This window comes from Hydractinia symbiolongicarpus, chromosome 12, assembly GCF_029227915.1.
Source record: "Hydractinia symbiolongicarpus strain clone_291-10 chromosome 12, HSymV2.1, whole genome shotgun sequence".
NCBI lineage: Eukaryota > Metazoa > Cnidaria > Hydrozoa > Anthoathecata > Hydractiniidae > Hydractinia > Hydractinia symbiolongicarpus.
Genome location: NC_079886.1, coordinates 22660091 through 22804269, shown reverse-complemented (window position 1 = coordinate 22804269; position 144179 = coordinate 22660091). Strand labels below are relative to the sequence as shown.

Sequence of the window (144179 nt, the reverse complement as noted above, 5' to 3'; positions counted from 1 at the left end):
AAATTGCACGAGGGTTGCAATTCCAGTGGTCCAATCTTTCCAATTGGGAAATGTCAATCGAACACAGTGACATGGATTGATGGAAAACATCCAAATGAAACAGAAGGTCCAGTAGTAAGAAGCCTTTGTGTTCATCATCCGGGTTATCCGTTCTTTGGCAATTATCTCCCTTGCCAATGTCAGTTCAAACAAAACGTTTTAGTACAGAAATGTTCTAATTTTTTCGCATACAAGTTAGATGGATTCAGCAATTGCGACATTATCAGGTCGCGATACTGTCTTCAAAACACAGGTAAATAGTATTAATTTATTAAATTTTTTAACTTGTTACAAAATACGCTTATAGATAAGCTATGTGTATACATTTTCTTACTTCTTTATCATTTACCAATGTATCTCACACTGTCTAAAATTTACTTCTCTTTTTTTATTTTAGGCGACTTTAAGCCAAGTAAGTCGGTGATTATTTTCTTAACTATAATTTCTACTGTAGGAAACATTTTGTTAAAACATATTCTGCTTAGAAAGATAATTTAAATTACCTTCGAAAAAAACAAATTTTTGCGAATTTTAATTTCGAGGATTTTAGCAAAAAACTATCTCAAGGTATACAAACGTTTCGCTACCAGTTAAGCTGTTAATGTTGTCCTGTTTAAATTGTGCAAATTCCATAAAATGAAAAATGAAATTTTGACAAAAACACAGTAGCTTAATTTCGACGAAATAAGTTTTACATGTGTAGACAAAAGTTAAAAAACTAAAAGTGTATATTGTTTTGATAAATATTTGTTCGGTTAAATTGGTTACTGTGTATTTTACAGTGAGACGCTTTTTTTAGTATGTAACGGGAAATGGCATTCTTGGAGCTGGTGCAGCAAAGAGGGTATCAGGACACGAAGTTGTTACGAAACAAAAAAGACACCCGTCACGCACACATACAACGGAAAAACATATACAATATATAGATATTCCTACATAAATACAAACGTTACGGAAACCGAAGATTGCCAATATGTTTGCGAATTATCGAGATATAGATATTCATCATGCGCTGTTGGTTTGAGTAATGTCAAAAGTACGTGTCATTTTCAGTTGTATGCTTGGTATACCTTGTGCATATCTAGACTGCATCTGGACAAAAACAAAACTGAAAAGTTAGACCGCTGCTTTTCTGTTCTGATCTTTTTATCTAATGCGCATTTACCACAACCCCTCATCTTCGTATATTTCTCTTTTTTCTAAACGAATTCCTGAATACAGTTTATTTCTTTACTTTTTCATGATTATATTTATACACATTACTTGTTGTATTTATTTATTTGCTTTTATTTTACGATATTTTTATTCGATATTCAAACATATAGTTTAACCGAGCTAAGGCATATTTTTAAATCTTTTGGTTAATGAATTATCCTACTAATATTATTAAATTTGTTAATTTAGAATCAAATGGTGAATTCATCTTACCATCTCAGAATTACCCTGCAAGTGGTCAAATTACTGGCATGTTTTCTTCAATTACTCTAACTAAAAAACAAGAGAAGGAAGTCTTTTGCTTCAATTATCGATATCAAGGGATACAAGGAAAAGTAAACTTCTCAGTTTCTGAGATAAACATCAATACAAACATCATAACAGAGAGGTTTAATCCTGATTTCCTTTCTGAAGTACAAACAAGACATTGTTTCATGATTTCCAACTCTTTATCAGAAGGAGATCAATACCAGGTAAACAAAGAGATTGAATCTATTTTCTGTGGTAGAAAAGAATAATAGATAAATTGCACCTTTTTAGAATTTATTGAGTTGTTAAATTTGACTAAAATTTGTTAAAATTTGTAATTTAGTTAACTAACTGTTTCACTTTACTTAAAAAGAAGATTGAGTTCAATTCTATTGAATGAAATGTTACCTGACCACAAACTAACTTGAGAAAATCTTAAGATTTTTTTTTTTAAAATTTTGGTAAAAAACAAATATGATTTTGGTACTACCCATTATAGAACCTTTGATTTTAATCGCTGTATATTCTTTTAGATTGTGTTCAAAGCAGCATCCCTTCATTCAGACACGTCCAATTTAGTTTACCTTGATTCTTACTCTCTTGAAACGCGAAATGATGTTCCATGTGATAAAGGTATGTATTTACGATCGTATGCTTTTAAAAAATGATACTTGTCGTAGAAAAACGTATGTTATTTGCTGTCCGTGTTTTTTGTATTTCTCTTTTACAAACTTTCCTTATTTTTAAAACATCGATTGCACTTTATTTTGAACATCTATTTTAAAAAAAGTAAGTAATTCTTGGTACTGAAAATAGCAATAGTTAGCTGCTACAGTAGGAGTTTGATGTTCAGCACATTTCTCTCTAGGCACCAATTTTCATGCAAGAAGTGTTTTTTGTACATCGGAGAATAAAACCCCACTTTGTGTGGTTGAAAAAACTAGGGCTAGCAGCAGTGAAATTGACTGGGTGTGGAATAAAAATGGTAAGGATTTTCAGTTTCATACCTTTACGACCTTCGTTCGTTCGTTCGTTCGTTCGTTCGTTCGTTCGTTCGTTCGTTCGTTCGTTCGTTCGTTCGTTCGTTCGTTCGTTCGTTCGTTCGTTCGTTCGTTCGTTCGTTCGTTCGTTCGTTCGTTCGTTCGTTCGTTCGTTCGTTCGTTCGTTCGTTCGTTCGTTCGTTCGTTCGTTCGTTCGTTCGTTCGTTCGTTCGTTCGTTCGTTCGTTCGTTCGTTCGTTCGTTCGTTCGTTCCCATTTTATTATATTCTATTTCTTATTTAGGTTACATTCAGTTAAAAGGAAATGCTACCATTCCACATGCAAGCTCAACGTTGCAGTTCAATAAACCAGTAAACAGAAAGCACCACTGCTTCTGCATTGACATTAACGCGCAAATATTGAATCAACACACATACAACAATCACAGAACTAAAATGACAATTAACCAAGTTTCGGGTAGCAGTACAAAAATAATTGGAAGAGTACATTTAATTAACCAGAGACTTAATAGATGTTTTGATGTACCTGCAGGTGCAGGTTGCTCAAAAGTAAGATAACATGCTCTTCTTGTTAAAGCTTGTATTGGTCTATGTTGATAATAGTTATCCGGTGACTAGCTAGGTGAAGTTTACGTGAAAATGTAATTTGATTTCTGGTTATTTTTTATATCCTTTGTACCATTTTAGATTGAAATTCATACAGAAGTTAGGGATTGGACAGATGAAACATTCATTCGACTTCACGAAGTGAAGTTACGCAACGAAAGATGCGATCACGTTCCACATGGATATACTCATTTTTAGACCATGAATACATCCAGCAGTTGTTTTTTGCAGCAGCGTTTATATTTGGCTGCAAATAAATTGACTAATCTATCTGGCTGAATAATAGAATATACGGATCAATTTGAACTGATCACGATAACTCTTTTAATTTCTTATCTCATGTTACCACATGTGCTTGATTTCTTTAAAAAATTTTGTCAACTTTTCATTAGCACGTACCAGGTTCTATGTTTTTTATTTATTTATTTGTTCTTTTGCTTCTCAATTTCGGTTGTTATAATCGACCTAACATCTGAATATATTATAAAAGATTGAAAAAAGTGGTATTGGCCATTTTTTCTTCGGTTAAATTGATTGGAGCTATATTCCACGATTGAAATAAAATCAAAAAAGTGATATATAATTTATATTTATTTACAAAACTTGTAGCTTTAGATACATGTTACAGTGCTGTGTAAATATAACCCGCTTTCCACCACTCGTATTTGTATGAGGTGGTAGTTTTATCAATTTTAAGCTCAAGATAATAACTAGTTTTTTTGTAGTAACAAAGCTATATATATAAAAGATTTTTCGGGTTTATTACTCGTGTTTTACTTTTAAAACGGTTTTAAAGGGGAGCAATGGTTTGTGAATAAAACAGAAATTTAGTTACAATACCATACAATTTTTTCAGTGTTGTAAATTTTTTTAAAAAAAATATTGTTTTACCATTAAAATCGTAGTGTAAATATCTAATATTATAGTTAGGAGGATCCAAAATTTTTTTAATGTTTTGTTCAATTAATGATATATTCGATTGTACGTAAGCGTTTTTGTATTTTATTTGAGTTAACAAGGCGCAGGTCGTCAACATGTAACTTCCCTTTTTGGTGTATAACACAATATCATTTTACATTATAAGGTGTTATACTTTGCTTCTGATCTAGATTATTTGTACAATCTCATATATATCTTTTCTTTGTATATGACGTTAATTGTTGGTACTATACTACTATCAGACAGAAACCTGATGTTCACCGACTTAAAAAAATTATTATATTCGAGGCCAATGTTGGCATCACATAGACAATGTTGGCATCACGCCATCATTCCTCTAAGAACATCTTAATATTTAAGGAGCTACAAAACGAGGTGTTTATTTCTTACCTTAGTGACTTACACGATGGCGTTGATGGCGGGGAGATGTTTATAAGCATGAGGATAAAATCATCATTTTAAATTATCATGCATTGACGCCCAAATGTAGCTAAAAACGACCGAAAAGTACCCTGTAAATATTTGATATACATAATTTATTTATTATAAGCCTTTTTCTTCTCTATTCTTATACAAGGTTAGTTTATGTATATAAGATCTTCAATTATTGAGCTTTTACGAATAATTGATGCCTTACCTGCGCCACAAAATGAAATGCTGGATGCGCAAAATAATGGGAAGAAACACATTATTTATGCAGTGCGATGCTGTAAATCGTCGAAGGTTAAGACAAGGATAAAGGTGCGTAATCACCTTGTTGGCAAGTCCATATTTTAATGTAAAAACTAAAAGATATACATGAGAAAACATTGTCCTAAAAACTTTTTCGAAACTAAAAATCAAAACATGTTTAATGCTTCACTGAAGCCTTAACCCTAAACCAAATTATCTCCGCCTAGAAATACAGCAAAACCGATCACATGGTGGCTGGAAAAATCATGGATGAGGAAGAGCATTTGTAGGTGCGTTTCCATCGTAAGGCTTCTTAGAAATATATCAACAAAGTTCTGACTAATGATGAATCGATTAAAAAGTTTCTGCAAGTTTTATCTTACACAAATTAAGATTTTTCTTAACATCTAGCTACTTTTGATATTGTTTTCGAAGACAGATTTGCCTCTCTATTGTTTTAATTTTTGTTCAAACAGTCAAAAGAAAATGTCATTTTATACCTGTGTTAAAGAATTGACTGCACTGTACTGTTTTTTTATACTGGTTAAATACGGTGTTATCTACATACAACCATAGCTAAAGTTTAAAAAGCTGGAATAAAGCTTTAAGACGTTCTAATATAGCTATTTACATTGTCATTACATCTCGTCCAATTTGTAGCCAAATAGCTATCCTATTACATTTTTACAACTGCATTAGGAATTTGACCCTATAACTTTAATAACTACATACTAGTAGCTTCGTAAATAATAGGATATGGTCTTTGCAAAACGTCCAGACCTTCCCTTTTTTGGATGTCTGACTGTTCTTCCATTTTTAGCCTTGACTGCAAACCTATCAATAGGGTTTTCTTGTTTACATTTTGCTTTCAGATGTTTCCATAACTCGGGTGTCCATATGAGTTTGTATGTAGCGTAATCATAGATAACTGTCCAGCACATCCAACGATCGATAACCTGAAATCCATTAAGCTCATTTTCCTACCACCGAATACCACAATTTTCAATCGCAGAAAGTGAAGCCTCCACCATCGTCAATTGTCTTACAAAAGCAGGAATTTCAGAAGATCGACAGAAATCTGCCTAGACTGATGATGACGTTACCTTCAAGGCTCTTCAAATTCAGATCCAAAAAGTTGGCGACATTTATCTCTTGAAAAGAAAAAGATGATGATGATGAGGATGAGGTTGAGGATGAGGATGATCAAAAGTTGGTGAGATTTGGGAGGCATGCAGATCCTGTACGACTACATCCCATTTTGTTGGGAAGACATACAGCAAAGGCTCAAATCCTCGTCCATTGTTATAAATAAGCTCCCTATCAATTAAGAATTTTTTACATTTTTTACAATAAAATATGTTTTTGACTTCTTGGTGGCGAATGTTTTTTGGAAGTCCATTAAAATGTTTTGCAGCATAGTGTTCGAAAGTGTTTGTTTCGCGTGGGACTTGTAACATGACCTCATTACTCGCTCTTGTTGTTCTAGTATAGACTTTTGTCTGGATGTTAACATAAGATGGTAAAGTGACACTTTTTACACTTTTCGTGCAATCTTTTGTATACGAGCCTCAACGTACTGAAGTCAATGCGTCCACGCATGGGTAGCTATTTCAGATTTTTTATTACATCGACTGGTTTGCAGTATTTCGATAATACAAACGAGGCTGTTCGGTTCTGTATTTTTTGTAATCGAGTTAACTGATACACAGGTGCGTTTTGAAAAAGCGTGTTGCAGTAGTCTAGTTTGCTCAGGATTAGAGCTTCAGCAAGACTCTTCCGGATATAATAAGGTGTATACTTGCCAAGTCTCTTCAGTTGTTTCAGTTTCATATTACTCGATACAATAAGTTTTTGAATATGAACAGACCAATCTAAGTGTTCGTCAAAATGAACACCTAATATCTTGTATGTGTGAATTCGTTCTAGCGGTACACTATCTTTGAAGATTTTAATTACATCAGAGTTACGTAATTTGTGACGATCTGACAATTGCTTGGTGCTAAACAACATTAATTTTGATTTACTAGAGTTTAGAATTAGGTTTGACTGATTTGACCACATGTTGAGTTTGTCAAATAGTACTTGTACTTTGGATATACATGTTGTTAAATCCTGTAACTTAGCATGTTCATAAATTGTTGTGTCGTCAGCATACTGAGATATATTACTGTCTATATGTCTCTGAAAGTCGCAAACGTAGAGGTTAAACAGAACCGCTCCCTGAATACAACCTTGTGGAACTCCAAATAATACTGTCAGCAATGCAGATTTCCTTTCGTCAATTTGTACAAACTGTTTGCGTCCGGAAAGGTAACTCGTAATCCAGCTCAAGGAGCTCTCAGAAAAACCAAGATGATGTTATTTTCTTAGAAGGGTTTTAAAGTCCATGGTGTCAAATGCCTTAGAATAATCCACTAAGACTGCAAGAGAGATCTCGCTTCTATTCATTGCTTTAACTAGATCATCCTTCATTTTTATCAGGGCAATGTGAGTTGAATGATTACTTCTAAAACCTGACATCGTTTGTGAATAAATGTGATTTGTTTCAATGAAAGTTACTATTTGGATACTGACTAACCCTTCGTAAACTTTAGAAAGAATCGGAAGTACTGTTATCGGACGATAGTCATCATTACTTGAAGGATTTGATTTTCAATTCCGCTGTTAATGAGATGAATCAGTGGAGATGCTAGCAAATTAGCTACACGTTTTGTTAGTTGAACAGGAATTGCATCATAACCACTGGAGCAGTCAGAGCGTAGGGGTTTTAGCTCATTAAGAACTTCCTCAAATGTTACTGGCTTGATTTCAAATTGTTCGTTTGCACCATCAAATTTACAAATTCCTTTTATAAAATGTTTTAATTCATTTTCACTTGCAGGATTTGAGTTTGTAAGTCTTTGTGGGCCGTTGTGTTAAAATGAGAATTCAGTTCATCAGGGTCAGCTTTGATACGCTTTGGGTTTGGGTGGAGCACTCTATTGATACATTGTCACACCTCTTTTGGCTTTTTTGAACTGAAAGCAGGTTTGTAAAATGCTTTCTTTGATGACTTGATTTCAGATTTGATTTTTCCTCTAATGATACGGTAATTTTGCCAGTCAATCGTATCGTTGGATTGGTAAGCAAGGAAACGAAGCCATTTTTTATCTTGTTTGTATTTGACAAAGTCTATACTGTGTAGCTAAGGGGCTGGTGGCCTGGTCACTTTTATTTTTTTTGTTGCCGCATGTTCTTCAATGCACGACAACACAAGGTCGTTAAATAAGCTTAGCTTCTCATCCGGACACGAAACGGCATAAACGAGATACAAGGGAAGTTGTTCAAAATCTTGGACAAACTGATGCTCGTTAAAGTTCCTGTACAACGAATATACTTGTAACGTGTTTCAAAGCGCACTGTTCTTGCGTTAACAGTGACATATACTAGGTCATGATCGCTTATTTCGGGACATGGTATGACACTGTAGTCCATAATTTTATGCGGTATATTGCTAATCACGTGATCAATACATGATTTATTATTTCTCGTTGGAGTAACTATGTGTTGTTTCAAATTATAAGATTCGAGCATGTCGGTATATATTACTCCAGTCGGATTATTAGAGAGTATGTCGATATTCATATCTCCGATAATAATAACTGGCCCATGCCATACGGACGATAAACGGTTTAATAAATCGTCAAACTCATAAGTCCACTTAACCTTACTAGCAGTGTCAAAATATGGTTGCTATGTAACACATAATAGCAAACTACTGTGTTTGTTTTTACCTGCGATCTCCAACCATAGGTGTTCTTTCTCTGGGTATAGATCCATGATGTCCTTTCTAACTTTGTACTTTCGGTCATTGCGAATATAAATGAATATAAACGTTTACCAATGCGATTTCGAAATTCAAGGTTAAAGTGTGGAAGTGTTACGTGATCGATTAGGTGTTGGTTATCAGTAAGCCAGGATTCCGAAACACATATCACATCGAATGGGTATGTGTTCATAATTACTTGGAATTCATCAAAAGTAGAAGCTAATGACTGTGTGTTAATATGGGCGATTTTTAGTATATGTGATTTTTCTTGTAGCGTTTGACAATGTATATCATCAGTGCTTTCGTCGTTGTAAAAATTCGCAGTTCTAGTGCTAGTGGTAGTAGTATCTAGACCTTTAGACGAGTGGAACGGGAGTTGCGTTAAAGTACATTGACATATCCAATCACACAGTGCAGTTGACGTCATTTTCTTTTGCAATGTTAGAGATATTGGAGCACATAGTGCATGTGTCAAATTTTGACATATTGAGCAAAACAATCTCTTTCGGTTGGTACCAACTCCCTTAAAACAAACACTACATTTCGGTGACGTTTTGACAGTTTTCTGCGTGTTCGTTCGGAGATTAGATAATCCTTTACGGAGGGTAGGTCCCGGATTCGGTTCAATATCTCCTGATAAGATAATTTGGTATGACACGCAATGATTACTGTAGTATTGTACACTGCTTTTGCTTCTTTTGATTATGTGCATTAGTTTCTTTTGTTATACCGACATTCCATCCTCTAGGTGCTAATGATAAATTATTGCAAATTGCAGATGCTAATACAACGATATAAATAAATGATAACGATGCCATTGTTACGTTGCGATGTCCCAGATGGAGAATTAAAAATAACAAATACAACTAGCCGTTGTTGCTACTGACAACAGTGTTGATGTAAGAACTTTGTGTGATAGCAAGTCAATGATAATAAATTATGATAATAGAACTTATGATTTCAAAGTTCACAATCGTCTAATGTAAGCCATAACCACGAAAATAAACCAACAACTACAAAAGACAAATGTTCGTTTAGTTTAACTTCAAATAACTCTGTTAATGATAAATATTTTTTACTGTACTCATAAAAACAATTCTCCTCTGAACAACACGTCCGCACTCCACGGCTGAACAACACGATTCCGTCTCTAAGATTCTATTTTATTTATAAAACAACAACTTGTACTTAGCTTATAATTCGACAGCTCCTTTGTGAGTGTTTGTGCCTGCAAGATTAGGCCCATTGTACACCATCACAGGTTATTATGCAATTTTTTTATGTTACCAACCTAATAAAAATATATACTAGAGCATATATAAAATTTTTGTTTTGCAAGGTTAGATTTTTTTATGCAAAATATTGATATAAGTTACCTTAAGCATTTTGTGTACATGATTACCAATAAATGATTTGACCATGATATGCCTGCCTCTGCACATTTAACCTTTTAAGGATTCGTCGAGCTTTATCACTAGCATTATATCCCCCTTTTCAAGTTTGAAGGAGTCAGTTTCAAAAGCAACAATCTCTTTTAACTATTAATTAAGAGATAGTAACTGTTGTTAAATATATAACATAATTTAAAGACAAATTTGTGAAGGAATCAAGTTCCATAGCAAATTATGCTATTTTTTATGAACTATGTGAAATCCAAATTGTGTTATTCTTGCAAGCGTTGAAGTGTTGCTCATCCTGTCTGCAATTATTATTTAGATAATTTCGCCTTCGTTTATATATGGATCTAATGTCAGTCTTGTTGTCTGGTTCCTTAAAGTTTGTTTATACCTATATTTTATCTAGGTAAAAAAAAAATTGTTCTAAACAGGTTGCGCATGCGTACTCTGAGTGTCCGCTCTTGAAGTCCGGCTAAATGAACGTGTTTTGTGTGCGTTTGTATTGACTCGTAGCCATCAAGAGAAAGACATTCCATTGTTTTTTAGTTTAACCACCCATTTAGAAAATGTGTGAAAATACAATTTATTAATAATTAATGTCATAAAAATACAGGGCTCGTTAATCTTCTGGCCCTGCTGCGTTGTTATCCCGCAATCGTTCTGCTTTTCTAAAAACAACTTTGGATTATATGATGAACTATGATTCAGCAACTGTGCCGCTGAAGTTCAATTTTTTTTCAATTTTTAAGACCAAAAATGTTTCTTTCCATAGAAACCTTTGTTTCATTAAGAATATTCTCACTTCAAAGAATAAAATTAAACACGTGCACGCCTTTTTTAAAGAACAAAAATTTTGGTTGAGGCTCAATGTTGCTTAGTTTTCTTATTTTTACACATTTAATGATTTGTAACTTGTATCTATCTTCTTTGAAAGCCCACGCTCACGTTTTTACTTGAGGTATGATCCAGAAACTTTTTTTTTAATTCCTGATCTCTTTTCTTTTCTTTTTGTTTTTATTTAACCACTTTAGGCGGGTTTTCGATTAACTGTCGAAACATTATGAATTGCTTTACAACCCTTTAAAACTATGTTATCGTGTAGACACTAAATATGTTCTAAATACGTTACTTAAACCGATTATTTGTTTTCTTTCAAAATTGTTTTTAACAGCAATACAATGTATTTGAATTTACATGATAGGTTCTCACAAAGAATTCTACGGTGGCCCATATGTGACATCATTAGATTATACACCCGCCCTATTTTACGCCCCACCTTGTCTACTTTATTTGCACTTATTTAGTTCTATGAATTTTTTTTATATCTGGTGGTATTTGTGTCCAGTTGATCTGAGTTTCCGTCGAATTTTTATAATGTCGGCGATTTCAATCATGTGTTCATGTTTCTTTGAATCACATTGTAATTTGTTTTAAGACATAAACATTAACAGATGTGAATACGGTGGTAACTTCCTAAAACAAGGCTTTTCAAAAGAATATTAAGTTGGTACTATAGTATTTTAAACGAGTTGATATATGCTCACTATAGACTGAACTTTGTTGATGCAATATCAAATAGAACAGATATTACGCTAAAGTTGTTGTTTTGTTGGTTTTTTTTTGCTAATTTTATAAGGTAACCTGTTTTATTTAGCATATATATTACATATACCAATTTAAACAATCATTCTTACATATAGCTAGTTTACAGTGGATATAGCTAGTTTACAGTTCGGCAAATGGAATGCTCAAGAAGGACACTTTAATGATGATAATTGGTTCAAAGGGTTCTGGTTTTGTTATCCTGTATGGCTTATTAGCAGCGATTTTTCTGTTTACCACATTCTCGAATAACACCATTGCTAAGTTTCCGAGCGTAGTTTTGATCTCAAAGCCTCAAAAAATCTTTAAAGAGTCACATGACTGTTCTAGTGTTTCCAATTGGCTATGGCAAGTTACCCATCGCCCAATTTTACCTTTGTTGGGATGTGCATGGGGAAAAGAGAATAGAACCAAGACAATGCAAAAAACTTCAAGATGTAATGAAAATGGATACGTATTTACCAACAATCGATTCGGTACAACCCATATTTTTCCAATTCTGCATTTAAAGTATACATTGTTTTCTCCAGAGTGTAAATTTAAAATTTTTAAACCTTATGAAAAAACATTGTTTTTAAGAAACAAATTATGGATTCATCTTGAAGGAGATTCAGTAATGCGTGATAATTATTATGATTTTAAAGAATATTTTACTAATACGTACTCCATAAGAGAGAAAATCATCCAGAATAGCAGCTTTAGCGTTAACGACACACTGGTATCATTCTCTTGCAATATCAGAAACTTTTCCACTGACTGCAATACGTTGATAACTTGGAAATTATTTTGCAATCAATACCAAAAACCATACCCTGATGTTTGGATATACAACTCTGGCCTTCATGATATTCAGCATTTTAGAATAACCAATGAAACGTACAAAAATAAACTGAAGTGCCTCACAGGACATGTTCACGCAAAAACATTGGCTTTATTTAAACTTACAACGCCAATTGCAAACCCGATTTTAAAACAGAAACGTTTCGGATTAAACCGAATCAAGGAGTTAAATGATATAGCTGCAAAAACACTTGATAAAAGCATTTGGAAAGTTATTGACGTCTGGGAGATGTTAAATCAAAGAAAAAAGGAGCTAACAACAGATGGAATCCACTATACTGGAATTGGAAGCAAATGGACTGCCAATATTATTCTTGATGTGATTCAAAAGCATCTGAAATCTACAGAGGCTGTAGAAAGTCTATAATTTATAACAAAAATCTTTTTAAAGGTCAAAATACACGGTGTTATTTTCAGTACGAGTTTTTTTAACTGTTACTTTGTTCGTCTTTCCAGGGAGGGCAAAGAAAAACAAAAGGAACAGCAAAAGTATATAAATATAATTGCTTCATACAAAACCCTTAACATAATTTACATTTAACAACTCGGCCTTATTTAAGCATTTTTTTCTACGTCCTCCTTCGGTTGATTCTCGTTGTTAAATATATATCTAACTGGCCTGTTGGAGACTAAATTACCAGTATCACTGGTGAGTTTGACATCATCATTGTCCTCTTTGTCATCATAGGCTTTGTTTGAATACATCGCATTAAGTTTGTTGTCAAAGTTTTGCAGTTCTTTGTTACCTTGACGTCTTCGATGGCAAAAGTATATCACGACCATTAGGATTGCTAATATCACTACTAAAGGAATGGAAACTCCCAAACCAATTTTTAACTCTGTGTTCGGTTTTTCAGCTAAAAAAACAGTAACGTGAGTAGAAACAGGTATTAAAAAAAATATTTATCCAACTTGTTGGTATATTTTAGATTGATATTAATTTTATGAAATGGACTATAATTAAAATTAAGCATTCTTTAATTCATGGTGACAAACAATCACGGCAGAAGTTTTGGATTTTAACTTGAGTTCTTGTTTATCTTTTCTAAAATGAACAAAAGTTAAACCATTTTCATGGCAGAACTCAAGTGGTAAATTACATAACAGATTTTACGTTACATTATCTTAATTAGGGGACCAAATTTATTGCTGAATGAATTTGTGCGGTACTTATTTTGCTGATATGGTCTATATCGACATAAATAACTTTCGCAAATATTTGAATAATCGGTCATCTAAAAATATTTCTTTTGCAATACTTAGAATTTCTTGTAAAATACTGGTAATATTTTGCTCACGTTCAGACACATAATTAGTAAATTCATTATTTCTTAAAAGTTCTGTTTCTTTGTAAGAAAAAAGTCATTTATTTGATATAAAAGAAAAATATATTGTCTATAAGATAATATAAATATGATATTTATTTTTTTTTTCCAGATACCAGAGTTGCGGTCATTTAAGTAAAAAACAACAATGTAAATTAATGGGTACTTGAAAGATATTTATAATATCTCACGGACAATTAATTTTGCGTTTATATTCAACTTATAATTTGTAAAAAAAACAGAAGTTTTGAGACATAATGAATTTACTGAATATGTGTCTAAATCATTACAGTATCAGTATCGTTAATAAAGAATTTCAGGTCACTTATCAGCAAAAAATTTTAAACGAATTGTTTCCTAGTGTTGAAGTTTTAAAATATGAACCTGCCATTGTCACATTTATTTGCACCATGTTGTCGTCAAAATATTACAAGAATGGCGACGCGTGGAACTAAAATGGTCAATCAGACTTAATGAACTAGAAACGTATGTATTAGTGTCTTTTGTCATGAAATAATTGCCATGTTTTGATTGACAAAATATAAACAAACAAAGAAACAAACAACACTTACTGATGCATGCGTAACTGCCGTACTCATTTTTACAACTCTGATATGTACCATTACACAACGAAACCTTGGAGATCCGACATTCATCAACATCGATACACGTGGTATTATCATCGTTAAGCGTGAACCCGTGATCACACTCACATAAATAGCTTCCAATGGTGTTAATGCATGTCCCTGGACCACATGTGCTACTAAACTTACATTCGTCTGTATCCTCGCACTTTTCGTTTCGTTTAGTGAACCCCTTCTTGCAATCACATTTATTCTGGTTGCAATCGGAATTCTCAGTACAGTATTCCAATCTGTTGCTAGTGCATTGGTAACATGAAGCACCAACCTTAATGAATCTGTCTTTACAAACACATTTGAAACTGCCAACTGTATTAACACAATCCTGGGTTTGTTTACTGCAGTTGTTTATCTGACTGGAGCATTCATTAACATCTTCGCAAGACAACTTTCCATCGCCTGTAAAACCCTCCTTGCATTTGCATTTATAGGAGCCTGGAGTGTCTATACAGTCGGCATCAGCATGACATTGATAAGTGTCTTTTTTCGCGCATTCGTTAATGTTGTCGCATTTCCGGCCGACGCCATTGACATCGCGATATCCACTATTACAGCGACAGTTGTAAGAACCAATAGTGTCAACACAAACGGCGTCTTTGGAGCAGTTATTATTAGATTCTATACATTCGTCGATGTTTGAGCATTTAGTTCCATCGCCAGTAAAACCCTTTTTACACAAACATTGATATGAACCAAGCGTGTTGAAACATTCTGCGTTAGCACTGCATGTAAGCTTAGTGAAGGCACATTCGTCCAAATCTAAAACAAGAGCATCTCAACGCTTACTGAAGAATTGGGTTGTTATTAGTTATACTGCTTAAATCATCTAAAAAGATAAAACTAAACCCCAAGTTGCTGTTGTTATTTTTAAGGGAAAATCTCTTAATGCGTGGCTTAAAATGACTTTTGTTTTAGGTGTTTCCCGGATGTTTATAATTCAGTTTTAGCTGTAAAACTTATTTTGCTGGGGGAGAGGGGCGCACAATATTTAATACGCAAGATTAAAGCGGATTTTAATTTGATTTGACAGTTCTAACAGAAGAAAGAAAAATATATATCATACCCACGCATACGTTGAGCCTAACATATCGTTGTCCAGCAGGACATTGGCATCTCCTGCCATACATCGTCACTTTGCATATACATGAAGATGATGATTCAGTACATGGAAGTCCAAATGCTGGAACGAAATAATTAAGATTTTATATACCAACATTCTTATACAAGATGTTATAATTTTTGTTTTAAAGATAAAGCGACATGTAAAATGTGTAAAGGGCCAGCAGTCCCAAAGAAACTTAAAGAAATACGATTTAATCAAATTAAAAGAGAAAAAGTTGAATATTACGGTAAACAAATTGTTGAAGAAACATCACTTAAATAGCAAAAAATATTAAACCTTTGGTTTTAAATTATAAGATTTCTAAGCGCTATAAAATAGCGCTGTCTTCAACGTATTACAACAGTCTAAGAACTCGCAATAGCTCTGCGTACATGCGCAATAGATCCACGTTTTGTTTTTACATGAACGATTGCATTGGCAAAGTATGGTCAGCTTTATTGAAATAAAAACTAAGTTTTATTCGGTCCATACAGACCATGTAAACATTAAGCATGAAGCCAGTATGAAGATTTGATTTTTCTAAATACTTTAATGCTTTTACCCTCTTAGTGTAATGAAGGCTTTACCGATAGGGTGGACTTAATCTTAAATAATAATTATGAATTCAAACTTACTTATATGCAGACCATTGATGACTTCCAACAAAGTCATTTCATCCATTTGCCTTTCGCTTTTGCCCAAAGTTTTTGTCAATGTATTTAAGCTCCTGTCGAGCAAGTTAGCTAGATCGTTTGAGCCTGACCAGGCTACTATATATTTCTTAAACGAATCTTTTTCTTTCATGTTGTTTTGAGCGATTATATCAGTAATACTAGATTGAAAATCAACTGCATTTTCTGCCAATGTTCGCAACGATTTTATTGTTTTTAACATAACGTTGTGGTGTGGTAGATTGGGCGTTACTAACTCAATAAGTTGGTTCATGGTGAATTTGCTTACATTATTAAGCGGTGTAACCAGTGCACCAATATCTTGAGCTTTAGCAGTGTTAAAAAATTGTTCCCCGTCAGAGTTGAGATTATACAAGCGGAAAATCTTTGTTGCGTTTAATCCATAGATTTCTTCAGATAAAGAAACAATGTTCGTAGTTTGTAATTGGCTATCATTGATACCAAACATTCTTTCCACTCTTTCCAATTTTAAATTTCGTAGCGTATCCACGTTGTTATCAAAGGCGGTATTAAATACAGATTGAGTCATTCTGTTGTTAAGTGAATCGAGTATCACTTCCGGCGAAGAAATCCTCCATTGATTTAAATTATAATCAAACTTAGCTATTTCGTTTAGTTTTGGGTATAATGATTCGAAGAGAACAAACTCAGCATCAACTTTCACCTGATCGTTTAAAGGAAAAAGTTTCAGCAGAATTTGCCAATCTAAATCATGTATGGTTGTTAAAAGCGTATGAAAGCTTTTACTCTTTAAGTCTTTTGCATTGATACCAACATTATCTGCAAGCAAAACCAAAGGTTCTTTGTTTTTTTGTGATATTTCATTAACTCTCTTGACAGCATCAGTCGTATAATTAAATGCAGCTTTGAGTTTCGTTTTATTGAACATAACTTTAGAAAGAACATTGATTTGGCCCATGTTCAAGTTTATAATATTTTTATTCGGCATAACAATACCATACAGCCTGTCAGCAACTACATCAAATTTTTGAAGAAAACAGCGCTCGGATATACTATTCAGAGTTTCCTCTTTATAGTTTGTTTGTGGAACGTTTCCATGGGGACCGGGACATGTTTTACTCCATTCATAGACACTCGACCGGTATCGCAACATGCGAGTGATCAACTTTGTTATATCATCATAAGTCTTCTTTGCTCCGTTGAAATCACCATGAAGATTTTGAGATATCAATGTTGCGAATTTTTCGTTAACACTGTCAAAGCTAGAATGTGTAACAAAAGTTAATCTCTCGTTTGTTTCTATACCAAATGACTTTATCACCTTCAATGTTTCTTTTTCCTGCAGTTTCTGTGTTAGTTTGAACACATCCATGTACATTGCATTCATGTAAGGACCATTAGGATTTGGAACGAGTTTGATTTTTTTCGCGACATCCGTTTCCCCATATATGCCTTTTAATAGTTCGATTGCAACATTTGTTCCTTGGCTAGTATAAAACGCTGTTTCGTTTATTAGATACTTCATCGGGACATTCCAGAAATGAGTTACATTATATTTTGGCATCCGTTGCATAATCTTCTTAACTGTGTAATTGCGCACATCAACATTGTCTCTACTTAGAACATTCGCGTTTTCGAAATACGCGTTTACACGCGGGAACCAAGATTGTCCAGTTAAATCAGTGATTAGATGTTCAAACGTTTTTCGCTCGAGGCGCACTTTGTCGTAATCTTTCGCGTTTGCTAGTTCACGAAGCGTCTTGTCAAATATAATAGGGAGGTCTATAAAAAAGAAAATATATGTAAAATATGTAATACAAGTTAAGAGTGCTGTTGCAAGGTAAACGTGGCATGACTGCTGCAGCTTCGGAGTCCAGGGGGGGCGGTTACAATATTTTTACAAAAACCATGGCGGCTTATTAAAGGTGCACTTCTGACGCTGATACATAAAAAACAAAACACAAAATACAGTTAAAGAATTCCTTAAATGGAGAATAACAAAGGAAAACCAGAACACGATAGAGTTTGAAAGTTTTTGCGTTAAAAGTTTAAAAATGCTCTTATTTAAAAGTACCTGAAAGTTACGAAAAAGCAACCATATCAGCAGATTTTGCATTGTTCACCAATGTTGCTTAAGGTTGTGCCTTTCAAAGTTTTAGCTGTTGTTGCTTAGCTGTTGTTGTTTACATGTTGGTTAATAACTATCTACTTGGGGAAGGTCAAATTTACCTATTCGCTTACTCTCTCAGACTAGTTCTTCTAGCAAATACGTTCTTCGCGTGAAACCTTTATAACTTTGCAGCCATTTTTTTTGGCAGAATACAAAATCTTGCTATGAAAGTTTTAAATTGTAATGGCGCTAACTTATTGGTCTGCCTGCTAAAAGAGGTTTTAATGGTTATAGGCCTGAAAAACTTTCTTAAGAACATTTCTTGGTCAAATTGTTTAAATTTTATAGGAGCACAGTGAAAATTCAGTCTAAAAATAAAAAAAAAATTAACGACCTACCTCCATCGCGGAATGAGTATGAAGTGTCTAATTTATAGTTAAAGTTGTACGTATTCACACATGATAAGAAGAGGATCATGGGTATAAATAAACGCATTGATGCCATGGCGACAACTAAAATATAAAAATACAGGTATTGCATAAGAAAGATATTTTAAGAAAGAAAAATTATTTTCAAAATTGGTGCTTATTTATAGGCCGTCGGTCAAAAGAGCTCTGGGGACGAGGTTGGCCTACGATATAAAAAAAAGTTAAAATTACAACATTATGTCCAGGATTCTTAAAAAAAAATTTTGCGGGAATTTAATTTTGGAAATAAAATTCAATTCACAATATTTGCCATTTCTTTTCTTTTATAGATAGATTTTTTAACCAGAAATTTGTTTTGGAATGTCTGGACATTTAGTCATATATTTTAAAACTCTATCGCAGCCTTATTTCCAGAGCATTTTGCCTTTTCGATAAATTTGTGTTTTGTGATAACAACTCACTGCCACAAGACACTGGGGATAGGGTTAATTGTACCTCTACCATGCAAAAGAAATTCGCACTAGACTGAGTAAAAACTTCACAATGAATTAACCTACACTTTCGGATGTTATGAGGGTAAGTACAAAAATAATAAATGCTAGCAAATGTGTTTCCACCACGTGAGGGAAGAGTTGTTTTTTTTATATGGAGCAAGTGCAACCTCATCCGCAGGTCTTGTTAGGTTTTTTAAATTGAGGCACGAGGTTTGAGCAAGCGTTATTTAAATCTAAAGTCATCCTCATTAGTGAATAAAAATATGACTGCTTTTGCTATCAGAATTTAATACAGGGATGAACTGGTTGAGACTAACCTAAAATGAGCTTGGATCAATCCACTAAAAAATTCATGTATATTAAAGTTAAATTAGTTGCATCAAATACAAGATCGCTGAGGTAGAGAGCAACCTCGTCCCTAGTGCGTGGCAACCTCGTCCCTAGGGCGTGGAAAAGTAGGAAGATCATAAAGCTTGATGGGTGAGTGCAATAAACCGTGGGTTAAAACTTTTTTATAGTGGTATAGGTAACCATAACACAGAAAACTTTTGCATGTCAGCATTTAAAATATTGTTGTGGAAATCCTTCAGTTGTTGTTGTTGAGGAAAGGAAGTAATCAAGCTTTTATTGCAATGACTGAGGTTATCCTAAAGTGGTGTCTTACAAGACCCCATACGGATATTTTTTGTACTAGTCGTTAGCCCGTGGAAAAACCACGGGTTCGCCCGTCTTTTTTATACCGCATTGCGTGCGTTTTGTTACTTGCGCAGCTAAGCTACCATTTTGCGTGACAGACAGACGGACGTACAGACGTATACGGGTATTATAATATAGATTTTTTTAGTATTTACCATTCCAATATTTTCTTCGATGATTATAAACTTTTTTTCTGTGATAAGTTATATAGAAATGTTGCTTAGGAAAATCCATCAGTAGCGTTTGAGATTCACAAGTTTGAGAAAAAGATATACATGCTGAAATCCATTATCCGATATTTGACTATTAATAGTGATTTTTGTTTGCAGGTTTGTGTAAAAGTGAAAATTTTTAAATAAAATTAATTTGGGAAAAATAGAAAGAAAAATGTAATCACAATTTACAGTAAAATCTCAACACTTGATTCTACCTTGAATGATATATTTTCCTTGTTTGTTGTGTTTTTCAGTAAAATTTCATCTTTGTCATTCTTCTAATTTTTTTACCATCTTTAGGCAGCCTCGTAATTCTTAGAAAGTTGCTTTTATACAAAAAACTGTATTTCTAAACTCGTGTTAACCTGACTGTATGTAATTCACCTATTTCAGTCAAAATCTCACTTGAGTTCGGATCAAAATATCATGTGACTTTGTCCTTAACCAATTTGGTGTATTTTTGGGAGGTAAACAAAGACTTTGGTCAAACACACCCAAAGAATGTTTGAATCAAAATCACATAATAAATTTAGGCGAGTGTTCTCTTTCCCCCCCAAAAAGTGATGTGATTCCAGAATAAGACCTCAAGAGTATTTAAACAACTTAGAGAACAGATACAACATTACGTCAACATTAAAACGCTTTTTTGGTTTATTCTATTCAACACGAGACTCATGCTAAACAAATAAATAAAGAAACATACTAACTCTATTTAGTTACAAACATTCACATGCGTCGCACAAATCAAAAGCACGAACAACTATTTCAGGAATAATAAATTTTTTATTCTCTTGAAACAACAACAAATCGATGTCTCGTAACAAATTTCATAACTTCATTTACTTTTTTGTTTAATTAATTTTGTGCAACGCATGACATAATTAACAATGCGTCGGTCTGTCATTGTTATGTAAGATTTAATTGACACTGCTTGTCAAATTGTAATTAATTACAAAATGTAAGGTTTAGTTTACACTACACAAATTTAAGCACATATCAACACAACCGGTAAATAGATAGGCATCTAGTTTAACTTAACTTTTATCATATATTTCAAGCAGGTTACGACTTCTGTGGTAAAATCATGAGTCGATAGAAATATAATTAACTTGTTCCGACTGAATGAAATAGAAATCTCAATTCATGTTTGCGAAAAAATTGCCTTTGAAATACTGCGACTAATTTTCAGTCGGAAAAAGGTTGTCTCAGGGTGTGTTTTGCAAGCGAAGCTTTAAAAAAAGGAATTCTAAAAAATGATCATAAAAAGTACAACAACCGCTTCCAACGCTCTATGACGGCCTGTATCGTCGAGTTTTAAATCCATCAATCTAAACACAATGGCTAACTTCTTTGACTTTCTACTCGCGGAGAGATCAAGTTAAATGCAAAGAAATGCAAATTTTAGCTGCTTTTCACAATATGATTCACTCCAATTTTTTCTACACGTATTTTTGTTCTAAGCAACTTGATTTCAGACCTGGGTCTTAAGTTGCTAAGATATCATAAAATTGTGTAAAGGTTAAGACCATGTTCACATGTTGCGGATAGATATCACTCTCTGGAGGTAAATCCTTTCGGAATATAATGTGTACAGGCAAGCTACAATACTTGCAAAATATATGAGACAAGTTAGTAAATTTCACAGTTCGTCTCCGCCAGAAGTAGTAATATACGCCATTTCACTGTGTTTACGGCAACTCGAAAGTTGGTTTTTTGCATCTTTATAAAATGACTGAAAAATGCCAGTCTTGGTATTTTTGTTAGCGGTTGTAGAGTTACTGACTTAAAAGGCAGTCATTTTGTTTTGATGCTATTGTTCTCCGATGTCGTTTCAGTATTGGAGTGATATTTTACTTTTTCCATCGGAACGAAGTCATTCTGTTTCGTATATCGAATCAGCTTGGCTTCATTTGGCAGAAATCCAATCCGGCACGAACGTGTAAATATGGTTTAGGAAAAAGTGGAAAAATTTCCAAGATTATTTAAAAAACATGTTTAAAATTATTTGCGTTGAATTTTTTGCTAATTTAATGTCAAACTCAGATAGCGAGACAAAAGGAGCTGTTTCATTAACGACTATAAACTGTCTTTAAAAAGAAAGGAAGGGAGGATTTTACCCAATGTTAAATCAATGCAAGCCTGGTAATTCAATTTAGCTCAGAAAATAATTTGCTGTACGCAGATTTTTTTAAGGTGGTTTACCACCAAATAATGTCTAAATTTCAAGAATTGTCTTTTACCTGTTTTCTGACAGCAAATTCCTCTTAGAATATCGTGCCAAGTAGTGCTTATGAAAAATTTAGGTTTTTTGCGCATTTTGGCCCATTTTCCAACACCAACCGCAAATATAAGGGCATAGCAACGCCCATAGCAACCATTTTGGTATTTTTAGACAAATTTCTTGCCCCTCCGTCGATGTTTAATGCTTTGCAATAGCTGGATGGTACTTTAGGGCCTCCTAAGACAATATATGACAGTTGTGAATATTAAATGTGGTGTTCCACACGCCGTGTCAGAAAGCTGTCTTAACGATGCACCCTGCGAAGTGAACTCGTCAGATTTTACTTGTCGTCAATTAGACGTAAGACTTTCAGGTCGAAATAGTGCTGCCGTACACCTTTTGTCGATCCACAAGTCAAGAGTATTCATAAAATAATCTTTAAACATGTTTTTGCCGTTTACGTTCGGAATCCACGCGAAGCAAGAATTCTCAAGATCGAAGCACACATGCTTTACAATTTCTTCTGTGGATGCAGACATTAATATTACCTAGTGCTTAACTGAAACCGATTTTTAAATCGAAGTTTTGTCTTTCACTTATCTTGTCTAGTTTCGCCCTGTTTTAGCCTTTTTCGTCCAAGAAATACCGCATCAGTTGTCTGGAAGAGGTGACCCTTGAGAAACATACGAGGCGAAAAAGGCGCTTCAAATAGCGCATGTTATTCAGTTATTTGGTTTAGCATCGAGCAGCAAAATGTCACATTTTGCTCCTATTCAGAAACGGGTAACCATGGCAACCAATTCACAAAATTTTGGACTTAATTTTGTCGTAATGTCGCGTACTATGATATCCTCACCAATTAACTTTAGAGAAGACAATCCTATGCGCGATATAGGTTATTTGTTGATAAGCCACCTTAAATTGCTTTTGTTAGTAGCTTATAAAAATACGTAGGCGGGAAAACATTTAAACAACTAAGAAGGTTCCTTATAACTCAGGTTCAAGATTGTAAAACATTTTAGTGGCCTAGTTTCCATCACCTTAAAATTTTGTCACTTAGGGTCAACACGCCTTTAAATTATGCCCGATCAAATCGAAAAAAGCTCTCCTTTTAAAGTCTTCGACCTTAGAAAAGCCTCCCTTGTTGTAATAAAAGTATATTTGACTAGACACCACTAAAAGGGGTGGTGGGGTAAAGGAGAGGGGGCCTAAATAGAACACTTCGTTATTTCCCACTCTGGACGGTAAAATAATAACAATAAAATAACAAAAAAATAAAATAAAAATGTTACACTTCACAACAAAATCGTTTATGAAGGAACATGCTTATTTTTATTTTGTCCTATATTGTATTTATTGAAATCTCGTGTCGCTCTACATATACAAATAATATTGACGATAAATCCAAATATATAAATACAATTTTACATCTAAAACAAGTAATGGTCAATTCAAAAAGTGTGCACTCTTTTATCGACTTTTTGATGTGTTGTGACGAAACAATAGAACCGTCAAGAACATTTGTTTGCACGATTGCTAAAAATAGAAATTTGCCATCCCTAAATATAAATTTTGCGAAAATTTGTATACTGAAGGTATACTTAATTTCAAAACATATGTCGTTAGCCCGTGGAAAAATCCACGGGTTTGCTCGTCCTTTTTATACTTGCGCAGCTAAGCTACCATTTTGCGTAACAGACGGACAGACTTATACGGGTATTATAATATAGACTAGTCGTTAACCCGTGGAGAAATTTACGGGGTCGCCCGTCCTTTATATATCTCATTTCGTGTTTCCGTAACAGGACGCGGCTTTCGCGGACAGACAGACAAAATACGGCTATTATTAAAGAGATATGTCGTAAATTCTCGACACATGCGTAAAATAACGTGCCTAACGGTAAGCGTTTTTTCTGTTTACAACAAAATGCGTAAATTTGTCGACTAATATCTTTATCTGTTTATCGTGAGACTACACCTAGCGCAGAATATACAGAAAATACAATAAATTAAATTTAAGAATTCCTAATTGTATGTTTTTAACGTTCATTTGAAGTTATTATTAATATTCCTCTTCTTTCTTTATCCTAATTTTAAAGGAATATATTTACATGTTTTTCCTCTACTCTACACCAATCTTTACAATCTGTTCAATGTATTGATAACGCACCCGATCTACCCGCTACCACATGGTCTTTTCTTTCATTTTTGTGTACTGTTGTGCTGTCAAGATTTCAGAAATTTGTTTAGCTAACATCAATCTCATTTATTTTATTAAATGTGTTGTCCTTCTCTTCATCACTTTTCAACATGGTTTGTACATCATTACCTAAGACCTCAGCATTACCTTTACCATAAGTTTTTATATCGGCATTCTCGCCTTCGCTTTCGCAACTTTTTGGCGCATCTTTTACGTTGGTATTACTTACGTTGGTTTCGTTAAATTTATGTTCGACATCTAAAATATCTTCTGTGTGTTCTACTTCATGTTCTATTTCCACGCTATCACATAAATCCTTAGTGTCACCAACATTTGTTTTTCCCTCTCTGTTTTCTTCCGCAACACACTCCTGTTTTATTTCTTCTTTCAAATTGTTAACACTCTCCTCCACGCCTTCGATGCTATTATAATTATCATGAGGTTCAATATTATCAAGTGCATCAATAGATACATCATCACCATCTAGCTCTTCGATCATTGCAAATCTGGTCACAAGAACTCCCTTGGATTCTTTTCTTTGTGTTGGAGATGTCATATCTAAACCATGAGTATGAAGCACCTCGAATTCGCTATTCACCGTGCTACTACGAGTCTTATGCTGTAACGCTTCAAATAATTCAGTCGACGATGTCGATATAGATCGAGGATGACCCTCGAGTTGGTATTTATCTGCACTTAACAAAACATCTTTCTGAACCGTTGGCATATTTTGAACTTCGCTCTCCGAATCATCTATTGTTGTGCTGTGGTGTCGACCTGTTAAACTTATCCTTCTTTCCATTTCCAAGAAAGGTTTTACATCTAATACCTGATAATCATCATAATATTTCATACTTACACAACCCATATCAACACTTTTTGAAGAAGGACTTTTGGTTGGTTCCGCATAGTCAACAATGTCGTCAATATCAAAGTCGATATCAAGGTCTAAAAGCAAAGACGATCTGTATTTTCCCGTTGGTCTTTTATGCCGACTTAACACTTTTCGTATACGTTCTTCAGATTGTTTTCGTTCTAACGACTTTCGTCGAGAAATATCCGGCGTCTCGGCACCCACGCATTCTTCTCGTTTAGTTGTCGGCGCAGAATTACAATGATCTGTTAGTCCTTTATTTCGTTTACGATGAATATCTTCGCTGATGACTTCTAGCTTTCGTAAACTTGCAGAATACTCATGTTTAGCTAAAGCGTATTGTTTTTCGAGTTCTTGCACTTTCACCTTTTGAGTCTAAAAAACAAATTAGAACATTTTATGCATGTCTTACTTGATGACTATACTGTAAATAGCCGAAAAAAAGTTAACGCTCAAATATATGCCCAGACCATAATAAACGCCCTAGTAAACACCAGATGTCAATAAACAACGATATATAAATAACCACAAACACCAACAAACGTCTAGGGTAAAATTTGAAACTCTAATAAACGCCCATGGTGTTTGGTTTAAAACAGGAATTTTAAAATAAATAAAAATATCCATTAAACTTTGAGATGCAAAAATGTGTCCTAACAAACCTACAATATATACTACGTTCAATGTGAAAGGTTTGTATACCTCAATCAACCTTTGTGGGTCGTTTAGTTTTTTGTTTTGTTTTCTTGACTTTCTGGCCTTTTTGAATAGCACAAGGGGTCGAGAAATATCGATCTTTTTAACTTAATACCCAATGCATTTAATCAGACATTAACAGCCAGCCGAAAACACTTTTAATTCTTAGAATTAACCTCAGCTGTATTGTAACTTAAAAAAAAAACAAAAAAAACAACAAACAAACAAACAACAAACAAACAACAGACAAAAGCAACCAACCTCTAAAAAATCCATATAGTGTGCTTTTTGTTCAAAATACGGTCTAAAATAAAGTCAAAATTATGACGAAAAATTGCATCGAGCTTTTTATAATCCTAATTATTTCAAAAGCATGCGTTAATTAAAAATTATTTTTTCTTATATTCTCCGATCACTGCTTTTTTAAAAGCGACACAAAATTTTAATTAACTCTCAACTTTTGCTTATTTGTGTCTTTACATGCCAAGTTAGGCTGGTGCGATCCAAAGCAAACTTCCGTTTCAATTGAAAAATATTCACTGTATTTTTTTAGATTAGACCTCACAAGATGTTTATATATACAAAATACGCACAGACTTTAATCGCTTGATATTGCTACTCACACATGTATTTGTTATGTGTTAATATTTTGTTACCTCGCTTTATTGATGTTTTTCTTTAGCTGTTTTTTCAGATGGACAGCTCTTTGTTCCAATTCTGTATATGTTATGGCGGCTTCTTGATGTTGAAGTTCATGTCTCAATTTTTCTTTTTCTGCTTCAAGAATCTGAATGTAATGATAGTCGAACAAATTAAGATATAGCTTTAATGATGGCCAGACTGATGTCTAGTTTTTTAGAAAGTCATTTTTTCTCAGTTTTTACGTTTTAGTGGTGGTACCACAGGTATAAAGCTACAACCAGGTATAAAAAGGAAACTAAAGAATTTTAACTGTATTAGTAGCCAGCAGAACATAGTTATTTTAACTTGAGGTGAAGAAAAGCTACCATAATAGACAGCGGTTACAGAAAGAAGCATTTGGTTTAGAATTAACTTATATCTTTCAGCATCACTTTATGCTGTTATGAATAATGTCCAAGGGCGATTTTATTTATTTATATGGTCTCAAGCAATAAAGTCTTCAATTTTACTGTTAATTTTTTCCCTAAAACACATTGTCACCCGGAAAGATGTGTTTTACATGTTATTAATTATTAGGAGACAGGATTAATAAAAATAATACGAAATCGAACCTGTCCATTTTGTAGGGAATAAAATTTGATGTTTGATGACAGCGATGTCAATATGACAGTATCATCAGCAAATATAATCACCGTCACTATGGACAAGGCGTCATATTTACAAGCCCTTTTGTTATTATTTTGACGAGATAAAACACGGAATTAATATAAATTATAATAACAAGCAACTAATCTGATAGCTTTGCTTTCAGAAGTAAAAAAAACAAGTCACTATTTTGTAAATACTGTTTTTCAAATGGCATGTTTTGTATCTGCTTTCCGAAATTTCCAATTTCCATCAGTTCGACCAAAATAAACCATTTGTAATTCTTTTTACAATTTGAAACATTTTAAACCACAAATCTTTCATTTTTTAACTAATAGGCAATATTTAGTTGTTGTGTTGACACCATAAAACATAATAATCTCTATATTTACCTGTAAAAACTGTCCTTTTTTGTCTGTTCTAATTTTATAGTTGTGCTTACGAACACACGAATATCAAATACCATACGCGATATATAAAGAACGAGTAAAGCTAAGGATTTATCCACGGGCTATGGACTAGTTTATAATATAATGCTTAGCTTTCCCCTACTGTGAACTAAAAATGATTAGTAGCTGTGACTAGCGCCGAATGAATTTCCGTGGATTTTTAGAACAGGTGAATTGTCATGGATTTTTCCATGAGTTTACGACTAGTTATATATAATAATACTGATTAAAAATAAAAAAATCGCTATACGTGGATATATACCAGTAACAAACAATATATTATTTAAAAAGTAATCCAGACATTAATACCTTGAAATTGGCATTATTTAACATTTCCTGCCAAGCAGCATCAAACATACCAGGATTCATTTTAAGCTTCTCTTCAGCAACAGATATTGTTTCCCGAGCACCTTTGTGGAGTTGAGAAGCTCGTTCAAATGTCATAGCCGCATTTTGGCATTCCAACTGCGCCTGAAAATGTGTTCAAAAAATACAAAAAAACATAATTGTCCATTGTAATACGCAGATGGATGTATAACGTAAAAATTAAAAAAGTTGATCAAAAAATATAATGCTCCCATCTACCGTTTTTAGCAATAAAGACATTTCTATATTCTTCCAAAAAAATTGAGAACATTTCTATGCGATTTGAAATAAAAACATGCGACAGGTCATCAAATGTAAATTTAAAAAAATTCTACTTCTAAGTTTTTAAAATTAGCTAAAATATGCATTTAACCCTATTCATGCTGAGCTATTTAGGTGCTCCTGAATGCTGGGGAAACATTAAAGCTAAAAAAAAGTTTAAAAAAAGTCACTATGTATCAAAGTCTAACTATAAAACGTTAGGGGGAAAAGTTAACAGGAAGAAGGTTTCATCAACCTTCTTTTAAGCTTAATAAACTTTCTTTGACAATCAGCTAATAGACAACCCTTATTTAGCTAAGTCTCCACTGAAATATGATAGAATTAATTCATCAGAAATTGGCAATTATAAAGAACTAATGTTTTAATTTTTACGTCACCTTTTGGACATTTCTGAGATTTCTTAATAAAAATCACTGACTCAACCTGAGAAAACTTTATCATTTGTTTTTTCCAAACAAAATCAAGTCATGAGATTTAGATCCATGTTAGTTTTTGGTCATTGGTAGGGCCAGTCCGGATATTGTAAGTTGTCTGGTAGAGTTTGGACCCTAATTGGGTCTCCGTAGCTCAAAACGAGCATTAAATGCTCTCTAAGACTCCGCATCTAAACTATGCCCCCTCCTGGAAATAGTAGACAGGTATATCCCTCGATATTTGTGGGACTAGTCATGTAAACTATGCACATCTATCTAAGAATCATGATTGACTTGATGAATTACATATACGTTAATACATTTTGTGGAAGGAATATGAAATTATATACCTATAAAACACAAATACAAACCTTTTTCGCTTGATTCCGCGCTTCAAAATATGGCCTTGCTTTATCTATATTATTTCCTGAACGTTTTGCAAGATGATTAAGATTCCGAGTAGCATCAGTTAAGCTTTGACGAAATACAGCTCTTGCCTCCTAGTAAAAAATATTGGTGAAATTACGATTAGGTGAACAAACTATACAGCAGGAGCAAGTCATCATCATTTTGGAAAACAGGCAAAATCCAAAAAAAGCAAAAATTATGAGATTAAATCTTACATCTAGCTCCTTTTCCAATATGTTGATATCATTGGATGCTTTGTTTAAATTCTCTAGCTCGATCTAAAATTATTATATTCATGTTATGGTATTGCAAGTTACATCATACTGTAAGTTCTGTTGACAGAAATGTTTATTTGTAAAATTCTCAGGTTATGTTGTATTTATATTATTATTGACAGCAGTACAGCATGTAGAGTTTTGATCCAAATGTACCTTACTAATTTTCACAAGTAAAACTTTTGGTGACAGGTTCAGAACATGAAAGTAGTGATTATGTCTGCTTCACACTTAGTAAAATATAAACACCTTAAATGTACCTCAACTCGAGGATCCAATTCATCATTTTCTTCATCTTCCCCATCTGGTTGTGCACGTATCATGCTTTTATTTATATTTTTTATGTTAACAAACTACATATATAAATATTATTATAAAGTTACGAAGATTGAAGGGAAAAAAATAGTAAAGGAAGCAAATTGAAAATGAAATAAAAAATACTTTAAAATGAAATCCGCTACGTAAAAAACAACTATAATCGTTTTCATTTTTTTAAGATTCCACATGAATTCTTTTTAGTTAATACTTTGTGTGTATTTCCTTTTGTCAAAAATATTTTATAACAAGTAAACAATTATTAAATCAGATCATAAAGAGCTGACATATTTATGAAAATACAGGAAAAGTATGTTTCGCCCTGGCTGGAGTATTTTTTAACACTTTAGGTTTCCCTATTGGTGATACAGGGCAAACAGTTGGTTGGGTTTATATATACAGATTGGTTTATAAATACAGATTGCTTTTTCAAGCCTTTTTGTGTCCACAACAATTGTTCTCTCGCCATTTAAAACTTTCAAAATGTTGGTGACAAGCATTCTATGGTTATTAAGGCCTATATTGTGCATTTTAAAGATGTAAATTAATTTTGGCATCACGTTTTCTGTGTTATTAAAATTGTTTTTATTCTTGATCTCTGCTTCTTCGCATATTTCAAGTAAAATTACACAATTATGATGAAGCATGTCGTACAGTAGAATGACGATCTCATTACACAATGTTATTGTTGGCCGTCCTGGGACTCACATGTAGATCGTTGTTATTGTGTTGTTTTTTTAGTAAAATGTCTCGTAATTCATGTTCAGGCTTCTTTTTTCTTGACAGTTCTAGTTCTGTATTTAATCTGTGATTTTCGTGTGAGGTTTGTGACAGTATGTGTTGGTGCACTGAATTATTTGTAATTACAGTAGCTAGTAAGTTCTCCGTTCGACTTGTATTGTTTTATATTTCTCATCATTGGTTTTCGATTGTTTTATATTGTTTAGTTCCGCTGTACGCTTTGTTTATAGTGATATATTTATATCAGTAAAGGCTGTCTTATTTATTCCTGCACTAACATAAAGTACCTACAACCTTGACGTATGGTATGGATGGCGTGCATTGGTCTGAGGAGATTAGATATGAATCTCTTATCGATAGTGGTTGGTTGCAAGCTATACGGTCATTCTGGATGGTCATCTTGAAGCATCAAGTAAGTATAGAAGTGCATTGTCTTGACATTCTGGTAGTAGTTCCAGATCTTTACGCATTTGCAGGTTGTCACACGTAAGTTCAGAAATGGCTTAAAGAATTAAGCTGTGTATTCAAAAATAAAGAAGTGATGCAGCTAATCAGAAAGCTACATTGGAAGAAGCATAGGAGAAGCTAAAGGTTGAAGAAGAGTTACGATAAAAAAGAGTGTATGAAGTGCACAAAGACTTGGTTAGAAGACATGTCAAAACAATCATTTCATTGGTTGGTAAACAAGTACTTCGAATCAATCCAAAAACGACGAAAATGTTGTTGAATGCTTCTAATATACATTACTTTCTCCATAAGAGAGAAACTAAATGTTTCAACAGAACAGTATATACTAAAAAGTAAAGCAACAGTGGGTGAAGCTGTCTTGAAAACCAACATCAAGAAGCAGCTGGATGTTGCAAAAAAGACTGATTTAAGTATATATATATGTTAAAACGATTAACTATGTAGAATAACACAAAATTTTATCACAGTTGGAACTTTGTAAATGCTCTCCCTCAGTGATCTGTGATGACAAGTATTCAGGAACTACAATGTTCAATTTTGTTGTGTGTTTTTAATTGTGTGAATCATGCAATAAACTACAATATCTTTTCTGTATAGGTGAAGAAAAATTGGCATTTGTTACTCATTCCAGTGTACCATTAATTTGAATATAATGTTCTGATTTTAGTTTTTAATAAAATTTGCAGGATAACATTTTCTCATGGTATATATACATCTTTCTGCAACATCAAAAAACTTTGCCAATAAGGTATATGCACAATTTTTTAGGCTGCAACAAAACATCTCTGTATAACACTCTGTCTACCGAGATTTAAAATCTTAGGAAACTGTTAAAAAAGTATATATATATATAAAGGATGCAAAGGGACATTGGAAGTACCCTGTCACAAAATAAATCTTTCAAGAACTGTGGGTTGATACCATGACACGTTCAAAAACTTCTCTAATGTAATATGAAATTTGTTAAGAACTGCCTACCATATAACTGTAAAAGTATTAAATAATAGATTTCATATAAAGTCATCTAAAATGAGTCTAAAGACTTGCGCAGCCGACATTGAACATTTCATCCAACATGTAAAAGACCTGGTCTGTGTATTTATTTGTGTAATCAGGTTACAAATCGCCTAATTAGTCCACAAACATGTCCCCTAAAATTAGGTGAATGGCCTAATTTGGCCAACATAGCCTAATTAGGTGTTTACCCTGACTATTGATGGAGCAAGAAAGATTATCAGATGTATAACCCTACTGTTGTTTTTATTAGCTAGTTCTCCTTTATACAATAACACAATATATTAGTTTTTCTGAGAGATTATCCCATCTGGAAAATATAAGCCGCAAACGTCCGCATATATCAGGGTGTCAATATGAAAAAGACAAAAATTATGCACAGTCGGTGTGAGGCATCAATGTCAACTGACTCAAGTAAATGGTGATGTGGTGTTTGCTCTAAAGGAGTTGGGAGTAATTCAATCTTATGCTCACAATGCAATCACTGGATCCTAAAAAGCAGATCTGGATTTCCTCTGCAAGAAATGCAGTGGTGAACTTGTTACTTCAATTGATAACCAAGCCACATCGATTAAAGTTGGAGATGATGACATTGAGGTTGTGCAGAGTGGTGATAAGTCAGCGTGGTGATTGCTTCGATACTACTACTACTACTACTACTACTACAAGTTGCTTCCCATTTTCAGTTGTTCTGGTATATCCCTTTGCAACAGAGGTCGGGTGTACAATGCGTGTGTACATAGTGTGCTCCTGTATGCTAGTGAAACGTGGGCACTAAATGTTGAAGATACCAACCGAATTAAACGCACAGATCACACAATGCTAAGATGGATTTGCTCAGTAAAGCTCTCTGACAAACTCTCAATGAAAGAGTTATGGCAGCTAAAGCTTTATAGTGTCAAAGATGTACTGTCATATAATAGGCTGAGATGGTTTGGGCATTGCATGCTCCTCGCATGCCAAATGAGCCCTGGCCAAAGATGGTTCTGTCTTTTGAAGTTGATGGAAGTGTGCCACGTGAAACACCAAGGAAGCAATGGAAAGAAAACATAAATACTGTAAAGACCTTGCTTTAAAAAATTTGATAATAGACGATGCCTTTGATAGCAAAAAGTGGAAAAGGTGCATAAATCCAGGAAGTTTGGATCCTAGAAAGCAATGTGCAACCCTCGTGGATGGGGATTAATGCACAATAAACATGTTTTTAAAGTAAGTCTTTGAATTAATATTAATTATTCTTACTATTAAAACCCCTTAAAAATAGTTCTTATAAGAACTTCGCTATCACAAGTTTATTTTAATTTTTATAGTTTTTTGAATCATTAGTGTCTGTTTTTATTTTCTTATTCTTATTTTTATTTTTTATTTTCTATGCGGGTATTTTCCGGCGAATACTTGAATTTTTTTTGAAACGCCAAACTCGTCCGAAAACGCCTGCACTTTTACGGCATATGTGGCTTATCGGCACCCTCTTGACCACAATTTCCTCTCCACCTTCCTTTTGCAGTTTATAGGAATATATACATGGTGAGTTTCCCCTTCATATATATCTTAAATGATTTTTGTGTTAACTATAAAGACTTAGAGTAGCTAGCTAACTCACTCACTAAAATACGTGTTTGTATTTTCAAAGGCAAAATATGCCCATCTTCCACTCACTTTTTTCAATAAAATACTACAAATCAACTTTCCTACAAATTTGACTTATTTAACTTTATGCCTAGTGGTGATTTTCGGCCTTGCAGGAAGCGGAATATCGAAAAACTGTCTCGTAAAAAAAGAAATTCAAACAATCAAAAGTTTTCCCACCTCAACCTCTTTCGTTTCGTCAAGATTTGATGTAAACATTTGTTTGGATCCGCTATGTTTCCCGAAATGTTTCCCGTTTATGCTGGACCACTTGTTTCAGTTCCCAGAGAGAGAACAAAAAACCAATCTTGTCCCCAGGGCTTTTTACATTTACGGAGTTAACAATATCCTTTTTCAATAGGCTTTCATTCCCAAACGTAAAACACACATAAAAAGACCTTTGTAGAAGTTCGACGTTCGCCACCGAATTTGGGATAATTGTCGATCAACAATTTCTGTGTAAAGTGTGTGTGTAAAGATTTTACACACTAATTTGACCGTTTTTTTTATTTACTCAGTCTAGTACTTAAAAGAACCAAAAATACCAGAGTACATAGAGTTGAAGATCTTTTCCTGGCATGACCTTAAACTCTTTGAAGATGTCTGATGCCTATGTCTAATGACTATGACGCCAGCTGTGGCTTCGCTTCGCGGAAACATTAATAATTTTTTTTTTTTTTTTTTTTTTTTTTTTTTTTTTTTTTTTTTTTTTTTTAACAATCGACATTTACATATATTTGCCACCAATAAATAAATAAACTTACAACAACACCAAAATAAAATAAAAAGTTATTAACAATTTACAGGTCAACATGGTTTCACTTATAATTAACACACTTGATTATTCAGGATCGAATGAGTGATACAACATTTCCGAGTTCCATATCTGTCAGCTGGTGGTCCCGAGCGAAGGATCTGCAACCTCTCAGGCAAAGTAGTGTTGATCGCAGCAGACTAAAGGAAATTTTAGTTCTAATAAACTTCGTGGCTTCTGCGAATCTGATGTTTCTTTTTTCTGAAATCATTTCAGACAGTCTCTGATAAAATTGTTTACACTCTCTTCCCATACCACCGTTTGTTGCAAAAACAAGGGGAGTTAATGTTCCATTTTCTACTTGCATAACTCTTTCGTTGTATCCTCTCTTCTTCTCCTCTTCATTTTTCTTGAAGCATTTGTCAAGAGAAAGACCCTTGTATCTCAGAGCGTTGAGGTCAAAGACCCGTACATCTAAAAATACTCGTTGACCAGGGGTCCAAAAACCGACTGCGCTGACGTCTAATCGTGCTTCCTGTGATAAAATACCGTTTTGATGGATTCTTTCACCGCTTAAACGTAACAGCAATGGTTCCTTTCTCACATATTTACATACTTCCTCCAGTAATTTACCTGTAATATCTCGTATCTCATTGTGTCGTAAAGAGACGTAGCCACCTTTCTTGCATGATAGCGCATGTGTAACATTAAATTTGCTTCCACACACGCATTCTGATGGAAGTTTCGGGATTGTCCAATCGTATCGCAAACGTAGAGCGTCAAAAAACTGCTCCTTGTTCAGATCATAGTTCAGCTCTTTAATTGGTAAAGTTGTGAGCCAATTTGATACACCACTCTCCATATTTGACTCGTTCAATCGTGCAGCTTCAGGTGTCATACGTAATTGTAGATTTTTCAACTTTTCCAGATTCTGTTGTCTCCGGTTGTTTTTTACTGCCGTCAATGATACTATTTCTTCATCAACAACATTTTTACGAAGAATTACGTTCTTCAAAGAAGCAGTTATGCTTTCTGAGTTTCGTAGCTCTGTGGGCGCTCGTTCAATGGGATTGATAATTCCCAAACCACCAAGTCGAGGAGGCAAAGACAGGAGTGTGCGTTCATCATCGTTTACAATGTGTCCACCAGTAATAGCAGGTAGCAATCGATGTCGTATGATTTCTTCAAGTGGATTCAGATACTTCTCAATCCCAGGTATTGTTCTGAGAAAGAATGAAAATTTGTGTTAATAACCACTTGTGTAACAGGCATAAGCAGCTTGTGGCTGTGATAGCGCAATATCTGAAAGTAAAAATATCTCCTTCACCCAGTTCGTTACCATTTTTTCACAGTACTCCTTCCTGAAGCTGTCACTTCCGATCGAGGCGCCAAGATGTCTTTCACCATCAGTACATATCTGGATATTCGTGCCCTCAAAAGTCGCTTTCGCCAGTTGTTCGTGTCCTGGTTTTACAATTAGGCAAGATTTGTGAGGTTGTGGATTGTAACCGAACAATGGTCCAATTTGCATCAATCTATCCCACCAAACTTTCAAATTTCTACATTTTCCACCTGCACTAACGTCATCAGCGAAAGCAGCAACAGTAGTTTCAAATATTTCGTCAGCCATCAGATTAAGTAGGGGTGTTAGACCAATTGCGTATATTGCCATCCCTAGCGGATCACCCTGCGTAGTACCCTCCTTGGATCTTATTTCTTTACTTCCAATGATGAAAAGCCTCGCATGAAATCTATAGCAATTGATGACATAACATGCAATAGTCGGGCAAACAATCTTGACGTTGTGCAGGAGTGCTTCTCTGTTGATACTATTGAAGGCATTTGCTGCATCAACAAGTAAAACAGCCTCTGTTTCTTCACTGTCAAATACCTCCCTCATCGCGTGGATTGCCGCTTCACTGCCAGACTTCTGACCCGAGCACATCTGAATTTCCGCACTTGATTTAAGGACGTCTTTCTGAAGAACTGCCATCACTACCTTGCCACATATTCTTCGCAAGACTTCTCCAACACCAATTGGTCTTACTCCAGGTTTTTTGTCTAGAGGTACGAGTCTGCAAGCAGTAAATGCTTCAAGCGATTGATCTTCAACATTTTCTATACATAACTTCTTTATAACGTTGGCTATAGCTCTTCTTAAATCCAAACCGCATTCACCAAAAACCTTTGAAGTTAAAGGCTTTCTCCATCCATCTGCGTCCACCCCAGAAGGCCCGGAGCCTCCTTTTGTTACTTGAGCTGCTTTCAATACGTACGTGTCATCAATGACGTCATATACAATCGGATTAACCATTGATAACGGTCCTTGCAATATAACGTCTTCCTTCGCTTGTTCGCCTGGTGGATGTTTAACTCGTAATAAATTGAATGTTTCGTCATTTACAGGAAGAATGCCACCTGCCATGTTATTTGTTAATAATTTGATTGCTCCATTCACATTTCCAATCTGCATGAGATCTTTAAACTTTCTCGAAACAACTTCTATGTTTCTTCTCTCGGTTGGTTTAGGTAATCGTGATTGAAGCATTTCACATTCATCGCAGAGTGCTTGAAAATCGCCTTTGTTCCACCATTCTAGTCTTCGTTGTAATGCGTTAACATGGTCTTTGCTTTTCGAGTTTTTTGACGGCTTCTGAAGTAATAGAGCTGGCATTACGTGTACTGCTTTTAACGCAATACATTTGATTGGGCTATTTTCCACCCAGCTATTCAATAGTCTAGTTACTTCTCGAAGAAAGTTTTTTCCAGTAGCACCATTTGGAAGCATGAACAAATTTCGCCTCCAAAATACAATTTTCTCATAACAAGAATTAATTTGATCAATCGCATCTGTACCTCTAACGTTACCCCAATAAAACAGTTCTGGTTGCGTTTGTTGTAGAATGCGTTCATTCATATCATTTCGAGGGTCTGTAGATTGTTCTTCTGCTGGAAGTCCAATTTTAACTTTGCATTGCCTCAAATGTTGGAGCACTCCTCTGTGGGTTCTGAAACGTTTGTGGCACTGGTGACACGGAAATCGCAATTCGTCAATACCATTTGTATTTGCATTCCCATTTGTGTTGCTAACTTCATTAACTTCATTAACTTCATTATCTTTTCTGTTCATCTTCTTCTTTTAACGTATCGTAAACTTCTCGTGCATTAATCAATATGTTTCAGCAATTCTATGCGTAGAGACAATGCAGAAATAAATTTGCCGATTTACCGTTAACGGAAAGACGTCCGCCATCTTTGAAGTCATTGTAAAAAACATTAATAATTCCGTCCGGGCTCAATCCCCAGAACACAATGTCTTGCTTTCAGGCATCTAACAGTTGTTTTTTTTCGTTGTGTTAGTTGTCTTCTTATCAGTTAGTAAAAACAATTTTTTTAGATTATGCAAGGAACTACGTTGCGCGTAGCGTTTCTTTATTTTGAGTTAAGAAATATCTCACTAACCCGTGGGTTTCACAATTTCTAACACAAATAAATCCAAGCGCCATCCAAGCACATTTACGGTCACCCTCGTCACAAGGTTTTTTTTTGTCTTTTTGATATGAGAGAAGATTACTCATATCAAATACGGTGTCAGCGAAAATCCGATTCCTAGTATCAAATAGCGCAACGCCGTTAAAAATCGAATAGTTCTGGGGACGAGGTTGAAATAAATCTTAGTCGTACAATTTTAATAAAAAATATCCAACCAACCCAAAATAACAACCAGTTAAGTTAGAATCGAAGTTGTGACGTATGATGTCAAAATAGCGACATATGGGTCTCCTGTCTTGTTGTTATGGCAATTCACATCATAACACTTTAACATCTTAAGAAAACATGGAATGCGTGAATATTTACCGATTGTAAGATAACTCAAGTGGACATGTTTTTATTTTGCCGTTATCTTTAGATTACGGCTGACATTTTTTAAATTCATGTCATTTAGAAACCATGCGTACTCACAAAAAAATTATGGCAAACTGCCAGGGCTCTGTGGTAACCCCTTATTGTTAATTTTTTCTCGATGATGCGACATCGTAGTTACTTCAAGTATTTGAGTTTAAGTTAGTAGTTATGAATTTACCAATGAATTTCGTTGTTCATCGCAGAGGCTAACACTTGATGCTATGAAAGGAATTTAATAAATCGTAGCTTGCAATGAAGTTTTTTATTCTTGATGAAGTGGCTAGATGATAATCGCGTGTCCAGAAAAAAATCAATGATAAAGCTAATTGGGTGAAGGGATTATCAGTTAAATTGTATGAAGTTTTTGGCCCTTGTTGATATCACACCTCTCCCCAATTAGTTTTCTTGGATGCACCGCAACTATTTCTTAACTTTGTCAAACAAAATAAATGTGATTTTTGAAATCGTCAACTGAAACTTGATAAAATGTGAAACAAACAACCTGTTAAAACAGGTTTTTTTAATTTTGTACCAATTGACCTCTGCTTAAAACCGAGGCTTTGTAGTACAAGTCGAGAATTAGGAAGATTTTGACCGTAACATTAATACCACCAAAACATTCTCTTATGTGAAATTAAGTTAAAAAGTTTATACACACGGCAATTCGATAATGCGAAATATAATCTTAAAGTTAAAACATCAAAACTCTAAAATTTTAAAAAAACATGTAATTCGGGAAGCGTATATTTAGCTTGTACAACGTACTTCAAAGTGACGATCATTATCACAAATTTTATTTGTCCAATGACGAAAACCAAACATTTATGTGATAACAACTAAATTAAATGACTTGAGAAATATTACCACTTATATCTGTTCACTTATTGTCATTGAATAATATCGATATTATCATGTCATGGACAAGCGAGTTTGTTGTAGGCTAAATTAAATAAAACGATAAAAAAAACAAAAATTGTAAGGAATTACCACGAGAATAGCATTTTCATCCTGAGAGCTTTTTTCCCTTTTCCAACAATCTATATTTCTTTTTTGCCGCCGAGATTGTCAGAGTGAAGAAAAAACCCTAGGGATGAGGTTGCATCTTTGCTACGTTTTTCTTTCATTACACACATACAGAATCACATTCATAGTCAACTAAAGATACTGCATTATGAGATTTTGAAGTGCCATACGTTGTGCCTATTAAATACGGATGGTTCTTGCATATGTTGCTTAGCTAATAAATACGTGTGTTTAACACAGTCTCAAGACAGTCTTAAGAAAGAACGTGTTAAAGATAGGGAATGTTACTGCACCTTTACATCCATTTCTTTGGCTAGGAATGAGGTCACAGGGCGATCGCCGTCATGTGTAACACCAAAGCAAAAGACACTGGGAAAGAGGTTGCCTACCTATTGCTATAATTTCTTTGTTGTTGTTTTTTTTGTAGGTGTTTTTTAATCACGTGTTGAATAAATGAACTACTAATGTATTTTTTTTTTATTTCTATTTATACTACATTGTTTACGTTAGGGAAAAATGTGACCCTGTGAAAAGAACTATTTCGAGATTCTCCTTGCTTTCTTTGCCTAAATTTATTCGTATATACGCTTTATACGGCAAAAAATACCTTCTACCAGGAATGCATAAAAAAGCATTAAATGGATTAATTTTTTACGGGTTAGGAGTGGAACAGATATTTCTCGGTCTTTTTGAGTCTTTTACAAGGTATAAGAGACTTCTTTTAAATAGAACTTTTGCCATAATGTAAGATTCTTTTTTGGGCCACAAGTATGTCCTACTTTCTTAGTATTGGAGAAAAATAAAACCAATTTTTGCTAGAAATATTCTATAAGCGGTAACCAGAAAACGCGCTAAAGTAAGTCTCCATGACTTGTTAGGGTGGACAAGGTTGCGGTAAAGGCTTTGAGCAAGGGACTTCGGGAACGAGGTTAACACATCAAGACTATTCTCTTCTTAATTTCGTTGTTTTATCTAATAAATAGTCTTTCTAATTATCTACTTTACAAAATTATATTATAACTGCTGTTTTTTTTAATTTACTTTATTGTTCTCGTGTTCTTTATTAACATTTTTTTGCTGACTCATCGTTTATATCTACACTGAAATCTGCTTCCGTCAACTTTTGTCTTCGGTTATTTGACGACATCGTTGATTTTTCACGCCCTCTCACGCCCTCTTTGACACAGCGGGGCACACACACACACACACGCACTAAATTCCATTAAATTTGAATCTTCCACTTTAACCAGGTGGTTTTCACCTCATGCATATTCTACCGCTCGTCTTTGGTCTAAAAAAATAAAATATCAAATTTAAAAAATGAACTGCTTGCTATCTGTCTGCAAGCAAAAGGTAATAGCTGGGAGTAGGGGCGGGTAAATTTCCGTAAATCTTTCTACGGTCTTATGATCATTTTTGTATGTAGATGGTATAATAAACCACACGTCCTAGTTATGTGAAAGATATCAACGATCGTGTATGAAACATAAAGAAAATTGTATTTACTGAAAGTGCCAAGTTATCAAATTTTCACCGGCATACCCACCTGCTCCCTTTTTTTTCTCACTAATACGAGAAGACTTTACTTACAATGAGAGAAAGGGGAATCCTGGTAGATCTTTTATAATTTTTGGACGCGTTCGTAGTTTTTCTAATTCTCACCGGCATTTTATTTCAAAGTGTCTCTTATTGGTAAAAATTGTTTCGGTTAAAAAACAGGCGTGGCCGCAAATCAGGCACGTGTTATATGTTCCAAGTAGAAACACTAGCAAATACATCGACAATTTTGCGATAATTTAAAAGAGTTTACGTAACTTAATGAACCAATTTTCGGATATATAAGGTTTCTGATCAAATTTTACGTTAATTTCTTTTTGTTCGTGTCCTCTAAATGAAGAAAAGTACATTTTCAATGATCTCCGCTTAACTGTTTTTTGAAAAAAAAAATTGTCTGGTTTCTGTATTTTTCTCAGCCAAGTAATCCCAGTCTTTTAGAGTGTCTAATAATCAGAGAGAGAAAGAAAGGGCTGCATGCTCCGGGCACATTACTTTACTTCATGACTTACTGGGGCACGTTACTTTACTTCATGTCTTACTGTGCTGTGTTGTTGAACAGTGTGTCGACTTTTCAACTAATATGATATTTTAAGCCGTTTATGTTGTGGAGCTTAAAAATCAAAACAAATGTGCTAAAGCTGACTTAAGAAACACGAATGTAATGGCGAAGTAAAGAAATCTCATACAGAGGCTTCTTCGGATTTTGCTGGAATATCCTATTACGATACGTGAAAAGGCCTGGGGATAAAGTTGCACGAGAGTCTAAATGTGACGTATATTAAAGAATTTATATAATCATAAGCGTGTCAAAAACATTGATCAAAGGTTTGCGACAAGCTTAAGTATGAAGTGAATCCGCTGTTTGTATGCGATTAACGCATTCCTAACTACACATTGAGAAATCAATAATCAGCAAAATGATCAACAAACAAGTCTCACTTCTTCTTGCAATATAATCCTCGTCTGCAAGGACAGCTATGGTGAATGCTAAACATCAATCCTCCAGCGGTTCTCTCACAGCTTTCATTTTCTGCGAGGAATTTCTTACAAACACTCTGACCGTGTTCTCGCGCACAACAATATCCCTTCGAGCAGTTTCTATCATGACGACAGATGCTCATCTCGGTTCCGTCGTGTTTTGCATTCCGACATCTTCCCCACATACATTTCCGTCCTGCGCAGCAGTTCGCATCTCTTCTGCAAAGTTCATTAAAAATACGACATCGTTCACAAAGTCGATTGTATCTATTGCATCTTTTTACACCACTGCAATCTTTGTCTGCTTGACACCGACGCCTTTTCTAATGAAAGGATATAATCATTTATGACAGATGACAAGGATAAGTAGACAGCGCTTACATTAAACTGACGTAAAATCCCACACCTTAGTGAAAAATGCGACTGATTACATCTTCGGGGCTGGCTCGTCAAGAAAACAATGAGTTGTGAATAAAGAGTCAAAAATAAGAGGATTTAAATTATTTCTGTTTACTGTAACAACAGTAGAATGTCTTTCTTTATGTTATAAACTGAACAAAAAATAAAAATTTGTCTGAAAAAAAACGAACCCGTTTAAAGAAATTACTTAATTTTGTCCAAGTGACTAAATTTTAACGACGTGTTTTAAACGGTAGCCAAAGAAATCTTAAATTCTGTTAAAAACCTGTTTCCCTTTCATGTGTTAATTTTCTTATATTTGGTACGCTTTTTAATCAAAAAATGCCACAGGAGAGCTGCATTGAAATTGACAATTTTAGGACTTCTTTACAACACAGCGATGGTATGTGGGGAAGATCGTTGAAAATGGTAGAACAGTGACCAATACAAGTTGCCAATAAATCTATTATCACTTTTACAAAATTCAGCCAATTAGCTATACTAGGACCTTAATAGGAACATTTTTCTTAAAGAAAGTCCAGTTTGAAATAAAGACGGATAAGAAATGAACATGCATACAAAAAATTCCAAAAGTTCTAATTTTTACACATAATTTTCATCCCTAATATTTTTGAGCCAGTTAGTTTGGTTGTTAAGGCAACAAAAGGAAAAGTGAAAATTGGACCAAAAACTTAATAGACAGAAACTGAAAATTATGCTCTCCCCTTCTTTTTTTTGTTGTATATCCTTTCATCACGTCCTTGAAATGTTCTAATGTTTTGTGACTTTTAATAGTATATAAAAAATCATAATTTTCCGGGGCTAGCTATTTCGTTGACAGGGGGTATTATCTCAAAAGTAATCAGGTATTTCTATTAGTATCTTGACTGCTGTATCACAACATGTTTTTGACTTTCCTTCATGCTCTTCTCCATCTTTTCAGAATTTAAATATTCTAACGCGTGAGTGTAATAATTTTAAAGTCACGCTGCAGGAGAGTCTGCTCATTGAGCGAGACCGACCATTCCTTAATAAGTCGGTTAAGTATGCCTCTTGAGCTATTTTTATACGAATCATTAATTATATTATTACTTTTTATTTTATAATGCGATGATTTTGTTGAAATATTGATTGTGTGATTATGCTTGCATGAAACGGGCGAAGGCTAACATAAACTTGTCATAAAAATAGTCGTTTTTTTCACCCAGATTTAGTTATAATGAACACACTGTCATTTCAAATGAAGATACCCAACAGATGAAGAAATTCTTTGAGAGTGAACAAATGTTGACTGAGTGACTAATATTCTTTACATACTTTATTTTTACTAAATATAAAATAAGACTCTCGTTTTTCATTTTTGTATTGCATAAAATACCCACATTTTTGCATTAATGCTCTGAAAAGAAGAGGATGCCGTAATGCTTCGATTAAACGCCCCTATCTTTTAGACACTTCCCTCGATTAAAAGCCTCCACTCCCAATTTTTTAAAAATGTCTCCTCCTAAATAGAAGTTCCTCTAACAAACGATCCCTTTCAGAGGGGCGTTCATTCAACACATAATTCAAAGTAAATGCTGAGTTTCACCAATAAAGATCTTGTATAATTTCATACAGGTATATATAAATACCTGTATGAAATACGAGAAGAAGGTCGACGTTGCACTAGCCTTTAATAAAATTGACGGTAACAATATTCATTGTGTAAAAAAAAATACAAAAATTTATTAAACCTTCACTCTTTTAAACGCCTCCCTTAAATACACGCCCCTCTGAAAACCAAAAAATTTAATAAACGCCCTGAGGGTTCATTCAAACATTACGGTACAAATCTTTGACATTCTTATTGCAAATATTGTTTGCTTAAAAACCAAAGATTGCTTATCATTTTTTGTAAAAGTGAAGTATAAACGAAGTATAGATGTAGTAGCTAATTTCATATTAGTGTAGAAACTATTTGTTTCAGTAAGCTAACTTACTTGCAGGACTTTAGCACGCGCTAGTTTTCACGTAACGTAAGGTCATAATCTGTATCACACAATATTTTTAATCTCAAACAATTTTACCATATACTAATTTTTCAAAAAAAAGTCGAGATTGCGCGTATTAATATTCGCGGACACTCATTTAGTATGTCATAATTGTAAAATTTGTACATGCATGACCCGGTAGAAAACCGATGAGGAGGCCTGACAACCTCGTTCCCAGGGTTTTTTGTCTCTCATCAGCGCAGTCCGATATGCAAAAAGAGACAACAGGTCCTTGGATCGAGGTTGTGTAGGTTAGGGTCAGAGTAGGGAGTCTTCTGTTAAGGATACGAACATTGCTGTTTGCAATGGAAATGTATTTTTTCTGATTGAATTTTTCAAAAGCACTTGGAGCCTATACATTTACTTAAACTCCTTTCCAGGGCGTTTTTCCTTTGCGATAGCATTTCTCAATAGCAGCTTTAGAGGAAGACCCTGGAGACGAAGATGATACTACTAATTCCGATTACGTTACGAGACTTGGCACACTTGTGGATTAATTTGATACAAAGTCAATCCAGGAAAGTCTGATTACGTCACGAGAACCAAAAATTACTTTAGAAAAATAAATAATCGTCGCCTTTCACGGTTATCACAATATTACATTTCTCGCGTGCTATTAAATTATAGCAAGTTTTTATTGGAGATGTGAAGTGAATTGAAGGAAAATTGTTCCAAGAGAAGAAAAAAGCAATTTTATTGTCGTCAGTCGGATTAAAAATGACGTCACGTGAGTCAAAATATATCTCTTCTACCAAGGTTATGTAAAAATATCGGCCAATTTTTTAAAAAAGATTATTATTTTTTTCACTTCTTTTTACACAATACACATCTAATTTCTATACAGAATGTTTTGAGTGACTCAACTTTGACTCTCATAGCGGTGGCAATCTTTCTTTGTAAAATCCACTCGCTTAATGACGTCACAAAACATTGCGTCAACCGTCTGCCAGACGGATTTGATTCTTAAATTTAATGTTACCCGGGTTTCAACCTCAAATTTAATATTTACCGCGTTTCAACTTTAAATTCAATGTTCACCGTTTACGACTCCATAATTAAATACCGTAAATGCTAGATTCAGAGCCTCCATTCGATTAACCGCCCTGTCTTCTAAGAGCCCATTTCAAGTGAAATTTTTTTTTAACCGAATATGCCTTTATCAACAAAGAGGCCGCTTAACTGAGTTTGACTGATCATTGATGAAACTTATAAAGTAACTAATAAAAATGATCTTTCTTTAAAAAGTATATACCTTTTTTTTAAAAAAGTGCCCCTCTAGCTCAAACGTCCATCTCGAATTTACTCTTAATTTCTGGAATTTTACACGAACGCGAGAAAATTAGCATATTGTCACATATTTTTGCCCTCAGAATTTTTCACGGATTGCCTTATTCGCAAAATTTTGATTTCAAGGAAATTTATTTGTGTGAATCGATGATGAAAACAATTATGATTATCGCACCTGTCATTTGCGTTTAGTATCAATTGCAATTATCATCAGTATTAATATAAAATTAGTTCTTATACCAGCATTGATTTTGCGAATCAGTAAGCAAGTTTTATGCTCGGGAATTTAATTCCGGCTTATTCGAAAATTTAATTTCCGCAAATAACAGAGCAGATCGCCAAATTTGCGAAAAATTTTAAACACAAAAATTTGCGATACTCAAGTACAGAGAAATCAAATATTTTTTAATAAGGAAAAAATCTTTGCCGAAAAACCTTTTGCGGTTTTTGAAAAAATCGCAAAAGTTTATTTTCGCAAAAAATAACGTCAATCGTGACCTGCATAAGTTTTTTTTCGCAAAATGTTCAAATTAAACAACATTCACAAAAACTAGTCAAAACTATATAAAAAGATTTGTAGAACCGCGAAAGGTTTTTCAAATTTTAATTTGATAGAACTGCGAACAATTTTTCCTAGCAAAACGCAAGGTTTTTCGACAAATTATCCTGGCTGACGAAGACTGAGCAGTTCATTAGATCTGCAAAAGAAATATAGGACATTCATGAAATATCTTCATGCAATGACATCAATTATTGTTATCAGCTACTTGAATATGACATTTTTTGGCATTTTCTAAATTCATTATACTAATTTGAAAATGCTCAAAATTGTTCGTCGGCTAAACAAATTTATTTGGGTCATTTCTGATACTTGCATAAGGCCAATTTCTCAAAAAAAACTCCTGGCATTGACTTTAATGCAAAAGCAAAAGAATCTTGACTATGAAGAGGGGAAAACTTTGATCCTGCAATAGTCATTTAAAATCGCAAGTACCTTATGAACCGATTCCTTTAAAAAGTTTGCAAAGGTTTATCATCACGAAGTTTCAGACAGCTTGCGAAATGACTAATGAAATACCTCTCCCGAAAGACTGTGATCGCGAAAGTCTATGATCACGAAGAACTTGTTAAGAAAATGTTAAAAAAATGTCCCTCGCGTGTGACCGCGGAAGTTTATAAACGCGAAGTTTCAAATAACTTGTAAAATGCTAACAAAATACCAATGCGAAAGCGTGTGACCACAGAAGTTTATGATCCTAAAGTAAACTAAATATTTATTGAATAACGTTCATCAGAAAGAATCGTATCAAATAAAAACGGATTAGGTCTCTTTAGAGTAAGCAAAAGGCTTGCTAACAAAAAAACTGAAAAAACAAAAATACGCTGAAATGTAAAGCACACAACCAACAACGTTAACAAAACATTCACCATAAATAACACACCTTCATTCTTCGCTTTGTCTGTTTTAACAAACCTTGTTGTCTTCTGAAGATTCTTATACCAGGATTTAGCTTTTCCAAAGAATACGTAGTTACTATTTCCCCATTGTCTGCTTTAGTTGTTTTGGAAACATCTTTATCATTAGTATTCTGTATGATGATTTCCTCACGGTCTATCCTCCCGTATCCAGTTCCGTTTGGATATCTAGTTTCAACAATACGATAGAACCCCAAAGAAGTGTTACAACACCATACATAGAATAATGCTGTAAACAAAACGCGGGTGGTGTATAAATACATTTACGTAAAGTTTTTTGCAACTATAAATTTGGTTCCTTTGCAATGCTCTTTTTTTAACCTATGTATGAACTTTAAGAAAACGTCTTGAAAATTGATCTCTTGATATTTGATCTGTCCTCAATAAATTTTATCTTCCATAAACTTCAATAAATTCCAATCTTGAATAAATTTATGTTTTCGAGGTAAATACATGTGTTTCGTGTCAAAGAAAAACGTTTTTTCTATTGTTTGCAAGAACACGTTTTGGCTGGACTTCTCTACCTTCGCGTGGTGAAAAAACAACAATCCTTGTTTGCTCTTCACAGTCTAAAAATTCATATCAAAGCAGGACTATCCGTTGGTTAACAGCGAATCAAACTCACTTTTTCTTCAGAGGCTTTTTAAGTAATAGTGAAACAAATTACCTAATTACCATAGCAACAAAATCTGACGACTTACCATTCAAATCTTTACAGCTTTATGTCAACAAATATAATTTCTAGGACAGTATGAATAAAATCTTTAAAATCCATCTTTACAAAGTGTCTGATGTCGGTAGCACTGTTCTTTCTCGGATTTTTTCTTAAATCTGATTATAGTCTTCAACAACTTGTTGATAAAATTGTCAAAAAGGCTTTAAAAAATTTTCTTGGTTAGAAGAGCGAAATCAGGACCGCTTCTATTCAAAAAGCACTGTAAAATTGATTTCTTATTCCAACTTGTATTGTTTAAATCACCAGTCTATACACTCCGGGGCTCCCGTACTTCAAGCTTTTCTCATTTATTTTAATTCTTTTATTTGAAAGCTTTTAAGGTCATCTTCCCTTCAGTCTTTTTGAGATGTTTAACGAAAAAATATTAGTACTTTTACAACTAGTATTTTTTTACAATTTTATGCTATACTTCAGACTTATTTACAAAGATCAGAAAGCTGCTTGGGATTGAAATTCCCCTACCTGATTTCGCGTATAATCAGTTTAAAAGCCACTTTATGACAAAAATGAACAGTTGAAAAAGCATGACATAACGTTAGTTTTCGTTGCGCAATACTATCAGGCGAACATAAAGTTTGTTTTTTCCGGACGAGTTTGGACCCAAAAGCGATACTTAACAATATATTCAGCCCGCTTTTTTAATTCGATGTGCGAATTTTTGTCGCCGATAGCTTAAATTTCTATCACGACAAGGTTATTTGTTAGGGACTTTGACGTAACGCTACTGTCGGCAATAAATATATTCCATTGCATTGTGACATTTTATTCACAAAATGTTAAATTACATATTTACTAAACTCGAATGCGTCCTTAACAAGAGTATTGTCCAGCACCAAGTAACCAGATCACTCCTACCCCGGCCAACTTGTTGATTTTTTTGATATTTTAAACCCCGTTCCTTTAATTGAGACGCGCTAAGCTCATTTCACACATCCAGCCGAACACACATGTAACACAATTGAAACGGTATATCAGAATGCAAGTAGCCTGAGGAATGGAATTTCTATTCATATAATCTATGCTGTTTTGCTGTGACATATCATTTCACATGTGAAAGCCCCTTCACAGTGTCGGTTACACATATGCTGAGTTTGCAACGACCGGAACTCAACATAAACCGGTGCTGTCCGAAATTATCCATGTCAGGCGATTCAAGTTGTTACATTTCACGTATCTCTCAATCCGTACGCAGACGATTTGTAGACGACTTCAAACAAGGCGGATAATAGATCGAGAAATTTTTTTTGCGTGACTTAAAAACATTTTTCTTCTTTTTTTCTTGTTTATTTTGCATTTCTTTTGATAAGCTCATTTAATCTCATAATAACTGATTAACTTAACCGCTATGGAGTTAATCGAGGAAGTAAAAGAAGTCATTGTTTTTGCTGTAAAAACACAACGTGCTGAAATAAACATTTTTTATTAGCAACCGAGCTGAGATTAAGTCGAAGCCTAAGCAACTAGCCTTCTCAAATTTAGGCAGTTAACCGATTGAAATCTTTGCTACTTTATTCGCTATGTTTTTGTACTGTCACTTACACATTTTCAGTTCAACGCTAATTTCGAAGACATTTTCGTTTGAACCTTTTTTACATTTTCGCGGAATTAAATTTCGCAGTTCAAAATTTTCAAAAGTTCGCGCTATTTATTCTGCTAAAAAACTTATATATCAATATATCAAGGAATTTACTTTCGCAGATTTTCTTCACGCTACTAAAGTTTCTAAAAAAAAATAATCTAGCAACAACCCACAGAACGGTTTTTCAAAATAATAACATCATTTTTCGTTTTTATGGCATGGAATGTTTTCGAAATAAAAACACTTCGTGTATAATGCAAAAATATAATCTTTAATATTTGTACCTCACGCCGGGTTACATTGATGGACCAATCTTAACGGATTTATCTTACAAAACTTATCGAAGTTCTTAAATAATAAAAAAATGACAAATCAGGATGTGCGATTGTACGCAAAATATTGAAGTAAATTTTCGCACAGAACATTTCTTTTAACAACGCGAAAAAAAAAAAGAAGTAATTTTTAAACACTTTTTAAAAAAAAGTCTCACGGCGGTAAAATATATTTTGCTTGACAATTAAAACAAGTTCGGCAAAATATCATTTAGTCACGAGTTCCGTTCATTTGATGAATTATACAAATTCCGAGATGTTACCTTCTGAGTACTGAGATCTAGTCAAAACACACTTTTTATGTGAAATATTTTGTCAATCTTCCCCCATGAACAACACAAGCAAGATTTTGAAAAACGTATTTCTTGAATTGTAAAAAACAAAACGACAAAAAAATCGTTTGTTGCAACTAAAAACAAACCTTAATTAATAATTAATCGATCAATGTAAACCGGGTTTAATTTCAAATAGATAACGTACAAAAATTGCGTGGTTATTTAAAAAAAATTATCTACACTGTTGTACCTAAATATTTTCTTCACCAGAAGGTTACTTTTTGGTATCTTGATTATCCCCAGCAAACTTTGCAGGATCTACGCCAAGAAATTCCATAGCGTTGCCAGACAAAAGTTTTTCCTGTATACAAAATTTAAATCTCATAACCAGTTGTCAGTGAAATCCTTGCAAAGTTAAATATTTTGTGCAGAATGTAGTGGAAATATAAGAAAAATAGTTTTTCTTTAACAGTCTCGCCTATTATAAAGTCCCCTTATACATTTACAGTCTCGCTTACCTTAACAGTCTCGCTTAATGTGTCCAAGTTAGATATCAACTTCCCTGGATGGTGTTCACCAAGAGGAAACGGATAATCAGAACCACAAATAACTCTATCTTCGCCAATTACTTTTACTAAATACGACAGCGCGTCGGCGTCATGTACCAGTGAGTCTGTGTATATTCTTCCCAAATATTTTCTAAAATTCGAAAAAAGTTCCCATGCACTATTTTCAGGTTAATCAATCAAAAATACGAGAGAAATGAATAATTCCCTGGTTGGGAATTTGGTTTTAAAGATAGATATATATAAAAATGCTTGTGCGTGTCTGGAAACAAAAAAGCAATGTTGCAATACGGGACGAGTTACAAGAAATCGAATAGTGTAGTTAGACATTTAGATTGTGCCTCCTTTCCTCCCGCCGTCAAGGTCAAAAAAACAAAAAAATTTTTTTTGGGAATCACAAAAATTTTTTTCTGTAATTTTTTAAACCTGTAATATTTCTTTCATTGTTTTTTATTTTTTTTCAAGTTTGTTTTTAAGTCACTCGTCTTATCCTGAAAAAAAAATGTTTTTCATAAATTTTAAAAAAAATTAGTCCAAAAATTGGTCAAAGTGACTAAATTGTTGGTCGGCAAAAAAGGTGATTAAAATTTAATCAAGTAACTAGTATATTTTACTTGTCTTTTTTGCCGACATTTTCACCGATAACAAACGTAGCATACTTCATGACAACAGGCTGCACCCTGTTAGGGATTCTAGCACGTGACCCTATCAAAATTAGGATTATTAAAATTTCTAGCGTATTTTTAAGAAATGGCGTCATATAATATCTCATTTTCACAACAAGAAAATTGCTAACCTTGGAGCTATGGGATTATTAACAGCACACAGGTCAGGACGAACATCGTGACCATTTTGAATGCGTCCAATTGTGTATGGAAATGAGCCACCTTGGAAAACAAGCAATGTGCCAATCAACTGTGAAATTTTCTTGCTAATGCATTTCGGGTAGGGAGTGACGTTTAAATGTCAAACTACAACAGCCATGTGCAAATACAATCATTGCGAAATATCACGAGATATTGTCGATATAAAAAAAACGTAAAACTCACCCCCATGTGCAAAACAAAATTTTAGTTTTGGAAATCTTTCCAATACACCACCGAATATGAGTGAACATATGGCTACTGCTGTTTCTGCAGGCATGCCTATACATCGAAACAAAAAAATATATTCTAGAACTAGACTAAACCCAATGATACAAATAAGCCAAATACATACAACTATCCTTTTTGTACGGACATTTGCGAAATTAACCGGTACTCCAGGCTAATAATGCACGTGATACCTCTCAAAAATACAAAGAAATCTCATTGACAGTTTTAGGTTTCAACAAAAACAGCATTTATGAATTCGCGTGTTTTTCAGGATACAGGCTGGTCAGTCATTTTTTCTCTCCATTTTTCTTGACTATTTCCTGATGTAAAATTGCTGACGAAAACAAAGTTTGGAGCCGCTTTAAATCAGATGGATTTTGATAGCTTTACACAGCAACATCTCTTATTTTCTCCCGAATTTTAAATAAATACTAAATTAGCCTCCACCAAATATTAAAGCTCTTGCGGCATTAAAAAAGGACCCCTTGATTTTATTTAATAACGAGTATGTGCTAAATAAGTAAGGGTTAAAAAGGAACAGCACTTCTTATTTTTGCCGGCCTACACTTAACATAAGGTTAAGCAAGATAAAGGCCGGCAAGTGCTTTTTCGAGATAGCGTGAATACGCTAAATTGTTACGCTTAAACAGTGGTGGACAGAAGGTACCCAATACCTAAGTAAATGCAAATATGTGACGTTCAGGTAAAGTGTGGTGTTGATTGAAAACAACTGAATACATAAGCGATAAATGTTGACTGTTGACAATTCGTCATTTCTGTTAAAGGTTATTCAATTTTGTTTAGCGCACCACAAAAGATGGGTGTTTCCGATCGATGTAAACTGCAATACGTACCAACTAACCATGGCAACCAGTATTTCGACATTCGTCCTTCTAATTCCATGTCCCACGGATGGACAAAAATACAAGCTCCCAATTCTTCGGCCACCTATAAAATGAACACAAGACAAATGAATGCACAAATTCTACACATCATAGTTATACAAAAAGACAATCGCGCGATAAAATTTAACAAAACAATGTAATAAAATTTCACAGTTTGTGAAATAATTAAACATAAAAAAGTTATAGTCACCTACTGATTCTTTGACTAAACGATAAAATCCAGTTATTTCTCACCTTAAAAACAGGTTGAAGTTCATCTGCATCTAAATTCCAATTGTTTATATGCGAACCAATCATGATACCAGGGAAATTAAGTTCCTAAAACATTAGATTATAAAAATAATAAAAAAAAACTTCATAATCACCTAACAAAAAGTACAATCTAGCATAAGAATAGGATTGATATGTTGGGCGGTTGTCTAGTTGAGTAGCTGTTATGCTTGCACGACTTCTGAAGCTTAAATGGAAGCTGTAAATGCACTAAAACCCCTTTGCAGGACTTCCATTGATAACAGTACATTAGAAACTTAAGAGACCATCCTGGGTAAATAAATAGTAATAATAATAAAAAAATATTATAGCATAGGTGGAAACACCGACTGCTAAGTGTCATCACCGGACTAAAAAACTTCCAAAAAGTATTGATTTCTCCAAATCTTATTTTCCTTGCTTTTAAAAGGACCAGCAAATGCTGCTGAGGTGAGATAAGTATTTTTAGCAGTGCATTTCCATAAGTATTAACCATGAAAGTTTTATGTCGTGGTTATGTTGAGGCTAAATTTTAAAAAAAAATTAAGCATTTGTTAAGCAAGTAAAAAGCATATTTGCAGACTTGGTAGATCATTATTTGGGAGAGGTTTTAATTGAGTAAGTGTATACATGCCTCCTGTTTCTGATGCTCATTAGCTAACAATGCCTTAAACACCATTAACAAATGAACTGAAAAATTAGGCTATCGGGACATCTAATTGAAAATGCAGTGTACATATTTGGATTAGTCTTTTAGTGAAAAAAATACATATATTTCTTAATCACAAACAATCAAAGGCTCGCTCAAAGCTTAACTGAAAAACAAAGGAGTTTTAATTTCTAGAGCAATCTGGCCTATAAAAGTATTCAGGGTAACAAAATTCGTATTTATGATATCACCATCATCTATTGTAATATTATATTCACTGTTTTTTCGATAACGATACATTCTACCACTTAAATCAAATTCGAAATAATTATATTAAAACTATGAAAAATCACCGACTAAATAAAATTTTAATTACTCAATATCTTGAAAATCGAGAATTACATTTCTTAGTTACCAGCTAAATGACTATCCAACAGAAAAAACTCTTGTTACTTAATGTAAATAAGTATAGATGCAACCGGGGTTAGAAATCATGCCAAAAGAAAGTAAGACATTCATTAGGGCTTAGGACTTGGTAAAATGCGTTGTGTATCAAACATTTAGCAATCTCGATTGTCAGTCTATTTTCTGCACTACCTCGAGAAAGTTACTTGGACAATCTTTAAGCATATCAGTTGATATTTACTATTTTAATACATATTTATTAATATAGGCACTGTTGCAGTGATAAATCAGATTAAAAAAAACATCACCGAAAACAGTAACAAAAAACTTACTGTGACACAGCGACGTAATTCTTGTATTGCAAGTTCAGGAGCCTAACAACATGATAAAATAATATTACGCAACAGAATCTGTCACACCATCAAAATCATTAACCAATGACCCATCCATTACTAACATCACAGTACTCCTGCATACTAATTAATGAAGGCATTCTTAAGAAAATCAAATTCTTGATACAATCTGTTTCTTTTTTGACTTTATACGTCAGCGTGCATCTTACTTTTCCAGGGCCGACTTAAGCATAATTTTTTTGGAATTGTTTAGGCCTGGTGTGGTATTAAAGTTCAATTTTTAATAGATGTGTTATTACAATGAAATGTAATATACAGCCTTTAAAGCCCCCTGGACGCAGTTAGCACTGTTCTAGGGGCCTGGCGCTAAGGACTTAAGCCATCTTAGTCCATTGAGATTGAAAGGACTGAAGCGATGACCACCTGCCTGGGCACGTTGAAGCACGTGATTTACATATAGGCTCCTTAATAGGCTGTAAAAGGCCGTATTAACTCATCAGAAAGTGCAGTCTGTCGACCGTGGGGTTTTAGATTCACCGTCAAAAGCTACCGCTGCTAAAAGTCTGCAGGAGCAACTTTCGACCTGTTTGTTGCCAAAGAACTATAATGTGGAACATATTTCAGTCAAATATTTGTCATTATTTTTCAGGTTATTAAATATACTATTCATTAAGCACCCATTGGTGTCAGAAAGAAACTACCTACTGTTTTAAATGCAAAAAAAAATAAAATAAAAAAAATTAGAAAACAATGAGAGATATCAACTTTGCTCAACATACTGTAAGACAACAGGAACATAAAACTACCTGCATTGGCAAAGATCCAAGCGCAACAAATCTTTTTGGATATTTCGCAACAGTTGCAGCCAAATCATCGTTAAAAATTTTGCACAAGTCCAACGTATCATCTGGTTTAGCCTAATATAAGATGAAAAGCATAATTCAGTGGTTTGGTTGCTATAAAGTATATTTTCTTTGTGCTCTGCAACAATCACTAACTCCAGTTGATAGTATGGGAATGCTTACTTTATAAGCATTATTAAATTACCGGTGTATTGTGTGTGAAAAGGGCAAAAATGGTCAACATTTTACCTAATAACAGGTTTAAAAGTTAAAATTTTAATATCCTTTCTAAAGCGTAGTCTATTTCATTTTCTAAAAGCTTCTACATGGCATAAATTATTTTTTAATTTATAATTTCTAATTGTTCAGATTTTGAGGATTTTTAAGCTCCAAAAGAAAGATTCTTAACACCAAATAAAACCTTACCCTTTTAATTAAGCAATATTAACAAACTCATCAAGAGAATGTTGTTTCTGATAGTAAAAAGCATTAAAGCAGTTTAAACAAATCCGGCCAACACAATCTTTTTTTATGTTAAAAAGCATTATATTAACATGCGTTCTATTTTGCTCCTCAAAATTGCACGAACTCATCATTTTTGGTTTTATTTTCTATCCCTGATTATTGCACCTAGTTTTATACACTTACCCAGTAACCAAACATAACTGGAACAGTTGATAATACCTGCACATCAACACCTGGAAAGATAACTTTGAGTAACAACACACAAGGTTTAACTATGTGTATAAAACTAAAAAGAACGCGATGGCATGGAGCAAATAAATTATGATTCAGTACCTAAAAAGGTCATTTATTTTCAACAAATCAGTTAAATTTATGCCAGAACTATTTTGATTTGCTTGTTTTTTCCCTGTTTTACTTAATGTTAGTTGTGTATTTTGTTTTAGGACCAGCTATTTAAAAATGCAATGACAGTAAAATTACCGACTTGTGGCCTTGTGGTAGAGCGTTCACCTCCAGTGCGGAAGTTCTTAGGTTCAAGCCCCGACCAGGTCATGTCAAAGACTATGAAAGTGTGAATCGATCCTTTCTGCTTTACTTTTAGCATGAGAATAGGATTGATATCCTAGGCGGTTGTCTAGTTGAGCGGTTGTTGCGCTTGCACGCCTTCCGTAGCTCAAATGTGAGCTTTAAAATACACTAGGATCCCCTTAGAAGGACCATCATTGATAATAGCTCCTATAGAAACTGAAGAGGCTATTCTGGGTAAATAATAGTAACAATAAAAAATAATCAATGACCGATCATGCTCGCAGTTGTTTACTCAAAAGAGACACTGTGGAAAAAGAATTACTAAACAAACGTTTAAACTCGCCAACACCTTACCAGTTTCATCCATTTCTTTGATTCTAGCTTCTGGAGAGAAACAATTTGGTTTTACTTTTCGAAAAAACGTGTCATCCTTCATCATGTCGCACGTACCCTTAATATCACATAATGGTATATTAATTTCAAATAACTGGTTTAGTCAATAAAAAATTATACCATGAAAAGACAATAATAAGTTATGCCTATTTTAACAACAAGGATCAACATTAGATGCAAAAACGTTTAAAAATTTTGAAAACAATGCTTTTAAATAAATTTAAGATCCATGAATAAGAGGATTTTAAATTTCAAAAGACTGATGATAACCTCAATCAGCAATACAGCCGCAGGTAAAATATCAACTCTTTTTTTTTTACAAAAGCCCAATAACATACCTTAAACACAATTAGTTGTGTCTTGCGAAAGTTGGAATATCAAAAAAAACACTTACATCGTCACAATGACAAAGCTGAATCCACCCTCCGTACCCATATCTCTAAAAAAATATATTGAAAACTAATCTCTGAAATGTAATTGGGAAGTAGAAAAATTTTTGTAGCATCTAGCATACGAGCGACCTTGTCCTTTACTGGAATTAGCTCAGAACCCCTAACACTTACAATTAGTAGTAATATAGGAACATAGGATGTCTGGAACAATTTTTTTTTAAACTATTACAGTTTCTTAAAGTTTTATTCTCCTCTTGTTTAAGTGTTTTTACATTTTTTGCCATATGATAATGGTACAACCCAGGAAAACAAAAAACAAAAAGCTTTTCATAAACATCCATGCAGATTTACACTACCAAATTCAAGGTTGTTCTCCGGATAATAATGGGTATTCAAAGTTTTTAAAGTTTCCCAGAGCTTTTCAAGATTCTCGAAAATCTGCAGATGCTCTGTAATAGTAATAAAATATCCACTCTTAGGGGCGAAACTCCTTGTTGTCGTTTTATTTTCAAACTCAATAGATCAATAAAAATTACTGTACCGACATAAATTGTCTATATTAAAATACCCTTCTACATCTGTCTGTCTGTCACGCAAAATGGTAGCTTAACTGCACGAGTAGCGAGACATGTGCAATGCGGTATAAGAAGGACGGGCGAACCCGCGGATTTTACCACGGGCTAACGACTAGTTGACATAAATTAATGCTGACTCAGAAAAAACTGACACATGTAAAATGTGGTAAAATAAAGTTTAGATTTTGATATGGATTCTCATAAAGAGATTTTTTTATGAATCTTTCAACAACAATTTATTTACCGAAGCGTTTTTAATTTCTTGTCTTACTTGTACAAATAAAATGTGACAAATTGAGAATGTATAATTTTAATAGTGTTTTATTACTATCAGAATTAGTTTAACAATTTCGCATGATGTTACTGCTCTAGAAAAAGTATTTTCTTTATTTAAAAAAGTGTTCTTAATTGAACAAAAAAATACAACGTATTGACAACGTTTCGGGTGTTTATACACCCATTTTTTAAGTCTTCAGTATGGCGCTTCGTTCTTAATTTTAGAAATTCAAGAGGTAAACTTTCTTAAAGTGGCAAATGAAATATTCCTGTAAAGCAGACGGTTAAAAATCAGTTTACTTGCAATCAGTTTTAAAATTAGATAAAGAAGAGTAACACAGCCTTATAACTTTTTTACCTTTCAATGTTCTTTTACAAGAAATTTAACACCAAGAATTAGTTGAATTTAAAGTTAAGTTCTCATATACATCAGATAGACTTGTTTATGTGAGGATAAATTATGAGAAATCATAGTATTAAAAACTTTAGAAATGTCGCATTTTTTAGTTGCAATAGGTAAATTAAAAATCCAGACCCAATTATTTGGCAGTAGTCTTAAAATAAAAGAGAAGTGTGTGTAACTTCAATCTGCTTAAAAAAGTCATAGCTACATTTGAATTAAAACATGGACAACAGTCATGTGATTCTCTTTGTCTCTATATAAATAACACCTGTATGCTATCTGTGGGCAAAAGCGATGTGCTACATATACACGGAATAGTAAATACTTGATAGGTGAGTTCCTGTGAAGTTTTATGGACAGGACAACCCTTGAATTTGAATGTGTTGTAAATTTTTTATGAGTTGACGAGTAACTGTGTGTATTAATGAGCTTCAATGCTACTAGAAAATCTTCTAAAACACTACACATACCTTTTTCAAGTTAGGCCATGTCTTGGGTAAAATATGTGTATGTAGGTCAACTTTCATTTTACTATGCACCTAAAGAAAGAAAGAAACAAAAAACAGAAAAAAAATTATATTATCCAGCAAATGTAAGTGTATAATCTTCTATTTGAAAACATTTCTTCTCCTGGTAGTTAACCCTATTATACCTGAGCTTTTTTGGGCCTTCTAACTCATAAATTCTAAACCATTTATGTTTAAGTGATGAAACTTGGCACTGTTGTAGAAGGTCTTAGGGCAAACTCATTTCAGGTAAAAAAATAAACTGATGACGTCAATGGGAACAAAAATGACGTCATGTATGACAAATTTTCTGGCCTTGATAATACAAAAATTCTGGTCTGCATTATACACACATTGTGGTATATATCCTTGGTAACACAAAAACATTCATTAGCATTATATAAAACTATTTTAGAAACAAAACAATGCAACAAAATTGTTTTATGACTTGTTGAAAATAGAATTCTAAAAGAAACAGAATCTTTGTTCAAAATGGCAGGAAATTCCAGGAAATTGAATTTTTTTTCTTAAATTTTTTTTCCCAAATCTGTAATAAAAGTTAGAAAAAAATAACCAAATTTCAACATTCAATGTCATTCACAAAGAGACATGCCCAATTGAAATTCCCTATTTGTTTTACCATTAACAGAAAACAATGCAAACTTTTTTATTCCCCTCAGGTAATTTTCTTTGAAAAATACTTTTCAGATACAGTGCATACAAAATAAGTACAATAAAGATTATAGTTGATTTATGTTGTATAGACATATCTGTCTGTCACGCAAAATGGTAACCGCAGTAGCGAGACACATGAAATGCGGTAAATATAGGATGAGTCAACCAGTGGATTTATCCACAGGCCATCAACTAGCATTGCTAAATTATCCGAAGTATAAGTAAACATGCACATTAACTCATTTGCTGGTTATACCAGTTGCAGTATAGATCCATATATTATAGCATATCACAGACAGGCAGTATGCTTGCATTGTCTATTACATTAGCATAATCAATAGAGTAATCGTCTTCCAGCCAAGAGGTTGTGGGTTTAAGTCCCACTCAGTCCCAACCGATCTATCATCTTTGCAGCATATGCACTGTTCTTTCTATACTAAATTCTTGTTTTCATTTACAAGATTTTTTTATAAGCAATTAAAATATGGAAAAACAACCTGTAACTCTTGTATAATATATACCGACACTAATAACAAACTGATATATCTCATAAGATTAGTTTGGCACATGATTACATTCGGTTACATTAAGTTACCAACCTTGATTTTACGCACGTAATTATTTTAGTCATCTTTAAGAAAATAGTAGCAACAGATGCAAAAACAAAGAAAAGAAAATAAGATTTCTGTACAAACAAAGTATTAATTTAATACATAAACATTTTTAAACAACATCTACAATAGCAATCTTCCTCGACAAAGTAAACTATTCATATATATTGTAAATATTTTATTATGACCGATAAATCCAAAATTATTTATATATATATATAAATATAACAATGACTAGACAAGCCTGTAGAAATCAAATTTTATCCATTGACTGTGCGTTGAAGAAAATTTTGCAAAATATACTGCTTAGATTTTCTAAAGTGGTGCAATTTATGTTTTATAAAATCTTATTGTCAATTATAGTAACTTAAAAAAATCATTACCCTTCCCACTATCTCTCCCACTTGTTAGTTGCTGCAGACCTACCTGATTTTATCAGTTAGCAGGTGCATTAAATATTTTAAGAAGTACTAATTTAAACAGTTCACTATTAAAAGAACTGAAGTCATTTTTACATATAATACTAATTATGTACATATAATTTATTATAAATAACAATAACTATAAATAGCATAAAATGTAACACTCTTTCATGTTTATTGTAAATTATATAATGTATATAACTGGACAAATAAAATTTCTATCTAATTTGCAACATGGAGATCTGTAAAATGTCAGCAGGACATTTAAATTGACTAAAAATTCTCACATCATAACGTAACAACAAAATTCCATAGGATCATCTGGTTTATGTATAAAGTGTATTATGTTCAGAAATGTTTTCGATGGTCACCACCAAGAATATCACTTGCCATCTCAACCAAAGTATCTGTAAAAAAAGTTAAACAAAGTACAATTTAAAAAGGAAATAAACATACTATTTTATACAGCAGTAACAACTACAAAAATAGTTTTGGCATTTTCTCAATATTTTGTATCTCACAAGTAACCAAGCTTTGATTCTTAAACCCACAATTCTAAGACTTTCTTCTTCAACTGTATATTTTCCCATTAGAGAGGAATAAAAATTTAATTAATTGCGTATCCTCTATTCAAGAAAAGACAATTTATAGTGATTGAATTTCCGCGCCCGAAGGCGTAGGAAATTCTTTAAAACCGTCGTTTTTTTCTTTCAGAGCATTTTTTGAGAAAAAATCGACCCTGGGATTTCACGTTGGTCCGTCACAGATGTAAACTTCGTACCCAAGCTCCTTAACTACTGGGAAGTCTAGTATTGACGCTTCAGGCCAAAATTGGTATTTGTTTTCGACAAAATTTCGCACAATTAACAAAAAAAGTATGCTGAACATAATGGTGGCATAATAATTTTGAGTTTTGTCACCTAAATGTCATTTTAGGCCAAAATTGGTCCAAAAATTAGAACTACTTTATTTTCAACAAAATTGGGAACAGTTAACAAATAAAGTATGCTGAACATGATGGTGACATCAAAATTTTGATTTCTTGTTACCTAAATGTCATTTTAGGCCAAAATTGGTCCAAAAATTAAAACTACTTTATTTTTGACAAATTTTGGCACAATTAACAAAAAAAGTATGGTGAACATGATGGTGACATCAAAATTTCGGTTTTTTGCCACCTTAACCCTATTCGGTCCGGGGTTTTTCGAACATACTATGACCGGGGGCGGGGGGGGGGCGGATTCCGCCCCCCCTCAATAACTTTTCATAGGGTTGTTCAAATTGAATCAAACTTGGCACACTTATAGTACGTCATAAAAGAAACAAAATGGCGCCAAAAAAAATTTGCTTGCGTCAGCACATTTTCTGTGACGTCATCAAAAGCTTGAAAATTGTTAAAAATGCCACTATCTGCTTAAAATGTAATTAATTTTGTTCTAGAGCGAATTTTTACATTCTGTTTGAAGTTTCTGAAAGCTAAATAAAAGTTATTTAACATATTTTCCGGTTATTACATGGATCGAATGAAAAATTGCCAAAAATTGCCCGAAAATCCGTTTTTTTCCGATTTTCGGGTAAAATCCGACAAAATCGGGAAATCGGATTAGTCACGTGTTCAAAATATTCAAAATGATTCTTCTTGATGAAACAAAGTTATGTTGCAAGTTTTAAGTTCTAAGGATAATCCTAACAGGAGTTATTATATTTTCCCCATTAAAAGGATTTCATAGAGATTTTTAGGGGTAGTTTCGAGTAATGGCCAATATCAAAGCCTCTGAAAGGTATGGGACCTAAAAAATTAGCATGCAGGTGTCTAATAGATAAATGTTGAAACTCAGTAAGTATCATAGCCATATAACAAAGCAATCAGGAGTTATTAAAAAAAACCGTCCCCGGTCCGAATAGGGTTAAATGTCATTTTAGGCCAAAATTGGTCCAAAAATTAAAAAAACTTCATTTTCAACAAAAATTGGCAAAGTTAACAAAAAAAGTATGCTGAACATAATGGTGACATCAAAATTTTGATTTTTGTCACCTAAATGCCATTTTAGACCAAAATTGGTCCAAAAATTAAAACTACTTCATTTCCAACAAAAATTGGCAAAGTTAACAAAAAAAGTATGCTGAACATAATGGTGACATCAAAATTTTGATTTTTGTCACCTAAATGCCATTTTAGACCAAAATTGGTCCAAAAATTAAAACCACTTCATTTTCGGCAAAATCTGGCACGGTTAACAAATAAAGTATGCTGAAAATGATGATGGTACAAAAGTTTGATTTTTTGTCACCTAAATGTCATTTCAGGCCAAAATTTATCCAAAAATTAAAACTGCTTTATTTTCGACAAGAGATATAATGTCACTGATGGGCTTTATCTTCAGAGGTTCATGCACCAAGCCCCTTCGAATGTTTGGCACAATAACACAACGAATTAGCAGGTTTTCATCAAATATTTTGGTAGCGCGCGGAAATTCTTAGAGCCTCCAGGGCTTCTTGTTTTATTTCCTACATTTGGAGTAATACTAATTGCTTTTAAACCGTTTAGCCAGGCGCTATGTGAAAATAATGATTGGGGTTGTGAAGTCATGGGCTGACTGCAGTAAAGTTGCTGTTTTCGCACATAGTGCAAAGATTAACTATTTATATGCCATTGAGGACCTGGAAGCCAGATAAAAACATAGGAATTGATGTAATATAAAACTAAAGTGGATCTAATTCCCAAACGCATTGGCATTTAGATAAAAAATTAAACACAACATGCTTATGTTCAATCCAGTGAAAGCAAAGAATTTCACTTTGAACAAATTCTACAGTCTATAATTTCACTTTCTCTTTACTTTCATTTCACATCTTCTTAATTCGAACAATTTGATTGGCTCTGTCAAAATTTCATAGAACTCTCATAGAAATCACTTCCTATTATTCGAAACTCTATAATTCGAACATCTCCATGTTATTTCAAACAATTTTTTCTGTCTTGGCATTTTTCTCTCTATTATTCAAACATTGTTAAAAAGTTAATTGCGTATTTCAAATAGAATATTTTTAACACAAATTTGAAAGCTGAATTTCATAAGATATTAGCTTCAATTACTTTTTATTATTATTAAAATTATTTACCCAGGATAGCCTCTTCAAGTCCTATCATTACTGCTATCAACAGGAAAAGGTCCTAGTGCATTTAAAACATGTAAATATTAGTTTGGATAAAGAAGAACTATCACCAAAAAAAACAGTGTAATCACATTTTTTAAAAAAATAGATGTTTAGAGTTTAAGTACAGCAGAATGTATTTTTTTATTTGTTGAAAAATCATCCCTTTTCGACTAGAGTCCTAAATAATAGGTCTTAATGGAAATTTGCTTGCCAGAAATAAAAAAAATTCAAAATTTTATAAAACTCTCTGTAATTTGAATAATTTTTTTGTCCTCCTGCGAGTTCGATTATAATGATGATTTAGGAGTGGCGTTTAGTGTATGTATATTATTTTTGTTTGAGGAACCCAAATTCTTCAAGCATTTAGAAACTGAGAATTTTGTTAGCTTTTTTGGGACAAAGGATTCTTTACTATCTTTTTTCACATTTTAGCAAGTCGCCAATAAAATGTAAGGTATAAAAAAGACATTACACTGCCAGGTACTAAATGTACATTATTAACTTTAACACAATAGACTGAAAGTGTACTTTCAGAATACATGAAGTATAATTTTGAGTATATGAATTTCAAATAAAAAACTTTTAGCACTCCGAAATAAAACAGTAATATCAGATGAACACCTAGAAATTTGATTTTTAGGTGTTATACACTTTACACAGAATAGCTGTACCAAGTGTATATTTTTATGCAAAAATTACCACTCACGTTAATAAGCAACCAGTTGCTATTTCTTTGCAGTTTTAAAGGTATTGTTTTTGTTAGTTAGTTTTATTTTCTACTAATATTGTAATTTTTTTTTAAATTATGCTTAGAAAATTTATTTCAGACCAGAGAATATTGATAATGCACTGATTTAAAGTGTTTTGAATATAAATTAATTGATATAAAAAACATTATAGTATGTAAAATTTTCTGATCCATGTTAGTTTACTATCTCAAGGTTGTGAATTTATTTAACATCTAACAACTTAACAACCGTGTGCTAGCACTAAGAGAATAACCTCTTACTCCTTATATAGAAACATTTTTTAGTTAATAAAAAACCTGTACAAACCTTCTAAGTCTATCAGTTCCCCAAGCACATCATTCAAATCTTCAACTTTTTCATCTCCCAAAACAGGTGCATAACTAAGAAAATAAATATTTGACAATATAGCGGGAACCTTTCTGGCCTTCCTGGTTGCTAAAATATCAACGAAAACAAAGTTGCAAAATAGACTAAAGCAGCTTCTCCTTTTGCAGTGAAAGTGAGTGTAATGTTTTAAAAATATGTTAAAACTATATATACTGTCTTTACACTACTACTTTGAAAGTTTCCTTTAGATTTTCCCTCATACTTAAACCTTTTAATATTTCACATAACATCAAACAACTCAATTTGAATGTTAGCAGATGCAATTTATAACGAGTGACATTATCAGGACAAATTAAAACCTGTTTAAACGTTTTTGTAAGAATGCAAGAGTTGTAGGAAATCAAGAGTTACCCATGGTAAAAGTTAACTAACAGTATTTAAAAAATAAACTTCATCATTAAAGTTGCATGGTCTTATGAGAAACCTGCAAAACTGTAAAAAAATCATGTTGAAAGTTTTTAACAATAAACTACAAGATTTAGAAAAAATATTTATGAAAAATGGTCCACACCAATCATTGCCAGCATCATCAGATACATGCCTGGATTCAGAATCACAAGAGGCATCATTTGGTTGATTTGTCATGTCAAAAATTAACTTCTCCAAATTATCAAGTTCTCCCATAGTAACGTCTAGACCAATATCTGATATGGGTGTTGGAACTAAAAGAAATCAATAAAAAGTATAGGAAATTATAAACCAGTTGTCAATTAACTAAACAGGTAATTGATAAAAAATAGTAATACAGGGTTAAAATTTGACTTTACCAGGAGAACGTAAGAAAAATGGAGATTCCGGGTTTGAGCTAGGTAGATCTCCAATTTCTATAAATATAATTAAAATTGCAATACTAAAAGCAAAAACCTTATCGTTAAATTTGGTATTTAGAAATTATCGCATTATAACTAATAAACGGACAAAAAAACATACCTGGAGCCATTGTAACTGCCATTGAAGGAAAAACATTTTTCAAAACACCTTTGTTTGTTGCTGTAATGTACTGCACAGAGCTTGGTAGTGGTAATATCACAGGACATTGTGAAGTTTTTATAGATGGTGGGGGTGCATAAACTGGACTAAATGATATGGTGCTGCTGAAAGCAGATGTTGATTGTTTTGATTCGAAATTTTCCTTGTCTTTTTGACACACCGTGGGTAACAAGTTGGCTATATAAATATAAGGAAAAAAATTAAATTATTATAAATAGCTTCCCATACTGATAATGGGGTTTTTTAATAAAATCACATAAAATAATCATTCTTGTTTAAATAATTAGGAAAGAACTCACAAATTTAAGAAGGTAACGTACCATTCTTTAACCTCTTTTTAATGTGTTTCTCAAAGGGCAGCAAAACTCTAAATATTTTAACATTAATACAACAGAATGTAAAAAAAACAAAAACGTTTACATGTACTTGAAAAAAAAGAAATTTTGCAAATCTAACCAACAGACAAGGTCCAAACTGCTGCCTCAAATTTTGAAATTATAGATTATAACTTGTAAGCTTCTATTTAGTTGTTTTTACTCTCTAAACTTCAGAGCTTTCGTCTAAAATCATTCAAATGCTATTTGATTGGAAGGGCATGTCTACCTTAACAGTTTGCTAGAAGAGCAGTTCATAAAAACTACACCCACTACATCAAAATTTTGTAAACAAGCGGCAGGAATTCCCAACGGCAACTTCTTTAGAGAAAAGTTTTACTTAGGCTAAGGAAAGTTGACTAACTGTTTCGCGTGACCGCACAGATTTGTTTGCGTGTCAGTTAAATTTATACTCCAAACAGCACATTCTGCTATTTTCTACATTTTCAATTCCATCATTAAAAATATAGTTTGCACTGTTTTTCAATCTCTATAATTATAATAGAGATAAATTTGCCAACATTTTTTTTTTTAGATCATTGATTTATGGTACACGTTTACCTGTTTTATATTTGGTTATTTTAATTACTTTCTTAAGAACTGTTTTTAAAATGCCAATTAAAAAAAAAAAATTAAAACCATATTTAGGTGGGATAAAACACGCTGCCAATTATCTAACACATTGTTATTATAACTATATGTCAAAAATAAACATACTGTTTGTAAGCTTTTTTTAAGGAAGTAAACTGACTGTCTAAATTAACTTTGAGTACATCCTGGCATACTCCTTTCCATATTTGTGCATGACTGATAGCCTAATAACATAAAAATATCTCATACATGTCTATTGTAACCATTGTATAGTATCATTCACAGTTGCAACAATTCTTTACCTGTTTATATCCACCCATATACTGCACTTTCTTAAAAAACTCAAACAAATTTACACTCTTCTTGTACCAACTGATATGTACAGTCTCGGTTGGATTCTTTTTGGACAAACAAAACGTATTGAACAGTTTCATGAATGTACTCTCCTAAATAAAAACAGAATTATAATGAATAGTTTTATAGATACCTTCATAAAATCTATGCGACAAAACACTAAATTTGACTTTTTTCCGTTTTCTAGTCATTTAATTTCAAAAACTTGTCCTGCTTACATTCAGAAAGTCTTTACTATTATACAAGCAAAAACACACAGGACCAACTCCAGTAATTTATTGCGCTACTTTACAGAACATTTCTTAGGCTTCTAAAAAAAGATTTGTGTTAGCCTTCTTAAATCATTCGTATTTCACAACTCTAATAATATAGGAGAGCTTTTGCAGATCAAAGAAAAACAGAAATTTGCATAAATGAATCGTGATTTCCATCGCGAAACTATCGTGGTTTTCATGATCCATCGCGATGAACATGATCATCACGATAGTTTCGCGATCTATACTATCTAATATTATTATAATCATGACAGGCATGAGACAGATAGATCGTGGATCGTGGGTGTCGCACATGATACACCATCACGATGTTAGGCTTCCTGTTAGCGGTATGAATACAACATCAATGGTTTTGAAATAATGGTTCATATGATTCTCATCAAGCGTGATAAATAGAATCAACGCATCCAACAGGAAAAATAAATTATAAAAGCTATTGCACAGTACAAATACTAAATATCTACCCACATTTTGGATTATAGCACAATTTCTATTAATTTCAACATCGATTCGGGTTTTCTCACTTTTGGACATGCCATTTTTCTTCTCTGGACTACTTTTAGTCAAATCATTAACTTGGTTTAGATATCCTTTTCTTTCTTGAAGCATCTGACCGTGTCCTTTTCTTCCTCTTCTCTTCATTTTTTTCTTAATAACAGGTTTTTCTCCCACACCATTTTTACAACTTAGTTGTTTTTCTAGAGCCATTCCTGTGTCTTGAGTGATGGGACTAACAACATCATTTCTGTTAGGCCAAACAACAGACATGGCTTGCTGCTTTTGATCCATTTGAACTGGATACATGACTCCATTAACATTGACAAACAGCTTTAAATCAAACAAAGAATTGTGTAAAACAGTATGTACAACAGTATTTTTTATGCCGGTGTATATAACTTCTGTTTTAGTTAATTTAGGGGATGGATTAAAAAATCTACTGACATTAAGTCAAAAGTTTGCTATAAAAATTGGCAACTTTGGTATATGTTTAGATAGAAACAATTTCAATGGCTTGTAGTTACAATTTTTGGAATTCTAGTACCTGTTCCACTAAAATATGTACAGAGTTATTAGACTAAAAATATCAAAAAATTAGCATATTACCTTATTTGCACACATTTCCCTAAGATCTCCAGTGCTCAGAATCTCATTCTTTAATCTTCCATGACTTTTCTTTCCATGCTTTCGTCTTTGCGCTTTAAAACATGTTTGTTCTAAGGAAAAATAATGCTAATTAGAGAAAAGTGCTACTGACTTTTCAGGGCATAAAAAATTACAAATTTTGGGTACTTAAGTTTTATTCCACCATGTAAGATGGACAAAAAACAGGCTAATTTTCGCCATCACATTTAGCTTTTCTCTGTAGGAAATGGATGTCTGATAATCGCTTGTCATTTGAATAGTTGGAACTAAGTCCTCAAAATTTGCTTATTAGGCATCAACCTATATAAGTAATACTCATTTGTAACAATCTTTAAAAAGCAATAAGGCAAAATACGTGATCAATGTATTTTTTACCAGTGGACTGATTCTAAGTAAGTGAAAAATTTCCACAAAATGCAAAACATTTTGATTGGCATGTAATTTCAACTTTACATAGGTTAGAAAGGATATTATAATTAAGAAAATGGCATAAAAACATCCTCAATAACTTTTTCTTGTGCATTTCACTTACCAGGTTCAATTTGGTGTAGTTTGCATATCATACATCTATATACAAAACACCAAATTAATAATTTTAGATGCCTAATGTCAGCATAATAAGAAAAGTGAGATCTCAAACTCCATGAAATGCTCAAGACTTAAAACCCTGATACATTTAGTTATTGGTTCTATAATTCATTGTGGATGGTCTAATGGCAATTATAAGATTTAAATATCGACAACTTGGACATTTATGGGACCTTTATCAAAAATTTGATGTTGCGCTGCTATCAGCAATACACGTTTTTTTTACGGAACAAGAAGAATCCTATATTATAATATGCTTGTGTGAGTGACTATGCAAGTTTATGGTACTAAAATCACGGGTCACTTTTGTATGGCTCATGTTGTTCCCAAAGCGCGGCGTTACGCTCAAATTTACTATATTAAAAAAGATTGTTAAATGGAGGTTTATTTGTAGTTTATTTTAGAAGCTGTACTGGGTCATTATGGATAGAAAATTTTATTTTACCACCGTTTAACCATGTGCGTGCCATATCTCACGGAAACAAGTTATTTATCAACTGTAAAAAGAAAACCAAAGCGAAGAAGGTAATAATCCTAAAAAAAGTTATATTAAACAAGGCATGCCAATGCTTACTCATCATGAGGTTTAGCTTAAAGCTTATTTGTTTTTCTATATTTTCCATTTTTGTGTTCTGGGACCGGGGTTGCTTTCTTTTATAAAAAAACTATCGCATTCAAATATGAATAATTCGAATCTGAAATGTAAAACACAAAACTGTTGTTGTCGAGCGAGTATGAAAAGTTATTGTTATTGTCAGAAATATTTTTAAAAAGAAGAAAAACTTACAATGATATAACGTTATAAAGAAAACTGATTGGAAATTATATTTTCAATCAGTTCTCTTTGTGACGTTATATCATTGTACGTTTTTCTACGAATTGAAAATGTATACAATTGCCTGATATTATATCTTATTGTATATCTACCGTTATATTTTAATCCAAAATATTAAAAAAAAAAACAGTTGCCTACAGACCAAAACTCGTAATCAAGAAGATCAATTATTTTGATTTGTATGTATCAAGAATTCTTGATAGATATATACTGAAAATTTACTGAAATTATCTAAGTTTTTATGTTTCTCTTTTATGTGTTGTTCACTGATATGATTCATTAACTGTACAGTGTGGAAATTCTGTAATAACCTTTTTTGCATGACTTAACAAAATGTATATTTTTTTAATAGTATACTATTTTCCTGGTTGTACTTCTGGCATGGCAAAGCAATTATAAAATTTAACTTTTTTCCAAAACGGTTGTTATACTTACACCTTTGATTTTGTTGAACATTTGCATTTTTATTAAATTTTTTATTTTTTTTGTTAACGTTTTGTTTCAGCGGATATATATAAAATAATGCAGATTGAGAGTTTTAAAAATTACTATGTCGTATGTTTTTGTTCAGTATCTCTAACATGGATATAATAAGAGATTTAGTGGATTCTTTCACGAAAATTGGGCTAGTAGTAATATAAACTCTTAATTTTAAAAAACTTCCACTAGTGCAGCTTTTTTGTTCAAAAAAATAAACAACAAAATGGTAAATACTAAATTAATTTTTTTTATACAATGTATGTTCTAAAAACAATGATTAATTAGTCAATAACCTCCGTTGTAATGGTAGGTATCACAACATTACTTCTTCATACAATTAAGTCAGATCCACTCCACTCACGGTGACAACAAAATAAAATGACACTCACCACTGATGTCATCAGCCATTTTGATACATCTGTATATGCATTTCTCAAGACGTTGATCCTGAGTCAATTCTAACATCTGAGAAGCTTCACTGATTGATTTTTGAAAACTCAATTTCATAGCTTTTCTTTTCATGGCATTTTGTGTAAACTCTGTTTCACCAATGCTGACACTGTAAATCTGAACATAGCGAGCAGACACCCAGGCATGTGTATGTGGTTTTCCAAGAAATTCAATATGGTAGTACTTAGGATCATTTGTACCATCATCATAACGAATAATGTGTATTCTGTCACCGAAACAAGGATCTGGAGAAATCACACCAGGCCACCTGAAAATATATAATTTATTCGTAAAGCCTTATTAAGAACTGTTTTTATTGTGAAATGCTACGTTTACGTTTATGTCAGTAATATTGTTGCATGTTGCTTCAATTACATTACCTCAACGTCACTATATATATTTTCAGGCTTTCATTCTAATGTTTGCAGCCCAAGGACATAAGATAAACTGGAATATATATAACTAGTGATTAAACTTATGTGTGTTCCACTATTCCCCTGTAACAGCATTGTTTTTTACTAGATACAACTGGTCTTATTTGCATTTACAGAATCTTTGATAAATTAGTCTTGCATAGAGCATAATTTTTATATACCTAGGATAACCAGAAAACTTTGCCCAAACTAACGATCCAACTTCCAACTCACTAAAAACAACAGTTCTTCCACGTGGAACATGCATTTTTTCTTCTTTAACATCACAGCTATTATGTGCTTCATCAGCATTCATATGACAAAACCACGTAACACTGGATAAATCATTGCAAACAACCTTTGGCAGCTTTCTCCATTTCATACACTTTGGATTATCACACTGAACCCAGATAAAATCTTCTGCTTTTTTCCCTTGGCAGTGTTTTTTGTTAACTTCCATAGACTGCATATATATATATATATATATATATATATATATATATATATATATATATATATATATATATATATATATATATATATATATATATATATATATATATATATATATATATATATATATATATATATATATATATATATATATATATATATATATATATATATATATATATATATATATATATATATATAGATATATATATATATATAGATATATATATATATATATATATATATATATATATATATATATATATATATAGATATATCCATAATTCCATAATCCATAATAATCCATAATATATATCCATAATTCATAATATATAATATATAATATATTTAATCCATAATCCATAATATATATCCATAATTCCCCTAAACACACACACACTAGCAACATAAGCGAACAATTACCAAAAAATTAAATTTTCGTGGGTTTGACCCTACACAAAGAAAATGCTATAATTAACACTACAGTACCGTAGGAAGGATAAAAAATATCTCTTTTCTACAGAAAATCAAATGTCAAGCATGTAAATTTTTTTAAAGCACTTTTTCATTGTTTCTTGCAGAACTATGCTGTATTATATGTCTTTTTAATGACAAATCCTGTTAATTAATGGATTCTTTAACTACCTCAATTAAACAAGTGTTCCCCTATCTGTGGAAAAGTCTGAAGGCATGACAAAAATTACTAGCCAGAATTATTTTAAAACTTTCGACCTCAATAAAAAACAAGTTAATTTTATCTAAAAGAGTTTGAAAACTTGTCCTGGCATTTTTTAATTTTTTTGAAAAAATTAGTTTACGAGATTAGGGCTTAAAAGTTCTACTAATTTTACAGAAATATGACATCATCAAGTGATAAAACAAATAACTTTGTCTTGGCTCTATTTGTTGACAGGTGTCATGAAAAGTCTTGTCACAGCCTGATCAGCACTGCTTCAAGCTTCTACAAAATACCCCACTATATCACTCAAAATAAAACTCATGTTCAGCAAACCAATATTGTAGACAGGTTAGACTATACATTGTGACAACTTGTAGGGAACTTAATTGGCAAAAATTGTAAGTTTTGGTACTTGTATCGGGCGGAAAATTAAAAACCCATTTTAGGTCGATGTTTTTGGATCACAAAAAGCAAACAGCAAACAAGAGCTGGGAAGCGAAACAGACTTGATTAGTCTAGTGCGTAGTTGTAAAGCCAAAGTTCCCAAAAAAGGCTTTCTGCCATCAAGGAACACCTTTTTCCTGCGGTTTATCTTCCTTTAATGATTTTAGTGTCATCCAATTGTCTCCTAATAATTTTCTTTTAGAGAAAAAGGAGAGCTTGATAACCTATAGGGAGAAACTGTACATAACAAGAACATCTTTAAATTAACTGTAATTATTTGTCTGGGAATATTTCAACATGTTATATGCTGTCGTTGTATGTTGTATGCACTAAAGATGGCCGAAAGCTGTAATAAAAAAATGATTCAAAACAACTTGTCCCTTTTTTACACATTTTACAATTCTGCCATTTCTTCTTACATTCAAATACCCATTTGTTAATTTATTTATTAATTTATTTTGATGTGTATTTTTCGCATATCAACTGAGATTTTTTATCTGCAGTCTTTTTAAAACTGAAATGTAAATCCTCTATATTCAGACTACATACATACAATCTTTATTTGTTCTTAATAATTTATACCATTATATAGGAAATCATATATATAAGCTTTGTAAAAATAGATATATCGTATCAAAATAAAGTTTTGATGAATGTAAAGCTTTTTTGTATACCCATGCAACGCAATACAGAGCAGGTTCCTTCATTTGTGTCTGTTGGAGAAAAAAAGAAAGAAAGAATTACAGTTATACAGTATAGTCTGAATGTAATCTACCGTGGACGCGAAACTCGCATGAATAGTTACATAGAACAATAGCTTTTGTTTTTTATAAGAAAATAATTGCCTTGCTTATAAACAATGACCCCACGCGATCGATTGTTTAATAACAATCGGTTGCAAGATCAATTGTAGCAATCTATTTAGCGAACTCTTTTGAAAATTTTAATTGCAGTAATTAAATATAAAAGTTTAGATTGCATGTTTTTTTAAATCGCATTTTAAAAGTTTAAAAACGAAAAGCGGCGGTAGAAATGTTTTTTAAGATCACATTTTAAAAGTTTAAAAACAAAAAACGGCAATAGAAATGTTTTTTTAGATCGCATTTTAAAAGTTTAAAAACGAAAAACAGCGATGGAAAAGTATTTTTAGATCGCATTTTAAAAGTTTAAAAACAAAAAACGGCAATAGAAATGTTTTTTTAGATCGCATTTTAAAAGTTTAAAAACAAAAAACAGCGATAGAAATGTTTTTTTAGATCGCATTTTAAAAGTTTAAAAACAAAAAACAGCGATAGAAAAGTATTTTTAGATCGCATTTTAAAAGTTTAAAAACGAAAATCGGCAATATAAATGTTTTTTTTGGATCGCATTTTAAAAGTTTAAGAACAAAGAACAGCGATAGAAAAGCTTCGTTATATCACATTTTAAAAGTTTAATAATGAAGAGCGGCGATAGAAATGATTTTTTAGAAAGTTAAAGAACGAAGAACGGTGATAGGAAAGCTTCGTTAGATAGTGTTTTAAGTATTTAAAATGTTATCAACTCTATCAATGTAACACGGCGAGCCATTGTTTGATAGTTTTATAAAATAAAAGATTTGCGCGAAAACTAAATACACAGCGAGATGCATTGTTTAAATCTTTTAAGAGATGGAGCTGTTGCGCACTAGAAAAAAACAAAGACAATGTTTTTAACAATAAAATGTAGCATGATACTATAAAAAGTCAAAAGTTATACTTTTAGATTTTTTCTTTCTTCAGTATTAAAATTTAATTTGTTTTCGAAATCTTATCGCAAAGGAAAAAGTCCCGAACGTAGGGTTTTTCCGTTTGCGTTGCTAAACGTTGTTTTTTATAAAAAGAACTTTTAAAAGTTTTTCGCATGCTAAAAAATACGTTTCGACGATAAAGAAATATTACTAAAAGTTTTAAAAGTAGTATTAGCTTTTTTTAAAATATTTAGATCATTGGATTTGTTGTTTTTTAAAAGAGCTTGTGTTTTTTTAAATATATCGAGATTAAAATCGTGTTACTATATATAATATATATAACAAGGGAAGAAATTTTTGCAAATCAAAAAAGATTTGCTGGGCTCTTGCACCGTAAGATGAGATGGGTTTTATCAAGTCCTCAAAGGTATTAAGCGTACACTTGGTACACCCTTACAGCCCAAGTTGTTTATCTTGCCTGATTTACTTATTTGTATGCAGTCTCATCTGAATTTAAATTGCAGTCACCATGCTTTTGTTATGGGCTATTTGCCTTGTGGCTTTTTTGGGGTTGTTTTGTAAGGCACATTTACACCCTCATTCTGATGCCTTGTTTGATCCTAAGTGACAATTTACTAGGTCAGACTTTGTGCATTCTAGTACAGGTATTACATTAACAGTTCGATTGATTAAAACTATTCAACTTGGTCAGCGTATAGTTGATGTTCCATTAGTGGCTATATATTTTAAGTTTTTTAATCTGTAAAGACTATATATAATATGTAAAAACATCTATGTTATAGACTCAACCAATAAGAACTCACGTGTGAGTAGTGTCAGATCATCTACAAAAGTGACTATAATATATACAAACTACAAACATATAAATGAAAATAAACCAAGCTTGGATAAGTATATACAAGAACAAAGGCTCATAAAACAAAGTAAAGCCTATATAATATGTGAAAACATCTATGTTAGTAATCTGCTGAATGATAAAACGCAACGCTGAGGACTGTATCGAAGACTAAACCAAAAACTGCATAAAAAAGACTAAAAACGATTGAATAGCATAAGTCTATGCAATAGTGGTAGTGCCAATCCAAACTGAATGGGTGTGGAAAAAAGAAATACTTGGGCAGACACACGCTGTGGCAGAGACATATGTAGGTAAAGATACCTTCTCTCAGATGGCTACAATGTTGATGCGGTGTATATATCTCGACTTTGCTAAGGTTGACTTTAGCATTGCTCTACTAAAATTGAAAAAAATTGGTAACAATTCACCCTCTGATCCTGCAGAAATACAAGAAGGAGTTCCCCAAGGAAGCGTTCTTGGCCCTCTCATGTTTCTGATATTAATGGGAGATATTAATTTAAATATCGTTTTTGTGACATTGCATAGTTTTTCTTCTTTTTGTTTGAAAACCATTCACCTTTATGGTTCGCCTGTGGAAATCTATGGTATATATTACCAATAATGGAATATTGCTCTCAACTATGGAGCCCTTCAAGCAATCAGAGATTTATTCTCTTGAAGCTAATTTAAAGTTTTTAAATTTTCTAAGAGCTTGACCATAATATCCAACTGCAGTGAAAAATTCTCACTGCAGTTAATTTCATTTCTTCATAAAACATCAAAAGTTTGGCTACTAGAGGCAGTTGCAAGCTAGTGCATAAACTTGAGAATTTGCATGTTTCCATGAATTTTGGTGCTGAATTTAAATATGTTGGTGATTTTTGCTGAAAATGATAAGCAAATTTCACGCATGTTAACCCGGATCCGAGAATAGATTAATAAACATCTTCGTTTAGAAACAGAAATATATAATAGTAAAAATCATTACCGCGTTTTTCAAACGAAACTATGCCCGCATTTTATTCTACCATTTTGAATGCAGAAAAATGCTGACAATCAGCAAACATGGCATTCCGCCATTATGAATCTCAACGCGGTTTGGGGCCTGGCCTCAAATTAGTTTGATTGCAAAACTTTGTAAACACCAATGGTCATGATGGTGTTTTATTTCCTAAAGCTGTGCATTTGAGTCGTTCTGCTTGTTCAATTCTACTTCAGAGATTTCCTTTTGTGAAGTTTACGTATGGGGGGTTCCAATTGTGCAGTTATTGGATGTTGTAACAGCAATGCCAGGATTTATAAATGGAGGGCTGAATCTTGTTCTGTTCACGAGGGAAAAACTAGAAAGGAGTGTGGCTGTTGGTTAAATCCCCCCTACAGATTATACTGCTTTCCCAGTGTGTTAAGAAACTTTGAAAAACGACAGAAATGGATCCTAGCTTTAAGAAGGGTGAATAAAGATAAATCAGAATGGAAACCTTGTCCCAGTGACCGAGTTTGTTCTGAACATTTTGTTGATGAAGTACCAACTGTTACTTATCCAGACCCATCACTTAAAATGGGCTATGAACTTCCACAAAAGAAGTCAAGAAGGAAACTTTTTCGTCATTCACCTTTACCACCTAAGTTAAAAAAAATAAGGTTGAAAACTTGTCCAGATGCAGATTGTAATACGTTTACACCATTATCTGATCATTGTTATGCCTCAACACCACACACCTTGAACTATACTGGTACTAAATACAAAAATGATATTGCACAGAAATGCTTCTGACATGATGCAGTTAAGTCTTGGTCTTTCAAATGAGCATATTTTAGATATGTCTGGTATGCTGACAATGGATTGACCTGCTGGAACATAATGATGAACTCGTGGCAGATTAAGGAAGAGCTTATGTTACAATTCTGCAGTCTGGGTATGCTATCTGGTGCTAAAATCAAAGGCCAATTGACCATGTCTGATTGCTCAAAGAAAAAATATATTGGCAACTTAAGAATATATATACATATTGAATGTGCAATAAATCATATATAAAATTGTACTGCATTTTACCTGTACCATGCTACACCATTCGGGTGATATTCATTTTGAAGCGTCTAATATTAAGCAAAATTAAAAACCTCAGAACTAGCTGGGTTCACAAAAAAATAAGCCTGCAAATATAAAAAAATGCATTGGCGTAAAACTGGTCGGGCTAGCATAAAACATGCATGGGCATGTAATTCAACCATTTCCTTTAAAAATTTATTTCAATTTAAACCAATTTGTGTTTATGTATAGTAAAGGAGTCATGGCAAGAACACAAGATCTTTAAACTTAGTTCCAAATGTGGTTTAAGTGTATTTTAAATAGGTTTTAAAAAAGGTTTCAAAGGTAAATCACAATGTAAATTTAAAAGTTGTGACATAAAGCCTGTTTAAACCTCGGACTGGTTATATGTTAGACACCTTGTTCGCTAATAATCAGTGATATTTGATAAATACACAAGGGTTACTTTAACAGGAGAAACTATTATAGGAAGAAGATTTAGCGACTTTGTGATTTTTGAAAAAATCGCAAAAGGATATCCCTGCGTTACAACCAGTCGGAATTTATTTTTGACAGTATCGTGTACGTATCGTCGCATTTTTTCAGAATTAACCAAGAGGTGTTTCAACAACCCCAAAAGAGATATCTTCAACATAAGAACGACGTCAAAAATTGCGGTTGTTATAAGACAAAACGTGCATTCAATTTTTATTTGTTTTTCTTTTTTTCTTTTTTTTTTTATATAGCCACGACAAACTGAAGTGTAACATGGTCGATACCTTTTCTTGTTCAGTTAAAAGTAATAACGATTAGCTACGGCACGGAGAACAGCGTTTAGCCATAATAATGACTCAGAAGATGAAGACAACCTCATCCCCAGGGCTGTTTTCACTTTTTGATAATGAAATGACGTTTAAGAAACGCCATCCTGATATCAAAAAGTGAAAGTAACCCTAGGGATGAGGTTGAAGATCAAGCGCCACAACACAAAGAACCGAAAGTCAAGAAACAAAATGGAAAGCAAAAAAAATGAATGTAACGAATAGGGTGCAACAACATAACGAAAAGTTAACGTAATAAGGAACACATGGTTATACGCTGTCACGTGTTGACGAAAATTTGGGCAGGCAGAGCAAATTAATATAGACACCAACTATGCGCTCGAAACAGCCACCCTTAATTGGAATGAGCTAGCTTTATTCAGAGTAAAACTTCGTGGAGAGTGTCATCAAGGGGTTCAAGTAGAAAGTCCTGCATATTAAGGTCTCTTGAGTTTATTCTCAAAGGCCAAACCTTTTACCGCAACGCCATGTTATGTCGTTTGTTTATAAGCATGTGTTTTCAACTCCCTCCAATCAAGGCTTGGTACCTAATATATATACAAACATAAGTATATTTACTGAACATAAAAGATCAAGGCTATATACACAACATCTCCCTCTACATCTAGTCTAAAAGTTTGTTCATTTTTTTTGTTCTATTTCTGTGTTGGTATTTCTTGTTTGTCTCTTTCGCAACATCTTGTTTCGTTTCATGTATGTCCTCTTGTATAGGCCTTTCGCAAGTTTCATAAAGCTAATGTGTCGTTGATAAATTTTGTACAGTTACGAGGTTTCCAGTTACGCTGATGACGGTGAACGTGCCGTCCATATAATTCGACTAGAACTTGTGGTCTTTCCGTCCCCTTTTCACAAATACAGTTGCGCCAATTTTAATTAGAGGCGGATCTTCACAGAAACGGTCAGTGTTTTCTTTTGAAGTCTAGCAGTAAGTGTCGTAGTGCTGTTGGACAGTATCGTAATGGGGTTATATTACTGCATAGTGCGATGGAATACCAGTGATTATTTTGCGTCCAAAATATAATATTGAAGGTACTTTGTTCGTAGCTGCATGCACACAGTTTCGATATTGAAGCAGCATAGTTTGTTAAGATTCCTTCCAGTTTGTTTTTTGCATCGAATGAGTGTCGTATTGTTTTTCTTAATGTTGTCATAAAACGATCGGCTTGGCCATTACTTCTTGGCCACAATAGTATGGATGTTGTATGTCGAATATTACGTACTTTAAAGAAATCGACTACTACCCTATGGAGATCCCTTCTTGGTTTTTACATCCTCTTGAAATGCAAATAAGCTGAAGAAATGTTGTCGTTTTTATTTCTTTTACAATTTGAAATTTGTAAAACAAATCAGTTGTTACCAAAAGTTTTTCTCCAGTTGGCAATGGTCTGTAAAAGTCGGCTGCTATCGATAACCATGGTGCTTTTGGTTAACCTCTTAAACATATTAAACTGGATCTCAACAGAGCAAAACAAATTTTTGTGCGTATATGTGTGACTGCAGTTGAAATTGGTATGTTCTTCTAATCCGCTATCCTTTCCAAAAGTCGACTGTAAAAAGTCATGCATTCGCGAACCATGCTTCCGTCAATTAAAAATATAAGCGGCGTGTTACTGCCATTATCAACACTAGAGGCAGTGGCGTCAAAACTCTCACGTTAAAAAATGCATGTTGGCCGTGTATCCAAAAATCACGAGCAAGAATGACTGGTCTTCAATCATCACCGGTCTTTACAATCTTTAAATCAAAACATTCTCCAATCAACGGTAAGTCCGGTTCCAATTGTACCTCATGACAAACATCCTTAAGTAACTTTGATGTGAGGTCACGAATGTCGTTGTGACGTCTCGTAACAAAGCCACAAATTTTACACTTCATGCTGTGTCCACAAATGCAACTGCTGGGTAAGTTGGGAATGCTCCAATTGTATCGTAGACGCATAGCATCCCGAAACTCTTTCTTGTTGAGATAAAAACCTTGTCCAGTGATTGGTAATACATTGAGTCAATTAAAGAATCCTTTTTGTTGGTTGATGTCCTTTACCTTAACTTGGTTCACCGTCATGTTATTTTATTTCTGCAAAGGGCCTGATTCTTTTTTTAGATATTCAATTTTAAAGTTTAACTTGTGCTTTAACTGTTTTTGTGGTTCAACAATCTTTGAGAGAAGTTTCATCTGTTCAACTAAACTGGCAACTTTGCTGTTAACATATTCAATCTTGTTAGACTGACTACCAATGACTGCACCGAGTTGACATTGACCAGTCGATGTTACCAAAATAATTTAAAACTGCAAAGATTTAGTCAGCATTAAGAAGCTACTCTTGTTTTATAATTAGATAGGATTAGTTGCTTTCAGAAGTAGCCGTATTTCGGACTGATGAAAACGATTTTCGACTAAAATTATTTATTTTCGTAAAGTTTTCCAGCAACAGTAAAATCATCGTGTGTTGTTGAAAACTGATTTCAACAAGGGTATGATTCCAATAGCATACGAAGCCATCCACGTCGGATCGTCCTGTGTGGTGCCTTCCCTCGAAAGAATCTCCTTCCCGCCTATCACGAATAAACGTGCAAGTACAGCATAACAGTTGTTGATGAACGTAGCAATCATTGAGCATAACTTCGATATGTTATGCAGCATTACCTTTCTATTAATTGAGGCATTCTCAGCATCAATTAGAAGAACAGTCTCAGTATCATCGTTGTCGAAAATGTCATGAACCGCATGAAGTAATTCTATGGGATATACAGGTTCAAATCCTGGCAGGAGTTATAAAATGTTTTAATTGTAGACATCAAATTTTGGCGAATTTTACTTTATTTTTAGCAACTAACTTTATTTTATTAAACTTAATCTTGCCGATTCGCAAAAAAAATTAACAATTTTTTTTAGTTGTGGAAATTTCTTTCGTATTGTTTTCTGTAAATTTGTAAATCTCATCCGATAAAATCGTTGAGTATGTTCTTAATTGCCAAGATGAGAATTAATTTGCTTTTACGCGCGAAGAAACCTTCGCATTGCAATTTTAGGTCTACGCGCTGGCCGCGTATTTTCTTTTGCTTGTTTGCATTGTAAATGTAGTTTTTCGTTATTTTTATTTTGGTTTTTATTCTCCGTATTATTTTTGTTGGCCTCCGCGTTGGTCATGTAGGTTAATTTAATTGCAGAATTAAAATGAGAGTTGGTTTTCTAAAGTCACGCCTTGTGTTTTCTTCACAGAAAAAATCTGCAGTTAAATCCAAATGTACACCGGGATCAAACGAAATGTTCCTATCGTCAAAAAATTGAAGAATTGTTCACGGTTAGCCATCTTTAAATTGCTGCACAAAAACCTTTATTTATTGTTTACATTTTAATGCGCCATTTATAATTTACGCACGGTAACTATGGAGATGCATAACAGTTGTGCAAACCGGTTAGTATGGTTTTATACAAAGCCCAGTTTTAATAAGCGGTAAACCAATGAAATCATCGGATTTTTCATACTGACCGGTTTTTTGTATTAGTCAGGTAATAATACGTCAACACAATAAAGTAAATTTTTGTCGATGGTCTATGAAATCTTGTCTTGAAAATATTGAGGAAATTTGGATTAGATAAAAAAGAGCATTTGGTGTTTCCAAAACAATGCTTCAAAAGAAACTCGAAGATGTTAAGAAATTTGGTCCGCTATGGAAATTAAAAAGTCCAGATACTTTGCGACACGCTTTATCAAAACTTATTACATTACTCCAGGATATTCTTTCTCTGTCCAAAGTTCATAATATTCAAAATAGGCTTTATTTTGGTGATGGTTTGAATATGATTTACCATATTATGGGAGATGCGAGAGTTACTAGGTGGTTGTCTTCTATCTATGAGGAAAATTTACAAGAACCTGAAAAGTGGGAGAGATTGATTTTATTTCTTGAGAAGGAATTAAGGATACAACAAGAGAAGGCCTTGGGTTACTAGGCATCAGGCTCCTGAGTACAAAAAAGATGAAAAAAATTATCGCAATGATTCGAGAGATAAGTACGAAAGTTACCATATAAATGATAGGCAAAGCGATGAAGTTCCCATATGTCACATCTGTAATGAATCTTCTAGTACTCATATTGCAACCAATGGTCCAAATGGTACTAAAATTATTCAGTACTTTGCATGTCAAAGGTTTGCTGAAATGACTCCCGCAGAGAGATTCAACACTATTAAGGCTAAAGGTTTATGTATTCAATGTCTTTTTCCAGCAGCATTACAGTCAACAGGTAAACACTCACAAGGAAAGTGTCAACGCGATTTCGTATGTCCTCATTCTCACCACGACAAATACACGGTGAAGAAACACGTTTTGGTATGTCAAGACCACTGTGAAACGAATCAAGATGCTCTTCAGAAGTACAAAGACAGATGCATCCTTAAACAAAGACTACCTTTGCCTGAATTCGGAAAGAACATCAAGCTGTCATTTCATACCCATTCAGCTTACGTATCACTGAAAGGTAATGCGAAATCCAACTCTGAAGATATCACTGAACATGCGATCTACATACTCCAAACAATCAAGGTACAAAATGAGACGTACACCATATTCTTTGATAATGGATGTAGAGATTTCGTATGCAGACATGAAGCAACTAAAAGAATAAATGGCACTCAAGAAAGAGCTGGTCCAGTTACACTTGGAGGAGTTGGCAATTTAAAAACTGAATCATCACATGGCATCTACAGCGTAACGTTACCACTACATGATGGAAGACATGCAGTCATGACAGGAGTTTGCATAGACCGCGTATCACAAGTGACTTTCCCTTGTATCCTCTGAGAGGGAAAGTATCAGACGACATTCAAAACCATTATCGCAATCATGGAGGTATAATAGAAGATCTACCACAGTTACCAGAGTCCGTAGGAGGTCAAACCGACTTTATGATTGGAATCAAGTACCTGCGATATTATCCCGAAGTAGTATTTCAGTTGCCTTCAGGTTTGACAATTTATCGATCCCCCTTTTTGAATGCATCCGGTGGCAGAGGACTAGTAGGAGGACCACATTCTGTGTTTACAGAAATACACAAATTTCATCATCATAATCGATCGAATATCAGACAACAATCGTACCTTAGCCAGCAGTATAGTCTATATACAATGGGCTATCAAGTCAATCCAGATGTAGGAATTCTAAAAGACAGTTATCAATTTGTACACCAGCTGTCAGTAGAAAATCACGAAAGTCCCGACACTTACATCGTCCGGAAAAAGAAAATATTCGATCAGGTAGAAGAAGTTGGTTCAGAAATGAAATATAGATGTGTTGATTGTAGATCATGTCAGAAATGCAAAAATGGGGAGAAAATTGAAATTCTAAGCTTAAAGGAAGAAGTGGAACAGGAATTAATAGATCGATGGGTTTCAGTAGATGAATCAAGTAACCTCACAATTGCCAGACTACCATTCATTCATAACCCTGCAGCGAAACTTGCTCCAAACAAGAAAAAAGCATTGAAAGTTTTTACTACAGTCAACTCAGAAATCTTAACAAATCTGTTAAAGATAAGGAAGATGTTATCAATTCAGAAAAGAAAATGCAATCACTTGGATTTGTGGAGTTTGTGCACAACCTTACACCGACACAACAACAGTCATTAAAACACCATCAACTCCAAAACTTCATTCCCCGGCGTGCTGTATGGGGAAAATCGTTTACAACACCATGTCGACTTGTGTTTGACGCGTCACAACCCACTGACAGTGGAACAAGTTTAAATGACATACTTGCTAAGAATCTTGCGGAGAATCTGTGTCGGCAAGGTGGCAGAAATTTTTGATTTAACAGGAAGATTGACACCACTAACTGCTTCCTTAAAACTGGATATGCACACATTATTACAACGAAAACTGGATTCATTCCTGATGAGTTAAGACCGCTCTGTACTTCACATTTTGAAATGATGAAATAAATAAATACAATTCGGTTTGACAGAGCATTAGTACCGTCTGATGCCGTAAATTTAGACGTGAATACAATCGATACTGCAGATGCTAGCCAGTCAATTGCGTGTTCTGCTATTTATGCTTATGTTACCTAAAAAAGGATGGTTCGTTTTCATGTCAACCTATTTTTGCACGCTCGAAAATAATTTCAGAAGGAACAACTCAGCCGAGAGCAGAATTAATTGCTGCTAACTTAAATGCACACACAGGCTTTGTTGTGAAAAGTTCTCTTGCAAAATTTCATATTGGATCAGTCAAACTAACCGACAGTCAAATTGCTTTGTTTTGGATAACAAATGAAAAAAAACCTGGGTGAGAAATCGAGTAATTGATATCAACAGATTTAGCAAACGTGAGGATTGGATGTATGTCAAAAGTAAAGATATGATAGCCGATGTTGGAACTAGACGGTGCTACTATCTTAGATGTCAGTCCAGGATCTACATGGATAAAAAGATTCGAGTGGGTGAAGTCAGACGTATCAAAATTTCCTGCATACAACGTTAACACACTCAATTTGAAAGAAGATTTATCCAAAACAATAAAAAAAAGAATTTACGATTACTTGGACTTGTTTACAGATTTATTAGTAACTGTAAAAATAAATGTTTTATTACAAAATCAAATAAGTCCATCTCTCAAGTGGAAACAATTATCTTCTCCAGTGATGACTTGAAGGCTGCCAGAGAGTACTTTTGGAAAAAAGCAACTGCTGAAGTTAAGAAATTCACAAGAAAAGATGCTTATGCTATAATATCAAAAGAAAACAACAACATACTGTATTATACAGGACGTATTCTACCAAATCAGAAGTTCACTAATACGAGCACTATGACGGATGTTATGTTAGATTTGACAAGTTCCACATTTTTTGTACCAATTGTTGATAAGTATTCACCTATTGCTTATAGTATAATCAATGAGGTTCGTTGGTACCACCCTGTTGCTAAGCATTCCGGTATCGAAACCGTTCATCGATACGTCATGAAGCAAGTGCATATAATCGAAGGTAGAGGACAAGTAAAAGTTATCAGAAAAAATTGTGAAAGATTTCGATATCTATTGAAACGTACTATCGAAGTTGCTATGGGACCGATCTCCAATCACAATCTCAACATCGCTCCTGCGTTTTACGTGTGTCAAGTCGATCTAGCTGGCCCATTCTTGTCATATTCCCCACACAACAAGAGAACCACTGTAAACATTTGGTACTTGGTGTTTTGTTGTACCACAACATCAACCATAAACATAAAAGTCATGGAAGATTACAGCACCTCAGGTTTCATTCAAGCGTTTATCCCGTTTTCATGTGAGGTTGGATATCCAAAAATTCTTTTACCAGACGAAGGAAGCCAATTAGTGAGTGGATGCAAAAACATGAAAATCACGTTTATGGATTTAAAGGGTAGACTTCACAAAGAAATGGGAATTAAATTCGAGACATGCCCTGTTGGGGGACACTTTATGCATGGTAAAGTAGAAAGAAAAATTAAACAAGTTAAAGAATCTATAATAAAATCTCAAACGAGAGACTTTCTATACCACAGTGGGAGACTCTTGGTACAGAAATAGCCAATTGTATTAATGATCTCCCATTAGCTGTTGGAGATGTCACAGCTGATTTTAAAAATGCTGATCTAATAACACCCTCGGCCGCAACAATGACAGGTCACCAGTTGGTCCTATTGCCTCAACTGTTAAGCCTTGGAAAATTATTGATCAAAACCGTAGGATATTCAATGCATGGTTCGAATGTTGGTTAATAACCTATGTACCTAAACTAATGAAACAACCAAAATGGTTTCGAAATGATCTTAATATCAAAATTGGCGACATTGTCCTATTCCTAAAAGCAGAAAATTTGTCAGGACAATGTATGTATGGTTTCATAGTTGATGTTGAATTTGGAAACGATGGTCGTATAAGAACTGCTGTTGTTAGATATCGAAACTCAAGCGAATCGACTAATCGAGTAACAAGACGAGCTGTCAGAGAAATTACCGTTATTCATCACGTTGACGAATTAGACATACAAACTGAATTGCATGAAGCTGCGTTGAAAGCAAAAGCGATGTTAAATTATATTAATTAAGACAAATCTCAAAATATTGATTATCGATATCAATTATCAATCAAAATTTTTCATTTGTCTGGGGGCAATGTGCAGTTAACACTGGATTTGTGTTGATTTCGTGTTATATGATACTATACGTTCGTTTCGTATTCAATATGTTTGTTACGTGCATGTTTTATTGTTCTTTTATGGTGTATTGCGTAATTAACTTGTGTTTTATGTTCGTGTCTCAAGTGTGCTATTTTCATTGATAGAATTTATATATGTAGCTTTTTCACATTTCTTTATTTATTCCCGCTCAAAAAGGAAATAAGAAGTTTACATCAAATTTCAAATACAAAAGTTACAAATTTTCGAGTAAATTTGCGTCAGTTAAAGAAATCCAAGAAAGTTATACACTCACAATGTTCATCCTGTCAAGCCCTGTAAAGAATAGTTGGTATATATTTGTTATTTATTTAGTTATTATTCCCGCGAAAACTTAACAGATTTTCTCCACAAATTATTTATTCGAAAAAATTATTGGTCACTAGATCATCAGCTTTCAATTCAATAATGCAGCTGAAGTTTCATTCCAAACGCATGGTTTAAAATTGGCTGGCTACGTTCTGACGTTATGGAAAAAAATAAAATACAATTTTTTAACTTTAAATTTAAGTAATAACTTGTGAAGTTCTTGCATTTATGTTTCTAACTGAATTTTTGATTACATGTTTGGTGTTAAATAAAAAATCAATGTGCAGAGTGCATTTAATTTTAAAGCTTGCATTTACTGATGTTCTTTGCCAATATCTTTCAAAACGCTTTCATCCAAAATGTTCTCCATAATATTATCGGTTGCATCCAATTCTTCCATACTGTCCTCCAATGTACGAACTATAATTCAGTAAAACAATGATTCTCATAAGTGATAAACACTGTGTAGACATATATGCAATATTATTAGGGTAATTGAGCTACACAAGCTAACTAGCTAGCTACTTATGAGAAAAAATTATAAAAACACAGCTTTCATTAAAAAATAATTAGATAGAGATTTCACAAAAAAAGTCATACCTTCTGGATATCTCTGAAATGTGGCTGGACAGTCATATAATGTATTCAGCTTTCCAATATCTCCTTTGGTTAATTTGTTACCACCCAATGTCTTCAAGGTATTTGCTGTCCATACTATAGTTGGTAATAAGTTTTTACTGAAGGAGTACCTATTTTAAAGGAACAAGAAAACATATTCTTTCGTTTCTTACTTTTATGTTTAAATCGATGTCCCCATGGAGGTATAAAAGAACATAATGCAATTTCATTTGAATGTCAGTTAATGAATAAAATTTGTTAAACATATCCAAATTTTAATAAATTCTGAATCACTTGCTCAATTGTTTTGAAACTTTGTGACTAAAATTGTTTTTGACTAGAATCCTATCACCTGTTGACGTTCAAGACAACTATATAGTAAACTGTAAAGAATAACTGCATGTTGTAAAGGTGTTTCGTACCAAGGAGGTTTAAAGAGAGAAAGAGATGCATCTCAGTAGTTTCTATTAAAACCATCCGTTGTCGATCTGCTGGTTGCCGAATTGTTTATAAATTCAATTTTGTAAACAAAATTTTTGAAATCTCGCGCGTAAATTATAAAAGTAACCGTTGCATTGTTATTTCTGCATAAATTATAGATTATTTTTCTAGCGGTAAAAACTCGTTTGTTTTTTGATATGATCGTCTAAAATGTTTTTAAAAATCTCTGGCGGTATATGCAGCAAATAAGTAAAAAGTGTTCTTACTTTCCGTAATGCATAATACTCTTTCGATCATAATCATATCCATGAGTATCTGTGGTCAACTGTCTATCAAAGTTGTGTTCCTTACCTAAAATGTTGCAATTTAGAACTTATAATTCCCTTACTTTTTACGGATATTGTTAGTATCCAAAAGTTAGATAAAAATTTTAAATTAAATATAGAAAACATAGCTAACAACAAGCAACACATAATGAAAGGAACGAAGTATATTAAATCTTTTTTTAATTTTTTTTAATGCTTTTTGAAAGATCATTACAAATTTTTAAAAGCACAAAAACAAATCTTGCCTGCTTTGACGTTTTGCAGCTTAATAGTGAGATAATTGTCACGATCTGGTCGACTTTGCTCGTGATAAAATCCTAAAATAAATTTAAAACAATTACAAATAATCTGTTATGTTTACATAGTGAAGAGAAACAAGCAATAGGTATGTTATGTTAACACGAAATGCGATATATAAAAGACGGTAGACTCCGTGGATTTTTTCACGGGTTAACGACTACGTTATATTATAATTCCCGAACAGACGAATTTCTTCATTTTGAAATAAAAAATAAATAAGAAAGATGATGTACGATAAACACTTAATACTTTACCTCACTTTTGACAGCAAGTGCGCTTTTAAAAAAATGAAATTGACAGTGTAAAAATTATTTTTACCTAAAGCATGATAAAGTTCATGTGCAATAGTTTTCGCAGAACCACAACCAGCTCCCAAACTTATCTCTTTTCCATTATCGTACATTTTAACATTGGCGTGACATCTATATGAAGAAATGATATCAAAATTATTATTATTATTATAGTATACTTGAAACATTCTTTATCCCTGCAATTGTACAAGAATCAGTTTGTGACTGTCACCGAGTGGTTACCAATTTCTCATTCAGAACAAGACCTGTGATGCAAAGAATTATCTTTGTACTTATATGAGAATGATTGTTGCATTCACAAGCTGTTTATAATTAAATACGGTTTAATCATGGGTGGTAACTTTCTCTCCACTTGACAGTATGTGTGTCAAGGAATATCTGTAGCTATACACGTAGCTTTTCTTTAACAATGATACGAAAAGAATTTGTACTCACCCGTCTCCTTTGTAAAATTCAATATATTTGTCATCAGCGTCAGTTTTGTACACAAAGTCAATGCAAGAAAAATTTGAAAAAATACTTGCAACATTAGTAATTTTTCTTTGCATTGCTAGACCTGAAAAAGAAAATTTTAGCAAAATCACGATAATTTTAAATCAAAAAGGTTAATGCGAATTTGCATGATATTTTGATAGATATGATTATCACGAAAATGACCTGTCATCATTTTTTTACCTATCGACAAAGCATTTCGCCTTGGTCTCTGTTGTCTCCAATAATCTGCTATTTTAAATTGACTTTTTCAGCATTTTACTTGTTGTTTTAAAGGTTTTGTTTATTAAGTACATGTTTTTTTGGTATTTCTGCATTGATCTGATCAAAGCTGCAAATTGTCAAAAACAATAAGAAATGACTTTCTTCGTGAGTCTGTGTAGCTGAATGTTCCATTTTTTGTCCCATCTCCTGAAAATTTCAATCAGTCGAATTCAAATGTGTATATATATGTAATTAAAAGTCTTACTTAGTGTTTGCGATCCCGATCTAAGTTTAACCGGAACTCTCACACGTCCGTTATCGCCTTTTGGCCATAAATTACTCCCTGACACCATATTGCGCTTGAATTTCCCATGAACTTCTCTCCTGCCCAAAGTAGTTGGCCGAATAGCAATATCACCCTCTTTCAAATTAAGTCCAGCTATCAAAATATAAAACAAAGTGCTATTAGATGTTGAAAACAGTCAATATAATTTACATTTAGTAAGAAATGATATATTACCAGCTTCATTGACGCTCAATATTGTATCCATAATAGCTTGTCCATGACATCCCAAAGCAAGTCCCAACAGCCACAAACATCCTTAGGAATTATGGAAAATTTAGGGTATTTGCATTGTCATTGAAATTATTTTCGACATTTTAGTGAACTTACCTGATAAGTATTTAAACGACATGTTAAATATATTTCACTTTTGAAAACTATGGTTGAGCTATCCGTATTTATACTATTTTTTAACTTAAAAGGTGTGTCCACCTAAACAATTAAATCAGTATGCAACGCTATTTAAATTGACATATATTTAATTACCTGTAGTGAAGATGCTTTGGGCATCATCTTGCAATACAGTAAAGCCTACTCTTTCATTATTGTTTCGCATGCGTGTAATAATTAATCGCCCACCCTGACCAGCTTCCAAAGATAATGTAGAAATTGTTTGTTTGTATTGTGAAATTTTATTGTCTCTTTGATAAAGCATTGAATCAAACCAAATGTAAATAGAAATTATGATAAAGCAGTTAGAAATTCTTACCCAAAATAGTACTTTAACTGTCGTTTTACACATTATATACAGGACGAAGGGATATCCTTAAAACGTGACTAAAGGCGTATGAATATATAGCAACACAATTAGTTACAGCAGCATAATTCGATGGATTATGTCAATACATTATAAAGTCTTGCTATGAGCTAGAATGTTTACATTTTCTATGGTACAAAATAATTATTCTGTTGTAGTGGCATAAAAGATAAAAAGTGAAACGTGCGTGTTGTTAAAATAGTAGAAGAAATAATGATAATCATGAATTGATCTGTTATAATATATTAACATATTATGAAATCATATTGTGGACTGATACATACGTGGCATGTCATATAGAGAGGAATTTCCGTTGACACAAATCAACAGGAAAATAGAAAGATTCGTTGATATAATTGGTATTTTATGTATTATTTAATGTATTTATATGACTTATATAATTTAATTTTGCGATGATATTTAGATAATGCTACTTTGTCCTTTGAGTAAAGCTTTTCCATCTAATTTGTTTAAATCTTGGAGAAACACGACGCTCCTATACCTTCGCCTGATTAGAGCTCACTCTAATGTGATTTAACAGCGCAATCTTTAAGAGTATTTTATTTTTCAATTCTACAACTCGATTAAAATAGGTCAAGAATTCAAAATTTATGCAAATTGAAGTACGATTGTATGACAAATCAAAAGGATACGTTTAACATTTATTTGATTATTTTTTTCGTTGGTTTTTTGTATTTTATAGCGATGGAACTGTAGATTTTCCTTCTAAATGTAGAGTATTAATCTAAATAGCATAATTTTAGTTTCACATGTGTGTATGCTTATTTTAAAGTGCTATATCTCGAAAAAAATGCTTTTAACCGATATCCATATCTACTTTTACATTGAAATACATAGAGTCTTGAAGTGGATTCTTTCTAATTAGTAAAATTGATGAAACAAAATGAACCAATGTCAACTTTGACGTTTTCTTATCTGTTATAATAATACGGAGACTGTGTGTGTCTGTGTGTCTGTAACAGGCAAAGTGGATGTGTTTATTTTCCTTTAATGTAGCCGATAACTTTATGTCTCAAATGTTACTTTTTTTCTGACGTTACGGCGTTATCACTACTTTAATGGCAGTATCTTAATTTAAATTAATGAATTTCAAGATCTATACGATGAAGGCAACAGGTATGCAAATTAAAAAAAAAATGTGTGTTTTTAGGGACTTTGCTGGTGTCAGCAAAAAACCTACCGTTCTGTAAAAGCGCATGGTCCTATATATTATTTTGATCACCGTTTTAGCCTCTACACATTACACAGGCAACGGATAAACTAAATTTTGTCGATTTTTTTCTTGTATCTGCACTGCTGACATCAGCAAAAAATCTAAAACAACCTATTTTTCATTGTTCTTCTGTTTAAGTGAATTTCACCAACGGCTTTATCGACTAGTCTATATAATAATACGCTTGTGTGAGTGACTATGTGAGTTCACGGTACTAAAATCACGGCTCACTTTCTTACTGTTCACGCATTGTGTCTCCAAAGCGTGGCGCTACGCTAAAATTTACCAATTTGAAAAAAACACAAAACATGGGGTTACTATTTATACATTTAACTTTGTTTTCTTATAACTTTTAAAAATAAAACTCTTTTTCTTAGTTTTATTAAATTTTCTTTTTATTTTTAAACGTTTTTTTTTATAATTCTGCCGTATGCAATTAAAGCATATCATCTCCCGTGATTGTTGTTTTACCCCTGGAAAGCTGCGCATATTAGGACTTCACTGCCCTAATCATTAATATGTACCTCATAAAAATCACATATAAGTTGTAGCTAAATAACCGCAGCTATTTACAAAGTAAATGTATATAACCGTATACCAAAATACCTATATAAGGCATAATATAGGGATACGCTACATATAAATTAACGGTAGTTGAAATATGTTTGTGGTTAGGATGAAACCACCTTAAACCTATCGACGGTGATTTTTCACTATTATTTTTAAAATTCAGCTCTCTATATATGTTTATTTTTGTTTAATATTATTTTATTTTAACTTGACGATTAGCAGGGAATGTATAAGGCAGGGCAGTTTCCAAAAAATAGGGGGAGTGGGTTCTAGTAATATACTTGTCTTCACATTTAGTAAAAAGTATCTCGTCAACCTTTGTGCGTGATATATTGCTGATAATTACATCTATTAAGGCAATCATGAAATTTCATTTCAATCGCAAAATAAAAATTTCATGTCTGTCTTTTTTGTTGTCTCTATAAGGTCTACATAATTTCCAGCGAAATCAAACTCATTTCAGTTTTTAAGACTGAGATAAAATTTCATTTCACTCTCAAAATATTCATGTAAACACGAATTTGGTGTACAAAGCTATGGCGCATGTGTACAAAGCTATTGCGCATGTGTACAAACCTATTGCGGATGTTCAAAAGACTAATCAAATGATAGGTTAGTAAAAAAACAACATATATAAAAGTAAAACGTATTTTTAGAGAACGCTATTCTGTTTCAACGCTGACACATTTTCGTAGGGGCACTTTGTTACAGTACACAATTTGGTTTAGCAGACCTTTGTCACAAGCGACCTGATTGCATAGGAAACTTTAGTGAGGTAGAAGCTTTTGAATAGGAGACACTTTTCTTTTACCCTAATAGCCATTGTTCTTCGGACAATTAATAAAAGTTGAATATTGTTAGTAGTGTAGAGCAGTGTTTTATGCGCTTTTAAAACTGTTATTGATCACCCTCCATTTCTTCTTTAGTCAATTTACACCTTTTCCCACCCAAAAAAGTTATCAGAAACACTCTATAGCGATAGCAGTACTAGGATGACAATATCCTTTTTTTAAGATTTCTGGCCTCAAAATGTCAAGTTACCAAACGTACACTTGGTTTCTCGCAGACCAGCTAAGCGGTTATTGAAAATATATTTGATCACCTGTATTGCATTAAGTGAGATATATTTCATTTGTTCAAAGAACCATCAATTTATCTTTGTACTCATTTATTAAAATATGAAACTTTAATGCAATATTTTGTTATTTTCATTCACGTACTTACTCTCTTTGATTTGTAAACGTGTTTGAAGGTACGTTCTCAATTAAGTAATTATATTAATCTGCATTCAATAATTATTCAATACCAAGCCGCGAGTATTAGAAATGGGAATTTCCTTCCGAAAATGAATTGTTGCTGAGATGGAATAATGACAAAATTGAGCACGTATACTAAATTATTGTATATATTTTTAAGAAATCTATCAATTACTTTGTAAAGAAAGCAAATGAATAATATGTCATGTTCTTCTGCGATCGCCTTTTTGGGTGCATCATGAACGCCAGCGACAAAAGGAGAAGAAGAAGCAGATACTGTTCGATAAGAATAGCTTTTATATTAACAGCAACGAGAGAACCAGTTGATAAACAGAATATTATTATTAAGAAAAGCACGTTTGCTTTTTTACGGGGAGTATAAATATTGCACCAAACGAGATAAGTGTTATTGAAGTAAAGAATCATCAACATGAATAGTAATTTTTCAGGTAAGTTCACAATTGTAGGGTAGTTCTTGTAGGGTAGAAAGTTATCAAAATGGTTGGTCATCTAATTTAGTCTTTTTACTTTTAGCATTTCCCTTGATGGTTGGAGATGTCTTAAGCTGTCATGGAGCATCTGTTTTCGTTAAAATATTAAAAATCAACAAGGTAAATTTCAGCATGAATTTAGTCAAAATAATTTAATAGGACACATGCAATTAGATATCATTGCACTTTCTTTTATATTCGTATAGCAAAAAGCATTAACTTCGAAGGAAACATTGTTGTGCCAGGATCTTGGGAAAAAGCAATATGTAGCGGAGAAATGAAACGTGATAATGTACCTGCAGTTCATTTATGGCCGAAGAGTGATTATGGGTAATTTTTAGTCAATATTGTCTACACTAAACGTTATAACATTTGTAATAAGCTAGGTGTTAGACCGTGAGAAATTCCACAATAGATCTCTATCGTACATAGTCCCTGCATTGCCATATTTCATGCATCTTTACCCACCTGTTGGTATGAAGTAATGACGTTTACTTCGACGGGGGTTAACACTGAGATTTTAGGTGCAATTGCAATGGCGATATCAATTAAAAAACTCCCTGGTTTTAGCATTAATTAATAAATTTTAATGCTAAATTTAGTATTACAATATTGATAATCTTTTTATTCTATTTCAGGTTTTCACCACGAGCATTCTTGACCAGATCGTGACGGATACGTTGATGTTAAACTTCAAAATGTGAAATCAGGTAGTTTAATGTAGTTTCTACACTTCTTACGTTCTGGATATGAAAGAATATATTAAATAGAGAGAAACATTTTTGCTAAATCATTATTAACAAAAAAAAAAAATAATTGGTTCATTTGAGATTATAATGGAAAATTATGATGGTAATTTTCTGCTTGTTTATAATGCGGTAACATTTTTAGGATTTGAGTACGCTTTCGATGAGAGTCTTGATGATAATACTTTTGGATAACCGTACGATCGAACGAGCATTATGTTTGAATCTCTTACCATGTAAAATCCGTGACCAATTCAGAGTAATTTGGTTATGGAAATACGCTATTCATTTAAAATTTGCATTGGTGATGTATTATCTGCTTTAAACTAGATACTTCTTCAGCAAGAATGGTCGACCAACTGTTGTATGGAAAAGAAACAGATTGTTGAAGTTAGGAGGCGACAAACTATCTAAAGTTAATAATGGCCAAATGAACACGTTATATTAGTGTTCAAATGTGTATCAACGATTTTCACAATCAACCTCGTCCCCAGGGTCTTGTGGCCCCTGAGCAGTTATTACGGAGTGGCCAAGGCAAAATGCCCTGGGAACGAGGTTGTTTCACAATGTATGTCTTTTTTGTCTATTTTAAAGATAGTTTCCAATAGATTAAAGGTAAACTCATTTCTAAATTGTACACTTAGAATTGTATCGTATTCCTAAAAGACGTCAATAGTTGATTAAAAATAATTTTCATCTAAAGAAACTCATAGTGACATAAGGATGACGTGACAGCTGACATTTATTTTATTGATTATTTTTCTTTTAAGTTGACAAGTTTTAATTTCCCTGCTAGTGATAGACGAAGCCGAGAAGCAATACAGCGATAAGTTGTAATTTAAATTATGGCAAGGACTTCCTGTATTTGTATCTTCCTTTTATTTTAAAGTACGCGCGTTTGGAGACAGCACGGAAGAAACATTAAACAATGTTATGGAAGATATCTTAGGCGAGGATGTTTTGCAACACGTTGGAACCAATGTAACAAGGTGACCACTATTTTAGTCAAGCACACCATAAACAGATTTCGGGTTGACACTTCTACACATATATGCAATGACATTGCACTATAATTAATAATACGGATTTTCACGAACAAATAATAACATCTTCTTCATTTAATCTTCTTTTTTTATTTCGTGTTAAGTTTTGACGTACAAAGAGACAGATATTTTAGTTTCGAGATGTGGATTATAATGACATCATATAAAATGAAAACCAACTTTTTAGGAGCAAAATTTGTAATCGAAGCTTGTACAAAAAGCTTAGGTGTTTGGCTGCGTTATAAGGCTTTAATTTAAGGTATAGGACAAAGGTTTCCCAATTTTGCTTACCTCAGTATTCGCCTGTTAAAATATCAGATATAATCGCTTAATTTGTTTAATCACTATAAAACCTGACTAAGAATTTATTTAATATGCTTAAATAACTTAGGACTATAATATCCAACATACATTGTATTCTTTTATAAAAGCATTGAAATTAATTTTTGTTTGTCGTAGAAAATAATCATGCAATAACCAAAACTGCAGTGAAATTTACTTTTATCTGTTAACAAATAGATCACTCTCATAGTAGTTACAATTCTAGGCAACGAGACACCGCACATATATGTGTTTACCAACTTAACTCAGTTACAAATCTTTACCAAGTATATGCCAATGTACCAGGCAAGTATTGGCATACCATAGACCAGTTTCTAGGCTCATTCCCGATTCAATGTTGAATTTTAGACACATGTTTGCAGTGTGACTTTAAAATTGAAATGGGGTGAGGGGGCAGATTTCCAACCGAATTGCAGAGTTGCGATTTTTCTCCACAATTTTGTCCCAGATTGTTGCTTATAACGTTTGAAGAGGCCACACAGCAAATTCCTGTTCTCCTGACCTCGTTCTCAAGTTGCGAAGTTATTCATACTTTTTATTTTTTCTGGCGTAAAGCAGTAAATGAAAGTCAACACCTAAAACAACAACTTTATGAATAACATGCTTAGAAATCTTGACAAATTAATCAAGCAAGATTTTTTTATCTTTTTTAATTAGTTATAGAAAAAAAATTTGGTATGACGTTACGTCTGTTGTCGTGATGACTCAACGATTGACAAGAGCTCTGAAAAAAATCGGACAACCAATTTGTTTTCTTGATATATCCTTATCAGAAGTCACATTTTATTTTTCTTATGCTCCTATCAAGTAGTTTTACACACCAAAATGCTTTTAAACAGTCTTTTATTTCAAAGATTATGTTACACCGTATCAAATAAGATCAACAAAAATTTTTCTCCCAATTTTCCTATTGTACTAACAAACATTTGTACCAAGATTTATGACAAAACATGTCTCCTTCGTCATAATAACCTACCTTGTCAAGTTTGTTGTGAATAAACTGTGCGGCTGTACAATTCTAGACATGAAATTATTGTGTGATTTGAGCTGAGGTGGATTTTTAGTTATTTTTCAAGATGGCTAAGTAGAATCACATTGATAAAACTTTGCGGCTAGCAAGCTAAAGTTTTGCTTTTGGAGATCAGGTAAACAGGCCTAAAACGCGTCAGTTGCAGTTTTTGCCATGTCTGCATTACGGAATAATCCCCTCAGCAGCCTGCCAAGGTTAAAAATTCGTGGCTTTTTGTGACAAAAAAGGCATACGATCACAGTTATTTTGAAGGAAAAGAGCACGTATCTAATTTGTTTGTCAAAAACAGCAGACACAGTTAGCGTATTATTATCAGAGAAATAGTCTGTAGCAATCATTTATTTAAGGTATAGGTTTTAAACTTGTAATGAGATTCTTTAAGGCCAATCTGATGAAATAATCTGTATTGACTATGCATTTTAAAGGAGACTGGCAAGATTTTTTAAAGAAAATTATAAATTTTGACCACACAACAACAATCGGTAAACTATTTTTACAGTCTGGAACTTGTGCTAAGAAAGTTACACACATGGAAAGTTTATCATATTTTTAGATCACACGCAGTTACACTGGGCAAATCATAATTTTCAGATGCCATCCCATTCACAAAATATGTTTCTAGGTTTATTTTACGCATTAAATATTTTTGCTTAATATTGTTTTGTGTCTGTGTTATCAAACATCTAAAATAAGTTGACTATAAAGTTTGTAGTTGTAGAGATGAAGTTTTGTAGTTTGTTTTAAGACTGCTCGTTGTTTTCAAAATAAATCAGCTTCCTACAATTCTATTTCAACATCTTAACTTGAAAGAGTGTGTAGCTACTGCCCCATGTTTTTTCATACATTGCAACAATTAACTACTATTCTAGCAATTATATTTTAATAAATTAATATGATCATCAGACTATAATTAAACAGATGTACAGTTAAAAACAGTTCACATAAATTCAGACTAGAGGTACAAAGAATTACAATTATAGTGCATTATTAGTGCATTACAATTACAATTTAATAGCTAGTGCTCTGATTGAAAATTCGTCATCTGTATTTACTATTTCAGTTTATTAACCCGCACTTTAAGAATTTAAGATATGTTATTGATCGTTATTTACGTTATAATTCACAGTTACAAGCATCAAAACAGACAGTTTTTGCGTCGATGTTCACGCATACGGTCAAAGTAAGTGTCGACTTGTTCGGCCAACATAGCATGCGTCGCAGCACGGACACGCAATTTTGTAAACTACTTTTCTTTGTTCCATGTAAAATTTGTTGTGCTAAAGTATGCCATCGTGACTTACCGCAACGGTACCTATTGTTTATGTTGTGAATAAATTATAAAAATAAGGATTTGAAGTAAAATTAACAACTTTACCAACTCCACATGAACAAGCCCAGGAGTTTTTTTTAACTGCTGTGAGACGTTAAAGGGCGTTCGTTTGGTGTACAAGGTCCCCCACACCCCAGTTGTGTTGATCCCCCTAACAGCTGATTTAATTTTCTCAAAGTTATTTTGCACCACTTAAAAAAAACCCAAATTCGCGGCTGGTTCTTTTCATAAAATAACTTTCCAACAAATATGGGTTGGATAAAAGTTAAAGAAATTTGCCCTGCAATTGTATTCAGCGGAACACGTTTTCGTGAAAGTTTAAAAATTAATTCGCAGTTTAAATAAAAACAGTCTGTACTTACAAAATTAACTGTGCGCAAACAATAATATTAAAAAAAATAAAAAGCCCCTTGTTCCATACACCAAATTGTTTTATGCAGTGAGTGAGATACAGGCTAGAACAAACCAACGCATTACTGTTAGCGGACAAAGCAAGGGTCATAAGTTTAAGTAGCCCAAAGGGTAAAAAAAAAGCCCAAGGCGGCCAGACTTCAGAATCAGATGCTCGTATAAACATTTTGTCTGGTCGCAACGACCAGGCAAAAGAGTAGGATCCAATCCTATATTAGTGCGTTTGCTACGCGCCAACCAAACAAATAAAATTAATTTTATGTTATTAGTATATTTTTAAACATTTAAAGTGTATTTATATGTTTTATATATTTTTAGAAATACTGGCTGGGGCCCGGCGTCGGACATTAGCACCTTTTTTTGTTGGTCACCCCCTTCTCCATGAAATATGTTTTCTGAATAATACACCGCCGTAACGAACAATACTGCACTATAGTTAATTCTCACAAAAAAGAAACAAATATGTTTTAGCAAATCAATTTCTTAAATATTATTGCTTGTGGTGTAGCGATATTTTAGAAATGTTTGGTTGCGAAGCAATTGGGCTTTGCGCGAGAAACGAAATTGTGGAACACGTTTGTTACGCGAAGTATACCAAGAGAATTATTAACATTCTTAAAATTTTGATAGAAAAAAAAATCATATAAAATCAGCGTAAAGAATTAGTACTGATATTTTTTCAGCAAAGCGGAAATGTTAGTATTGACGCTTGATGTTGTTATGCCGAAATATTTGGGGGAAATGGTCGAGGGGTTGGATACGTTTGACGGTCTTAGGTCGTTGTCATTTAGATTGGAAGAGTTGAATAGTTGTGATAATTTAGTTAATGGAGTTAGGTTTAAGGATTTATATACATGAGATTCGATATGGAAGCGTTGTTAATGTGGAACCTAAGAATATTTTGTATAAGAGGTTGTAGTGGTCATTCCCTGGGTGTTAGTATTATGGATGAATATGGAAATATAACTAGCATGGACTATCCTATTGAAGTGGTTTTACATTTTTGAAAAAAATCTTGGTAAAGAGAAAATGTATGGAAATAAGTTGCTACCTTCGAGAAGTTATAGAAGACAGCGGGGAATTAAAGGTTTGAAGCAGCATATATCAGTGACTAATAATCTGAGCACGATTGAGCAATACCAACTTCCGACGGTTAGGTTTCCAAATCTATCCAATAATGATGTTGTTGTTTCAGGCACGTCGAGATTTTCGTTTAATATTAAACTTACGAGCGAGGATAATGATGGGATCGTTGTTAATAATTTGGGTAGAGCGATTGTTAAGAAAGTTGTCATTAAGATAGAATCACATGAACTTGTGTCTATTGACGATTTTGTTAAGTTGATCTGTTGTTGGGAGGATTTGTGGATGACTAGTGGACAGAGGGGTGATAGGGTTCGTCAGGGTATTTGTAGTGAAAATCTTCGAAAGTTGAGGGTGGGTACAAAATATGCTGTGAAGACAAATGATGAGGAGAATCAACTTAGCAAGGTATTTGGAGGTACGTTCTGTATTGTAATAGATTTTGAGTTGCTTAAGAGTACTATGCCCTTTCATCAATCTGGATTATTAGAGAGATTGACTTACGAATTGTGCTTCATATAAAATTTAGGGGATAACTTTGGAATATGATGTTGTTAATAACGAGGCAAATGAGGTTAGGATGAATTATGCTGATACTGCTACAATGATACATGAACAATAACTGTTAATAAGGATGATAGTGTTTGCAATTTCGGTTGTAATACACCATCTAGATCGTTTAGGTATATTAATTTTGTTTGAGGATGAAGATGGGTATGGGAGAGATAGTGAGACGTTTTACAATCCGAAGATTAATAAGATAAGTGTGACTATGGAGGGTCAACCGATCAATTGTTTAGTTCAGGCCCTAGAAGTTATCATTAGTGAGATAAGGTGCAGAAACAATTTTAAAATGTGCAAAAGGAAATGTTGCTTGAAGGAATGGATATGGGTGGTTATTACACGAATTAGTTTGCGTAGTGGATAGATTTTAGAACTACTGAAGATGTTAAGTTTCATGGAAGTGGTAGAAGGGTGGAAAATGTTTCGGGAAGTGTTACTTTGCAGATAAAGAAGGTTGTTGAGGAAGGGTAACTTGAAAGGATATATGTTCTTGTTTATTGATGCACAGGTTAATATTAAGGGTGAAGCATTTGCAAATCTTTTGTATTAAAATGTTTGTGAAGAAACCTTGCACGGCGTTATTTGTAGGACAGACGGGTTGTGGAAAGACTAAACTGGTTTTGGAATTGTTAGCCGGGTCATTTTGAATATATTGTGGTTTTGTGTTCGACTTTGAGGTGAAATAAGACTTATTTAGAAAGGAAATGGTTGTGGACCGATAATTGTATATTTTTGGTGGAACCTGGTGATAAGATTGGATAAGAGGAAACAGCCATTCCTTGACTTGGGTATTATTGGTAGGCATAAATTACATTACTGTGGAAAGTTTATCATTTTTTGAACATGATAGTTCAGTAGGCGACGTTTCGGGAGATCCTTCTCCCATCATTGGGCCGAACATAAACTATCATGTTCAAGAAATGATAAACTTTCCACAGTAATATGAATACTGAACAGACAAACCGAAATAATATCGTCAATAATAAATTACATTCTTTGTAGTTGTTGACTCAGGTTTATTCAGCGATACCAAAAAATATTAGGAGGCAACAGAAGATGCCTTTTAATTATAATTCCCATCAACGTTCTGATGTTAAAATGATTGATGAAGAGACAAGTGTGATTGAAGATTGGGGAGAAAAACAAGTAAAGCTAAAAATTAGTTCCATATCTATCATTGCAAAGGAATTATTAAACGTACTTATACAAGTGGCTGTCACTAAACACAAAATTAGATTTGGCAGATATTGAAGATGAAGTTGTAGAAAGCATCTGTACTAGTTAACTAAGTTTTCTTCTTCGAGTTGATAAAATGAGTTTCTCTCAAACAAAAGCTTAGACACGAACGAATGACTCAGCGGAAACCCTGAGTTTAAATTGAAGAATGTGACTAATCGCTTCGGAGACCATTTTATTTTATCTGTGAGTTGTTTACCAAGCTTGGCCAAATCTGACTCTGGTAAAAACTTTGTAGAATACTAATGTTTGCTAGGGTGAGTGAAACCACTCGCTGGGATATTCGGGATAAAAAGGGCTTTCCCCGATAATAATCACGTGAGCAGAGAGCAATAGAATTAACCAATCAAAAAGCGCGGCCGCAGAAAAATCGTTAAAACCCAGCCTAATTTTTCCCACCTTAACTACTCCGATTTTCCGGTGGTAAGAAAAATTACGCTGGGTCTCCTGGGTAGCAGTGGCAATGAACACTATGTTATTTCCCATATTAAGATACGTTTTATATGAAAGAGCATTTTACGTTTAAAAATAGAGTTTGGATTTGCTTTGTTATCTTTACGGCTAAATGTTTTTTCGAGTGAGTGCGTGAGCAAGTCGAAAGCAAGAAATTACTTTCAAATTGTAGAATATATCAAGCACCAACAAAACAAAAGATGATTTTAAACAACACGGGTGTAGAAAAACCTTAACGGGATTATTCGTGAGATTAACTTCGCAAATGAGAGGTTATTCGTGAGATTGACTTTCGCAAATTTTGCGAAGTTAGATTTTTTCGTAAAATTAAGTCTGCACGAACAACCACGCGTGTCATTCGCGAAAATAAGTCTTCGCGAAGAATAATCTGATTATTGTTAAAAATTATAGCAGCGACTTACTACCATCGAATGACACAGGACAACAGCAATTAGGTCTCCACCAGAAACTTTTATATATAGCCATCATTACAATTCAAAATAACAGCAATGATGTGTTCTTGGGAAATTCACCATAATCTGTGCAAAAAACATATAAAGTCAAAACAACTAAAAAAATTAAAGCTGAATACAGATATCCCAATGTGATTGCATTAAGAATTGTAAGTTGCTCTAAGAAGCAGCTATTAATAGGAAGTAAACCACCCACCATCCATCGTCCTAAGGGTTTGTTGCCTATGCCAAAGCCGCTAGCGCTTACTTGACAGCTAAATTGTACTTATTCAGTCTATATTACACCTGCGATAAAAAATTAAAGATTTATATTCCTTACCACCAATCAGCTTCTAAATTTTCACCAGTTTTAAAAAATTGTTTATCAAATAGGTATCTCAAAGCTCACAAGAACAATGTTATCAGATATTTTAGATAAGGAAGTTCTTTCCCTATTAAGGCAGTCAGTGCAAATGTTGAATTATATAGATACATAGAAAGCTATAACAACAGAGATATTTAATCATATATTTTATAATTCTTATATTTATAATAACCTTGAAATTATTTGAAATTAAAGATGTTTCCAGACGTGGTAAAAGTATAAATAAAGATTTTTAATGATTGTAGAGGGTTTATTTCGATATACTATTGTATTGTCTTATAAAAAAAATAACAATTTTTTCCAAAACTTTTTTTTTTTTACTTGAGAGTGCCCCTTAAAGTAAAAGCCAGAAGTCTAATCTTCACCTCTCAACTCAATCTCCTCCCTCCTCACTAGTGCTTCTTTTTCACTTTCTGGTTACCAACTTCGTCCCCAGGGCTCTTCTAGGTTTACGTATTCTGACGAAATATCATAGGCTCCGAAAAGCTCTAGGGACGAGGTTGTTCTGGCTTCATATCAAAAAAAAAATTGGCTGTCAGATTTCACAAAAATTTTAATGCATATCATGGAAATTTTTATCTAGTGCCAATTAGCCTTAATTTTATATGACGTCATCTTGATGTTAAACTAAAATTAGTTTTCATGATCAACAAAGCGAAGTAATTTTATGATTTCATAATTTCTAAGAACGCATTAAAACACTGTCGTACAACATTCAAAGCACCCTGCAAAAACTTTTAGGTTGTACGATGTTGTAGAAAATGAAAAAAATGTCTTCGCGACTCGTCACTTAATGTACTACAGACTTAGCTTTGCGGGGCGCACGACATCCCCGTGCCTAGAATATTTTGAGCTGTTGGGAAGTGCATTAAACATGCTGGAAAGGAGGTCGTGCACACCTGTTCTGCAGCGTTCAATATAGATTTATTTACTTCCGCTCGTCCACCAAATGTTTGTGAACAAAATCACACATGCATAATGAAAAAGACTGACAAAACATGTACAAAATAACTTGCGACTGTCGTACTGCATGTGTCGATAGTTGCATATAAATATTACAACGATTGTTTTGTATGTTTGACCATAGATAATTTGTGACCACCCCTTTTCAGTCGTGGCGAGCAATGGGAAGGATAAACAAGAAAGAAACGAGAGTAAAAATACAAAGTTCATAAGAATACTCCATTCGTCAATTAAAAAAATGTTATATTTAACTGCGTATGAATGAACATATTTGACAAAAACATTGACAGGTACATAAAAACGAGACGAGGAAAACCCAAAAATTATTATAAACAACTTTGTACTTGCAGTTAGCATTTGACGAAATAGATTCGGCAAACACCCAATCAACTTAAAGAAAATCGAACTTGTTAAAATGACCGTATGTACACTCGTGAAAAATTTCCATTCTAAATATATAATACAAGTTCGGACTCTTTTTAAAATAAACCTTTCTTTACGACTTTTTCTTCCCCACTCCGCTACGATGCTTTCGTCGTTGCTTCGTCATCGCTCTCCTCCACTTCGCTGCTTTCAGATTCACTACTAACTTCATCACCACTACTGCTTTCTTCGTCACCTGATGAATCGTCATCAGCCTTGTCCATCGAACTATTTAATTGTTTGTCTTGTTTTTCGTATGTTCTTTTGTTCGCAGCATTCTTTAAGATTTCGGGCCATCGAGAATCGAAGTAACGTGACATCGATTTGCCAGCTTGTCCGACCTAAAAATTCCAGTTAGAAGTGTCAATTTTATGATATTTTATGTATGTTTTTATTTATCTATTTTTGCGGTTGCCATTAACGATCTTTGTATGAAATTTCAAACAAATAAAAACAATAACAAAAACAAAAACAACAACAACAAACAAGGAACCTCCGAATCATCCTCATTAAAAGTGTTGCAATTGATAAACACACGTCTAGCGTCATGTGCAAATTCATCACGACTTTTATAACTAAACGAAAAAAAATTTACCAATAAAATTCTAAATTCACCCACAGATAACCATTTAAAAGTCCATTTTTATGACCAGATCACAATGTAAGAATGAAGTCCAAGAAAAGCAAAAATTTGAGATTAGAAACAATGAATATAATATTTAAAGCATTAATAAAACAAAGGCATTGTATTCTCGTGGATACATTAACACGAAACACTTTTCCGAAATCATTGCATTTCCAAAATTTCCATCAAATTTTGACTTTAACAATGTTAGGCTAAGTTATGGCATTAAATTTAGAATAAAAAAGGACGCTAGTTCTGTTCCATCCCGCTGTTGATGCAAACTGTTATGTATATTAATATTCTTTCAATTTAACTTAATTCAAAAAAGTCAAGTATCCATCTTTAAGTCAATTTTAAGCTCAACACCAAATATGATGCAAGTTGAATTAAAAGTTGCACTTGCACCCTAATAACAATGAGCAAAGTTAGATTGGTGATTGCAAGTAGATAATTCCACTGATAAATCCAAACATCCTTCAACTACCATCAAGATAGAACTTAGCTTACTTAAAAAATGTTTAGAACAACATCAATATAATTATTCTGTATGACTTCGTCACAAACACACAAGAAAAAATCATAAAAAAGGTTCGCTCACGCATAGTCTCTGAGTTTGGTCTTCATGGTGTGGAAGTCCATAGGGTGTCGAATAACCTGGTAGTACTCAGGAAACTAAATCGATAAAAAGAAAAGAAAATGAAGTCTAAAATTTACGCAAATTATAAACATGGTATTTTTTATTACTTGTTTTTCCAACCCACTAGCAAGTAGAGTCTATACAAAATTAATTTCAACGAGTGACAGTCAGAACACCAACCTTAACTTAAAATAAAAAGCAAACCTGTTTTCCGTTCACCGGAACAAGAAAAGGCCACGCCAGTTCATGATTCTCTAATTCAGTCAACATTTGTCTACACGGCTCCATATCTTTGTACACTTGTTGTCGGTTATTCGGCGATTTACTCTTCGCGACCTCCTCCTTGCGTGCTAATTCTTCTACACGGGGGTATTTCTTTGGTTGTGGTTTTGTTTTTAGGCGTGCTTTCTTGCAAACCGGACAAGCCCATGGGGAACGAGGAGTTCTAAGAAGATAATGTTTTTAAGTTAATTCTACTAGTTACTCCTTCATTTTAAACATATCCCTGAGCTTATATTGTACATGATTTATCGTGTTTTTCCATGGGTTTTTTATCATAATCTTTCCGATATTTTGAGTTTTTGAAGCACACACACAAAAAACCTAATAACGAAAGAAATGCAAGTCAGAAATAAATATCTGTATTCCGGAACACTTTGCTAAAGTTGAAAACAACCTATCTAATGTGAATTGTGGACCAGACGAGAAAGAAGTAAATACACACAAAACTTACTTCTGTAATGGAGGATCTAAGCAATGCAAATGATAATGACGTGGGCAATAGCCACATTTTTGTCGTCTGCCAGATTTTCCTTCGCAAACGTAGCATTGATCACTCCCAGATGCCTGGAAACAGAAAATAAATAAACAAACTCAAATCGTGCAGTTCAAAACGAGATTTACCGAGAGAATAGGCTCACAATAATGTGTCGATATCGCAAAAAGATCAAAAGTATATTTACCATTAATACACATTCTTGACAAAACCAGTCACCATCAGGTATCGTGTCTAATTTCGGCTGAAAAATAAACGCAAAATATCAAAGTTAGATTTAATAGCACGAAAAGAATGGCAACCAAATTTCTGAAAACGCTTTTTTTTAATTATGCCACGTTATTTAAGATTAATCAGAATGCATCTAAAATTAATCTACATTGACCATCCAGTCTCAGAATTTAGCTCACAAAGTTTATAAATATTTCACATTTAAGACAGGCACAATTTAAAAATATATTCAATCCTACCTTGCAACAATATGTATGGCATCCACGATCACAAGCATCACACAACAGTAAGCGCTCCTCATTGTCACTTTTTCGACACAAGATGCAAAACTAAAAAAGATTAGGAACATTTAATCCAAACAGCAAACGAACTAAAAATTAAGACATAGATGTACGAATTAGGCTATAAGTGAAATTTGTTTTAATTTTTTTCTTTAATTAGAAAACAGTAACTTTAATTACTTCGAAAAAATGACTTTTTTTTGTTTTTTTCACGATAAAAAGGAGTACAGTGGAACCTCTATTAACGGTCAACTCCATACATCGGTCACCTCTTGATAAGCGGCCAGAAAAGAAAATCCCTGCCGAAATCAGGGTGAAACTCTTATAAAAAACCCTCCATATATCGGTCACCTCCAATCAACGGCCAAACGGCCACTTTCTATTGTCCCAATGTCTAATTTTACCTTTATTAATGATCAAACAAAATCTTTATGCAAGCAAATGAAAGGAAAAATAAAAACAAATGTTTTTTTATTTACAATAGGTATATTTCTTCATAATATATCATGTTTGAAATTTTCTACTGAGGTCAGTAGTATGTGAAAGGATATTTTTTCGTAACTTGCTCTTGCCACTTTAACGCTTTCACATGTCCCCTTGCTTGATGTTACAGGTATTTCAAGTCCTTTCTTCGAATAGAAACACCACGAGAAGTCAAGGATGATTTTGATATTAAACGACCAGAGTTACAATAAAGTCAAGTCAGGAAGCCTTATCTATTGTAGTTGATTTGAACAAATTTTGTGAAACATTAGGTGATGCTGACTTAGTAAGTGCTTTGAATCTTGTCACACTACGACTTGAAACATTTAGGCTAAAAAATGTTTCACAAAAAAAAGTTACAGATTATTTCCGTAAAAAGTTGAAACATGATTATAGTGATAAGATCATCGTATTTACTTGTGTTTATTTTAATCATGAATCATTCTTTGAGCCCCTCCCACGACCAGACTTTTTGATAAAAAAGGATGTTCATATAAAACCTCCATACATCGGTCACCTCTAATGCAACGGCCACTAAGCTGGGTCCCCCAAAGTGACCGCTATTAGAGGTTCCACTGTATTTTATAAAGCCATAACACCAATCTTGTAAACAGTATTTACTCCGACTTCCATTAGTAGAACTGCTAGGTAGATTTGATGTGTAAGCGTTTAATGTGATGGTCACAAAGGCATGGAACGAATCCTGTTGCTGCCACGTGATCCAATTGCTGCAATGTTACGTGATCAGCCAGACGTATTTTAAATTATGCACAATATTTAAAATGGTAGGATAATACTACGTACCACTTTCATGATCGATTTATCCCAGGCAATACATTCAAGCAATCTGTTGACGCACATGGTCAATTGAGCAGCTGATGTTGCTTCAGTCACAGCTTCTCTCCACAATCTTAGAGCAGGTGTTATCGTCTGGATGTTAGAGTTCTTTAAGTTCTCGTCCTTATTCACATCAATTGCTTCAGATTTGGTCAGCTTCTCGAGACGAAATGGATGTTTCAGGTATCGTCTCTCGATACCTGCTTCGAGAGCAAGAAGCTTGGCTGTAGCCAAATGAAGTGGGTGATTTTCGTCGTCTGGTTTGTATTCTTTGTTCATGTCCAGCTGGAGGTTGGTTGACATTTTTTGAGATAAACGGTATCCCTGTAAAATATTAAAAATCAGTGGTTTATTGCACCAACATATACACAGACAGATTTAATATAATTTTATTATTCTTAAAAAATATTTTCTAAAACTTAAACTTTTCACTGGAGCGTATGATAAGTAAGAAATGACGCACATATATCTAAAAATAGGCCACTTCTTCCCCATTATCACGTGTTATCTTGATTTTTGGTAGACTTGTCGACTGAAGAACTGAATCAAACTTAGTTTCATTTAAAAAAAATAATTTTAACGTCCCTTCAGCACCTAAAAATTACACCTTTTGATCAAAAGAATCTTCGTAATAATGCATGATACATTTACATCATTATTTAGGATTCTCAGGACTTCCTCTGTCCTTTAAAATTCTTATACACACTTATATCGTACACACCGATTCGTTATTTGCAATATTGGGGGACTTCTTCACAACGCAGAAGCAAGAAAGGCTGTTATTGCAATATTGGGGGATTAATATAAGCAAGAAAGGCTATGTTTTTATTACCAAATGTTGTTTGTCACTGTTTTATAGACTAAAGAAATTTTGGGTTGCATAGATGTTGTTTGTTTGTTCATTATTATGCACGTTTTTTATTAGAACATTGAATGGAAAAATGGAAGATTAAAAAAAAAAAGAGCAATAAGGCTTAAATCTCCTCGTGCTTATAAAAAATATAGCATAGTAAAAGGTTACTGAAAAGTTAATATAAGCAAGAACAAATAGGCAACTTGTTTGAAGATGATTATATTGATATAGTACATATTCAGCATTGCAAAAACACAATACTATTACCTTCATCTGCAAACTTGCAGAAAAAACTTTCTCCTCCAACTCTTCAATTTCAATAAGGACAGCTTTATCAAATGCATATGCTAACGCTTGAAACCATTGATCAACAACAGGTCCAGTGGATCTAACAACAGAACTCTTTACGTCATCCTTACCCTCACTTACGTCATCTTCGGGAAATTCCAATGAGACTATAAAGAGACATTGAATATTGTAAACAATGCCATATTAGCACCACTGCAGTTGCAATTTCTTAACAAAAAGAACTCCAATGAACAACAATGGTAAATAAAGTAAACAAGGATAAATAGTAAATGAATAAATTTTAAACTTCCTTCCTTCGAATTTATGCTTCTATTGTCTTGAAAGTAACACATCGTTTTCTGACTAATCCATGTTAGTATTCCCTTTTGTGCATAGTTTTTAGAAAGTTTATTTACTACACATCTAAAACTTGAAGTTTCAGATATGAATATCAATCTAGTTTATTTTTTAACTATTTTTTAACTGACCAAACATCATATAATGAATCGTCGTTATTTTTTGTTACTATTATTAACATGTCGCCTCCTTGCCCAAACCTCTCATCATCATCACAAGTTTTCGCTTACTTTAATTGTTTTATAGTTTAAAACATATGTTATTTCAGCTTCAGTCAAGGTTAAGAAGTTACACACTACGCTTAACGTTTAAATTTTCTTCACAGATTTCAACTTTATACTTTATACTTCTACACTTAATGTTACATTTATTAGAAAAAAAGGACTTGTCATTTTTTAAAAACCGTTATGTAAGTTTTTTGTTAGATTATTTATTACTAAAGCTCGGCTTCTTTCTAAGTTTTCAGGCTAGCCAGTTTGCTACTTAGTTTTTGAGCTAAATCTCAGTCCCAGCTCTCAGCAGCTACAAGTTGCTTATAAAAAACGTGGATTAAATAATTCTAATATGATCAGAATAAAAATATTTCTAGCAAAACTTTCATTAAATTTAAACAATTATTCTGTTTTCAACAACCGAAGGTTTTCTAAAGTCCTTCTGGAAATAAAAAGAGATATTTCGCAACGAGTTAGACTTCGCCATTCACAAATCACCTCGTGAAAATCCATCTTAACATACACACTACTATTACATAAAAAAATCAGAAATTGCAACACCCTCTTTGTAGAAGTCAAGTGACACACAGATTTAACTAACCAGTTATTTAAACATATTTCCTTTAAATACAAAAATATATTAACTGGCATGAATTCAACGAGATCTAACAATTTTAAAACACTGAGATCTGTTTTGAAACACAAGATCTGCGAAAATCTTTGTCACGAGATTATTATTATTATTACTATTATTTACCCAGGATAGCCTCTTCAGTTCCTATTGGTACTGCTATCAACGAGGGTCCTGCGAAGGTGGTCCTAGCGCATTTAAAGCTCCCATTTGAGCTACGAAAGTCGTGGAAGCACAGCAATCGCTCAACTAGACAACCGCCTAAGATATCAATCCTATTCTCATGCTGAGCGCTAAGCAGAAAGGATAGATTCACACTTTTATAGTCTCTGGCATGACTCGGCCGGGGTTTGAACCCAAGACCTCCCGCACTGAAAGCGAACGCTCTACCACAAGGCTATCAGTCGGTGAAAAAGTCGGTTAAAAGAAGAAATATGTATCTAACGAGTCACACCAATAAAGAGTTTTAATACCACTCTTCTTTCGGAATGAATCCAGTGAGCATAAACACATTTTAACACACTTACATTTTGGCTCATTAACTTTACATGATTTAACAGCATAATCATTGTATCTTGCAACAGCTTTCTGAAGTGATCGCTCTCGCATTCCCCTTTATAACCAAAAAAAAATTAAAATATTTGAGTACTAAGTAAACTTCTAAAACATATAAGAATACAAAAACAACGCCCTTGAACATTTTTTTTTAAATCAACAAGTACACATTTCCTGAGACAAATAGTTAAAGGTAAAACCAATGTAAGTGACTGTCCCTGGGAGTTCGACAACAGACAGTTGACGTCATTTAGAAACCAGCTATTAGAATGGAATCCTTAAAGATGTAATATTTAAAAACACCTTAAATAGCACCATTATTTTTATTTTGGTTCTCCAAAGGAAAATGGCATCAACAGTCAATGTTATGTGTTAGTCATCAAATTCCTCCTGGACAGTCACATTCATTACAGTACCTTAAGTGAGCTGCCTTGGTTACACATTGGAGGAGATCTGGATCAATGATTCTCCACCAGCCATGCTTCATGTCACTAGGTATCTCCTGGGGAACAGCTGTTTGGATTTCGAGCAGTTCAGCAGCTTTTTGCGGATCTTGTTGTATTAGTAAATTTATGTCAAGATCAGGTGGCAAACCAAAAAGTGATGATACATTTCCTGGACAGGAATTTAGATTAGCTGGATGACTGTATGCTGACAGTTTTAATGCGTCATTTTTATTCATCTCTGCACCGTCTGTGTATGAATAATACTTATAAATAGATTCTAAAAACATGTGGTCTTCACTTAACGTTTTAAGTTTTGGAGGTACAATATCCATACTTTTACGATAGAGCTTTGGGGGCACGTCACTTTTCGATTGTGACGGTTTTGGTTCGTCACATTTACCTTTAGTTCTTAGTGAAAACCATTTTTCTGGCAACTTAACTGATTTAGAAAATATACCATGGGTTTTCAAGGGTTCAATTCCAGGACTAATATTTTTTGCAACTAAGCCAACATTTTGCTTTGTGTGTTCCTGTTTAATTTCAACATCCACCTGTTCAGAACTTATACTTGAACTGGATGAACTAAGTTTTTCGGTTTGTGCATAACTTGTACTGAAAACAGAAGCAGTCTCTCTGGCAGAACTGCTTGTGTCTTTGTTTTCTATTTTTATTGAGGGTGGTGAAATAACGTTTGGAGATTTAAGTGTGGTTAGTAAGGTGCCTAGCTTTTCTTTTGTTTGCTCTTTTTCTAACTGAGTTTTTCGACACATTTCCTCATCGAAAAAACCACTCTCCAATCCCTCAACATATACTCCTCCAGCATTTGGCAGCACAAAGTATCGTCTTTTGTATCTGTCCTGACCCAGATGTACGCCTCGTATTGTATGCGAAGAATCACAAAGCTTGCTTCGGAACCTTGCATGCTTCTAAAATACAGCAAAAAACACACTAGGTAAAACACAGTGTGGGAAATATAAGAAAAAAACTTATTTATTACTAACCTTCTCCATTTGTTTCAATTTTTTCTCCATTTGTTCCAGATTTTGTGGATCATCAGTCTACACAAAGTCAAAAAGTATGAAGCAACTTTACATTTTTTCTTGCTTCTTTTTTGTAGTTTGAGTAATTAGTCTGTTAAATGTTTCTGTCTTAAAGTCCTTAACATTCAAAACATTAACCATATAAAAATGTTTGCTTATCACTGGTGAAAAAAATGTAAAAAAATCTTACATCAAATTCACCATCAACGTCATCATCGTTTTGGCTAACACAGAAGTCCTGACCAGGTTCATCATCATCTGAGTCTTCGTCACTTTCTTTGTCATCTGCCCGTGATTCTTCATCCTGAGAACCTTGGGAAGAGTTCAGGTTTTGTTTCACCAGTTTCTTTTCTAACCCGTTGTGTGATTTGGGTTTCTTCTTGGAGATATCCACCTTCAATCTATAAAGAAAAAAAGATGTGTAACACTTAACTTTTGAATATCGCACACATAAAAAACAGACTTTTCATAAAACTGACTTCCTCATTTGTCCTTCCAGCGTCCACTTATCTCTTCGCAGATTAGACATATTTTCAAGACTGCCCTCAATTTCCCTATAATAAAAGTAACAAAAGAATTAACACAATTAGCAGCAAAATTAACATGGGATAACTTATGTTAGTTTAATTAAGGTATGCTTGCAATCAAAACAAACCTTCCAATAGCTTTTCCACATAGCAGCTCGTTACAAAGAAAAGCTAAGGCTGCTGCCTTATCTGTAGGTGACAAACTAACCAATGGTTTATGCACCAGCAGACTAGATAACTTTGTGTTTTCTCCTTCATTTCGACAAAGCATAAATAAACGTAGAACTTCAGAAATGTTTGTTTCGTTCAAATCTACATTCTGTAAATTTGTACCAAGAGCAGTTGAAGCCTGGAAAAAAACAGTCAACCAAATAAACATTAACTTCAAGAATCTTAAAGAAAACCTTTGAATGAATTAAGGTAATAATCTGTTTCGAACAGTTAAAGGGAAAGTATGGTATGCACCTTCTCTAAGGCATGTGGCTGACATCATGTGTATACATTATTATTTACAGATGTACAGGTTTATTTTACCAGATGCAACTTAAGGTCTACTCACGTATTTTCCAGAAATTCCGGGATCATAGAGAGCATAAAAAAGTAACTGCTGGCACGCATTAAAGAGAGCATCTTCGTTTGAAGACTCGCATAGCAAAGAAACTTGCAGATCAGCAAGTGAAGGAAAATCTTCTTCAACATCTAAAAATAACATACACTACATCATAATTTAATGAAATTTTTACTGCAGAAACAAATAAGAGATAAGAAAACAGTCATGATAATTCCATAATAAAACTAAATAAATTTTTCTGATATCATATTGATTACTCTGTTGATGTTTAATTATTTTTCAACAAAAGATGATTGCATATTAAATCGAGATGGTAAGATGGAGAACTCCCTATAATTTTCTTTTAGCTTACCTGTCAATTTCACAACTGTTTTTTTTTAAAGAAAATGTTTAATATTAATAATTTCTTAATAATTTACTGATCTCCTGGTTGGTTGTGAACCTTGCAAGTTATTTTGTTAACACTTACTAATGTCAATCACATGTCCAAATGAGTGAACAAACTCCTGCACCATTAACAAATCAGCATAAGCTTGTCCAGAAATATTTAAATTTGCAACAGATGGAAGCAAAGGAAGTGGTTTCAAATCGTTTAAAGCCATATCATCAATAGGTTTCTTTAACTCCCTAGAAATAAGTTTCTCATAACGTTTTTGTTCTATTTTACGTTGTTTCATGATTGTCTTCTCGAGTCTCCGCTGCTCTTTTAATCTTTCTTTTTCCTATAATACAAGGAAAGAATGGAAGTACAAAGCAGAAAATAAATAACTTGGTATTTTTTCATAAGCTTTTATTGATCATCCTTATAACAGATCAGAATTAACATATGTTGTACAGAACCACATGGACAAACTGCTAACTTCCGGGGTAAACTCCAGAAATTTGAAATAGTGTCTATTGGGGAATTTCACCAAGGATCTCCTTGATGGTGTATTGCAGAGGAGAGAATGTTTCCATTAAGTCATATGTCTTAAAACAGCTAAAAATAAATGCATTATTTTAAAAGCACAAGTCATTACTGCAGTTTTTATGTCTTAAGGTTTCGTTCATATGTTCTATTTCTGTGGCTGGTAGCACCTCCCTATCTCCTCATAATTAAAACAAAGCGACAAGTTATAACACTGTCTTTAAACAGATCGTTTGATCCATAAATTTATAACATGGTGAGATTAAGACTGTGAATAAAAAAACTTCATGATTATGTTAAATATATAAATATGCAAATACAAGTCCAGTTAATGAGCTTAAATGTAGTTGTTAAAATAGATACTGTTTGTCAGTCCAGCCATTAACCTGATAAACCTCCTAAAAATTTAAATCTACATCAATTTACCTCTGCTTTCTTTTGAGCCTCGTATGCCTTCATCATAATAACTTCTCTTCTCCTTTGTTCCTTTTCTTGTGCCTTATTTATTACCATTTCCTGCCTCCTTTTTTCCCGTTCCTGAAAAGTACCACGCTCAGAAGAGTTCAAAGGCAAAATTGTTACTTTTAAGGGTTAAGTATCAAGGTGTGATAAGGATTGCAAAAAGCTGGTAATAACACCATAGTTTTAAACCTACATTTTCAAGAGCCTGTTGTTTCCATTCCTTCTCTAATCTTTGTTGTTCAAGCTTTTGAAGTCGTTCCTAAATTGACAAAAAATACCATGTTGTAAAATCTCTAATAAAGCTGATACTGTCAAGACAACGGAATATAAAAAAAACAACTGACAAGACAATCTAAGTAAAATGGTGTGATATAAACACACGTACACACCTTCTCTCGGGATTCCTTTATCCTCATTCTTTCTTCCTCTAAAAATTAAAATATCTCTATTGTTATAGGATGAGTTGTACCACCTTATGTCCCATGGAATCAAAATAAACTTTACAATACACAAACACAATTGATAATTTTTGCTTATTTAATTCTTTCGTTTCGTTTTTGATGTTCTAGTAGTTTTCCATAACTATATGGACAGATTCTGGCACTTTCAATAGGTTACAAGAAGCCTAAACACAAACTTCCAAACTACCTTTCATCCTTTTTGCTTGCAAAGCAGCTTCTCGTTCTTTCTCCTTCTTTTGTTTGGCTTCCAAAGCTTTTTCTTGTATAGCTAATAAACCACAAAAATACAGAGTAAAAATCATCACATATATATTATCTAATTTTTTCTTCAGTAGTGTAGAGACTTTACAACTAAATCAAACTTCTTTAGGATATTATGCCACAAAATTACATCCGCTTTGTGATGTTATAATAAATTTTGTATAACATCTATAAACATATTTTTTTATTGAAGATATTATTTTGGTTTGTCTGTTTAGTATTCATATCACTCTGGAAAGTTCCTGTTTTTTTCCTCTTTCTGAAGAAACAATTCTGGCATAAAATAAAACAAATGTTGCATACACATTCTTATTAAATATAAGATTTATCTACTTTTGGTGAGACAATATTTCATTCCGTCACCCATAAAATATTACTCACCTCAATTCCTGATATTCAATGAACAGGCATGCAATATCTGAATATTACCGAGGGAATTATACTAAACTTACATGTTAAAAAGTTTAGCACTTTTACTACAGTTTAAAATTATAACACACCTCTCCTCCTTTCTTCTTCTCTTTGCTTCTTCAACATTTGCTTCTCCAGTTTCTTGCGCTGTCTTTCTTGCTGAATTTTTTTGCTCTTTTGCAATTGCAAATCTTTTTCTTTCTTCTTTATAGCTGCTTTTTCAAGGGACAGTCGATTTTTTTCACTAATGGCATTGAAACGCTCATTCACCTGTTCATCCGACAATGGTTCGAATTTAGATCCCTGTTGTGTGAATATATTACGATGTAATAGCCACACCGTCACAGAAAAGTATTTAATGACATTGAACATGCAAACTCATTAACTTAAGTAATTGCAATTGATGGATACATTTTCTTTGCAATTTTAATAATACTATGGAATATAACTAGGAAAAGTATCTCAAAGTGAATTATCTTATAGTTTGCAACAAAATGTAGGTGCTTGCACCCAAAAAACACTGATCATGTCCCTGCAGCTTATCACTTTGATTGAAAGTTATATGGTAATTCTTCTTCTAGGGTTTATTGAGGATATAAACACACACACACACACACCTGTTTTGCTTCTAGAAAGTCGCCAACACGCAATTTGGTTGAGAAACTGAAGTTTTCCAACTTGACATCAACATTAGGATTCTGCAGCATGTACTAATAAACAAAGATATCACAGATATAAGAGTAGTGGTATTAATCGGTTTTTATCATTACATAAATTTTTATTTTAATAAGAAAGTACCAAGTAAGAAAAAGTGCATGAAATGAGCCATGGTGAAGATTTTAAGAATAACTTACATTGTTTATTTCTGGATAAGTTCGAAGTTTCTTCCCACATGGTGAGTAGTAATAAACATCACCTCGCAAACTTTCCCCAGTTGACACTGGGCGTAATCTGGTCTGTCTACGCCATCTTAATAATCAAGATTTGACCATTAGCTAGAGACTTTGTTGCTATCATGGTTATCACAATAAATCCACTAAAATCACTTTTTCATTTTGTTAGAGAACAAGTGTTACCAAAATATTTACCCACCCAAATTCCAATGGCACTTTAATGACTTCTTCATCAACTACCTTCCGTTTTTTTAATGCAACAATAACTGAAGTGAAGCAAAATTTGATAGAAACAAAAAATGTAATATAAGTCTTGATACAATAAAAAGGTTTCACCTTTTAGTTGACAACTAGTCATATCGGGATCAATGAACAGTCAAACACTGTGTATAATAGGTTTTTTGGAGACGATTGCTTTCCAGCTGTGACAGCTTCTATGTTACAGCCATTTCGTTTCGTATATAATAATTGGCCCTTATCTTTTTCAGTTAAAGAAATCTTCTACAATTTTTTTATTTTTTTTTTCGTTACCTTTAGAAAAACTGCAGAGAAATGGCAGTCCCAAGTCTGTAAAAATTTTCAGTAAAACACAGTATAACACATATCCACTCAAGTTTTACAATCAGATCATTACAAAGAAACATACAGATTTCCAAAAATGTTTGTTTTGAAATATAAAAAAATCTTTGTCAGCTGTTCTACTTCATGTTGGCACCTGGAAATTTCTGAGGGGAATTTTGATACGTTACCAGAAAAATCCTATTTTTAATTCAGCAAATTATTGCTGGTTTGTTTCAGTCTTGGTCATGAATGGCATGCGATCGCACGCGCACGCCTCCGCACACGCCATGTGAAATTCGGGCGTGCTCTTTATCACGCGCCTTGTTCTACTTCGTACACACGCCAAGCAGAAATGAGCTATTTTAGAGTAATCCCTTACCCAGACTTTACCCAATACATAATTGTTCTTCTGTGTTAAAATGTATCTCTAAAATGTATTTCTATTAAATACCCACCTTCATTAAAATTGCTGACGTGAGATACATTTCAAATGTATTGCGTCTGTATTGCGTCGACAATATTTTTTGTTTTTTTTTATTGTTTTTCAGCTGGCAAAAAATTTCGTCATTAACCTTGTATTGCTCTCCTTAAGACAATGACAAATGGAAATGAAGTACAAGTCCTATTGACCTACCTTCCCGATGGTGTATTTCTTAAGTTAATAGTTCTGTCCCAACTAGCTCTCTATGTTTTAAGATAAACTGATTAGGAAGTAAGTTGTACACATGTTATTAACAAACTGAAGGTCAGGGCATCATTAAGTTGAATATCGCAGAAGTAGCCGGTGACATGCTTCGAAAATGCTTGTCACAGGCACAGTTCAATGAAAAGCAAAACTGTACAGGAGACTCAATTGTTAGAGTCTTCGCAGAACATCTCTTCTCACAAAACCGAGGGTAGGGCTGACTTATTGCCTGCTGTGTCGTGTAGGAGACAGAACTTCTAGACTTCTTTTTAATACGATATACATTTTTTTCGATTATTATTACTAAACATATTTGATTTCTCTTTCCCCTTTTAAAAAGATTTTTTAAACTTTATTGAACATGTTTTTTCTTTGGTATTATTACATTACGAGAACATTCGTCCGAAAGCTGTATTAAGGTACAGGACACCTAACCCCTCCCATGTTCTGGTTATATTTAACTTGCATGGGTGCGCACTCTTCTCGCAGTATTCTCTGTGACGATGAAGGTCGGACTGACTTGTGGCATGGTTCCAAATGGTCCTCCGTCTTTCGTTCGAGTCTCAGTGTAATGCACCAGCCGAGCATAAGAGTGTCAGCATGAAGGAAAGGGGCCGACTTTAATGTTCTCTATACCTTACGTTCTTCATAATAACACCATTCATTTAAATTTCACAACAAAATTACGTCGGCAATTTTTCTGCCAACTACTATGCTTCAAAAACCCCGCGCTGCCGCTCTCCTGAATGTAATAATTGCACGCCAAAATCATAAAGGCGTATGTACCACCGCACGCGGGTGCAAATATTCATGACCAAGACTGTTGTTTTTTATTTAAGCCAGATGTAACTGAAACTACAAAAGTTTTGCGTTTTCTAAATTTAACTGGTGTTCGTGTACGAGAATGAACATCTACGAAATGGGATATAGATTGCTAACGTAAAACACAAAGTTGCCAACGTGAAGTAGCAAATTTTTTTAAAAAAGTAATATTTAAAGGGAGCCTGAGGTGTAAAATGATGTTGGACTTATATTATAGAGCTGAAAAAGTTGGTTAACAAGTCTTTTTAACGTTTTTAAAAAGCTGTTTTCGTTCTCCATATATTCACATTAAAAGAATTTCATATTTAATTATACTGCATAAATTATGATGTTATATTTCAGTAAAAGCAAATTTTGACATTTTTAGTTATTTTAGAAGTGTTAAGGAATGTGCATTCAAACTTTATAAATCTATAATTAGTATAAAGGTGAATTGATTACCATAAAAATTTTTGGCCAAAATCACACTTGTTGTGCCAGGCCTCTTAATTTTTTGCTGATGATCCCATAACTTGGGATCTGCATGTCAGTTTGCAATTTATTCTGTGAGTGAAAATATAAGGCTGATACAAGGTTACACAGAAAATGTTTTTGCAAACCAAGTTGCAGATCCGAGTTATTGGGTCTTTGAAAAAAATTTAAGAGGCCTGGGAGAAGTACATAAGTGTCATTTTGGCAAATTATAAATATGTACTAATCATATCAAATCATGCATTGACATCATTTTTTACCTGGGGTTCCCCTTAACAAAGCGATTCTTTCATTTTCAACTCTTACATTATGCATAAAACATCGCCTAATTTGACAATAAAAATAAATGGTTGCAGATAATTGACGTTAGACGAAAATTGCAAATATACAAAACACAAGCTTACTCTCATTGTTGCCAGATGTGGTCTTTCTTTTTTTTCCAATAATGTCAGAGTCTTGTGACACTGCAGAATCAATGGTGGTATCTAAATCGTCTTCACTTTCAGAATTGCTGCTTAAATCTCTATCTGAATCTAAAGTACGAACATAACATTTTATTGTGCAGCATACCAAACGTTACAAAAAAACAAATAACTTGTCATTTAAATTTTGGAGACTCGCTTTAAATCAATAAGAATCTTCTGCCACATGGGGGTAATTCCACAGATTCTCAAATTAAAAAAAAATACCACAAATACTTCAAATTATAATAACAATCAGAAAAAAATTCTTTCTTGATGGTAACATGAAAAAATGACATAATTATAATACCTTTGGTCTCATCGTCGTCATCATCAGAAGCAGAAGATTCTGAATCGCTATCACTACTTTCTTTCTCAGTTTCTGCATCAAATGTGATATTCTTAAATTGAAAAGGTTTTCCACTGGAAATTGCATTGCCATGGGCTACCTTTTGCTTTTTTAAGACAGGAGATGCTTTCTCCTCTGGTTTTACTTTGTTCTGTTGAAGAATAACAGCTTGTGGTGGCAAAGATGGCAGAACTACCTTTTCATTATCTTCTGCACCAACTTTTTTTTCTTCTCTTTTTAAAACTTGCTTTCGCTTCAAGACTTGCTCTTGGCTTTCCTTCTTGCTTCTGGTAGTCTTTTTTTCTTTGTTTAGGGTTTTAAATTCCGATTTGTTGTCACAAAGAGATTTAAAATATGACAATGGCTTGCCACCAGTGGGAGGGGTGCTTTTTCTTTTTACTGCTGGAGACTGCGAAAAATTAGCCGGCTTTCCACTATAAGAGGAAAAGTCAACAGGTTTACCACCAGAAACCAAAAAGTTTGCTGGTTTGCCTCTTGTTGGATTCTTTGCATCTTTACCATTATTTTTGGAAGTTACATCTATAGCTTCTGACTGGTATCGAACAGGTTTCACACTTAAGCAATTATCTGCATCTTTAATTTCAGTGGATGACTTTGTTGTAGCAGCATTAAATTTCAAGCGCATAGACGGATGTATTGGACGACTATCTAATTTTTTTTCCACTGACTCTTTAGGTTGTTCAACTTTGTGACTTTTCTTAAATCTCATTGAAGGATGGACAGGTCGGGTAACAGTTGTAGATTTTTCAATGTCTTTTGTGTCATTTGCACTTAATGCATTAAATAGTCTAGGTGAGCTTGTGTTGTTTTCTACTTCCTTGGCTGCATCTTTAACTCCCTGCTCTTCCTGTGCTGCAGCCACTGGCTTGATTACTGATATACGATCCCGACATTCAATAGCAGATCGAGCCAATTCTAAACTTGATGAAGAAGGAACAGCTGATTCGTTTATTACAGTAGTACTAGTAGAAGACGAGGAGCTTATTCCCAAAAATGTCTCAATGCTACTAAAAGATTGTTTAGATTTTTGTCTACTGTGTACGATCGTAGTTGCAGCAGTTGAAACAATTCCAGACGAGTCAGTGCTTTGGTTTTTATTTTCTTTAGAAATAAAAACCTCTTCAGAAGCTATTTTATTTTCACCCACTAAGTCAGTAGAATTTTGAAGCTTCCAGGTTTGTGTAAAATTTCCTTGTTTTTTTTTATCACTTTCATTATGATGTATAGGTGTTTGTGCTAGTTTAGCTTCTTCATTTACACCTGTAGAACTTGGAGTGGAAGATAAATCAGACAAACCAAAAGGAAAGCTTGGATGACTAGGCATGTTTATGTTAATGTTTATATTTACAGAACTGCTTTGTGTGACTTGAACAGTGTTACTTTGCGAGAAACTAACAGGCGTACTGTCAATAGATTGGCTTTGGGGATTAAATATTGGCTTTTGTTGTTGCTGCTGCAAATGTGCATTTGGTAACTGCTGTGGAGTCAGCATTTCTGTTTTCAGGGTTGACATTTCAGTAGTGGGAGTATTGTTACTTCCATTAACCTTGCTTGTGTCAGTAATTTGATTTATTAAAAAGGAATTAAAATTAAGTGTAGGGTCCTGAGTTGTTGATTGTTTTCCCTGAAACATATGTATGTTTTCAATTTTACACCTTTGATCATTTAAAACATCAGAAAATCTATGATGTGGTGATGGACGTGATGCTTTAGAGGATGAATAACTAGTATCAGTGGAGAGCTCTTTTCTTTGACTGTCTAGCTTAATGGCAGATATGTGTCGATCTATGGTCAAGTCAATATCTTCAAGGTTCCGAAAAGCTCCTCCAGCTTGATCATAAAAACCATGCTCACGAAAAGACTGATCAAATGGTAATAGGTTGTCCTCAAGAGAAGGGTTTCTTTTCACTAAACTTGACATGCTGGACAATGGTAAGCTGTACGACATATTCATTTGTTGTTCGTTAATTGAAACTCCTGTTGAAGAGCTTTGGGGGAAATGAATTTGGGAGGTATTAACAGTTGCTCCCTTGTTCAGTGTTGACATAGAGTAAGGCATATTTGCGATAGACTTTGCCACATCTGAGGTTGGATGTGATAAGTTTTGAATAGATGGCACTGAAGAATGATTCGGTATTGAGCTCATGTCTTGCTGAAAGTTGAAATGCATCATAGGTGTTCTGTGGTCTTGTGGAGAATTATTACTTAAGTGCTGGAATTGATTAGCTTGATGTAAATACAACAGTTCCCTCTGTGCTTGTTCTTTACCCTCTCGCTCTAATTGTTCTTGCCTTTGTCTTTGAAATTGCACATCTCTTTCCTGTTGCAATTGGGCTTCTCGTTTTCTTTGTAACAATGCTTCATGCTGTCTTTCCATTTGCAGACGAGTTTCTCTCTCCCTCTGCAGTTGTAGTTCTTGTTCTTTTTGTTTCTGCTCTCGCTGAAGTTGGGCTTCCTGTTGTCTTTGAAAATGCAGCTCCCGGTCCCGCTGCAATTGTACTTCTCTTTGATGGATGGCCTGCATTGTAGATTCTTGACGAAATTGGGATCCAAATAAGTGTGAGTCACGCTGTTGCGAGGACATCATGGCAGTTTGTTCTTGAGCCCAACGAGATGGAAACATAGAAGTCATAGAAAATTCTGGGTTTAAAACATTTGGTTGAGAGAAAGGCATCATCCATGGACTTGTCGCAGAAGTACCTAATGGAGCTAAACTTGTTGGAGATTGAAGTGAATTTGATCTTTTGCTAGTACCAAGTCTTTGGTCTTCATCAGGTGCAGGATAAGATGGCCTCCTCCCAATACCAGGAAACATTTGTTGTGCTGGAATCTGATGAGGCGATAACATGTGAGGTGGCTGACGCATTCCATATGAGGCTGCCAAATGTTGACCTATACAATAGATACATAAATTTAATTGTAAATACCACCAATGCAAACGTTTATCAAAGCATACTTTCAGAAAATAGCAAGTTATATTGTAACTTTGGCCTGTCAACAAAATTTTATTATTGATCTAAGATTTTATTTGTTTTGATGATAATAATAAAATTGCGATTTATCACCAACCAACGCTTTCATGTAGATCATGTTGTTTAACCCTTTACTTAGGTGACACACTGAATAGTGCACGAGATGTTGGATGGCGTGTTAGTTGTACAATAGGTTTTGGCTAGGAGGAAACATTTTCTGTGGAGTAGCAGATTACCATAAATTGAAATAAAATGGTAAGAAGGAAGAAGAATAACTGACAAAATTGGTAGTTTTAAGGGTTATGCTGAAAAAAATTACAACTGTGGACGGCTTTTAAGCAGTTGTGGAGAGCAGAACACAACCAAGAGATAGATGTGATAGCTGTTTACAAAATTTACTGCGAACAACAGTCAATTTAACTCTGTTCAATAACATTTTTGGCTGCGAAAGCATAAAAACGTTTGCCCAGGTGCAAACCTAACCTGTTAAAACTTGTTGTTACACAGCCATTAGTGCTACTCTTGTTAACTTGTCACTCTACGAAGAGGCTTTGAGGATTAGGTTGCATTGAATGTAAGGCTGGAATTGTAGGATTTTATAGGCGTGACCCACAATACTGAACACAATAAAGTTCAGATTTTATATGGGAAAGAGTCAAAAATTTGTGCATAAAGTTGCAAAAAGAAACAAATAATAATTTTCTGCATGAGGCTAGGCTTAAAAATATTTGTGTTTGCCATCACCCAAACGAGTCAATAATATAGCACCTTGGTGGAAAAATTTTTTGAGTGAAAGTTACAAAAATTTTTTTTTCTTTTAGTATTTGTACCTTCTAGGATACTCCTACTTAATTAGTTGTTCTATGGGAGAAGTTGATAGCAGCTTATGGTCAGTCAAACAGCAAAATAAAAATAATTTAAACTTGAATGTATAGTGGGAACAACACCAACAAAACAAGAATAAAAAATAACAACGGAGGAGGGTGTTACGACAACTATTATTTTCCATGTATTTTCGCATAATGCATGCAGTTTATACTTTTTAGTTACAAAGGAAAAATAGAAATAATTTGTCTTACCAAAAAAAGGGTGTTGCAACAAGCGTATTCTACCTTGTTTTTATTATTTTAAATAAATAGTGGCAACTAAGTCTTGCAGTATTACATTTTAGCTAGTGTAATTATAAACATATATATCATAACAAAGGAGGGTGTTACCACAATAATAATTTGTCTTTCTCCGCACTTGTATTATAACTATTTTAGCAAAAGTAGCCAATTTTTGTTATAAATCACATAAATATTTAAACTACTGTTTAACCACATAACTATTTTTGTGATTACAAAATTAGAGCATCACGTATTTTAGTTTTATCGCAACAAATTTACCATGAACAAAGAATCAACTTTAAGTGGCCTTAACAAGTTGGTTAAATTGAATTATATATTCTAGACATTCTTGATTTCTCTTTTCCCCTTTAAGAAGGTTTTTTAAACATTATTTAACATTTTTTTTCTTTAGTATTACATCACAAGAAGATTCGTCCGAAAGCTGTATGAAGGTACCAGACATCTAACGTCTCCCATTTTCTGGTTATACTTAACTTGCATGGGTGCGCACTCTTCTTGCAGTATTCTCTGTGACGATGAAGGTCGGACTGACTTGTGGCATGGTTCCAAATGGTCTTTCGTCTTTCGTTCGAGTCTCAAGTGTAATGCACCAGGGGAGCATAATAGTGTCAGCATGAAGAAAAGAGACTTTATGTTCTCTATACCTTAGTTCCTTGTAATAACACCAACTGTATTTGATCATAGGCTTCATAAACTTTGTGTTTTAGTGGTTAAAAATAAGAAAAATATATTGTAGATAGCCATGCTTTAAAAATAAAAATAAAATAAAATTCCGACATCCAACCGGGTCAGTGCTTAAACCCTCACCCAGGTGACAGCAAACGTATTTATTTTTAATTTCAGATTTAATTATCCTGCATAAATTATGATGTTACATTTAAGTGATAGCTAATTTTGATATTGTCTGTCATCAATAATTTTAGGTGAATTGATTAGGACTTGTTAACTAACTTTTTAAGCTCTATAATCTAACATCATTTTATACTTTGGGTTCCCTTTAAGAGGAAGAACAAGTAATGTTTTCTGGGGAAAGTTATTTTATTTTGGCTTTTAGAAATAATAGCTTCAAAAAACTTCGGATCTACATGTCGGTTTGCTATCAAATTTTGTAAGCAAACATATGGCTTATAAAGCTCACCCATAAAATTTTATTGCAAACCAAGTTGAAGATCCGGAGTTATTGGGTTGTCAGCAAAAAATTAAGAGGCCTAGGACGAGCAAACGAGTGTCATTTTGGCAAAAAAATTTATGTTAATCAATTCACCTAAAAATAAAATAAATCCCCAGGTCTAAAAATACTGATGATGGAAAACTTTATATTATCAATGCATTGATAAAGTTGGAATGCACATCCCTTAACATGTCTAAAATTATTGATGACAGAAAATGTCGAAATTTGATATTACTTAAATATGACACCATAATTTATGCAGCATAAATAAATCTGAAATTCTTTAAACAAAATATCTTGAGAATGAAAAGAGCTTTTTAAAAATTTAAAAAGTCATGTTACTTAACTTTTTTAGCTGTGTAATAAAGCTTGACATCATTTTATACATCGGGTTCCCTATAAATTTAGCCTTTATTCAAAGGTCAAAATGTTCTGCTACTCTTGGAGTTCCAAAAATAATGGGACATTAAATTAGTTTACATTAAAGCCTAGTTCTCACAGTGGGTTAACATGAGAAATTTTGAGTGCAATTTTTTTAACTTGTGTATCTTCTACAGGGTTATCAAAAAAAATTCATGCTCGATTTGTCATCTTTCTCTCATTTTCTCACATAACAAATTAAGGTATAGCTGTAAACTCACGTATCATACTTGAATCTGCAAAATAAGGTCTTTCAAATGGAATTCCCGAGCCATCTGCATGATTATCCATTTTGTTTCAATTAATTTAATCGGTAAACACTGTATTCTCCACTCATATCATATCACTAAAATGAAAAGGCATATCAATACAGCTCTCAAAATAAGGGTTGAACACCTTCCAACCCTTACACTGTAACATTTTTGACCCCTTCCTTTAAGCCTTGCTTGGTAATTTTATTATCCTATATACAGTATCCCTTTTCACCAAACTTGAAAAATTTTGCACACAATTTTCAGTGACTGATTTGTCAAACAATGAGTTCCCGTAATAATAAATATTACTGATTTGTGTCATGTAATTCTGTAGTGTTGTAAACAAACACAATTTGATGCAAAATATATCCTGATTGACTTAGATTATTTTTAATTATCATGTTTTGGGATAAATATTTTTTGTAAAAATAAAATATTTATATCAGATTCACTGCATTCAAATTTATTATAAATTTTATTCCTATTTATTATGAAATGTTTCTTCCGAAATTTTTTATTTGTATACTGTATAACTCAATTTTTTGTCAGACTTGCAAGCATTGGGTACATAAGAAGTGCAGTAGTATTGGTGGAAGGTTAAGAGCTGACATTCAGTTTGTATGCAAGCGTTGCAAAGGTGAGATTATAGAGAATGAAGTATTTCCAGCTTCAATGATGTACAACAGTGGCTCGTTAGAGATAGTTGAAAACTTCTGTTACTTAGGTGATATGTTGGGCAGTGAAGGGGTGTTGGAAGAAGTGTTACTTGCAGGATAGGTTCTGCTTGGAAAAAGTTTAGAGAGTTACTTCCTTTGTTGACTAGCAGAGTCTTGTCAATTGAGTTAAAAGGTAGGTTGCATAAGGCCTGTGTAAGAAGTGTTATATTGTATGGTAGTGAGACATGGGCAGTGAAGCAGGAAGATCTTTGTTAATCTTCCATTCTAGGCGATTACTAATAAGAATCAATTGGTGGTGGGGTTTACTTGTGTTGAACCAATCTTGCTGGTGAAATCATTGTGTTTATAATAGTGGTATATATTGTGTTGTGTGTAAATCAATTGGGTTTATTTGTTGTTGCGTTATTAGGAGAACTGTGAAGATAACCTACAGGTTAGTCGTACACATATTGTGAGTTTAACAAATGGTAGCAGAGGAATAAAATTGCAAAGTATCATAGATAAATGTCGAAAAGTTGGGTACCCCCACTATCATTGAATACAGAGTCCAGTTACGAAGACTGGAAAAAAGAAGTTCAAATATGGCAAGCACTCACAGAACTAAAGGCGGAAAAACAAGGGCCAGCTATATTCATGGGTTTGAAAGGAAAAGCTAAAGAAGCAGTATTAGAATTGGAAATTGAACAAATCAGTGCCACAACTGGGGTAAAGGCTATTACTGACAGATTGGACAAAATTTACTTCAAGGATGTAAATCAAACTGCGTACCTGGCTTATGAAACCTTTAAAAAATTTAAAAGACCCTCTGAGATGAGCATGAATGATTACCTTATAGAGTTTGAACGATTATATCACAAAATCCAAGTTCTCTGTATGGAACTTCCTGATGGAGTTTTGGCATACCGAGTTTTACAAAGCGCTAATCTTACACCAGAGCAGCAACAGTTGGCTAGAGCAACTATAAATGAATTACGCTATGATTCAATGGTATTACAGTTAAAGAAAATATTTGGTGATACTGTGGCCTCATCTGTGTCAAATGATGCTGTAAAGATAGAGCCTGTTTTACAGGCAAGTGCAGATTCTACGGAGCAGAATTACTTCACTAAAAGAGGTGGATATCAGCGTTCAAGGTTTAAAAGAGGAAGGGCTGCAGCACCAAATCAAAGATACGGATGGAGGAAAAACCAGATCCAGTAACAGAGTAATGAATCCGCCTGATGAATTTGGAAATATTTCAAAGTTCAATATTTGTCAGTCTATTTATCACTGGGCTGTGAATTGTCCCCATTCTTATGAGAATCAGGAGTCTGAAAAAATGTGTAAGCAATTTAACATAGAGTTTTCCACAACAGCAGCCGAAAGTCCTTGGTCGAATGGGCTATGTGAACAACACAATGGTATCATTAAGGAAATGCTGAGTAAGATTATAGAGGATACGAAATGTACACCTAATCGAGCACTTTTCTGGGCTATTAGTGCCAAAAATTCTTTATCAAACAACAATGGATTTTCACCAAACCAGCTTGTTTTTGGTATCAGTTACCAGCCATGAATGATACAGTTTCAAGTAAGACTGTGGCCCATAACCTTGCCGTGATGCGTGCATCACGAAGAGCATTCATAGCAGCAGAATCTTCTAAAAGAATATGTAGAGCATTGCGGCATAATGTCCAGTGTTACAATGATGTGCAGTATGTAACTGGAGATAAAGTCTTTTATAAAAGAAAAGACAGCGAAAAATGGCATGGACCAGGCACTGTAATTGGACAAGAAAATAAACAAGTACTTGTCAAGCATGGTGGAAGTTATGTGAGAGTCCACATTTGTCGGTTGCAAAAGGTAAATCAAGTAGTACATTCACAGAAACCATCACAAGACTCTGAAAAGAGCCCAGAAGTAACAACTATGCAGTTGGACAACTGTGTTTCACCGGAAGACGAAATTTTTGACATAGTTGATCTTGAAAGTAATACTACGGAAGTACCAGTAACAGAAGCACCAGTAACTGAGGATGTGACCATTGATAATTCACAAACCAATGGGACACCAATAGAGGAAAGATCTAATGAAACATCAAAAAGTGAAACCACCGTCAATGAAAAAAAAGGCAATACCTCTATATTTCAAGGAATACCAAAGTTAAAAACCAGAATCATCTATAAGCTAACTCCAGACAGTGAGTGGATTAAAGGATTAGTTCACAGCAGAGCAGGTAAAGTGAGTAGAAAAGGAAAAGAAGGCAGGCAATATGGCAGCTGTTTAAATGTGCAAAATGAAGACACAGGTGAAATTAATTGGTTAGATTTCAAAAGATGTGTGAGTAAATGGCAACCGGTTGTTGAAGCCAATGACACTGAAGAAGTATCATTAGCGATAAAACCAACTATTGAAATTTAGCGAAATTTAAAGAATTAACCAACTGGCAAGACAACAATGTTTTCTCCACTGTTGAAGACAGAAGTCAATCTACAATATCCACAAGATGGGTAATCACAACAAAAAATATAGAGGGCAACAAAATTGTCAAAGCTCGTTTGGTCATAAGAGGTTTTGAAGAAGAGGAGGTTCAGAATCTGACTAAAGACTCCCCAACGTTTTCAAAAGAAAGCCTGCGAATTGTACTCAAAATGTTAGCAACTAACGAATGGGAATGCCACACCTTAGATGTCAAAACAGCATTTCTTCAAGGTAACCCGATTGACAGTAATTATAAAGCACCCAAAGGAAGCAAACGTAATAGGGGTTCTTTGGAAATTGAATAAAGTAGTATATGGCCTTACTGATGCTTCAAGAGCTTGGTATTTACGAGTAAAGGAACAGTTAATTGGTTTGGGAATGAAAATGTCTTTATTTGATGAGGCTTTATTTTATTGGGTTCAAGATGACTGTTGTCAAGGATTGATCGTAATACATGTTGATGATTTTCTTTGGGGAGGATCGGAAGATTTTCAAGTAAAAGTCATTGCATCCATTAGAAAAATATTTCGAGTTGGGTCAGAGAATTGCAGTAATTTTAAATATGTTGGAGTCAACATACAACAATTCAATAGTTCTATTGGTATGACCAAAGCAAATATGTGGCAAGCATGGAACAGGTTGAGATTCAAAGCACCAAAAACAAACATCAAGAACTCTCACATGAAGAGCAATCAAGTTTCGATGTATTTTTGGCAATTAAATTGGGTATCTTCTCAATTAAGGCCAGATATTTCTTTTGATGTTTGTCAGTTAAGCACAAAGGTAAACCGTGCAAATGTTGGTGATGTTATGAGAGCTAATAAATTGGTAAAGAAGTTGAAATTGGATCCTGATATTTGCCTAAAATTATGGAAGTTGAAACCTCCATTACAATTAATCTTGTACGCTGACGCCTCATTTGGAAATCTACATGACGGAAGCTCTCAAAGTGGAATTTTTGTTTTTCTTAAAGGTGTTGAGAACACCATGACACCTATCACATGGCAGTCAAAAAAGATTAGGAGAGTTGTGAGTAGCACACTTGCAGCAGAAACCTTAGCACTTGTTAATGGTATTGATGCATGTATCTGGGTGAAAAATGTAATAATGGAAATTGTGAAGACAGATCTAGAAGGTATCTTGTGCTACACAGATAACAAATCTTTGTATGAAGCTGCATATTCAACAAAAGATAACCGATTAAGAGTTGACATGGCTTCTTTTAGACAGAGCATCAATCAAAAGGAAGTTATATTGAAGTGGATTCCCACCAAACATCAGTTAGCAGATGTGTAAATAAAGCAAGGAGCAAATAGCACACTTCTACTGAATGTGCTACAAAATGGTCATGATGAGTATTAGTGACCAATCAAATGTTGTGTTTTCAAAATGTTTTATTATAAAGTTTTTTTTTGAGTTTTATTTTTCACAATTCATTGCTGAAACACCACTTAGCACTTGGCATCACACAACTAAGGACCCAAGAAAGAATAGTCTTCGGTAACTGTTTGATCAAGACTTGTATAGTAGAGGGCATTGGTGAAAAGCCAATTTCTCCCCAGGACCACTATACTAAGCGAGTAGGAGTCGCTATAAATTCCTCCCATAGCAGCATAAACTGAACAACGTGCAGAAAAGAAAATAGAGGGAGATTGTTAATCTTCCATTCTAAGCGATTACTAATAAGAATCAATTGCTGGTGGGGTTTACTTGTGTTGAACCAATCTTTCTGGTGAAATCATTGTGTTTATAATAGTGGTGTATATTGTGTTGTGTGTAAATCAATTTGGTTTATTTGTTGTTGTGTTATTAGGAGAACTGTAAAGATAACCTACAGGTTAGTCATAAACATATTGTGAGTTTAGAGAGAAATGATATGAGAATGGTTAGGTGGATGTGTAACACCAGTCTGAGAGACAGAAAGAGTTCAGATGAGCTAAGAAGCAGGCTAAGTATCCGTAGGATTAAAGATGTTATCCAGATAAGAAAATTGAATTGGCCGTAGCACTTGGAAAGAATGGAGGGGGATAATTGGGTAAGAAAGTGTAGAGACTTGATAGTTCCTGGGGCAAATCCCAGAGGCAGACCAAGAAAGACTTGGCAGGAGGTTGATCTAACACAGTCTAGATCAGATTGGAAGAGGGTCATTAATATACCCCGTCCAACCCATGCTAGCATGGAAAACAGACGTTAAGGCAAGAATGATGATGATGATGATTTACAATAATTGGTGTTATCATTTAATTTTTACAGTAAAAAACAAAAGGTCATGTGCCATTTTCTAAAACCTATTTTCACGTTTTTATTTTTGGCATTAAATAATCAAGAAAAAACAACACATTTAAACAGAAAGAAGAAACAAAAGGAACAGACACTTCCATTTAAACATCACTATTATTAGAGCAGGGTTCGAATCGCAGTTCGCATTTTGCAAATTGATATATTAATACCATAATCGATAAAAAATACCATTTTTGAGAATCACTTTATGAAGAAAATGATAAAACTGTGAATCAAATATTTTTACGCAGCGATAGAAATGCTTTTTCAGATCGCGTTTTAAAAATATAAGAACGAAAAACGTTGATAGATAAGCTTCGTTATATTGCATTTTAAAAGTTTAGAACGAAAAGCAGCAATAGAAAAGCTTTTTGAGATCGCGTTTAAAAATTTAATAAGGGGTCATCTACAAAATTCGTAGCAATTCGTATCAAAAAAAATCGTATATGCTATACGAATTTTCTTTTGCCATACAGTAATTAAATTCGTATGAAATTTTTCTAAATTCGTATAAAATTCGTATGAGTTTTTAATTAAATTCGTATGAGTTTTTAATTAAATTCGTATGAGTTTTAAATTAAATTCGTATGAGTTTTAAATTAAATTCGTATGAGTTTTAAATTAAATTCGTATGAGTTTTAAATTAAATTCGTATGAGTTTTAAATTAAATTCGTATGAGTTAAATTCGTACGAGTTTAACAAAAAATTCGTATGAGATTTTAATTAGATGCGTATGGTTTTAAAAAAAAGAAAATCGTTTGACATTGTATTAAATTCGTATATGAGTTTCAAAATAAAATATTTTTTAGATCGCATTTTAAAAGTTTAAAAACGAAAAACGGCGATAGAAATGTTTTTTTAGATCGCATGTTAAAAGTTGAAAAACGGCGATAGAAATGTTTTTTTAGATCGCATTTTAAGAGTTTAAAAACGAAAAACGGCGATAGAAATGTTTTTTTAGATCGCATTTTAAAAGTTTAAAAACAAAAAACGGCGATAGAAATGTTTTTTTAGATCGCATTTTAAAAGTTTAAAAACGAAAAACGGCGATAGAAATGTTTTTTTAGATCGCATTTTAAAAAGTTTAAAAACGAAAAACGGCGATAGAAATGTTTTTTTAGATTGCATGTTAAAAGTTGAAAAACGAAAAACGGCGATAGAAATGTTTTTTTAGATCGCATTCTAAAAGTTTAAAAACGAAAAACGGCGATAGAAATGTTTTTTTAGATCGCATTTTAAAAGTTTAAAAACGAAAAGCGGCGATAGAAATGTTTTTTTAGATCGCATTTTAAAAGTTTAAAAACGAAAAACGGCGATAGAAATGTTTTTTTAGATCGCATTTTAAAAGTTTAAAAACGAAATATAATTCGTATAAAAGAGAATATAATTCGAATGACAATTCGTATGAAAGAGAATATAATTCGTATGACAATTCGTATGAAAATCGTATAAAAGAGAATATAAATCGTATGACAATTCGCATGAAAATCGTATAAAAGAGAATATAATTCGTATGACAATTCGTATGAAAATCGTATAAAATTCGTATTAGATTTTTTATAAATCGTATAACTATTTAACACTATACGAATTGTATACGATTTTTATACGAATTAAAAGCAATTAAATTCGTATATATTCGTATAAAATATCATACGAAATTTGTAGACGACCCCTAACGAAGAACGGCGATAGAAAAGCTCTGTTAGATCGCATTTTAAAAATTTAAGAATGAAGAACGGCGATAGAAAAGCTTTTTTAGATCGTGTTTTAAAAAATTACCAAGAAGGAAGTATTTTTGCATGATTTGAAAGGAACTCGCTATCCTATTGTGTTTTTGAATGAAAGTTGGGCGTACACGCATGCTTACATATGGACAGTACTGTAAACCAGCATTTCATTAAAGACAATTTTTTGTGAAAACAACTTTAATAAGTATACTGTATTTAACTTAGGTTGTTATGTTTGCGAAAACTGCTTAAGAACCTCTCGAGAGTCACTAGTTCAGACGCTTAGTTCTTGTGTTTGGGGTTTATGTGGTTAAATTCGAATTCTGAAGGAATAATGAAAAAGAAACAGCATTAAAATATTGGATTTAAAAACTGAAGATTTCCATCATCTAGTGATTTAAAAATATATATAAAAGTTCAGTTCAAATGCAAATGGTGAACTATTTATTCGAACTCTTTACACAATGCTTTTTCAAATGGCTCAAACAGAAATAAACCTTTCTTTCATTAAAATATATTCCAGGAAAGAGGTATTTTTTGCTGTTTTTAACGTAAATAAATTTTTTAAATGGAAAGAAACGAAAAAAATAAATTTCCAAAAAAAATAATAAGAGGCACTTAAGCAGAAATTGTGAAGAATTCAAATTCCTTTGTTCTTGGTTTTTACAACTAATATTTGGTCCTAAGTGTGTTTTTCTTGTTCTCACTTTCAAGCAAAATGTGACATATGTTCTTATAAAATTTGCAGAGTTGCAAATGTTAAGAAGTTTCTCACACAGGCAAAAAAGACAAAATATGGCAAATTGGCTATTAACTTCAATTTATAGACGTCAACGGAGCAAAAGTTGGAAAGAAAACTGGATTCAACAAATTGTTTTTTAGTGCGAGTGTACTTTTCACTTTCATTTCTTAAACTGTTGTTGTCTGTTTTTTTGTCTACATTTACATGTGCATGTATGTCTGTTGTTTTGAACGAAGAATTACATGTAGCTATGGCTACCGACCAATTAGAATGCACCTGTATATTATAAAAATCCATAAACTTATGTAGCTAAACATTGGCAAGTCTGTCATCAACACTAACCTAACTCCTAATTTGGTTATGCAGTGAACTGTACTGCCTAAGGGAAAGAGAGATAGGTAACAATTGTGTTTTAGTAAAACATAGCTTTACTGTCAGCTCCTAACCAGATTATAGAATATATGGGATAAAAACACTAGCTAGCCAGTTAGCTATTATATAAAGCTATATAATGGGTTTAGACTGGGAAAATATAGCTAGCTAACTAGCTAGATAAGGTAAGCTGTAGCTAGTTAGCTTTAGGTTTTGGCAAAGCAAAACTTCTTTGAAGTTTACAATCAAAGTTTAGCTAGCTAGGTTGCAGTCGCTAGCTTAAACAACTTTTGCAAAGAAAGCAATAGTTATAGCTATATATTCTTACATTAGTGATCGTTTCACCAAATTTGTATACCATCTCGAAGCTGCTGTGTCTCAAAACAAGGCGTATGAAATAGCTTTCATCGTGGCGGATAATCTTGGTAGCAAATTATAATTTACAGATTTAGGAAGAAAGTTTGCAAATCGTTTCAAAAGAGATTCAGCGAGGCGCATGTAAGCGGTTACGTCACATATTTGCATAATCTCTGCCCGAACGACATGCGAAATTACGACCCGGCACCCGACACCCCGACTGGGAATTTAAAACACCACCAGTTATTTTTTTTCATCAAATTAAAAATATTTACAAATTATAACTCCATCTTGGGTAAATATATCAAAAACATATCTAAAAAAAAATTAAAGACATGCTTAGACTGAGTTTTGATTTTAAAAAAAAAAGAAACAGGGGCATTGAAAACGAGGTTGTGCTATATTATTAGAACAAGCGGCTTTTTGCAGGTACACTTTTGTAATAAGCGACTTACACGAAAGTTAAGCTAATGGCGGTGAAAAAAATTATATGCACTGACGCCAAAAATAATAAATACCTTAAATATCACATTGGAAATACAAATATAACTGAAAATGATAGAAAAGTTCCCTATGTGTATTTCATGTCCATAATTTATTTGATATACGCACTAACCATGCGTAATAAACTAAATAAACAATCATAATAAACTCACATTTTAAAAGAAATTGCTAACAAAAAATACAGCCTATCATTTATGGTTGAAAGTCTTGCGATTGAAACGTTTATGGTCTTAAGCGGCATTTAGTTAACAAAAAAACAAAATCTTGATGTGAACCATCATTTCCAGCATACGTTTTTTTTATTAACTGTGCCAATTTTTGTCGAAAATAAAGTAGTATATTTTTTGGACAAATTTTGGCCTGAAATAACATTTAGGTGACAAAAAATCAAACTTTTGCATCATCATCACTTTCAGCATACTTTATTTGTTAACTGTGCCAAATTTGGCCGAAAATGAAGTGGTTTTAATTTTTGGACCAATTTTGGCCTAAAATGACATTTAAGGTGGCAAAAAATCAAAAATTTGATCTCACCACCATGTTCAGCATACTTTATTTGTTTACTGTGCCAAATTTTGTTGAAAATAAAGTAGTTTTAATTTTTGGACCAATTTTGGCCTAAAATAACATTTAAGGTGGCAAAAAAACCAAAATTTTGATGTCACCATTATGTTCAGTATACTTTTTTTGTTAACTGTGCCAAGTTTTGTCAAAAACAAATACCAATTTTGGCCTGAAACGTCATTTAGATGACTTCCCAGTAATTAGGGAGCTTGGGTACGAAGTTTAAATCTGCGACGTTGCAATTGACCATTTGGGACAGGGTTAGTTAGTTAGCCAGGGTCGATTTCTTCTCAAAAAATGCTCCGAAAGAAAAAAACGACGGTTTTAAAGAATTTCCTACGCTTTCGGGCGCGGAAATTCAAATAGCAGATTCAAAAAATATATTTTTTTGTCTTTGCGCAATATGGTACCATACTAGCGATGGCTGTGTTTGCACAATTTTATAGCTGTAAAAAATGCAATATATAAAGGACGGGCGGACCTGCGGAATTATCAACGAAGTCTCCTTTTTATCAATGCCTGTATTCTGTCTTTCTGTACGGGAGAAAAAAGTGTTGCTACAGACATACGAAATGTAATATATTATCTTTTGCGCATTTTTACACAATCCTTTGCTCACTTTAAAAAGCTTCTTATGAAAAAGTCATGCATAATTAACTTTTACTAATTTATTTTATTGATACCCGCGTTTTGCCTGTCTTACGGTGGGCAAAATGGTATAAGAAGAGCGGTAGTTTCTCTAATCATGCCGCGTACGGGATAAGTACAACTTAAGTTCTAGAGATGGCAATATCCCTGGTGGACGATCTAATGTACCGGTTGCCATTTTAGAGGGGGTTTGATGACGTTTTTTGACCTTTTTGTTTTCTAACATATTGTTTTTATGTTTTTACTTGTTAAAGCCAGCTAGCTAGCCTTATTTATTGCTATTCTTGTATAGTTTTTTATTACGTTTGTATAAGAGCTATTTATCCTAGCAAGTATTATTTATTTTAGTGTTATCTTTACCAATGTGATTTTTACCCAGTTGCAATTTGTGTTAAATCCGCATGGCTGTGGTTAGCTCCATCCGGTTTAAAAGCAAAAGTAGCCAAATACATTTGACTGCAACAAATAATTCTTTCTTACGCTAGATGCAGTTAGGTAGCTGCACCTTTTACTTTAAATATAAACAATGGCAGAGTTTAAAGTTTTTTTGATTCAATTAGACAACAATGTTGATTAACCTGTAACGGCATGCTGTAGGATATGTTTTTGACAATGAATTTTTGAAATTTCTTGAAAACTTATTCCGCAAAATAAAAATTGCTGAGTGATTGATATATCCGCAACGGATTAGAGCATGGCTGTTTCCTGTGTTTAAATTAAATTCGCAAAGTTGCGATAAAGTGTATTTTGAAAAGGGTATTATGCCTATAGCAGGCAATGGCATGCTTTACTTGCACCTAAGAGCTGAAATAGATGTTCAACACTTGATTACTGGTGGATTAGCGTACCGTTTTGATGCCGGGTCTCATTGCTGGTTATAAATTATACTTCCTCCTTTATGTCATGATAAATGTGACTTCTTACTTGCTGCTTGGAGCAAAGAATACGGAAGGAGAAACAACTCTTTTAATTCTATTGAAACACTGCGTGAGGTTCTAGCAGGTGTCTGTATAGAAACTTAATTTGAAATTTTGGCGGTTGTGTGACTAAATTATTCGTGAATAACAATTCGCAACTATGATTGGTTATAAAAACAATTAGATAATTTGATGATGAATTTAATAATATTATCAAAACAAGAAGCCATATTGAAATCGGTAAAATTTCTTTTGTTTTTATGTTAACATAATTAGCGAAGAAGCATATGCTCGACACTTTTGTAAACAAAAAGAAAAAGTTTATATCTCGTTTTAAAACGACGTTCTGTTATAAGAAGTTATTTCTTTAGTTAGAATAAACATTAATCCAGCACACATTTTGTCGGCACTCATCCGGCGCATATATATCTATATTGTTTTTCATGATCAAAGTGGTATACTCAAGCCTGCAAAAATAGGTTAATATCATGGTTAAACGCTTATTTCCAAACGTATTGTTGAAGTTTTTAACAGCAATGTTTACCGACTTATATTAGGCACACTTTCCATACAATAATCACGTGCTTGCAGCGTGTTACAGTCAGATTTCAATAGAAAAAAGTTAGCCCCTATTAAAGGAGAATATGGAATTTGATCATTTTTTTGCGAAAAAGACTCGGTCGAGCACCTCACGCACTGATTCTTTTGAAATTAAAAACAATAGAAAATTCAATACATTTAAAGCGTACAGAAATGAAGTTGTTTCTCCTTCCGTATTCTTTCCTCCAACCTTGCTGCTACCTATCCGATAGACCATTTCACCTACAGGCACAAAATAATATCGAATATTTCATGACAAAGCGCAAAATTGCACCAAGTTACCTTAAAGGATGCCGACCAAGCACACACTCATGTTTTTAAAAAAAATTACAGCGATTGCACTTTTTTTCTAAACAAGAAGAACATTCACACTTTTAGCAGCATCCTTTCTTATTCTTGGAACAGAGCTTACCGCGGTCTGTTAAAAACATGAGCCTTGAAACAGTAATAACGGCGTCCTACTCTCTTGTGCGCATATACAGTATTTGCATGGGTCAATAATAAGTAAACTTCAATCTTCATCATTAAACATTAGCAAGTCCATGTCACTTTTCGTTTTTCATTATCGATTTCTAAAAAAAAGTGTACTTTCATGCCTTATTTTATTGGCTGTATCTCTATTCGGAAAATTAATTTTTTTATCTGCATTAAAATAATTTGATATCAACAAGGATCTCTGCTAAAAAAAGTTGATTTAACAAAAGTCTTTTTTTTTGTGTATTCTTCGATAAACGCACCATCAAAAAATGGTTTTTCTTACTCAATGTAGCAAAACCTATATAACTGTTGTCTGAATGTAAATGCTTTCACAATGAAACCTTATGATAATTTCCTTAATAAGAATAAGGCTTTGAATTACCTGCTACATGTGAGCATTTTCGAAATAATCTAAATTAGTGTTTTTTTGGTATTGCTCTTCTTCTTAGATATATCATGTTAACCTGCGATATCACATTGGTTGTGTTTCTATTGCAAGTTACTTTTTATTCTCAGTAGAGGATAAAATTATGTAGTGTAAAAGGTTCTCCTTTACTATTATATTTCAGTCGTTTAACATAGGCAACGTGTTTTCAACAAAAAGAAAAGTTCTTTATCACCTAACATAAACACATCTACAAGCTTGCTTGTGCCGGCTGTCATGACTTTATTGATGAAACCACTACACAACATGATCTTGCATTGGTGGTGTTTCTCTGTTGAAATTGATTTCCAGAATATGTTCCCTGTTGGACATATAAGATGCAATCTTCTGCAAATTTTTATCATTCTTTTGTTTATCACCGACACGATATTCTAAGACAGAACCAACCAAAAGCAGAAATTTTTTCATGATGCATTTTGTTATTATAACGTTTAACCATTTAATGAAAACTCTCTTTTACATATTATTTGTTTTCGTAGACAATAAAAGCTGAATGATCTTAAATTTATCAGAAAGAATCAATGCAGGTCAAAGTTGCAGAATAATGCGTGAACTTATGACCAGATGTTTGACTAATTGTCTAGCAATTAAAAGAGGACATTGAAAAGAACACAACCTTTACATAAATTTATTTTTGATAATTTAATATTACCACAAACAACATATAACACAGATTACCATACTTTCATCATTACCGAAAGCGGAAAATATATTTAACAATGATAAAATAAAAAGAAGAAAAATATCGGGTGTATTCTAGAAAAAATATGTAAAGGTATGTAAGGTAGTTTTATTTTTCAAGGAAGCAAGTAAAGACGTCACCACTTTGACGTGATAAATCTCTGCATTGTTTTCACCACAAGTTGAAAATAAATGAGCCATTCTCAAAAAAGTGCGACATTCAAGCTTGGAAAAACCGTAAAATATGTCAATTCGTTTTGATTGATGAAGAATTATAAAGCATCTGAATATATGTTACTCTAGGGTCTTAAAACAGTAAATATGCACTACAAGATCGCTTCCATTTCAGTTTTACTGGTCATTGATGTAACTTCCTATTTTCCACGTGTAACCTATGTTACCATTTTGTAAATTAGGATATTTTCATCACTACTGTTTTTCTTTCTCTAAATAATTAAGAATAGTGTATTAGTAGTTAGGGAACGGAAATGTACCAAAAAAGTAATACTAAAAGTAATGAAAACTAACTCATCATTCTATGATTGCAATAAATTTTATAATGTAAAAAATATATGGTCACAAACTAAACCATATTTAATTCATTAACTATAAATCGATAAAACTTACTGAATAATGTTCTCTGAAAGGTGAATGAAGACTAAAATTATAAAAAAAAAATTGAAATAATGAAATATTTTAGTTTTTGAGGTAAAAGTTAAGGCTAAAATGGTAACGTATGTTACAAAGAAATTTTATACTCTTTGATTGTTAACCGTCTGGATTTTTCGGGTTTTTAGGCATTCTGAATGGCTTAGCGCTCTTGACGAAGGGTCGATATTTTGCGTTTACGTTGATAATGTCTTGTAGTAAGGAAACAAAATATCCGTTAAAATAAAATTAAAAAATGTCAGCATCAATAAAACTTCTCATATTTATTTTTATTGTGAAGTTATATGCCTGAATTAATATATTTTTAAAAAATAAATAATAAAATGACTCCACTGGCAACCTATATTTTTTATTATTATTATTTTCATCAATACCATTCAGTCATTACATCTGCATTTTCTCTTTTCTCTAAACCTTTCATTGTGTCAATAAGACCTCAAGCAGAGTTACTAAATTACGTTGATTTGTATATATTCTAATTTGTAATGTTATATAGTTTTTGAGACTAAATTTTAAGATTTAGACTAATTATTACACTCACTAATTAGAAATATTTTGACATAAACGAATTTGATAGCAGCGCTAATTAACTTTTGTTTGTTTTTTGTCTCGTTTTTTGATTGGATAATGCAAAAAATCCACAGCATGTATTGGTTAAACACCCTTAGAGACGGTTTCTATACAGCACCGGGAAACTTCAACCATGATGATACCAATAAATGTAAACAAACAACATGACCAAAAAATGTTAAAACATACGAACCAAACTTTAACTATTAAGATACAAACAGCTATCTCATCTGTTCTAAACAATGCCATCTATGCAATTACCCTTTTTTGGATTAAGAGATCTAAAAAATATTGATGGTTTAAAATCAAATCACATACAGCTTAAATAAAAAAGTATTAGATTTAATCTTTTTAAGCAAATGGTCATGGAAGTTGGCTTCTACATCAAAAATGTCACAGCCACTACCAGATGGTTCGAATTAGCTCTTTCGTCATTAAAAATTGGCGCCTGTTAAAATACGAGCGAATATAAAACTTTGACCTTATTCGGTCCGCGGGTGGGGGGGGGGGGGGGCGAGATTCTGTCCCCCTGTCAAGTGTTTTTAATAACTCTTTTTTGCTATCCGGCATAGGCAGGATACTTACTCAGTTTCTATATTTATCTGTTAGGCACCTGCATGCCAAATATTTAGGTCACATACCTATTAAACTTTAAAAAATGGCTATTACTCGAAGCTACCCCTAAAAATATCTATGAAATCCTTATAATGGGAAAATATAATAACGTTCGTTAAGATTATCCTTACCACTTGAATCTTACAAAAGAACTTTGCATCGTTAATGGAACCTTTGTGAGAAGTTTGTTCACTGAATAATTTAATTACCCGATTTTTATGGATTTTACCCATAAATCGAAAAATCAAAAGACTATAGCTAATCGAATAAAATACTAGATTATGTATCGCTAGCGTCGTATCGAAAATTCTTTTTTATTTTCATTTAAAAGAATCATGGCAAGCATCACGTATTTAATACACAATCCACAGAATGTTAATACACTTACAACACGTGATAACATAATGTCTGGTCAGCCTTCAGCATCTTAAAGAGTGGGAACAGGAAATCCTAGTGATTATAAATAATTTGCGCAGTTTGGCACGAAAGAGAATCTAGGTATTCACCATGTTCTCAAGCTTGAGGCTGACATACTTGATTTAAACAACATTACAAGACAGTTTTTCTAATTTAATCAACTGAGTTAAGACCTTTGCTCTGATGCCAACCTCACACAAAGCTAACCATAAAACAAGGATTCTTTGCCTTATTGGTGGTTTGGTATTTGTTTCCTGCAAACAATGTATAATAACAATCATACAAGCAAGAGAAATTAGTAAAAAAAATCATCACCTAAAAATGGATTCCGACACCCGTCTCTGCTTTCTTGTCGTATTTTTGTTGTTGTTGTTGTTGTTGTTGTTGTTGTTGTTGTTTTAAGTTACGTTAAGTCTTTTTGTAACAAGTGTTATTCTATATTCTCTGCGGATTTGCTTACATTCCAAAAGGCTAAACTTTGAGAAATTGATGGGAACGATGATGAGCCATTTTACATCCCCAAACCTTCATTTTCAATCCATGTGATTGAAAAATGTTGGCATTTTTGTGTAACAAGAAGTGGTAGTACTTAATAAGTTCTACTTTTAAGATATTACATTAACTTGTATCTTTACTTGATGGTGGTATTATGTTTTAGGAAAGATAGTTAGTTAACCTTGTTGCAAAAAAATATGTAGCAGACACATTTTTTACTAACTAAAACTTCACAAAAAATGTGACTCTTCAGGGAATATAGCATGCTTTAGGGCAAAAAATTGATCTCCTTTCCAAAAAGTACACCTTTCCGGAATTAGTTTTCTGTGATGACTTTTATAAACGAAATGAACGTGATTTTTAAAATCCTCAACTAAAACTTGATGAAATGGGAAATCTTCAAGTGTAGACAGCAAACAAACAACCTGTTAAAACAGGTTTCTTGATTTTTGCGCTATTTAACCTCTGCTTGAAACCGAGGCTTATTAATACAAGTGAAAGTTAAAAAGATTTTGACCGCAACATTATTACCTATATTTACCCATGTAGGATTAAGTTTATAATATACACACACACCAATTCAATAATGCTGAATATTATCTTAAATTCCAAACATCAAAATTCTACAGTTATAAAGAACATACTAGTCGTTGCCCGTGGAAAAATCCACGGGTTCGTCCGTCCTTTATATTTACCCGTCGCAACAAAGTGGATAAAAATATATCGCATTTGATATTCGTGTTTCCGTAACATTATTTTCAAACTCAGCGGGGGGTCCGCGCAGAGACAGACAGACGACGGCTATTATTATAGAGATAGTGCGGAAAACGTGACTTGCACATGTAATATATCTTCCATGAAAAAAAAATGGGATGTTCAAAGAAAACTTTGTTGATCAGCAATTAAAAATTAGTAGTTGCTAGCAACTACTAATTTTTAATTGCTTGTTGTCCCTTGAGAGTGAAATGTTTATGTAAGTAAGTAATATAAGTCACTTCGGGAGACAGGTTAATAAGTCCATGAAAATCATAAAATCATGAGAGTTCTCTTAACAATTTATTCTATTCTCATCATAATATCAAATTATGATTATAGGTACTATGGGAACATTTTCCGTTTGAGATATACATAACAGGAGTCATATTTCATTGGTGATTATGTTGAATATTTTGCCTCTGAATGAGAAGGTTAGAAAACTGTTTTATCTGCTTCTCTTAAAATTTTTCACTTCTGAACTTTGTGTTAACCAAAAACTAGAGCTTACCGCGGTCTGTTAAAAACATGAGCCTTGAAACAGTAATAACGGCGTCCTACTCTCTTGTGCGCATATACAGTATTTGCATGGGTCAATAATAAGTAAACTTCAATCTTCATCATTAAACATTAGCAAGTCCATGTCACTTTTCGTTTTTCATTATCGATTTCTAAAAAAAAGTGTACTTTCATGCCTTATTTTATTGGCTGTATCTCTATTCGGAA

General features: G+C 33.3%; 7 protein-coding genes across 8 annotated transcripts; all 7 read right to left on the bottom strand.

Moving 5' to 3' along the window:
* Positions 1-12856: 12856 nt before the first annotated feature.
* Positions 12857-20833, bottom strand: LOC130622302 (uncharacterized). The gene is made up of 6 exons (XM_057437752.1): positions 20738-20833; positions 18596-18709; positions 16070-17869; positions 15396-15512; positions 14264-15091; positions 12857-13223 (listed from the first exon to the last, which is right to left on the bottom strand). The coding sequence occupies exons 2-6, from the start codon at positions 18699-18701 to the stop codon at positions 12922-12924; spliced, it is 3153 nt and encodes a 1050-aa protein (XP_057293735.1). The 5' UTR covers positions 18702-18709; positions 20738-20833; the 3' UTR covers positions 12857-12921.
* Positions 20834-23936: 3103 nt separating this feature from the next.
* Positions 23937-33920, bottom strand: LOC130621881 (uncharacterized). The gene is made up of 8 exons (XM_057437242.1): positions 33849-33920; positions 29762-29854; positions 29442-29504; positions 29190-29318; positions 28067-28228; positions 26678-26808; positions 26283-26325; positions 23937-25700 (listed from the first exon to the last, which is right to left on the bottom strand). Exons 1-8 carry the CDS (start codon positions 33885-33887, stop codon positions 24498-24500), a joined length of 1863 nt encoding a protein of 620 aa, XP_057293225.1. The 5' UTR covers positions 33888-33920; the 3' UTR covers positions 23937-24497.
* Positions 33921-39976: 6056 nt separating this feature from the next.
* On the bottom strand, positions 39977-48127 carry LOC130622067 (dickkopf-related protein 3-like). The gene is made up of 3 exons (XM_057437461.1): positions 47045-48127; positions 41848-42209; positions 39977-40642 (listed from the first exon to the last, which is right to left on the bottom strand). Exons 1-3 carry the CDS (start codon positions 47339-47341, stop codon positions 40609-40611), a joined length of 693 nt encoding a protein of 230 aa, XP_057293444.1. The 5' UTR covers positions 47342-48127; the 3' UTR covers positions 39977-40608.
* Positions 48128-49643: 1516 nt separating this feature from the next.
* LOC130622066 (2-amino-3-carboxymuconate-6-semialdehyde decarboxylase-like) lies at positions 49644-58720 on the bottom strand. Its single transcript, XM_057437460.1, has 12 exons — positions 58566-58720; positions 56844-56888; positions 56411-56507; positions 55712-55761; positions 55028-55138; positions 54201-54242; positions 52800-52883; positions 52515-52608; positions 51616-51711; positions 51363-51453; positions 50519-50699; positions 49644-50361 (listed from the first exon to the last, which is right to left on the bottom strand). Exons 1-12 carry the CDS (start codon positions 58620-58622, stop codon positions 50275-50277), a joined length of 1035 nt encoding a protein of 344 aa, XP_057293443.1. The 5' UTR covers positions 58623-58720; the 3' UTR covers positions 49644-50274.
* Positions 58721-65563: 6843 nt separating this feature from the next.
* On the bottom strand, positions 65564-71561 carry LOC130621767 (zinc finger CW-type PWWP domain protein 1-like). Of its 2 annotated transcripts, none has more exons than XR_008980922.1 (7): positions 71280-71561; positions 70624-70952; positions 68293-68402; positions 67657-68016; positions 66862-67005; positions 65894-65961; positions 65564-65771 (listed from the first exon to the last, which is right to left on the bottom strand). XR_008980922.1 is itself a non-coding variant. In XM_057437109.1 (7 exons), exons 1-6 carry the CDS (start codon positions 71555-71557, stop codon positions 65944-65946), a joined length of 1239 nt encoding a protein of 412 aa, XP_057293092.1. In that variant the 5' UTR covers positions 71558-71561; the 3' UTR covers positions 65564-65771; positions 65915-65943. The 2 variants fall into 2 exon arrangements, 1 of the variants encoding a protein (XP_057293092.1); XM_057437109.1 differs by having other exon boundaries at positions 65915-65961.
* Positions 71562-86927: 15366 nt separating this feature from the next.
* Positions 86928-90001, bottom strand: LOC130621395 (zinc metalloproteinase nas-15-like). Its single transcript, XM_057436680.1, has 10 exons — positions 89980-90001; positions 89827-89907; positions 89572-89745; positions 89286-89330; positions 89046-89166; positions 88618-88721; positions 88245-88316; positions 87940-88024; positions 87215-87363; positions 86928-87034 (listed from the first exon to the last, which is right to left on the bottom strand). The coding sequence occupies exons 1-10, from the start codon at positions 89999-90001 to the stop codon at positions 86928-86930; spliced, it is 960 nt and encodes a 319-aa protein (XP_057292663.1).
* A 14220-nt stretch (positions 90002-104221) lies between these two features.
* Positions 104222-135239, bottom strand: LOC130622640 (bromodomain adjacent to zinc finger domain protein 2B-like). Its single transcript, XM_057438126.1, has 29 exons — positions 135070-135239; positions 126447-126571; positions 120473-123424; positions 120106-120234; positions 117362-117428; positions 117124-117238; positions 116887-116979; positions 116359-116572; positions 115785-115865; positions 115526-115563; positions 115330-115395; positions 115101-115211; positions 114237-114489; positions 113756-113895; positions 113325-113545; positions 113149-113223; positions 112860-113070; positions 112631-112687; positions 111600-112555; positions 111156-111241; positions 109408-109595; positions 108255-108611; positions 106926-107015; positions 106643-106699; positions 106414-106526; positions 105885-106125; positions 105642-105715; positions 104912-104993; positions 104222-104759 (listed from the first exon to the last, which is right to left on the bottom strand). Exons 2-29 carry the CDS (start codon positions 126514-126516, stop codon positions 104517-104519), a joined length of 7380 nt encoding a protein of 2459 aa, XP_057294109.1. The 5' UTR covers positions 126517-126571; positions 135070-135239; the 3' UTR covers positions 104222-104516.
* Positions 135240-144179: the final 8940 nt, after the last annotated feature.

Coding starts and splice junctions, on each gene's coding strand:
- LOC130622302 (XM_057437752.1), bottom strand. CDS start 18,701: ATGGCATCAATGCGTTTATTTATACCCATGATCCTCTTCTTATCATGT. Junction 17,870..18,595: donor ATACTCATTCCGCGATGGAG/GTAGGTCGTTAA, acceptor TCTTTTTTATAG/ACCTCCCTATTATATTTGAC. Junction 15,092..15,395: donor TAGGCTCAACGTATGCGTGG/GTATGATATATA, acceptor CTCTTGTTTTAG/ATTTGGACGAATGTGCCTTC.
- LOC130621881 (XM_057437242.1), bottom strand. CDS start 33,887: ATGTTTACATCAAATCTTGACGAAACGAAAGAGGTTGAG. Junction 28,229..29,189: donor CGCGGAATCAAGCGAAAAAG/GTTTGTATTTGT, acceptor ACACATTTTCAG/GCGCAGTTGGAATGCCAAAA. Junction 26,809..28,066: donor TAAATAATGCCAATTTCAAG/GTATTAATGTCT, acceptor CATTACATTCAG/ATTCTTGAAGCAGAAAAAGA.
- LOC130622067 (XM_057437461.1), bottom strand. CDS start 47,341: ATGTATTTATACACCACCCGCGTTTTGTTTACAGCATTATTCTATGTA. Junction 42,210..47,044: donor AGACAAAGCGAAGAATGAAG/GTGTGTTATTTA, acceptor TCCTTTCATTAG/AAAAGGCGTCGGTGTCAAGC. Junction 40,643..41,847: donor GGATTATATTGCAAGAAGAA/GTGAGACTTGTT, acceptor TTATTTTTTTAG/ACCAAAGACGAGCGGTAGAA.
- LOC130622066 (XM_057437460.1), bottom strand. CDS start 58,622: ATGAAAGTTGACCTACATACACATATTTTACCCAAGACATGGCCTAAC. Junction 51,712..52,514: donor CTGGTTGCCATGGTTAGTTG/GTACGTATTGCA, acceptor TTCGATGTATAG/GCATGCCTGCAGAAACAGCA. Junction 50,362..50,518: donor CATTAAGCGAGACTGTTAAG/GTAAGCGAGACT, acceptor TTTTGTATACAG/GAAAAACTTTTGTCTGGCAA.
- LOC130621767 (XM_057437109.1), bottom strand. CDS start 71,557: ATGGAAGTTAACAAAAAACACTGCCAAGGGAAAAAAGCAGAAGATTTT. Junction 68,017..68,292: donor GGGAAATGTGTGCAAATAAG/GTAATATGCTAA, acceptor TTTGATTTAAAG/CTGTTTGTCAATGTTAATGG. Junction 67,006..67,656: donor ATTGTGCTATAATCCAAAAT/GTGGGTAGATAT, acceptor GTTTTTATTTAG/GAGAGTACATTCATGAAACT.
- LOC130621395 (XM_057436680.1), bottom strand. CDS start 90,001: ATGTCGTTTAAATACTTATCAG. Junction 89,908..89,979: donor GTCGTTTAAATACTTATCAG/GTAAGTTCACTA, acceptor ATAATTCCTAAG/GATGTTTGTGGCTGTTGGGA. Junction 88,025..88,244: donor GCTGCAAAACGTCAAAGCAG/GCAAGATTTGTT, acceptor GCAACATTTTAG/GTAAGGAACACAACTTTGAT.
- LOC130622640 (XM_057438126.1), bottom strand. CDS start 126,516: ATGGATAATCATGCAGATGGCTCGGGAATTCCATTTGAAAGACCTTAT. Junction 116,573..116,886: donor ACTTTCTAGAAGCAAAACAG/GTGTGTGTGTGT, acceptor TTCACACAACAG/GGATCTAAATTCGAACCATT. Junction 104,760..104,911: donor TTAATGAGGATGATTCGGAG/GTTCCTTGTTTG, acceptor TGGAATTTTTAG/GTCGGACAAGCTGGCAAATC.